At 42.3% G+C, this 144,179-nt stretch overlaps 1 non-coding gene across 1 annotated transcript; it reads right to left on the bottom strand.

Annotated features, from left to right (window-relative positions):
* Positions 1-73,429: 73,429 nt before the first annotated feature.
* trnat-agu (transfer RNA threonine (anticodon AGU)) lies at positions 73,430-73,503 on the bottom strand. The gene has a single exon. It is a non-coding gene; the product is annotated as a tRNA-Thr (tRNA).
* Positions 73,504-144,179: the final 70,676 nt, after the last annotated feature.

The following is a 144,179-nucleotide window of genomic DNA, read 5'->3' as shown; positions in this document are numbered from 1 at the left end:
TCCACTGACTTTCTCCACCAGTTTACGCTCTCCCCTTCACTATTGACGATGCTACGAATTTCATATGATTTGCAAACTTCTTGATCATGTCACGAGAAATTTATTTTAAATGCTGACATCTTTACTGAGAAAAAATGTTGGAGATTTCACTGGGACAGGCAGCATCACAGAAGAGAGACTAAGTGAACGTTTAAAGTCGCGATCACTTTTCATCAGCACTATAAAGCAGCATTTATATGATATTTTGGGGGAGGTTCGTGGGTGCAGTGTGAGCTGGTGGAGAAAATATGCTGATTGCTCAGATGAAGCGATCAGTATCTGAGAAAGACAGAGCAATGCTATGTCTTACTGTCAGACCTGAAAGGGCAGACACTGGGATAAGGGGTGGGGAGAGAGGGCATGATCACAAGCTAAATGAAAGTGAAGAAATGGTTTATAATTTGAACACCTTATTAAGTTCAAAAATCTGAAAAGTGCCTCGTCTGAATATGAGCTTTCTTCCTCCAGTTTATGCTGTGATTCGCAGGATCATTGCAGCATGCCAAGGACAGATACAGTCATACGAGCAGGATCCTGCATTTAAATGATCGTTTATGAGATTGTTGGAATAATGCTTGTGCATCGATCAGAAGTGTGCGACAAGGCCGTCACCCAGTCTGATTTTGTAATCTCCAAGGAGGAGTACGCCACATTGGGTGCAGTGAATACAACTCACAAGATTGGAGAAGGTACAGATGAAATGCTGCTTCATTGGAAAGAGTGTTTAGAAACTGGGATTGTGAGTAGGTTAGAGGTGAAGGGGCAGGTTTCACACCTTCTGCAGTTACATCGGAAGGTGCCATGGAGAGGGGAATGGATTTAGTGGTTGTGGAATGGTCTTGAAGGTTTGAGAGGGAGTGATGCCTGAGAAATGCAGATCGTGGAAGTGAGGGAAACATATGCTTGGTGCTGGCACTCTGCTGGAGTTTTCGGAAATGATCAGGAATGATCTTTTGAATGCAGAAGCCTGTGGGATGAAACGTGATGGCAAAGAGAACTTGATCACGCTGCTCTGTGTGACGGGAAGGGACAAGGGGTTAAGTACGGGTGATAGGTCGAATACAGGTTAGTCAATCACAGTGGGTTGGAAACCACGGTCATGGAATAAGCAAGCCATGCCAGCAGCAATGCTAATGGAAGGAGGCATCATTCAACAGATGCTTTCTGGTTGGAAGGACTGGGAGGATGTGATGGAGTTCTTGCAGGACATGGGGAATATGGGGCTGAAGGGAAATTAACCATGAGTGTCAGTGGCTTTCCAGTGCACGGCAGTGGACACTTTATTTCCCGTCTCTCTCTGTCTCCATTTCAGGTGGACACTAAGGATCTTACAGGCATTGTCCTTCTCACCGCCACCCAATGAAAGTCTTAATGTTTGTTGGTATTGACAGCATGCTCAAGGAACCACTTGTAAAGATCGGTCATTTCATTTACCAGCAGAGTCTCGACGACACTACATGCTGACCAATTCCTTATCCACTGTTAGTCAGAGACACACAGATACTGACCTCGGTCAGTCAACCTGCAAAATGAGTTCTGGCTAAGAGTCTGTCACTCAAAACCCATCTCCTCCAACATCCCAGTTCATCCACTCTGGTCCTAGCACCCACTATTGGAACACACCTCCCACAGGTATGAAACACAACCGCAATCACTTTTGTCGGATGAGACCGAGTGTGGGAGAATTCAGCAAACCAATGCTTTAGCTCAGGTCTGTTCCTGTCCCTGCCCCATTCACACTGGACCCAGAATTGGAATACACACGGACACAATGCTACAGTTTCATACCCAGAGAGACCACACACATGGTTACAATGCTATTCAACTGAAGGTTTTTCTGCATAAATGAACGCAAGTTTATTCCAAAAATGAACACTAGCTCTTTGTATAAATGAACATAAGTTTAGTACACAAATTTACACGAAGTTATTAAGTAACTGAGGACAAGAGTTTTCGACAAATTTAATGAATCCAAAAGAAACAAAAGGGGAGCAGCCCGATGTCGTGGTCCACATTGGCACCAATGACATAGGTAGGAGGTGGGCTGAGGATGTTAGGCAGGTTTTCAAATGAGCAAGGTTGGAAATTCAGAGTTAAAACGAATAGAGTTGTTTTCTCTGGTTTGTTACCCGTGCCACGTGATAGAGAGTCGACGAATAGGGAGAGAGAACAGTTAAATGTGTGGCTTCAGGGATGGTGCAGGAGGGAGGGATTCCGGTTTCTGGAAAACTGGGGTTATTTCTGGGGAAGGTGGGACCTCTATAAACACGATGGTCTACACCTGAACCTGAGGGGCACCAGTATCCTTGGCGGGAGGTTTGCTAGTGCTTTTGGGGTTGGGGGTGGAGTTTAAACTGACTCTGCAGGGGCATGGGAACCTAGACTCTAGCTTTAGGGTGCAGAACCTGGAGTGTAGGGAGGTTAGGAACATGGCATCAATCTGAATGGAGGGTGCCTGTAAAAAGGAAAGTGGCTTGAAGTGTGTATACTTCAATGCAAGAAATATAGAAAATAAGGTAGGTGAACTGCCAGCGTGGGTTGGTACCTGGGACTTCGATTTTGTGTCTATGACCGAGACATTGGTAGAGCAGGGACAGGATTGGCTGTTGCTGGTTCCAGGGTTTAAATATTTTAGTAGGGTCAGAAGTGGGGGTAAAAGAGGGGGAGGTGTGGCATTGCTTGTCAAACATAGTATTACAGCGGTGGAAAGGACTATCGATGAAGACTCGCCATCTGAGGTAGTTTGGGCTGACGTTAGGAATAGGAAAGGTGAGGTCACCCGGTTAGGAGTCTTTTACAGGCCTCCTAATAGTCCGAGAAAAGTAGAAGAAAGGATTGCGAGGATGATTCAGGAGAAGAGTGAAAGGAATAGTGTGGTTGTTATGGGGGACTTTAACTTTCCAGATATTGATTGGGAAAGCTCTAGCTCAAGTTCGTTCGATAGCTCGGTGTTTGTCCAATGTGTGCAGGAGGGTTTCCTGACACAATATGTAGATAGGCCAACAAGAGGTGAGGCCATACTGGATTTGGTTCTGGGTAACGAACCAGGCCAGGTGTTAGAATTAGAAGTAGGTGAGCACTTAGGGGACAGTGACCACAATTAGTTGGCTTTTACTTTAGTGATCGAGAGGGATAAGTGTGCACTGCAGGGTAAGAGTTATAGCTGGGGGCAGGGAAATTATGATGCGGTGAGGCATGACTTCGGATGCGTGGCTTGGAAAAGTAGGCTTCAAGGCAAGGGCGTAATTGATATGTGGAGCTTGTTCAAGGAGCAACGTTTGAGTGTCCTAGATAAGTATGTACCTGTCAGGCAGGGAGGAAAGGGTCGTGTGAGGGAGTTGTGGTTTAATAAGGAATAGGAATGCCTTGTTAAATGGAAGAGGGTGGCCAATGTGAAGATGAGGCGTGAAGGTTCAATTCGGGCAATTGAGACTTATAAGGTAGCCAGGAAGGACCTGAAGAGAGAGCTAAGAGCAACAAGGAGGGAACATGAAAGTTACTTAGTTGGTAGGATTAGGAAAAACCCTAAGAATTTCTATAGGTATGTCAGGAATAAAAGAATGACTAAGGTAGAAATAGGGAAAAACAATGACTGCAGATGCTGAAAATCAAATACTGGATTAGTGGTGCTGGAAGAGCACAGCAGTTCAGGCAGCATCCAACGAGCAGCGAAATCAACGTTTCGGGCAAAAGCCCTTCATCAGGAATAAAGGCAGTGAACCTACAGAATGGATAGATAAGCTAGAGGAGGGTGGGGGTGGGGAGAGAGAGCATAGAGTACAATGGGTGAGTGGGGGAGGAGATGAAGGTGATAGGTCAAAGAGAAGAGGGTGGAGTGGATAGGTGGAAAAGAAGATAGGCAGGTCGGACAAGTCAAGGAGAGAGTAAGGGAGCTGGAAGTTTGAAACTAGGATGAGGTGGGGGAAGGGGAAATGAAGAAGCTGTTGAAGTCCACATTGATGCCCTGGGGTTGAAGTGTTCCGAGGCGGAAGATGAGGCGTTCTTCCTCCAGGCGTCTGGTGGTGAGGGAGCGGCGGTGAAGGAGGCCCAGGACCTGCATGTCCTCGGCAGAGTGGGAGGGGGAGTTGAAATGTTGGGCCACGGGGCGGTTTGGTTGATTGGTGCGGGTGTCTCGGAGATGTTCCCTAAAGCGCTCTGCTAGGAGGCGCCCAGTCTCCCCAATGTAGAGGAGACCACATCGGGAGCAACGGATACAATAAATGATATTGGTGGATGTGCAGGTGAAACTTTGATGGATGTGGAAGGCTCCTTTAGGGCCTTGGATAGAGGTGAGGGAGGAGGTGTGGGCACAGGTTTTACAGTTCCTGCGGTGGCAGGGGAAAGTGCCAGAATGGGAGCGTGGGTCGTAGGGGGGTGTGGACCTGACCAGGTAGTCACGGAGGGAACGGTCTTTGCGGAAGGCAGAAAGGGGTGGGGAGGGAAATATATCCCTGGTGGTGGGGTCTTTTTGGAGGTGGCGGAAATGTCGGTGGATGATTTGGTTGATGCGAAGGTTTGTAGGGTGGAAGGTGAGCACCAGGGGCGTTCTGTCCTTGTTACGGTTGGAGGGGTCGGGTCTGAGGGCGGAGGTGCGGGATGTGGACGAGATGCGTTGGAGGGCATCTTTAACCACATGGGAAGGGAAATTGCGGTCTCTAAAGAAGGAGGCCATCTGGTGTGTCCTATGGTGGAACTGGTCCTCCTGGGAGCAGATACGGCGGAGGCGGAGAAATTGGGTATAGGGGATGGCATTTTTGCAAGAGATAGGGTGGGAAGAGGTGTAATCCAGGTAGCTATGGGAGTCAGTGGGTTTGTAAAAAATGTCAGTGTCAAGTCGGTCGTCACTAATGGAGATGGAGAGGTCCAGGAAGGGGAGCGAGGTGTCAGAGATAGTCCAGGTAAATTTAAGGTCAGGGTGGAATGTGTTGGTGAAGTTGATGAATTGCTCAACCTCCTCGCGGGAGCACGAGGTGCCGCCAATGCAGTCATCAATGTAGCGGAGGAAGAGGTGGGGAGTGGTGCCGGTGTAATTACGGAAGATCAACTGTTCTACATAGCCAACAAAGAGACAGGCATAGCTGGGGCCCATACGTGTGTCCATGGCTACGCCTTTGGTCTGGAGGAAGTGGGAGGATTCAAAGGAGAAATTGTTAAGGGTGAGGACCAGTTCGGCCAAACGAATAAGCGTGTCAGTGGAAGGGTACTGTTGGGGACGTTTGGAGAGGAAAAAACGGAGGGCTTGGAGGCCCTGGTCATGGCGAATGGAGGTGTAGAGGGATTGGATATCCATGGTGAAGATAAGGCGTTGGGGGCCGGGGAAACGGAAGTCTTGGTGGAGGTGGAGGGCGTGGGTGGTGTCTCGAACGTATGTGGGGAGTTCCTGGACTAAGGGGGATAGGACAGTGTCAAGGTAGGTAGAGATGAGTTCAGTGGCGCAGGAGCATGCTGAGACAATGGGTCGGCCAGGGTGGTCAGGCTTGTGGATCTTGGGAAGGAGGTAGAACCGGGCAGTGCGGGATTCCTGGACTATGAGGTTGGAAGCTGTGGGTGGGAGATCTCCTGAGGTGATGAGTTTCTGTATGGTCTGGGAGATGATGGTTTGGTGATGGGGGGTGGGGTCTTGGTCGAGGGAGCAGTAGGAAGAGGTGTCCTCGAGTTGGCGTTTGGCTTCAGCGGTGTAGAGGTCAGTGCGCCAGACTACCACTGCGCCCCCTTTATCCGCTGGCTTGATGGTGAGGTTGGGATTGGAGCAGAGGGATTGGAGGGCTGCGCGTTGTGAGGGTGAGAGGTTGGAGTGGGGGAGGGGGGACGACAGGTTGAGGCGGTTAATGTCCCGGTGGCAGTTGGAAATGAAGAGTTCGAGGGCAGGTAATAGGCCAGCGCGGGGTGTCCAGATGGATGCAATGTGTTGGAGGTGGGCGAAGGGGTCCTCGGAAGGTGGGCGGGTGTCCTGATTGTGAAAGTAAGCTCGGAGGCGGAGGCGACAGAAGAATTGTTCGATGTCACGTCGTGTATTAAATTCATTGATGCGTGGATGGAGGGGGATGAAGGTGAGTCCTTTGCTGAGGGCTGATCGTTCGTCCTCAGTGAGGGGGTGGTCTGGGGGGATGGTGAAAACTCGGCAGGGCCGGGAGCTGGGATCTGGTGTGGGTGTGGAGCTGGGAGTGGGGTCGGAGCCAGTACCTGGAGTGGGTGTGATGGTGGGGGGAATGGGGGTGGAGGCATGAGCTGGGGTGATGCTGCCCTCGGGTTTCTGGGGTGTGGGGATAGTGACAGTGGGGTCTGTGTGGGGCGTGTCAGCAGAATGAAGGTGAGTGGCGCTGGTGGAGGCGGAAGTGGTGGTGATCATGGCAGTCGGGCTGGCGGGAGTCACTGAGCGTGTGGCATCAGCGATGATGTGAGGGCCGGAAGTGGCTGTGGGAGTGGCCATGATGTGGGCGGAAGAGACATCATCACGCAGCATGGGGGTGGTAGCTGCGTCAGCCGCATGGCTAATGGCGTTTCCGAGGCCAGGGGAATCTGCTGGAATGTTTGAGGAGCGCTGGTTATGGAGGTGGGTGGATAAAAGTTTGTTGTATTTACAGTTTTTGATGTTTGAGATGGAATTGAAATACTGTTTGTTGAGAGTATGAATTCTCCTGAGGATGTAGTACAGAGTGGGTCCTTTGCAATTCTGAGAGAGTGTGGCCCTCAGCTGAGGCAGGGATGACTGGAGAGAGGTTAGGTTCTGGCGCATTGCTGCAAGCGTGGAACGGAGGATCTTGAAGGAGAACTGTTGCTGGTGTTTTTGAATCTGTAGTCTGTACTGTTTGTCCTGTTCGGGTCCGAACTCTGATGGTTTAAAGGTAGGAATAAGGTAGGAATAGGTCCAGTCAAGGATAGTAGTGGGAAGTTGCGTGTGGAGGCTGAAGAGATTGGGGAGACACTGAATGAATACTTTTCGTCAGTATTCACACAGGAACAGGACATTTTTGCCGATGTGAATACTGGGTGACAATTAAGTAGAATGGATGGTTTTGAGGTATGTAGGGAAGAGGTGTTGGAAATTCTGGAAAGGTGAAAATAGATAAGTCCCCTGGGACTGATGGCATTTATCCTAGGATTCTCTGGGAAGCAAGGGAGGAGATTGCAGAGCCATTGGCCTTGATTTTTATGTCCTCGTGACTGCAGGAATAGTGCCAGAAGACTGGAAGCTAGCAAATGTGGTACCCTTGTTCAAGAAGGGGAGTAGGGATAACCTTAGTTACTATATGCTGGTGAGTCTCACTTCGGTTGTGGGCAAAGTATGAGAGCGAGAATTGTAAGGGATAGGATTTATTAACATCTGGATAGGAATAATGTGATCAAGGATAGTCAGCATGGTTTTGGGAAGGGCAGGTCGTGCCTCACAAACCTTATTGATTTCTTTGAGAAGGTGACTAAGGAGGTGGACGAGGGGAAAGCGGTAGGTGTGGTGTATATGGATTTTAGTAAGGCGTTTGGTCAGGTTCCCCATTTTAGGCTCCTGCAGAAAATACGGAGGTATGGCATTGAGGGTGAGTTGGAAATTTGGATTAGGAATTGCCTGGCTGGAAAAAGACAGAGGGTAGTAGATGATTGTAAAGGTTCATCTTGGAGTGCACCTATGAGCGGTGTTCCACAAGGATCTGTTTTGGGACCATTGCTATTGTCATTTTTATAAATGACCTGGAGGAGGGGTTAGAAGGTTGGGTGAGCAAATTTGCGGATGATACAAATGTCGGAGGAGTTGTTGACAGTGAGGAAGGATGTGTCAGGTTACATCGGGATATAGACAACCTGCAGAACTGGGCAGAAAGGTGGCAAATGGAGTGCAATGTAGCTTAGTGTGAGGTGATTCACTTTGGTAAGAGTAACAAAAAGATGGGGTACTGAGCTTATTGTCGGTTACTTGGTAGTGTGGATGAGCAGAGGGATCTTGGTGTCCATGTCCATCTTTGAAAGTTGCCACCCAGGTAAATAGTTCGGTGAAGAAGGCATATGGCGTACTGGCTTCTATTGGTAGAGGAATTGAGTTCCCGAGTAATGAGGTAATGATGCAGTTGTATAGGACTCTGGTGCGGCCGCATCTGGAGAATGGTGTGCAGTTTCGGTCGCCATACTATAGGAAGGATGTGGAGGCACTGGAACGGGTGCAGAGGAGGTTTACCAGGATGTTGCCTGGTATGGTAGGAAGATCGTATGAGGAAAGGCTGAGACACTTGGGGTTGTTTTCATTGGAGAAAAGAAGGTTTAGGGGTGACTTGATAAAGGTGTACAAGATGATTAGGAGTTTAGATAGGGTTGACCGTGAGAACCTTTTTCCACGTATGGAGTCAGCTTTTACAAGGGGGCAGAGCTTTAAATTAAGGGGTGGTAGGAATAGGACAGATGTTAGGGGTAGGTTCTTTACTCAGCGAGTCGTGAGTTCATGGAATGCCCTGCCAGTGGCAGTGCTGGACTCGTCCTCTTTGTGGGCATTTAAGCGGACATTGGATAGGCATATGGAGGATAGTGGGATAGTGTAGATTAGATGGGCTTGGATCGGTGCAACATCGAGGGCAAAGAGCCTGTACTGCGCTGTATTCTTCTATGTTCTATGTTCTGTGTTCTATGACACTGGGAAGTGAAGTGAACGAAAGTGCGAACTATGCTTTTAAACTTTGTCTCTGTACAGCGCATCTATGGATTCCAACGCTCAGGATGAGCAATATCGAACGCCTGGTCAAAATACAGCACAGTTATTCATATCAACATTGGATGATTAGTTAATGGATCATATGTGGCTGAAATAAAGTGAGTGACGGGGGCAAGGGACGAGGTGGAGCAGTCAGACTTTGACAGCCCAATCATGAGAATGAGAACATTAATTAAAGGCAGAGCCAGATCACGTAATGGTTCATTGTATCACATTCTCAGTCCATCTTACAGAAGGAAACCAGACACCATAAACCCACAGGCGATATGTATTCACAAGGGACACTGTGTCAACCAACCTATTGTACTGTTCAAAGTAACCCAGCAATCTTCCGAGATTAAAACGTTGTGAAAACAACAACGGTGCATTTATTTGTAAACCCAGACAAGGTATCTGAACAGCATGGAGAGCTGTGTCCACGACGTCAATGCATAGCTCGTTAACACAGCATTGGGTCACTGACAAGCGTGGGAAAAATATTAACCCATTGCTGCGAGTGACGAAATGTACAGATCCCATCCATTTACAGCTCCATATCTCCATTAAGCCACAACAAGGGGATCTGAGATTGTAAACATCAATGCCAGAGAGAGTTGTCATGGGAATCATTTTGAATATCGACAAATCAGAGGGTACAGAATATAGTGCCAGAAAGGGAGACTGAGAGGCAATTTCATCGAAGGATGTATTCAAACGGTTTAATAATGCTGAAAGGAAGACATTTCGACAGCATATTGCAACATGAGACACTATTTCCAGGAATGATTGGTGAACGGGAGATAGGTGTGAGTTCATATGATCAAGTTTTGTAAATTGTAGTGGGATCAGCAGAGACTCGAATTATTGTGCTAAATCGATCAATAATTTGTCACAGTGCCACTTTCATTGAGCGTGGCGGGGGATCGCCTTCACAAGGCCTAACTACTCTCCTCTTTACATCTTCTCGAACTCAACTTATTCACTAACAGTCTTACCCTGTCGTGTCCCACTCATTCAACACCATCCCGATTCTCCCACCCATCATGGCCGGAGCTAATGAATGTCGCCGGGATGCCCCTGAATATTCGGTGATCCATGTCACTGGTGCCATCTTAAAATGGTCAAAGTGTGGACGGTTGAACTTTCTTAGTTTGGAGTTCCCCTTACATGGCAGATAAGGGGCAATTACATTACGATTTGTCTGCAGGGACAAGGAGGCGTTAATGGATAGGCTAGTACAGAGGAGGACTATTCTCTTCCCAAATGGGGCCACGCCACGGTGCACACCAAGCATGTTTTCAGCTCAACACCCAGCTCAGTGCAGAATTTGGTATCTGCAGATTTATCCAGCAATACAGGGAAATGATCAATTATCCTCCCCACACTGCAAGCATAATTGTCACCGTATTGTCTCTGCTCCCCAGCACTCGCTGTACTATTTTATTGTGGGAGAAAGGGAAATCATTTTGTGTTTGAAAGCTATTATTCCCAGCTGAGAAAGAACGTGCCAAACATAACAGAGATGACTCAAGATATGCAGAAGTATTGACTGTGATCAAGTCATTTTCGAATCGGAGGAGGCACGATAACCAGCAATCAGCGAATGGGATGCTCTAACTCAAAAGACACTTCACTTCCACATGCATTAGCAGCAATCCCGAGGGATATCCTGTCCTGGGGTAACCCTATGTAAACCAGTACCTTCGCAGACAAGATTTCTACAAACAACGTAATATTGAAAACCACAGACTATGAGACACTGTGCTCGGGCTGCGATGATTTCTCAACTAATCATGTGTATTATACCATTGGTATTATTCGCTTTTTTCGATATTATTAAACTATCGCTCATAGTTCGACCTGTATTGTCTTGTAGTCTTCTATCTGCGAGTTGTAACCCTTTACAAACTGCATACGGAAGTATCTGAGTGGAGACAGTATCACTCATCAGTGATGAGCAACTCTCTATCTGAGCAATGATTGACCTCTTCCCACAGATATCGAGAAATAAACAATTGTCTCGGGCGTGGGCTGAAGAGGCTCGGGACAACTCGTCCGATGTTTCTGAAACGTCCACGTCCGACTATCCAAGTAAAGTGTAATGGTCAGTGAAGGGCAATTCTCAATTTAAACCAACCAACAGTTTATTTTGCCTTCGCACAACTTAGAAGTTGTAGCCCCAATTCATTTTCTCTTTTGTGTTGAGGTGAACGAATCGAATCTCCTCCTGTGAACAGCTCAGATAATGAACCTAATTAGCGATATATAATGGTATCTCTCCACTTTTCCTGACATCTTCAACATTCTGTGTTCATACATACCAACTGCCCTATGCTTCTGCATTCCCTTTATAACTGTGTAGACAATTTACAATTGTCCTTCAAAGATCTTCCTACAAAATGCATGAGCTTACACGGCTCTGAATAAATCCTCATTTGCCATATATACACGAACACTGCACAAACTTGTTAGTGCCCTGTTGCAGTACCACACAGTCATCTGCAAACTTTACAATTCTTCCAGATTTGGTACCTGCAAACATTGAAACTCCACGCAGAAATACTAATACACGAGATGGTGTGATCAAGCGCAATACTGAAACACTGCCCAAGGGCACACGCACAGACACACTCACACATTCAATGACACAAGCACACAAATAGAAACACACACAGACACACACAATCACACACACGCACGCACACAAACACACACATACACACGCGCACGCCATCACGAGGATTTTCATTTTGCTGGGGGCATCAGAGTGGAACATGCTCATGTGGAGAAATGTCAATGCTCCCTCTGCAATGACGAAATTATTTGCCTTTGGGCAGACTTCCTAAATGCACAGATTAAAGAGTATTCCCATTGCAATTATATATCAGGAATGCAGAGAAAATCAAGTTGAATATAGATATGAATTTGATTGCATTTTCTGTTAATTCGCAATGTCTAGTGATAACTAATAGAAATAATGTTACATGTGGGAAAGCATTGAAAAGCCCAAACACATACCAGTAGAGTATGGTATTGCCTCACATGAAACAAAATGTGAAGAGAGAAAGATAGAGGGATAAAGGGAAAGCGCGTTTGAACCTCATTTCAGTGACCCACCTCAACACAAAAGACTTCGTATTGTACAGAGATGCAGAGACCGAGATACAAACGTTAATGTACACAGTAATTCTCGAATACACATAACACGTGCAGAGAGTGAGATGCATACAGAGGGGTTGACAGAGACATGTGTAGGCACACATCAACAAACAAAGACGAGACGAAATATACCGATAAGAATTTGGAGACACAAACACACATACAGTCACAGAGTTACAGATTTATCGGCCCATTTAAGTCAGTGCAAACCATAATCTCAAACTAATTCAGTCACGGTTCCCTGCGATTGACCTATATTTAAATTTTGCTTTTAAAATTACTCGTATGCTTGTATATAATCAGATGTATTTTGAATGTTTTAACTTTCCCCACATTCATTACTTCTGCCGGCACTTCATTCCACACATAAATCATGGGCTATATAAAAATAATGCACCTCGTGGGTCCTGATAAGTTGTACCTGAGAACTCTTTGGAAGCTGGGGAAAAGTTTGATTCACCTCCTGTTAAGATGTTTTTTTTTTAATCATTAATTGCTCCAGGTGAGGTGATGGAATGCATGAGGTCAGCTCAAGTGGTGCCATTATTTAACAAACTGGGAAGGAAATGCGAGTGAGGAATGGACCAGGGAGTCTGGGGTCAATGGTGTCCAAGTCGTAGGATCGAATGCTGAAGAGCAGGATTTACATTTATTTGGAAAGTCACGGGCTGATGAGGGGTAGGCAACTAGGCTAGTTATATGGGAAATCGCATCTCACTAAGTTGATTATATTTTTGACAAAGTAACAAGGAGGATTAGTGAGGACAGAGTGCTGGATGATATTTGTCAGGAGGTCAGTAATGCATTTGAACGCCTCCCTCATCGTCGAATGCGATGCAATGTTAGATTAAAGGGAATAGACGGAGTACCAACCATTTGGATGCAGAACTGCTTTGAAGGTAGAAGAGAGAAGGTGATGGTGGAGTGTTGCTTTTCAGATTAATGGCCTGCGACCACTGGTGTGACGCAAGGAGGTGCAGGACTCACGACGTTTCGTCACTTATATCAAGCAATTGGATGTGAGCGTAAGAGGTATAGTTTGTTCGTTTACAGTCGATATCAGAATTGGAGATGCAAAGGACAGCGAAGTAAGATACCTCAGAGTACAATGGAAACGTGTTTAGATGGGCCAATGGGCCTAGGAGTTTCAATCTGATATTAATTTAGAGTATTGTGAGATTGAACCTTTCGAAACACCAAAATCAGGGTCGGACAAATACAATTCACGTTATGCCCTGGGGAGTGTTGCTGAACAAATAGACCTTGGAGTTCCTTGTATGTGGATTTGCAAATTGATAGAATAATGAAGAAGGTGTTTGGTATGCTTCCATTTCTTGGACAGTGCATTCAACATAAATGTTGGGTGTTCGTATTGCATCATTACAATATATTGGTTACATTACTTTTGGAATACTATGTGCAATTCTTACCTCCATACTAAAGGAATGAAGCTAAGAAACTTGAAATTGCTCAGATAAGATTTACAAGGATGTGACCAGTTTGAAAACTTTGAGCTAGGGAGAGGCTGAATAGGCTGCGGATGTTTTCACTGGAGGATTAGAGGTTGAATAGGCACATGAGAAGTTTATGAAATCACGAGTGGCATAGTTGGAATGAATAGCCAAATTATTTTCCCTGGGGTAGCACAGTCCAAATTGAGAGGTCAAAGGTTGAAGTTGGGAGCAGAAAGAATTTAAGGGGATCTAAGAGAGAACTTTTTCACACAGAAAGTGGTGCATGTGTAACGAGCTGCCAGAGAAAGTGGTGAAGGCTGGTACAATTTAAACATTCAAACGATATTTGGATAGGTACATGATTAGGAAGGGTTTAGAGGGATATGGGTCAAGGATTGGTAATGGGGACTAAATTAATTTACGAAATCTGGTCGGCAGGGACGAGTTGGATAGAACTGTCTGTTTCCATGTAGTACATTCTATGACTCTATATGTTTTGGAAAACGTTTCTCCTCACAATATAAAACTGCCCCCCTCGTCTTGATATCTATTCCCGAGGGAAAAGGCGTCAGCAATTGAACAGTAACTATGCCCTGGATCATTTTATAGACCTCTATAAGGTCACCTCTCAACCTCGTACACTCCAGTTGACAAAGCCCCAGCCTATCCATCCTCTCCTTTTAACTCAAACAGTCCATTCCGGGGAATAACTTTGTAATTCTCTTTTAAAACTTCCCCAACTTAATAATATCCTCCAAATAACAGGGCGACCAGAAATGAACACGGTAATCCAGGGGAAGCCTCACAAATGCACTACACAAGCTGAAAATAACTGACCAACTGCTATACTCAATGATCTGATCAATGAAGTCAAGCATTCCAAACGCTTTCTTGAACAACCTGTCTGCATTTACACAAACTTCAAGCTTTTGTGCCTGACACCCAGGTCTCTCTGTTCTGCACATGACACAGCTGGTCCATTAACAAGGTTATGTTGTCCTTGGTCATTTTTTACAGTGAGGTCGTAAAAGAAACAGACTCTGAAAAATCTGAATTTATGGGTTTAAAGGCCATTTTGTTTGAAACTAATAGCCTGAAGCAAAAGGCTTTGACGTATTTGACAGTAAGACTTTTTCTACACCGACAGGGATGTGGTGACCATTTCTCCCAGCTCAGCATTTGTCAGGTGTGGATTTCTTTTTCGCAGATGTTTTGAAGTTGCTGGGCCCAAAGAAGCAGCTCCAGTCTGGTGCTCTCTCTCTCTAATTTCCCTTATGTAATGCCCCGCGTTTGTGTTTAAATTTTGTACCAAGGGGTGTTTATGTGAATTGTCGTAAGTAATAGGAACAGCATCATTAACGTGGGATAATTTGGTCTGTTTTCGGTTTAGTTAAGTTATTCTGTATTCTGTTCCCTTTTGTTTGTGCCTCATTCAGGGATGATGCAACAAATTATGTTTTGTTTCAAACCAGTTGCATGTCTTCTGCAATATCCACTCACACCTGCTTAAAAAAATAGCAAAGTTATAGTCTGTGCTACCTTCTATAAGCGTTATTGGGGACCTGGTCTGGCACAGTACAGTCTGGGGGCTCGTTCGGGACTTGTTCTGAAGTTCACTTTGGGATTTGTTTGTTGGAGTCGAAGGCAAGAAGTGTTTTTTGTTCGTGACTTTTGTTTCGTGTTTTGATCTTGGTGGTTTTAAACAGTGCTTGGGATAGCCATGGTTCTTTCAATCACCAGGAGTTATCGGAGAAGGGGTGGAGTGGAAGAAGTGACTTGGGTGTATTGCAAAACGTGACGAAAGCCAAGCTGCTGAAATTAGCCAACAAACTGTTTCAGGAGCTGTGTCCTTCCGTGAGCAAAGGAGAGATAAAAAAGATATGAAATTATGACGGAAAACAAATGAAAGAGAAAAAAAGACAGGAGAGTGCGAAGTAGAGAGAAAAAAGAGAAAAAAATGAGAGTGAAGACAGGGAAAAGGAGAGAGAAGAAAAGATAGAAACAGAGGGAGTTTGTGCTTTTGAAATTGGCACTTGGGAGTCCACAAATTCCTTTGCTGCCGCAATAAGAACCCACGTGTTAGAGAGGAGCCATATAATGGCAAGAATAGCAGCTGAAAGGTCTGATGATTATGACTTCGTCCATAAATCAATATTTGGCTCCCAATGTCACTTTCAACTGCCCGAACAACCATTCCCACGATTCTAATGTCCCAAAGAGACATAAGAAAATAAAAAACAAAAATCACATTTGGTACTTCACGAATCGGGAGGGCGATAGTTGGAGGACATGATGTAATTGGTGTTTCAGATAACACAACCAGCCAAATTCAGTACTTCACGTCAAAAGTTTCATGTCTGCTCCCGCCGACTCACGCTCCCAACTGAACCTGCATGTTAGCCGTATGAGCATCTCTGAACTCGGACTTACAATTCCCTTTGTGCTTTAAATTTCTGAAGCCTTTCCCGGTTAGAAAATGGTCTACGCCTTTCTTCATCAACCAAACTGCATTATTTACACTTACCCAAACAATATTCCGTCTGCATTTCTTCTCCATTATCTGAGCCTATCCAAATCCTCCTGCAATCCAACCCACTTAATTACCTGTATCTACATCTTTGTGTCATCCACAGACATCTCAGTAATGCCCAACATTACTTTGTTCATATTGTTATTGTAAACCGTTAATAGTTGTGGTCCGACCACTGACCCCCGCGAAACTCAGCAAGTTACCGCCTTTCCCATTCTGTAAAAGACACCTTTAACCCGATTCTCTGTCTCCTGCCTAATAACCAATCATCTCCATTGGCACCAACACCATCTCTTATCACATTTAACATCCTGCTGTGTGGCCTTCAGGAAATCAAAATGGATTACGTCCTTTGGCTATTCCTTGTAGAACTAGATTTTTACTTTCTCAAAGCAATCTAACAGGTAGGTCAGGCATAAATTCCCCTTGACAAAACTCTGCCCTATTTTAACATGCGCTTCCAACGACCATGCAAACTCATATTTAAAAGGGGACTCTAAAACCGGACCAACCTGAAGTCAGGTAAGCGGCCTATTGTTCCCTACCACAGTCTCCCTCCTTTCTTAAACAGCGGTGCTGCATTTGTTAATTTCCAGTCCTCTGAGAACCCTCCTAACTCCAGAGATTTCGAATGCATCATGTCCCTCAGCTGCCTCCTTGACCACTCTGGTCTGTAGTACATTCGGTCTGAGTGATTTATCCATCTTCGGACCTTTCAACTTACCTAGCATTCTTTTTTATGGTTGATGACCATTCGTCACACTTCTGCCCATGTCTCTCTTGAAATTCCGCTATGTTGCTGGTGTCCTTCACTCTGAAAACAGATGCAAATTGCCTATTCAGTTCCTCTGCTGATTCTTTATTCCCCATCATTGTGTCTCCACCCGCATTTTTAGCATTCCAATGTCCACTTTTTTAAACATTTAGATATCTAAAATATTCCATGAAAATTCATTAGCGAGCTTACTCTCATACTCTTTCTTATATCCCCATATTTCTCTTCTTGATTAAGTTTATGCTGCTTCTAATGCCTTTCCAATCCTCTGGCTTCAACAAAATTTTATTACATTGCATGCTTTTTCTTTTTCTTTTGCATTCATGCTGTCCCTGCCTTTCTTTGTTAGCCATGGTTGCCTTATCATTTCCTCCGTCTATTTCTTCTTCTGTGGAGTTAATTTCTGCAGTGTCTTCTGAGTCATCCAAGAAACTCCTGTCCTTGCTGCTGCACTGTCTGCCATGCTAGGCTCCCTTTATTTTCAATCTTGTTACATCTGATTGAGTACTTTCTCTCTCAAACTGCTGGGTAAACTCTATTCTTTCAAGTCACTGACTCCAATGGTTTCTTTCACTTTCAAATTCCGAATCACATTACACATCACTAAATCCAGAATTGCCCATTCCTGTTGGGCGTTCCCACAAGCTGCTTCAAATAAAAAACTTATAGATATTCTACAAATTTCTTTCTTCCTCTCTACTTCACTTCATCCCCCTTGCAGCCACATCTCTACAGCACCTACAACATTGTCCATGCCAATTTCAATTTTTGCTGCAAACGCATCCAAATTGTTTAAGATTTTGCAGGTACTTTCACCTGTGTTGAGCCCTTCATTCACTTTTGCTTTTCCAATAGTTTCCCGCTTAAGTGAAATCAACTGCACAATTTAATTTGAAGTCCTATCCACTAGCCGGCGGCATGGTGGCCCAGTGGTTAGCAATGCTGCCTCACAGCGCCAGAACCCTGGGTTCAATTCTCGCCTCAGGCGACTGACTATGTGGAGTTTGAACGTTCTCCCCGTGTCGGCGTGGGTTTCCTCTGGGTGCTCCAGTTTCCTCCCACAGTCCAAAGAAGTGCTGGGTCAGGTGAATTGGCCATGTTAAATTGCCCGTATTGTTCGGTTAGGGGTATGGGTGGGTGGCGGGTCGGTGTGGGCTTGTTGGGCCGAAGGGCCTGTTTCCACACTGTAATCTAATCTAAACTCTAATCCGAGCATCATTCAGTTCGATCACGTCCCTGAGGCAAAGTTCCGTCCTTGGCGAAAGTGAGTACTAACGCCATTGTCCAATGCATGCAAACCTGCAAACTCCCCACCACCACCAAAGCAAAATTTTCAGTCATTCATGTACCTTTTTAATCGTGCTTCCCTTGTCCTGATTCGCTACTGGATCAGATAGTAACACAGAGTTCATTAATTTTTTTGGTTCTCCTCTGTAATTTAGCCCTATTCTACTCATATTCTTTCATCAGAACCTCGTCCCTCTTTTATTCTAGAAGGAAAAGGGGTTAGTTCTTCTCACACTCCAATGTTCCTCTGCAGCCCAGAAGCGAGATCCTAAATCTGAACACAAGGTAACCAAAACAGCCTTCGGGCTCTCGATTCTGGCAGCAGAGAACGCCGTTCATTTCTGTAACTCGTCTCTTCCTGATAACGACTTCACTTTTCTTCTTCATCTTGAATGTCTCCCTCTACCGCAGTGCTCAGTTTGCTCATCCTCCCGACAGCCACCACACTCATTCACAGAGGGAAAAATAATCTCAAACCGGTTGGTCCTTAAGCAATACCCTCTGGTTTTCTCTGCATGCCTCACTCATAGTCAACAGAGGCAGTTAATCTAGGGAGTGGTACTGCCTGTTGAAACAGAGAGTCCACTAAAGTTATTCCCGGATTCCTGAAGTGATTCCGAGATCAGGCCCCAATTCGTCAATCTGAACCTGGATTCCTCAAACAACTAACAGTTGCTGTGGTTATGGTGACGTTGAACCACAATGGGGTCTATGAGGTGCCATTTAATCGAGAAATCACAAAACCCCCTGGAGTGGCATACGTATTTTAATTATTTACTACTTTATTTGCTTTATTGAAGTTTCGTACTGAAATACCAAATACCATTTTGGGGTGATTCAGCATGCTCAGCAGTCCAGAATTAGGTGGATGCAGATCGTCTGAAGAAGTGTTTTGCTTACAGAGAGTACAAAGACTTTAATGACCGCTATCATAGAGGGATTTGAAAATAACGACAACAAGGTCTTAAAATATTGTTATTTCTCACCTGGCGAGGTCACTGAGCTCAGTGTGGGGAGTACAATACTCAGTGTGAGTGAGCACACAGGCATTAGAGTGTTAGGTGAGATGAAAGTTACAGAGAAGGTTGAAAGTGGGAGGTGGACCAGGAGTGTGTTACGGCCATTCTGCCTCGAGGTTACAAAGGATTAGATGAGATTTAGAGCACATGGAGTCTGTGCTGGAGTCAGAAGGTGAAACTGAAATGAAAATGGAACGTCACAGTAAAGACTTGGCAATGCGAACAAAAGCTAATATATACATTCTACTAAAGTTGTGAAAAGCTTGAGTCAGACAGTTTTCAGAGCGAGTGAGGCAATTGGAATGAGGATGTTTGTAACGGACACTGAAGCCAGCAACGTTTAGAGAAAAAAATGATTAGGATTATGCCATTTCGTTTTGTGCTATTGAATGAAAACATGGGCTGGTGTGAAACATTCATCCATCTCAGATTTAAAGCTAAACAGCTGAATGATTGCGCACTAACTGCCATTTTGAACATAGTTCTAAAGCTCTACGGCACGTTTTATGCAAATTATTCCAACCATCCCTCAAGCAAAGACTGCGTCCCAATGTTCCAGATTGAATTCGAGTAAATTTCCATTCATACATCACTCGATGACAGGACTTTGTGACTTGGGGGGACAATCAAAAAGGTTATACGCACAAACGCCTGCTTTCCTGCTCTTTTTTAATGGTGCAAGTGACTGGTTTTGGGGAAGGCAAAAAAGTAATGGTTGTGCTGTTGGTTAATAAATCCTTTCATTCATCACCGGCTCCTTGTAGAAACCTCCGCCACCTCACCGCTCAGGCCCTCCTCTCACATGAAGGCTCTCAGAACAAACTGCGTGGTAGTTCTGGAAGACATCACAGTCAGTTGTTTTTTTTTAAATGACAATTACTAGTTATTTATCACATTTTCTGTGTGTCCGGGTGGTGAAAATGCTCGATTAATTCAACAGAATTTCACAATCTGTTCCGTGATTGTATAAAGCTAACAATCTATTACACAAATTGGAATAACAGAATATTTAGAAATGCATGAAACAATCAAGCAGAATCAGCATGGTTTGTGAAAATGACATCATAAGGCACAAATATGTTAAAATACTCAAAGAAGGTATCAACAGTTTAGGTAATGTGGAAACCAACAGATGAAATATATTCGGAATTGCAAAATTCATTCGGTGAGGTATTGTATGTGAGATGAATTCACGTGAGATTATTTCATGAAGTCTCTTTATTTAGAAGTGCTTTCCCTTTCTCTGTCCTCCACCCTTTGAGAAGCTCATGCAGCATCTTTGTCATTCAGATTGAGACAGTTCGAGCAATTGTCTTTTCCACGTCCTTTCTTTCCCAGCAACTGTCTCTGAATTTCCACTTTGTCTGAGCTCTGAACTCTCAACTTTCTCCAGTTCCTCTGCTACATCCAGAGCTTCACACCCTTAAGAAATAACAGCAATTACTTAAAATTTTTCCACTCAATCGCTGAGCATTCAGCCTCTATTAATTCACTGACATTCGTGACAGTTCTTCCTCTTGTCTGGTCTTGTCCCTCTCATTCGATATCCACCTTTACCATTCATTCAGTTAAAGCCAACTACAAAATTTTGGAACTTGGTGTCCCTCAAAGCCTCCCTCCCGCGAGGCTCCCCTTATTGTCACCGACACAATATAAGTAAATCACCTCTGCCAAAATCCCGGCATTAGTTTTCACACATCCACTGGCATGGCCCAATTGTATTTTGGAACACATCCTGGTGTTTCCATTAATCCACTATTGCTAATTTATCAGACTGCATATCCCACACCACTAGGTGTTTTATTTAGTCACAAGGCTTTGGGGTCACTGGCTCATTCAGCGTTTCCTGCCCATCAAAAGCAGTTAAATCAACCATATTGCTGTGGCTCTGCTGTGCAAACATGTTGACTACGCTGACTGTGGACCGGTTATCGTTCCCACCGTACTTCACTGAACAAGGTGGGGTATTTCGACACTTAACTCGGGTTCTACCTGTTATTGTGGAATTCAAAACCATATCCCCAGAACATAACTTTTGTCTCTGGATTAATTGTCTGGCGATAATTACTTTACGTTATTTGCTCCAGTTAAAAATCGTCAAAATCACTACTTATTCCGTGCCATAACTAGTGAGTTCAATCCCTCTACAGGGCAATCGAGACTACACCAGTCTCAATCAGTCCAAATTCTGTGTCACTGTTTTAAACACAATGAGCTCCTCATCATATTTCCACACCATCATGAAATCTGTTTGCAATTCTCTGGATCATTGCGTGCTTCCAAACCATTCTTGGAAGGATTTTTTTTCTAAGATTATTCTCCATGTCCCTGGTCAGGCTCTCATACTAACCTTATATATCATTCGCTCAACCATAAATATAAGATCACACAAAACTCAGGCGTGCATGCACATGCTCGCTACAGGTTCAACTTGTACGTCAATCCCAAGCTCACTTAGCACATTTTCTCACGCTCAAGAAAATAACAAACGTTAAAATTTGCATCTGGTTTGTAACTCGTTCATGTCCTCATCACGCTGGATCACTGTAATCTCCTGTCCATTACTCTCTGTGATATCTTCACGTTTGACTGCATTGTTCCCTGCGTCTGTTATTTATAATAACTCACCTGAGATACCTGTACAGCTATCATTCTGCAATCGTTAGAATCTCCGATTGTCCATTATAGCCTAGCTTCAGCAGGAATTTCTGCTATTTCGTCACTATATAAGTCTGCCGCTCCCCTTATTAGTTGTATTTGTTCAATTGTACTCATTTTTCAGACATTCAATGGAATATCATCGAATGTGTCTGTCAGATACTGATTTTGCAAACTCTCCTGAAGGCACTGGAGGAGTTTGGTTGCATGAAGCCAGTAGCATGTTGTTCCTGTATTATAACAACCAATTCTTTCAAAATAAGATTCTTCAAATATCGATCAGAGAAGTGAATGATTTTCTTCAATAACTGTCGGACAGGCATTGCTTGTTCATCTGAGGAGTCCCAAATTGTGCTGTATATTGTGAAATCATGGTCTCACAGAGTTCGGAACCGGGTCCATTTGCAAACACGGATAACTGTCTGTGTTGAGTTATGAATCTTTGCCAATGTCTACTTTGGTTTCCTTCAAGTGTTATTGTTTCTTCTGACATTCCAAAGTTGAGCAGTTTTGGTTTATTGGCCATGCAGAATTGGACAGTACCCAAGGATGTCTAGTTTGATGGATTATCCATGGGAAATGTAGGGTCTACAGATGTTGGGAGCGGGTGGCGACTATTGGTGGGATGCGCTCCAGATAGTCAGAATTGACTTGATGGGTCGGATGGCCTGTTTCCGCACTGGAGGGATTCCATCTTTATTGATCTCTTCGAAAAACGGTGACATTTTTCATGCCCGAAAGTCATTGCAGCAGCACAGGATGTATTGGCCTTGGACACTACCCTGATTAACACCTGCTTTGATGTGCTGGGCTTGGGATGATTGTTCACCAAGATTTACAAATGTTTGAGCTGTATTGTTCCAACCAGTGGAGAATTTCCTTTGATTTAAATTGACGGCCATTCTGCAATAGCTCTTTTATGCCTTACTCAGAGGTGCTGTCATAATATCAACGGCAGTCAGTCTCAGCTTGTCTCTGGAATTCAGTGTTTATTCCATGTTATACGAATGCTGTGATGAAGACAAAGGTGGGGTGGTCCTGATGTAGAACGCAGCATCAATGAGTTGCTTACTGCTGAGTGAGAACAACCTGGGAGCTAACAACCTTCCATCATTTACTTGATTGACTTGAGTCGGTTGGGTTTGTATTTGTTCTGCGTTTGTGGACTCGACATAACAGACATATTTATTAAATGTATTCGTCAATCTCAATGTTGTGGTTACACGAGAGCAGCTTCACTGAGAATGATGACGATTCATCATCATATTGAACGGCAGGGTAGATACAAAGGGTCAAAGAATCGCCTCCTGTTCCATTATTTATCCGCTGCTAATCTTAGAATCGTCGAACGCACTCAAACATTTGTTGTGACTCATGGATTCTGTGCTTCGACCAACCTTTAACACTTTTGACTGAAGACTATTGGCAGTGCTTTCGCATTGCTATCTGCACGGATTGTGCTGGAATCCCCCCATCTCCGAAATGACCGAGACAATCCTAGAGATGAATAGTTCATTCCCATTCTGCTTTGTTCTGGCTGAGGACAGAGATAACATTCACCCTCACAGCTGCATGCCGCTAGCCGAATCAAATCGTCCCTCATTTACTCTCATTCGCTGGATGCTCGCTCTGTTCTCCGCCTATTTGTATTGGGCAGGTGCTACTGTCAATCACTTGCATGCGCTGTGCAGCTGTGAAGCGGCTGGCCTAGAAAAACGGCGGCAGGGAAGACACGAACTGCCGGCTGGAGCCATACGGACTTGACCCACAGGCTCGATTACAACGGGGAGTTTACAGTTACATAGTGACGAAGTAGAAGTCCAAGTAAGAGGGTTTTGTGCTTGCTCTGAGCGCGAGAAAGCTTCAGGTTTTACGTTCCTAAACAAGCCCAATCATAACCATCTGGGTTGATTCTCAGTGATCAAAAAGAGAGAGCGATTGGGAGCTGGGTGGGTGTGGCAGAGGCAGGAACGAACCTTGGAGCAGGGATTGGAAACAGTGACTTATTTTTGCCCGGTCTTTACTGGAGTTAATTGGTCACGATGAGGATAATCAGAAACCAGGGTGCACACGACACTAACTCCAGAAGTGATAGAGTACAAGCGGAAAAGAAGAACAGACGGAACACTGGTAGATTTGGAGAAAACACCTCGACACGACAGACTCCGGCAGTGACACATTTCAGCCATGAGTTTAAAGTGGGGAAGGCTGACAGAAAATTATAAATCAGTTTCCGTTCAGAACAGATCACGAAAACTATTCCCAGTCGTAGAAGCTTTGAGCAGACGGAACGAAGGAATTATTCGGGTTGTTTGAACCTAAAAATAAACATTTTCCAATGCTTCATGTGTAGAAAAACAGTCAGTTACTTGTTTCGCTGTTGCATTTGTAAGATACTGTTGTGTATCTGTATGAGATATTCAAAGAACAGTCAATATTTGAAGATAGATTCTTGCAATCAATGCCCCCAATTTACAGCACGGAAATCTAGAATAATAAACCAGTAAATATTGTAGCTGCATCGGAACAGGAATAAGCCATTCACCCCATTAGTGCCTGTTCTAGCATTCAAAAATATCAAGGCTGTTCAGTGGCCGAACTACATTTAGCGCATGGCACTTAGCACCTTTATTATCTATCTAAGATTTAAATTTAAGGAATGATCCTTTACCCACTGCTGCTTACGGAAGAGAGTTCTAAATATTTGACAAGCACTGTCGATTAAAGTGCTTCCGAACGCCGCTCCTGGGTGGTCTGGGCCTAAATCTCAGATTATTCCCATTGTGAACGCACAATGATTTTAATCAACACCCAACGCCTAATTAACCACAGAGACTGAGGTGCAAAAAGCTTCTAAGATCACCGCATTGCGGGTGTTCGCGAGTTCAAGCTACAGATTTCAGTTACTAATAGGATGATTGTCTTTACCAGTTTTCATATTCCAAAATACAGACTGGAAATTTCATTGTCGAGAGATATCGACAGTCTGATCCCCACCAGTAGAAAAACATCGATTACACCAGGAAGCAGCCCTATGTGTGGATACACACAAAGCAATGCTGCAGCCTCTATGCCATTTACTTAATCACTTCCGTTTCTTTTTGGAAACACATTCAGGCCGAGCCGAAAATTGTCTGCCTGTGTTTTAATCATGGCTGTAGCTTTAGAGCACCAACATTGCATTAAATATTGGTCGAGTCGTTCAGGTTCTAGGCTTAAAAAGGCAATGGTTACAAATCTTGCTGACATTAATTCTCATCATGAACAAAGTTTCCACAGAAATAATTAACAAGCAGCTGGAAGAAATGCTTCCAAATATATTTGTGAGATGATGTGTCTTGAAAGAAAAACAAAGAAAGAAAGAATGGATGGAGGATTGCCGCTGGGCTTTTAATTTGGAGACGGCTTGACCAATCAGATGGTTCCCCGTATGCGGCTGCCTCACCCGAAGGGAAGTCTCCGAGGCTTCTTACCTCACTATGACGTCTGATAATAAGTGCGGGTGTGGGGTCCGAGGGAGATGGGCTGGACTCCATTCAGAACCCTGTCACAAACAGTACTGGGGAAACTAAACGTAGAATGTGTGACTGCTTCGCAGGACATCTGCACACTGTCCTCAGAAAAGGTTCTGAGCTTCTGCCAATATAAGACAACTCTGTGTTCCCTGGCTAACATCTCTTTTTCAGTCTTGCTGCAATGATCCAGTAAAGCTCAGCACAATTTGGAAGAGCAACAAATCATTCTCCACTTGGAAACCTTGCACCCCCCCGCCCTGATTTCAATATTTACTTCAATAACTTTCGAGCTAAAATCTCCCATGTCCTGGCTCCCAACCCATCCGCCAAACCTAGTTATCACACAGCACGCTGTTACACAAATCTCAGTGTTAACCTAGAACCGAACCCATTAACAGCTATTCACCCTTTTCTATTAGATCATTATCACTCCTTTGTTGATCCAACAGCTTTTCTGTCTCTATGGATTCCATCCACAGCTATTGTTTCCTCCTCCCTTTCGCGACCAACCCCCGAACTGCACACTATATTCTACACATAAACCGATACATATTCATCTACTATCAGTTCTGAGGAAGGGTTAACGGACCAGACATGTTAATTCTGATTTCACTTCAGAGATTCTTTCAGACCTGCTGAGATTTTTCAGCAACTTCAGTGAACATGACTTAGCCGTGAGTCCCGTGGGACTGAAACATTCAGTGGAATGTTATTTCATCTCCAGGGATTTACATTAATACTTTATAGTCACAGGCACTTCAGCGAATGGCCTCAAGTTAATCAATTGTTCTGGTATTACGCTTTTATTTCTGATATTCATGACGCTTTCCTTGGTGAAATTGGAGAAACATTGTGTTCTGATTGCTAAACGTACTGTACAATAACCAGAAAATGAGAATGGAACCCAATCATGTTTTTTTTTAAAAACACCTCACAGGTATTTTTTTCTCCTGTTGGCTGAATTCCCGGTTGCACCCTGTGACTTACAGTTTGGAGTCAGAGTTCCTTGAGGCAAACGTTTGGAGGAGGATGGGAAAGGGAGAAGTTGAGAATTTCGGAATGATTTGCAGACAGATAGAAGGGCAAGTTAGTCAGAGACGGACGAAGAGAAAGAGATACGGGCCAGGCATAAGCTTTTGACTTCTGTTGTCAGTCATAATTTGAAGTTATTGTAGTACGCTCACTACACTTAATTCTGCAGAGCAGTGAGAGATTAGGTGTGGGCTTGGAGCGCAAAGGTCCAATGTCTGACGCCGGAGTAGACTATTTCATCTTCAAATCGCTTTAATGTCATGGTGGTTAATAAACATTCAACTCCCTGCGTTTAACATCACTAAAGTGTAAGTTCTCTGTGCATGTTTAAAAATTAGAATCTTCTGTCTATTTACTTTGAATAAGTCCTGAGAGTTCCCTGTCAGTTTCATGAACAATGCTACAATGATATGCCCATTGTTTGGGTGAATGCTGAATTTACCACTCTCCCCACAGTGCCATAGTGTGAAAACTAAAATACAAATTGTTACATCTGAGGTTTAAACCCACAGCTGCCTCCCTTCGGGCAACCAATTCATTCAGTTGATTAGAATGCGGTCTTAATAATGTTATGGTTAAACTAAGGATTACTTGATCTATTAAAACACAACGTTATTATTCAACATAACAAAAAATACCAGGTCCTCCTGTTACACCAGAGTGACAGGGATTTCAGAAAGAAATGTTTCAAATGATAGAGTTGTCGAGATGCAGAGTATGGGATTGACAAAAGGTTCAACTCCTCCATCTGGTCTTATTTGACAGTACTTGGCCAATATCATTCGAAACCTTCCTATTCATATACCCATCCAGATGTCTTTCAATGTTGTAATTGTACCTGCCTCCACCACTTAATCTGGCAGCCCATTACATACACACATGCCGTTCCGTTCTGCATGACTGAGTTCCCCCTCAGATTCCTTTGAAATCTGTCCCCTCTCACCCGAAACCTATGGCTATTCTGTCTGTATTCCATGAAATCAACCTTCGCAACCAGTCTAACATAAGGAACCTTTTCGAACACCTTAATGATTTACATAGAGATCACATCCACCGCTCTTCCCTCAGCAATCTTCGTTTGTTAATTCTTCAAAAACTCAATCAAGTTAATGCTTTCCCAGGCATAAAAACATGCAAACAATCCCCAATCAGACCTTGACTTTCTGAAAACACCTGAATCCTATTCCTCAGGATTTCCTCCAACACCTTGCCCAGCAACGTCAGGCTCACAGTTCCACAGTTCCCTGGTTTTTCCTTACCGTTTTTCTGAAATAGCGGTGGCATGTTAGCCAACCTGCAGACTTCTGGCACCTCAACAGCGACTATCAAATATACAAATGTCTCAACAAGGAGTCCAGCAATCACTTCCCTGATTTCCCATAGAGTTCTACAGTATACTTGATTGGTTCCTTGAGATTTATCCACTTTAATTTGTTTCAAGGTATACAACAATGGGAAACGTCAGCTAACGGGATAATTGTGGTAATGCAGGAATAAATGGGGACATTGGTGCAGTGTGGTACTAAACGGGAGAGCCTGTGCCGTGTGGCACTCATTGAGAGAATTGATGCAGTGTACTATTAAATAGGAGCATTGTGGCAGTGTACCACTAAATGGGAAAGTTGTGCCTTGTAACATTAAATGGATGAATTGTTACAGTGTTCCAACAAGTGGGAGAATTGCGGTAGTGAAGCACTAAATAGGACAACTGGGGCACTGTAGCACTAAATGGAAGAAGTGTGGCAGTGTGGCATTAAGTGAGGGAACTGGTGCAGTGTTGCACTAAATGGGAGAACTGGTGCAGATTTGCACTAAATGTAGCACAAATGGAGAACTGGGACAGTTTTGCACAAAGTGCTAGAACTGCTGCAATATAGCTGTAAGTTAGAGAATTATGAAAGAACAACACTGAATGGAGGAATTGGGGCAGGAAAATACTAATTGGGGGAATTGGGTTGTGGCATCAGTAATTATGAGAATTGGTGTAGGGTAACACTGAATAAAGACATTTTTCAGGACACAAGTTAACGTGGTAATTGGTACTGGGCAACAATGAATTGGAAAATTATTGCTGAGAATCAGTAAATTAGAGAAATGGTGCAACTTCGATAAACTTCAAGAACTGGAGCAAATGGGAGAACACGGACAGCAAATCTGTAAAAATGGACAAATGTTGCAAAGAAATTGTGGTGGATATTCGATACAGGGCAACAAAAAACGAGAGAGTAAGTGCAATTCAACACTAATGCAAAAGTATGGTAAAAGCACAGCATGTTAGGCAGCATCGGAGGAGAAGGAAATTCGATGGTTAGCACAAAAGACCTTCATCAGGAATTGTCTTTTCCTTGAATGCTGCCTGACCTACTGCGCATTTCCAGCACCACATGCTTTACTCAAATCAATCATAAAATAGAGGGATGTGGACCATGCTTATTCAGATTACATTTATGTCAAATGACGTCATGTAAACCATATTGGGCGAAGGGTCTCTCCCTGCATTGTTCTATGTTCTGATCCATGTGCAAAGTAAGTGTACTGATATAAATCTATCAAAAATAGGTGCTGGATAACAACATTGGCGACACTGAATAACACCAAAATGCATGTTTCGTGCGATGATATCGATATTTGTATTTTGATGCTGAATTTCTGACTTTATAATTTAATGATTGTGAAAGAACATTTTGTTGTAAGCTTGGAAAGTCATTAAGTTCAAAACTTTCCTCCAAGTGCTCGAAAGTTAATTGGTATAGATATAGTGTTACTCATTCATTTGGATCAAGACTCCATCTGCGCTGTGTTCATCTATGACCACATATACATTTTGTTCGTACCAGGACTGTGGAAATTACAATTGTGTGTAATGGTAACATCTATTTCCAATATACATCGATCAACCATGACAATTTCCTCCAAGCCCTCCGTTTCTTCCTCTCACGCCAACCCAAACAGTACCTTTGGCCTGACAACACTCATGCGCCTGGTTGAACCTGTCCTCAACCTCAACAATTTCTCCTTTGAAGATTACCATTTCCTCCAGATCAAAATGTTAGCAATGCGTGTTCAGATGGCCCCCATCTATGCCTCCCCTTTCATAGGGTCCGTCGATGAGGCCATGTTCCACAGATACACCAGCATCTTTCACCACCTGACCAAACCTGCGACATCAATGACAGTATCAGTGGCACCACGTGCTCCCAAAGGAACCTGAAGCGTTCATCAACTTCATTAAGACGTTCATATACGAGCGTACATTCACGTGGAGTGTCTCCGACATCTCCCTCCTCTCATTGGACCACTCAATTTCGTTTTCCGGGTACTGACATAAGATGGGCACCTACGAACTGACTCCAACAACACTCCACATCCTTATCTGTTTTCTTTAAGGATCATTCCATCCGTGAGTCCCTTGTTAAGTCCAAGCCCCGTACCAACTCACCCTTCACTCTCTGCACATTCATCTGTCATGGCAAAATTGCAAAGCCTGCGTTCACATCTTCCCCTTACCTCTGCCGAAGGTCCTAAAGGATTCTTCCATTCCCGTTATGTATCTACCTGTGTTTCCACTGTCGTCATCGACTGTGTTTGCTGCTGCAGATTTCTTTTCCTCAATAGTGCGGCGATAGGACGCTAACTTGCAGAACATTTCAGGGTACATCTCAAGGACACACTTACGAACCAACCCCAGTGCCCTGTGGCCGAACACTTTAACTCCTCCCTCCAACTCCATGGAGGACATGCAAACCCTGGGCCTCCTCCAACACCAAATCCTTATCACCCGACGCCTGGAAGAATAACGCTTCATCTTCCACCGTCAGAACTTCAAACTACTCGGGTCAATGTGGATTTTACCAGGTTCTTCTTTTCCCCACACCCACTTTGTCCCTGGTCTAACCTTCTAACTGGACACTGGCCTCTTGACCACCTTCCTACTTGTCCATTTTCCTTTGTACCAGTCCGGTCAACTGCCTCTCCGAGCTATCAAATTCACCCACAACTTTATCTACCTATCGCATACTTAGCGACGTTTCCCACAGCCACACCTTTCCTCCCATTTTCCTCCCAGCCACTTTTGGACTCAAGCCTCATTCCTGATGAAAAGCTGATGCCCGTAATGCCGACTCTCGTGCTCCTCGAATGCTGCCTGACCGACGGCGCTTTTCTATCATTCTTTAACTTTGATCTCCAGCATTTGCAGTCCTCACTTTCTCCTCATTGCAAGGAACATTCAACTCTGAAAATCGTTTACTTGGAATATTTCAAAATGATATGCAATAGAATAGAATCTCATCACTTATTCATTTTCTAAGTCAGTGGGGACAGGTCGAAGAAAGTAGATCATATTCTACACTTTTGGAATGAAGGTCAGCAATTACTGTGACAGGGAGATCGCGACAATACATGGAAGGAGTCCGTGCATTTACATCTACTGCAGCATGACCACTTGAGGCACACGCAAAGTGTAGTCCCAAGGACATAAATTAGTTCGATTGCCATATAGCGTTCACGATTTGGGTTAACTGTATAATTAGGGAAGCATCATTCATCCAGAAATATGTTTCCAATTATGTGGCACGACTGGTCACGTAAATACTCAGATTCTCCACAGTAGACTTGATCCGATATTTGTTGGCAAAATGCATCAATTAAATGAATGGGATGCAGTTCTCTTTGGTCGACCAAATGACAGAGAGGCTAAGACCAGAATCTGAATTGTCCATTGAGAAGTACATGATGGAAAGTCTTTTGCGAGGCACGTTCAAGGCTAAAACAGCAATTGACAAGATTATCATTGCACATGTTGCAGGATGAGTTTCGATTACGTACTATGCAATTAATGCGAGGTGAAACAATTAAAGACGAGAGTGGGGATTGCTGGTAAGTCAACGAAACATGTATTAAATATGAACATTCATTGTAATTGTGTTCTTCACATTTAAGTTTGATGTGAACTCTTTCTGTTTTCAATCACATACGATACACGACGTTTTCTGGCCACATGTTAATGTAAATTGCTGGAACTCCAAATTGACAAGTTGTTATATTTGATGGATTTCGTCCCAAGGATCACGAAACGAATATCGACTGATGTTGCTGGACATCAGTTTTAGTTTTGCAAATCTCATTAGATTAGTGCATGATTCCTTTAAATTGTCTAACATATAACGTAAGTCATTTATTTGTTCTTACCGTAGAATGTGCATATACAAAGCAATCAACATCTACTATTTGTAAATTTTAGAAGCTTTAATACTAAAGACTTTGTAATTTCGCAGTCGGGTATGTTACAGGTTTACAGCCAGAACGAACATGGTTTTGTTGAAATTATATCACGTTCAACTAATTTATGGACTTACTCATAGATGTAAAGTTTTAAAGGGGAGCAAGATGATTTATATTACTTCGTTTTCCAAAACAAATCTTATTCACGGCAAAACAACATTCACATAAAATCATGATTCGGATTCCAATTATTTGCATTGGCAGCAAAGTATTATCATTGAAGGAAGAGTGACTTGGTTACACGAAAATGAAGAGCAGAATAAATTACTTTTTACATCATACTGGCGGATATCGGATGCATTGTGTCGATAATTATCAGTACTGGGACTTCAAAGTTTTCTAACTGGTAGAAAAAGATTTGACTGAATGAATGAAAGCTACTACCGTTCACTTTCATGATAATTCAATGATAGTTCGGAAGATGAAGTGTGGAAAGGAGACATGTTGAGTTGAATGCACAATAGGGAAGTTCCAGTTTAGTTTTGGATCTCATCTGGAGGACTCCATAAAATGGAGACTGCCGTAAATACCGAAGAATGCTAATTGTTTGGAGGGATAACAAAGAGATTTATCGTACTTGTAACAGCAATGAGGTGATTGTCTTTTGTGTTAAGAAAGTCTACTTGGGCCTGTATCCGTATGATATTTCGAAGAGTCCAAAATGACTCATTGCAAAATGTAATATCCTGAGGAGCACCAGGCTGCAGAATTTGTGAATTAATTTCCTCTTTGGGAGAATACAGAGCTTGAGACCTTCAATTTGTTTTTGAATGAATATACGAACATAAGACTGAGGAACAGGAGGAGGTCCCCTGGACCTTCAAGCATACTCTGCCAGTCAATAAAATCATGAATGAAACCTCCTCGCCTCACTCCACTTAATCCGTACTCTCATCGAAACCCTTGAATCAATTCTTTCTCAAAAACATCTAAGTATCTTAGTCTTAAAAACAATTACTGAATTAGTGACAACTATTCCACTTGGCAGGGAATTCCATAGATTCACAACCCTCTTGGTGAAGACGTTCCTTTTCAGTTCAGTTACAAACCTGCTTCATGCTGTAGTCCTAGTTTCACCTGCCATTGGCAACATCATCTCTACGTCAATCTTAGGTTTTTCCTTCATAAATTTATATATTCCTGTAAGGTTCTCCCTAATTCTTCTAAATTCCAGTGAATAGTTTCCACGTCGACTCAGTCACTCATCATAAGCCAAACCTCAAAACTCTGGAATCAGCCTAGTGAACCCCCCTGCATCCCCTCTGGTACCAATATATCCTCTCTCACGGAAGTAAGGCGAGGAGCAGTATTTCAGATGTCATCTCAACAGCAACGTTCCTGCTTTTAAACACAATCTCTTCAGAAATAAAGAATAAACTTCCATTTTCCTCCTTGCTTTCTCATTGTAACTGCAGGACAACCTTCTGTGATTCATGCACAAGGACACCCATGTTCCTCTGCACAGAAGCATGCTGTAACGTTTTCTTACCATTCAGGTATAGTCCTATTTACTGTTAATCTCACCAAAAAGAATGTCTTCACATTTACGATTATTGCTTTCCATCTGTAAGACGTTTGCACATGTATTTGTGTTCCTTTGCAAATTTTACAATCCTCACCACTCTTTGTCCTGCCACACATCCCAGTCTCATCTGCAAACTTTGACAAACTACACGTGGTCAAAACATCTTCAGAATGTATACATAATTGTGGTCCCGACACTGATCCTTGAATAAAAAGTAAGGATCATTTAAAACAAAAATGAGGAAAAGGAGAAATCTACCCAGCAAAAATTTATACCTTTGAATTCCTTCCATAAAAACGTAATGTCTGACAAACAGACAAATTGTAATGCCACTCTGTGGTGGAGAGATCCTTGAATGACAAATGCCTCGAAGCCTACTGGTGCTATGCAGTGAAGTAGAGTTAACGACAAAATCAGTTCAGCCAAATCATTATAGAATCGTGGAACAGATGCGAATGTGTATCTGGCCTGCTGTTGTTCGTTGTTCTTTGCAATGGTATTCATTTTTCGTCAACGTATGCAATTGCTGTTTACAACACCAAAAACGAGCAAGACTGGATATGTTTGGATCTATTAAATGTCAACAAGTGTCACCTTAAATAAAAACAATAACTGCCTCATTTCAGTTCAGGAGATAATTCGTTTCGATCTATCAAACAGTTTTACGCTTGTATACCGAGACGCCAATGTTTATTGGTAGAATTAAAACATTGAGTGGATATTGATCCGAATCATGTGCACGCCCTTGCTGTGCTTTTGCAAGAAGATGACGAGAGCTGGGAAAAATATATTGGGCGTTTTATTTTTTTCCCAGAAAGTAGAACATATATCAACAGAACTGTTCTCAGATTGAGAAGAAATCCTCGAGAGTTGCTTTAGGTTTGTAACTTTACATCATATCACTCATGTTATCCCTACTTCTCATAATTCCTTAAAATCTTTGGGAAACGTTAAGGACAACACTTCCAGATTGTTTAAATAGAGATTATTATTGCAGCCATTCAGTGTTAACATTACATACATTACAAGACAGGTGGTTATAATTACCGAGTCATTTTCGTGACTGTAACGAAGAAAGACAGAGGCAATCAGTGGTGTGAGTAAATGGACGTAAATGAAATGTAATAGTGAATGTTTTCATGCTTATTATCACAGTAATTTTAATCCATTGTAATGTCATAATAAATCCGGCAGCATCTGAGGAGCAGGAGAATCGGCTTTTTGAGCATAAGCACAATATCAGGATGTTTTCAGATGAAGGGCATATGCCTGAACCGTCGATGCTCCTGCTTCCCGATGTTGTCTGAACTGTGTGCTTTCCCAGCAACAGTCTCGACTCCATCATCTGCAGTTCTCACTTTCTCCTACATAAGGTTCAAAGTGTTTTTATTCTGAAATGAAACTATTTTTGCATATTTGTAGGTCATTGTTTAAAAGGGGATATGTGAAGATGTGGTTTGATAGCGTGCAATTTTTTTCTTTTTCTGTGATATTTCCTCTCATTGGAAATAGGCTGGAATGGGTGGAGTCAAGCAGAAACCGAGGCAAGAATCTTTTTTTTTGTTTATTTCAGGAATAATTGCTGGATCTTCAGCGGAGAACTGGAATCTCCAGTATGTCCTTTCGAGCTATACTTTCTCCGTCTCTTTATTTATCTCTCTCAGGTGTGTCTCTTCATCCTGTTTAAAATTATTGTCAAGAGAATTGTCTGTGAGGCAGTCTATGTTTAATTTATTATATTTTTGCCAATGGCATATTTTGGGATGATTTTGTTTCCGAAAAATTACTCTTTATTAGTTAAATAATCTAATGTTCTGTTAAGTTTTATGATCGAGTTGTTGCCTTTTTTTTCCTTTCCATTAATGCATTTTACTTATGAATAACGTGTGTGTTGCTTCGAGAAAGTGAGTTTGATCAATTGATTTGCATCCAGCATATAACGCCTGACACTTGTCTTTATAATAAGAAAAGCTCTGGTCGACTGCTATTTTCCTAATTTAATTTGAAGAGATTGAGGCTCGTCCAAAAAATAAAAATTCTTTCTGACACATCTCAGTTTGAGATCATACCATCTTTAGCGTTATGTTTTACTTTGCATTCACTGCAAGGAATTCGCAATACACGAGCCCGTGAAACAAAAATGAATTCATTATTGGTATCAGCAGCAAGGCTTCTTGTCCCTGTAATCACAGAACTCACAGTTTGATGGACAAATGTATGATACAGAGCAATCCAAGCTTTATGTCAGCCAAATTTATTGAAGCAAAAATCTATGCCGAGTGTGTTCCAACCAGAGTGCATGGAAACGAAAACTGTGCACGCTATACAACTTACCATTTGGTAAATACGTGCAGGGGGTAGAGCGTGGAAAATTACCGAAGAGAATTGAAGTTATGTGAACCTTTGTGAAAGCTAACCAATGGTTTGTGCCTCATCAGAAACAAAGTGATCTCATGGCTGCTGAAGTGGTTCGCTTCCAAGTGCAGAAAGAAATTGCCAGCAGTCAGGTTTGTGTTAATAATTAGCAAATGCGTTGGGCAGTTACCTTATTAAGTAAGTGGAATGAATCATGACATTGAACTGCATGATCATAGATGAGACTTACAATATACAACGGCTGCAGATTACCACTGACCAATGGCAACAAGTCCAGAGCAAATTAGTTGATTCTTACTCGAGATTACATTATGCATATTCGTACTGGGGACGAATTCATTGGGATCTGGTGTGGCGGGTTGGGTGGGGGGGGGGGGGAGGGGAGGTGTGGGGAGCTCAAGCAATCCCCACTTTAATCTATTCCTGTTGTTTTGGCTGAAGACAGTTCACCATTCTATCGACGATTCGTTAAATTCTTGTTTAATGTAATGAAGGGAAAACGATTGTCATTACCAAACAAAATCAACCACAAATGATTGCTAATCCTTTTCAAGAACGCTTTGTATACTCTTCCTGTTTTTAATCCTTTCAGTGAGCATGATCACCTTGTTTGCATTTGATCACTGACTGCGATCCAAATTATTCAGAAAATATTATCTGCTCTATTTGTTTTGGTACCTGCTATTTTCCCTGCCTATGTGGCATTTAAATGGAGTCATGAGGTCGCATCCACTTCTTTTTCTTCAGAGTCAGCTGGCGAACGTTCTTCACAAACGTTGTATTCCCTCTTGAAATGTTCTGGCACATCGTCCACAAATGTTTATAGCAAAATCTTGTTTTTGTGCCAATAATTTTCACTGTTCATGCCGAATTCATACATTCTAGCTGATTACTGGATGCATTTTGCTTCACAAATCGTAACATTGAAGAGCTTGTTATGACATAGGTCAGTCCCCCTAAAAATATTATGAGTCGGTAGAATCGATGTAAACTTTTTTCATAGTTTAGGGACAGATGTAGAGTATATGTACCATGTGCGATGCAGCTGGTCAAACCACTCGGCTTTAAGCAAAACGGAATTTATTTAAACACTACAGTTGAAATACTGACAAAAGAAAATGGAATTTAGAAAACATAACAATTGCAACAGTTAACTGGCCCAGTACAGCAACATCACTGTGGAATTTCTCCAATCCAAACCTCCCATAAACACACCCCTGTGGCAAAAGGTAAATTCAAACACAGTTTCTTTAGACAGCAGGGAAAAAAAAATTCCAAAAGATTTAAGAGAGACGAACCAGTCAAGACATCCTTGCTAAGGACGGCAGCAGTTTCTCTGCTCGAGCGAAACAAGCTGCCTCTCACTTTAAAAACAAAGCCCAACTGAAAAAAAAACGCACTGCGAGACTGGCCTCTACTCTACCAGAAGTAAAGTAGGCATTTCGATACATCTATCTTTATGAACTCACTACAAACATTCCCCAAGAACAAAGTAGACTTTTCAAAATGAGATCATCTTCTTAGATTTTGAGCTGTTGTGATCTACATATCAATATATATCTTCACATGCGCAATGGAATATTCACGAATAGTCCCTCCCATCCCAAATTCACAAATAAGCTCTGAATGCAACATTGCTAGTTAGGAACACTCCCTGTTCAACTACTCCATTTCTATTTTTCAGGATTTTATCAGAATATGTGGTTTTCCTTCAGTTATCACTTTTCTAGCATTTCACAGAGCAAAATCAGGCAGTTTTGTTATTTCCAAGACATCTGAGTGGTACAAATCCTTGTAATACACAGATAAAGCTGTATCTTAGACAACATAAAATTTCGGTGTTGACAGGAGACCTATTTGGGAATTCTTGGAAGAATATCCTTGCTCTTGGTGTCTCCTTGAAATGCTCCTTCCAATGGGGTGCTCATCATCAGCATTGCCTTGAAACAGCCTTGGTTTTGTCCTGTTGTGAACGAAGCCAGAACACTCAAAACAGTCATATGCAGGCAGCTCAGGCAATGACTTTGAAATTGTTTTCCGGAAGTGAACAGTGAAAAATACCCGGATTACGTTAGCTGGGCTAACTAATAAATATTAAAACAGACAAAGATGTATTCACAAAATTACACGAGACACAACAAACTGAATAAAGCACCCTCACAAAATTCAACCGATCCAACTAGACTTAATTATGTTGCTCCAAATATACACAACAGTGTCTTTACGCAAACTCCTCTAGAACCCAGTATAAATTGAATATATGCTTGCACGTTGAAGTTGAATGACATGAACAGGAAGAGAGATTTATCCAGCTCCCTGTTCGACCTCAAACCAATTCAGAATTGAGCTAAAACAGATCAGCTCAGCTGGAGCGCTGATTGCTCCCTTTCATTACACAGGTTGCTTCTAACAGATGACGATTTTGGTCTCAAGTCTAATCTATTTACATTTAAACAAATGCCTCCCAAAATACTGTTTATTTCTGTACCAAACCAGGCTGATGGGAACTCGGCCCGTTTATTACCCGTCAGAAAAAGAAAATCAAGAACAGGCTATCCTGAGCCAAGGAAGAGCTCTGAGATAAAAAAAAGAGACAAGCTTTGTGACACCTCCTCCATTACACACAAATGAACAATCAATACCACAAGATGGCTTCATTTTCAACTCCTCAATAGTGGGTTGATAGTATAAACACACATTTAAATTCTCATGATTATAAACATGAAAACAACACAAGTACATGTGACTTCAGGCCGCGATGCACCCACCACTGACTGCCTCCGTATCTCACTCCTGTCTCGATAATGCGTCAGCAATCACGCTTTCGCGACATGCCACATGCACAAATCTCAAATTGAATGGCTGCAACAACACGTTCCATCTAAACTATATGTGTTTTTTGTCCTTGAATTTTCCACAAATGTGAATGGGTTGTGATCATGTACACGGTTGTCTCAGATACATTGCTAGTAATATACAAACTGAAATGTTTTAATGACAACTTCAAGCTTAAAGTCTCTGTCTCCACCATTGAATGTTTCTGTTGATAAAAGTTCAACATCCTCGAAAAATAACCGATGTTTCTTTCTATTCACTCATCGTTATGGTATCGTCAGCAACATCAATGCCATTGGTGATCACCATGATATGCTTCGTGAAATCCGGTGTGGCTAATGCTGGGAAGTGGTTAATACAGTTTTCAGGCTGGCAAAAGCCTTTTGACAGGGCACCAGTGACTACTGCAAATTCTCACGATTAGAGTCAGGACCACCAAACTCTTGGCTCTAAATACATTTTGACAGATCACTGTCCACTGGAACTTCTTGTCCTTTGCTTACCAATTTGCTGAGTGGAGTAGCCAAACTGTTAAAGTTCGGCACAAACTTTCAGTATCATGTACTGAACGATGATATTGCTGTTTTGTCGACCACGTCGCAAATTTCTGAATTACTTTCGCTTTTGCATCTCGTTCGTGTAAAATAACATGGCCCAGGAACGAGACTTGGTCATTGGCAAATTCACTTTTAGAGAGTTTTATCACCAAACCTGCCTTCCGAAGTAGGTCATATAACTCCAATAAATGTCGTAAATTTTCATTCCAAAAGTGACTACAAATCACCAGGTCATCAATGTAGACCACACAGTTGGGAACTTCCGGCAATTCTTGGGTTTCCTTATTAGTCAGTGTCAGAAATATGACTGGACTGGTGCATTTTTCATATCAAATGGCATGAATTCAACAGATAGAGTGCTTTTGGCGTTGCGAAAGCCGAAATTATATTTGCTCTCTCTGCCAGAGGTACTTACCAGTAGCATCTGCACAAGTCGAACTTAGAAATATACGTTGCTTGTCCCACGTTTATGACACAATTCTCCAACCTTAGAATTTGATATGCATCAGTCTTTCAAACAGTCCTGATTTTGCCATAGTCCGCACATAATCTTTAGGTACAGTTTGGATTTCGCACCATGACTATTGGTGAGCTGCAATCACTGTAACTCAATTCGATTATTCCATCGTACAGCGTGTACTCGAATTCTTTCTTAACCTGTGCCAACGTTCGAGAGTTATCCCCATAAGGATGTTGCTTATTCGGAACAGCATATCCAAAGTCTCCATTATATACAGCCTGCTTAATACTTCGCAGTTTATTTCCGGATATCTACCAACGTGATAATAATAACACTTTTAGGTCCTTTGGCTTTTCTTGGGGAAGGTAACTCAACAATGTATCACAATTTTTGACAACATTGTCATTCTCCAATTTAATTTGAGGAATGCCCAATTCAGAATCCTCTGAACTTGGTTCTTCCTTCTGTGCTGCAATCATTAACAACTTTTCCTCTGGCTTTCCTTATCGATCAAAATGCGTTTTGAACATACTCACATGGCATATCATTCTGTGAGAATTTCTTCCGGTGTGGAGTCCTTATCCGGCAGTTAACCTCACTCAATTTCCTCTCAATTTGATACAGTCCTCCAGACCTTCCTTTTAAAGCTTCACCTCTGACGAGAAGTAACACTAATACCTCACCCTCAATTGCAAAATTGAGAATTTGTGATCTCATATCGGCTTCCTGTTTCATTTTATACTGTTTCACTTTGAAATGTTGCCTAGCTAACTTACCACGTCTTATTGATTGTTCTCTACAATTTGCAATATCGTCCAAATGTGTAGTATCCTTAATCAATATTAACAATGCTGTTGTTTCATGCCCAAGAATACAATTCAAATGGATTGAATTATGTTGATTCATTCGGTGTATCTCTGATCGCAAAATGTACAAACGGAACTCCCTCATCCCAAATATCTGGATTATCCTTCCCAGTCTAAAACATTATCTTTCGTGTTTGATGCCATCTCTCTCGGTCTCTCTGTGTTTCTGGATAGTACGCAGTAGATTTAAATTGCTTTACTGCCACAATGTTCATAACCTTGTTGAATAGGTTGGATGTGAATTGTGATCGTTGATCTGACTGGATCACAATTTGCAGTCTTTATTGAACAAAAAAAATATTAATTCTTCTGCATTACTTTTTGCTGTAATGTTGCATAATGGGATTGCCTCTGGAAGTCCAGTCGGCACATCTGTTATTATTAATAAATGCTTATTCCCACTTTTTGTTTCACGTAGGAGAGCTACACAATCAATTAAGGCTCGTGTGAAAATTTCCTCAAATGTTCGAAAAGGTACTAAAGGTACAGGTTTTCTTTCTGCCTGAAGTTTTCCGATTGTCCCCTACTGGCAAAACAACTTGATGAATCCCTGACAATTTCTCACCTGCTAGAATATGTGTTGGTATCCATTTCCTCATTAAGACATCTATTGTTAAGTAATAACAAGAATGTTTTCACTTGCTTTGTCTGTATTTGCCTTTTGATATAATTGTTTTAATTCCTCATCTTTCTGCTGTATTAAATCAGCATAGCAGATTCATGTTCACTGGCATGTTCACCTCTTTCTTCCTTTTCTATTCCATTTATCTGACCATTGGACGTTTCGGATATCTGTTTGCCAGCTTCCTTATCTGGGCCTTTTGAAGTCTCCTTCTCCAACTTGTGCCTCTGTGATCGTGTGATCACAGAATCAGGGATGATTCCTGATAAAGCTTCTCCAAGTCTTCAGTTGCAAGGCTATTCGACTGGCTTTCCAACTAGAGGAGGCAGCAGGCCTACTGGTGAATCAGCTCTATCATTTGCAAGAAAATATTGTATTTCTGGAGCTTATAGTTGTCCAGTACACCTGCCACAAATGTTCCACTCTTCTCTGTATTCTCCACACTCACTACACAAAATTGAGAAGTCTTTGTCCATCCATGATTTCCTGTCGCTAATGGCATTTCTAGCAATAGTCCCTCAGGAGTGCATATCACCTTATCGTTCAGCATTGCAGACTGAGAAAATTCTGTGTCTCTTAATGTTGTAAACGCGTTACATACTACTCCTTGCCTATGTGTATAAACTCTACCTTGGCGTGAGGATGTTCACGCAGATTTGGCACTTGTCCCTTATCCGAACTCTGATAATCCTCTACATTCTGAAGTCCTTCTATATCCTCCCTTATGCCTTTTGTTACTGACAGACAAAACTTCCAGGCTTGTATCGTTTTTCTACATCTGGATTTCTTCCAGCACCCCAAACCCCCAGCACTGTGATTTTGTGTGGTCCTATTAGCTACAGTGACAACATGGGAACCTATAAACCTCTCTGTTAAACTCGATGGTATCTTGTTTACCCTGTGGTAAGTTATCCTTATGTTCTTTACTGAGATGTCCCTTTCCCTTTCCACGCAAGGATGTCTCTTTGATGCAATGTATATTTCTCATGGACTCAAATTAATGCTGGAAGCCAAACCGAGTTGGTGAGTTTAAAGAAGATTTGTAACTCGGGTTGAGGTTCTGGATGTAGGTTTGCTCGCTGAGCTGCAAGGTTCATTTTGAAATGTTTCGTCACCGTACTAGGCAATAGCTTTACTGGGCCTCCAGGCGAAGAACTGCACATGATTCCCGTTTTCTCTTTATATGTTTGGATTTCTTTCGGTTGGTGATGTTATTTCCTGTGGGGATGTCATTTCATGCAGTGTTGTCATTTCCTCTTATTTTCCTCAGGGTTGGTAGATGAGGTAAATTCGGTGTGCTTGTTGATAAAGTTCCGGTTGAAATGTCTCGCTTCTGGGAATTCTCGTGTGTGTCTCTGTTTGTCTTGTCCAAGCATGGATGCGATGTTTCACTTCGACATCGACAACACATCCATCCTCGGACAAGCCAAACACATGTCATTCCAACCAGAACTATATCAACAAACACATTTAATTATATCCCATCTACCACCTCTTGAGGAAATGAACAAGAAATGAGGTCACCACAGGAAATGATATCACCAACACAAAGGAACACAAACATACAAATATAAAGAGTGAATCATTTACATTGATTAGTCTGCAGACCCACAGAAGTTGTCACCTCGTAGGGTGACTAAACGTCTGGAAATGAACCTTTCAGCTCAGCGAGCAAACGTATCACCAGAGCGAAACTGCATTTTTGGGGCCAGCTAATTATCATTAACCCAATTTTGCTCCTGACCTTACTGTTTTAACTCTCTTCTCTTCCACTGAGTTTGCACTATTTTTTCACTCAGCCTATCCTCACCTTTTATCTCCAGCCTTTTAAGCAGACTTTCCTTTCCAATTGTCAGTTTTTCATGCTAAAAATATCTATTTTTCCTTCTCTTCTCTCTCTTTTTCCCTCTCTTCTGCTTTTAATTGCAATTCATAACGCTTCATTTCTGCTCTCGCTTCCTTATCTTTTGCCTGTAACTCAAGGTGTGCCTATTGCAGTTGAATTCTTGCTATATCTAAAAATTCTGATGGTTTCTTTCTCATGTTTAAATGCCGAGCTTCTGCTGTAATTACCTCTCCTTTCCTGACAGAAGCGGACACATTCAATTCCAGCTTCTCTGCGAACGCTTGCATCTGTGTCTCATTCATTTCTAGCAATATTTCCAACGTCACTGCATCCACATCCAGAATGTTGTCAGCGACTGAGGGAGCCATTCTTATCCCAAGCTTTGTCTATCCAACCAAACCGACACCCAAAAGAAAGACGTATCACTCGCTGTTTGAAATCTTGGAAGAACTCCCAATCTGCTACGGATAAACCAGAACACTCAAACTAAATTTAAACTGGTAACGCCAGACAATAACTTTTCAATTTATTTGGCTAAGTGTTCAGTAAAAATTACTCGGATTGAGTTAGCTGGATTGACTGCGAAGTTTTAAAACAGACAAAACTTTAACCAAGAAATTAAACACAAAGAACAGACAAAGAACCCCGAAGAGGTTCCAAAGAGACGTAATTATTTTACTCCGAATATACATAACTGTCCCAATAAGTAAACTCCCTTTAAAGCCCTGTATAAATGATACACATGATTACGGGTCGAAGTTGAACGGCAGCAGAAAAGAGACATCTTCCACACAGCTCCCTATTGAACCTCCAATCATTTCAAGACTGAAGTAAAGCTGATCATCTCAGTTAGAGAGCTGACCGCTCCCCTTTCCTCATACATGGCACTTCTGACACATGATTACATTAGCCTGACTTCTCATACAAACAAAAGCCTATCAAAATTATTTTCATTTCTGTACCATATCAGACTGTTCTGAACAGGGACCGGTTTATTACCCCTCTGGAAAACAAAATCAAGGACCAAGCATACTTGACCCAAGGAGCAGCTTTTGTAAAAATAAGGATGAGCTTTGTTGTGGTCCTCGCTGTCGGCGTCACGGTGAAGCAGGCAGGGAAGTGTTCGCTGCCTGTTGGCCAAATCAGTGAGTTGAAAGGAAAATGAATTTCTCTGCTGCAAGACGAGAGGCTCAAAGGAAGAAATCTTAAAAATAAATAGAAGGCGAAGTAATGTGAATATTGTAATATTTGTCGATTCCCAGATACCAGGGATGTTCGTGTTACATGGTTTCTGCGAAATATGTACTGAATGAAGAAACAACAGGAAAGAGGAAACAATATACATTTATGTTAATTCAGTATCATGTGTTTTCAAAATATTTAATTTAAAGAATTATGTCATGGCAAAAGAGGTGAAAGATGTGTTGTTTTCTATAATTATTTTTTGGAAATCACAGCATCTTTCCATTGACGGATACAGTCCGTCCTTAGTTTTTTGCAGGTCTTAATTCAGTTATTGGAATCGCGGGTTTCTGAGCAGGCACGGTTGCTGAGATATTGCGGGTTATCCATGATGTTGAGAGAAAAGCAAGGAGTTTACAGCGCAGTCTATGGCTTCACAGGCAGAAAGGAAATGTGAAATATTAAGCAACTTTGGAAGACCAGGTCGGCAATGCACGAAAAACCTTGCATACAGAGTGACCACTAGGCATCCTGAAGGTGTAGGATACTCAGCCAGTTTTCAAGATGCATATTGATGCAAACAACAAACACCAAAAAGGTTCAAATTCCTAAAACATAATGTGAAAAGAATATCAATCAAGCTGAAAAGGAATACCAGGAATGTACTGATATCAGGATCTCTCCTCTTATCATGTGAGTGTCCCAATAGAAATAACAGGCATATGGGATGAGCACGTAACTTAAGAGACAGTGTGAGCTGGAACATGAATATTTCTGGAGCATTGGGACCCGGTTTGCCGAAGATAGAACAAGTACAACATGGATCGATTGCACTTGGTTAAGGGTGGTACTAATGCCCTTAGTCGCTTAATGCTCCAGGGGTTAGAAAGTACATGAACTAAATTGGCAGGATCGTGAAAAAACTAGGTAATGCATCAATGAAGGTGAATCAAGGAACAATTGAGAAAGTACAGGAGGGAAGTAAGGAAAATAGATACGCAAAGTGTCAAATATCAGAATCAAATAAAAACATAGTTTTAACAAGCAGCGATCGGATAATGAAGCATAAACATTAAGCCTTAATCCTCTGCCGAAATGCAAGTGTGAATTGCAAATACAGTGGAAACTTGGCAATACAAATGGTTGTAAAGGGTATGACATGGAATAAAGGGAACATGCCTGCAGGATGACCAGGAATGCGTGCTGTAAGTCCGGTATTTAGGAAGAACAGTCATAAGAGAAATGATATTGGAGATTCCTAACAGGTGAAAGAGCAAATAAACACAACATTGACACGGGCTGGCCAGTTAAAGTAAAATTTGTGTGAGCAGAACTGATATGTTCCAACCGTAAAAGAAAAAAAAAACATGATTGCAGGCGGCAAGAAAGCCACGTACCTGCAGTGGTGGTGTTGGCAATGCTATTTAAATAGATATGTATGATTCGTGCGATAACAGAACATCTATAAACATTTTTGGCAACTAACTAGTTTCAATATGACACAACAGTATTTTATGATGGGTGGAGGGAAAGTTTACCACACCATTATGTCGATGAAAGCAACAGAGAACAGATCATCCTGGACTGGACATGATGAAATGATAAATGAGTAATTGGTCCTGTGTGAGAACATTTGGTTATGAGCAGTAAAACATGATAGAAATTCAATCAAGGTAAGAAAAGAGGGATTTGTATCTCTGCCGATGTTCATGAATCGAAAATACAAAAGGAATGGTGTGAACTGATATGTGTTCTGAGGTTCGAACTTCTCCTCCTGGGAGCAGATGCAGAGGAATTGGGAATAACGAAGACCATTTTTACGGGAGATAGGCTGGGAAGAGTTGTAATCCAGTTAACTGTGGGAGCCAGTGGGTTTGCACCACTATCCACTTGCGCATACACTGTTCCCTCCGTGGCGAACTGGTCCACTCCACACCACTTAAGAACCAATCAACCCTTGTGGCAACTTCCGCAGCCACTGCAGAAATTGCAAAACCTGCGCCCACACCACCCCTGTGCATCCATCTAAGCCTCCAAAGAATCCTTCCAAATCCATCAAAGTTTCAGTTGCATTTCTACACATGCCATTTATTTTATCCATGGCTCCTGATGCAGTCTCCTCTATATTAGGGAGACTGGATGCCTTCACGCAGGGCGCTTTAGTGAACATCTCCAGAAGACTCGCACCAATCAACCACACCGCCCCATGGCTGAACGGTTCAAATACCGCTCGCACTCTGCCAAGGACATGCAGGTCCTTGGCCTTCTCCATCACTACTGACTCACCGTCCGACACTTGGAGGAAGAACGCATTAACTTCAGCCCTCGGAACCGTTCAACACGAGGGCATGAATATAGACTTCGCCAGTTTCCTCATTTCCCTTCCCCCACCTTACCCACTTCTAAACTTCCAGCTCTGCACCACCCCAATGACCGGCCGAACCTGTAGATCTTTCTTCCCACATATCCACTCCACCCTCCACTCAGACTTTTCAACTTTAACCAACCTGCATTCGCGTATTACACTCTCAGCTATCTTCTCCCAACTCTACTCCCCCGCCCATCAATCTCTCCACCAAGAGGGTCACAGCCTCATTCCTGAAGAAAAAGAGTTCCAGCCAGAAAAGTCGATGTGCCTGTTTCACGGATGCTGCCTGAGCAGCTGTGTTTTTCCAGCAACACACTCTCAACTGCTGCAAACTGAATTAACAGTAGTACATAGTGTGCATTAAATAAACGTTTGACAAATTAAATTTATGCAGGTCCTTTCTGCCATCACAAAGGAAAACAACAATAACATTTCTTTATTCGATTATGGTGCACGAACGTAGCGAGTTGACCAACATGTGTTACCCATCCCGCATTGCCTTTTAGAACGAGATGGTATGCTTTCATCTTAAACTGTTACAGATCGGGTGCTACAGGAACAGTCATGGTTCATAAAGGGATGGAATCTCAGGATTTTGATCAAGTAAATGAAGGGCAAAATGTGTCCAAGTCAGATTGATAATTGGTTTGGAGATCTTGCAGTCGATGGTCTCACTGTGTGCCTGCTCCTCCTTCTCCTTTGAAGAGAAAGTTGTCGTAGGTGTCCATGGCGCTGCCAATGATATGTTATGCATTCCTTCAATGAATCGTGCAACTCGCACACAATGTTGCTCATGACCGTCCGTGATGGACAATGGGCAAACGCAGCACGCTGCTTTTTTTTGCATAGTCTCACGAAACGTCTCTATTTTTTGAGTGATATGCGTTCCATGGCATTCCTGAGTTGACAACCTTAGATGGTGGACAGGCTTTGATGAGTCAGGAGGTGACGTACTGGCCACAGTACTCATAGTATCTGACCCTACTGTGGTCCCCATTGTACTTATATGGCGAGGCCAACTGAGTTACAAATCGATAACAACGCCCAGTACATCACAGTGGATCATTGAGTGATTATAAAATCAATGAATGCAAGGGTCAGCAGTTCCATTCGCTCTTGTCATTTTCTTTCTTTTATGAGGCGCAAGTTTTAATAGCCACTTATGAGACCAAGCCTGCATATTGTCGAGATCATTTTGCATTTCTTCAACTGCCAACAGAATCAGAGGAATCCTGACTGGTGATGGCCATTGTAGAATCGTCGTTTGGATAATCGTGTATTTGTTTAATCAACTAAATGCCTTTCTTCTGGAGCTCAGAGTTTGTTTAAAGTCTGCACTCCCTTCAGGAGACAAGGCAACAGCGCACGGCACGCAACCCCTCACTCCCTAAACCCCATCCAACATCGCCATCAATCCGCCCCCGACCCCGTTCAAAACTGTCCCCGTCTGCTCCCCTGCTGCCCTTGTCCACGCCCGCCCCCTCTCCAGGGCAGGCGAAGTCCACATCAACAAGAAGACTGCTGCAGCTTCTGGCTTTTTTCAGACGAGTTCGCAACTAGCGCGTCTTCATATACTTACACACACACACATACAAAGACACACACACACCCATTTACTGCAACTTTTTGACTGGTTCCATCTTTGCCCTCTACAGGATAATGTTGCACAGATTATCTGGGGAAGAGGGGTTGATGGTACATTCCTGAGCAGAAATCCAAGGGAAATAAGGGGAGAGAGAGAGGTCGGGCAGTCAGTCATTTGGAGATGATAGCTATTTAATCACTGTAAACAAAAGACACGATCAATGTTGGAAATATGTCTTTGATATAATGTTTATGTCAGGACCTCGAGAACTGTATGGTTGTATGATTCTCAATGGGACCTTTTGTACAAGCATACTTCACGGACTTAATGAGTCGGTATGGTTTATTTGGATTTTCAGAAAGATAACCAGTACATCCGCATAAGTAAAGTAATATACATGAATTTGGAAACACTGTGTTACCACGGGTGCAATTTTTGGGCAGGTCGGAAATAAGTCGTTACATAACGTGTCTATTTTTATTAATGACAGGCACTCGTTAGTGGGCTGCAGGAAGGATCAGTACTGTGACCCTAAATATATTGACGAGAGCAAATAGTATGGATTTAAGGGGAGTATTTTGTACTTTTTTGAAGAAAGGCTGAACTAGAGGTGAAAAGCAGTCCAGTTAATGCAAATAGACTAAACATCTTGGAGTTGAAAATTGCGTTGATGGAAATGCACAGCAGGTAAGGTAGCGTCCTATGAGCAGGTGATTCGAGCTTTTACACATGAGCTTTTCATCAGCTTTCATGTCTTGTGAAATATTATTTTTTAAAAGTTGGAACAATAGAGCAGCCTGAATGGATGTGGTCAAGCTCTGAAAGACCGAGGACAATTGGTTTTTCATTTCTGCTGATGCTTGTGCTTTCAATCTGGACGTGGAAGCTGTCAATCCTCTTTTTGAAACAGCGAAATGCTTTTACTCTCTTTCTGCTGCGAGAATGGCGTGAGAGGTAATGTGTTTTACTGATTTAGTTTATGCCAAAAGTGTTTATGAGATTTTATTAGAACAGTTATTTGGTATTAGTTCGTAAAATTAGTTCGTACTTGCTTATATCCGTCAAGTATCCTGAGGTGGTTTAGTTTGGGCAAGACCGAAATTGAGGGTCTGGTCGGAATCAAAATCTGCAATTGCAGAAAGGGTGTAGGATTATTTGACTCAAATGCATTCCGTGTGATTTTTGGTGTTTTTTAATTTAATTTGGGGATTTACATTGGTTGGCTTAAACAATAACTTTCCTCTGTCATAATGACACCATCAGTCGTGCACACTCCTGGGATTGTACCCAATGTGGGATAAGGCAAAGCTTTCTGACATGGAGGATAATTTGATGGTGGAGTTGCAAACCTCTGAGAGGAAAGAGAACATAACTTCAGCAATAGCTCATCTTTAAAAATTACAATCCCAACCATTGAAGATGACTAATATTCATTTCCAAATGAAGCAGATTGAAATGGAGAAAATTGCAAGGGAAAAAGCTCGAAGTATATATACGCCAGGCAGCACAAAAGACTAAAAGTAAAGAAAAATGCCGGCAAACAAGCAAAGGTGGCCATAGCAGAAGTAAGGCAAAAAAAAACGTTTCTTTGAAATTCGCCATTTGGAACTAAACACACTTGACACGTATGAATATGACGAAGGTAGTGGTGAAAGGCAACTATCCAGTCATCGCCAAACGTCGGTAGGGATGGTTTAGATATGCCCAATCGTTGCCGATTTTTTGCGAGATCGTTGTGATTCATTTCATTTGACAATGTCGCTCATGTTTTTGAAGTAGTTCAATGGTTCACTTGCTGAAATAATGAGATTTTGTGTGGAACAGCGAGAGCTTAGACGTCGCAGGGGAAATATCAGATGACTGTAAGTTCATTCAAAAAACAATGCTTGATTTCTGACATTAATTTCATTCTTCGAGATATAGAAAATGACGAAACGAGAATTCGACATGTGGCAAAGGAAAAGGCTATCCCATTGAAAATTGTCAAGAAAGCTTACCACATGGTTAATAAGGAAAACCATGAGGGAAAAAGAAACATAAAGTGTTTTCTCTGTATGTAAGTAAACCACATGAAAACTCGATGTTAGTGTTTCAGTAAACAAAAGGGCATGCTGGATATGGGAAAACACATTATGCCAGTGAATTTTATAAAATATAGAAAGGAAAGCATGATCACGGTGCAAAACTTCAAAGAATCACAACTTGGAGACTGGTTATTTCAGAAGAATGTGTGAGACCTCTTTCCATATATTACATGTGCAGGTAAGGCTTACTTACGTATGACAGGAGGGTAGGCAAAGAAATTAAGAATTTTACACATTTTGAGCAAGTTTCCCGTGACTGATGAGGAGACAAGTGAGTCAAAGGAGTATTGCCAGGATAGATTGTAGAATATGCAATTCATGTTGAGACAAGCATTATTCCATTATGTAAAGTGCGCATGAGAGTGCAAAGAAAAGTCTTGATGTGGTGGGAGGAATATCGGAGAAAGTGTGGTTCTGAATATGCAGTTGACCCTTGGCGAGATCGCAGTTGGGAGTCACAGCTAATGTCCACACTAAGCCATATTAAAATCAGGCAACTGTGGTACTACAGAAACAGAAGAACAAATTGCAAATGAGAAGTACAGCACAGGAACAGGACTTTCGACCATTCAGCCTGTGCCAATCATCATGCCTTAACGATACCAAAACTACCACAGCTTCTGTTCTTATTTTGTCCTTATTCTCTATACAACCTTTTTTTCACGGAAATATCCAAATGCCTCTTAATTATCACTGATCTGCCTGCTTGCATCACCTCATCTGGAAGTGAGTTCCAGGCTACTAACATTCTGCATGAAGCACTTCCCTCGCATATGTCCTTTAAACTTTCCCACTGTCATCTTGCACCTCTGCGACCTTGTAATTGAGAGTTCAACCCTGGGAAAATGCCATTTACTATCCACTGTCCGTATGTCTTTCATACATTTGTAGACGACTATCGGGTCTACTCTCAGCCGCTGTCTTTCCAGTTAAAATAATTCTCATCATTTCTCACATTTATTCATCGGCAATGTCCTCAATATCAGGCAACACCCTGCTGACACTGTTCTTCAATCTCTCTTAAGGTCTCATTCTGGAGGTGTGGCGGCACAAACTCACGCCATACACGAAATGCGTCTTAACAAGGGTGCAATGTAGCTGCAACCCGGTTCCACGTGTCCTCCCTGCCCCGATGAACAAGGGTGCCATACGCCTTCTTAATCACCCTGGCTACATGCGTTGACACTTTTAAGGAACTGTGGACCTGCACGACGAGATACGTCCATATGTTAATGTTCCTAAGGGTTCTGCCATTTGCAAAAAAAAAACACACTTAAATGGGAATCTCAACAATGCATCATCTCCCACTTGCCTACTATTTCTATGCCCAATTCGCCAATCTACCTATATTGTGTTTCTTCTTTCATAATCGTTGGCTCCCTCACCAAATCCTGCAAATATCATACCGTCTGCAAACCTAGTGATCAGACCAACCACATTTTCCTCCATATCAATTTTTCCACATTACAAACAACATGGGAACTAAATCTGACATCTGTGTAAAATCATAGGCCTATCCATAGGCCTTCCCTCATCAATTATCTTTGTCAGCACTTCCAACAATTCAATCACACTACTGAGGTGATGGAGATGGCACTTCCCCAAACTCCCTGTCAGTAACCATACCAGATTCTTCTGAATGTACATATTTCTTAGTACTCTGTATTTTTACCAAGAGCTTCCTCAACGCTGAAGTCAGGCACGCTGGCCGAGAATTATCTATGTTATTCCAAGTTCCTTTCTAAAACATGCGAACAACATGAGCTAATCTACAGTCCTCTGGAAAGTCAACTGTTGTCAAAGATGTTGTGAAGTTATCTGCTAATGCCCCGACTGTTTCTTTCCCTTTCACTCGCATTAATTTCGGCTATCTCGCATTTGGCCTTGGGCAGTTCTCTGTTTAGATGCAATTTTGGAGAGGAGAAAGTGAGGACTGCAGATGCTGGAGTGCTGAAAATGTGTTGCAGGAAAAGCGGAGCAGATCAGGCAGCCTCCAAGAAGGGCTTATGCCCGTAACGTCGATTCTCCTGTTCCTTGGATGCTGCCTGACCTGCTGCGCTTTTCCAGAAACACATTTTCAGCTGCAATTTTGGAGAGCAAAGACTTCTTTGAATTTCGTGCCATGTCTGCACTTCACACATACTTTTCGCTGGCATCAACATCAGTCATGTCCTTCGCCTTGGTGAATACTGACACAAATTATTATTAAGGATTTCTCCCACAACCCGTGTCTCCACACATGACTTGCCTCCTTTTGCTTTGAGTGGACATACACTTCCTACTTTTATCTTCCATCTTCTCTTTTCTGCATAAGAAGTCTTTGGACCCTGCTGGATTTTGTTTGCTTAAGTATATTTCACGGCCCATTTTAGTTGTCCTAATTTCGTGTTTATTTCCTTCATAATTTTTCAATATTGTTCAAGTGCTTCTCTCGGTTTGTCCCTGTCTGGGCCTGTCACATAGTTCCTTTTTTGCCGTTTGACTAAACTTACAATTTCCATTGTCATCCATGGCATTCGAAACCTTCTTTTCCCATCCAACTATTTTGCATGGGCATGCATGTCCTGCACTTTAATGAATTCGTCCTTAAAAACCTCCCAAGTCCCAGACATGAATGTTCCCTCTAATAACTGCTCCCAATACACATTGTCCAATTCCTGTTTAATTTGGATGAATTGGCATTTGCTGAATTAAGCAGCTCACCTTAGGGTCACTCTTGCCCTTGTCCATGTCTAAATGAAGTCTTGAGAAGTTATTATCACTGTATATGTCCTGAGACTTTTCTACACTGTGTGATGACAAGGTCTAAAAGCAAAATCAAGAAATCAGAGTAGAAATCAGAGAGAAAAGGTAAAGAAGTTCATATTCAGATATCACAGATCATGTTTAATCAAATCATTCAGACAAAGAAAAGAAACCGACATTTCCAGAACAACATTTTTTATTTTCGTTCCGGAAATCAGGTTTTTTTTAACGATAAGTTGAAACTCAAAGGCTGTTCAATCCAAACGCAGAAAACAGATGAAGACTGTGCATGTATACCAAAATGGCACTGTCATAAAAACGAAGTCTTTGTGAGAAAGTGAAGATCACACAGTGAGAGCACCAGGATGATGAGAAATACTTAAAAGTTAATCATGTTGCATGACACGTGGGTTACAGACAGAAGGCTTTGCGTGTAATGCATGAATTACCATCGGGAGGTCAATTGCCTTTTAAGGAAAAAAAACGCTCCAAAACAAAGACAATGCTATTATCTTGGTCTGAATAAGGATGGGTTTGAATATTGCTGGGCATGCCATATGTGTGACGTAATTGGAAATCTTCAGGTTTTGGTACAAACGGTATCTTTAATAACTTCCTGCATTTGCCAAACTTTTTTTTGAAAATAGCTTACTTAATACATATGACTCCGATTGGATGCAAACAAATTGACATCAATGTTTATTAAGTATGTTGGATGTGTCTACTAGATTTCCAGGGACCATATCCTTACATAGGGACCATTCATTATACAGTATCATGGTGAAAACTAATGCAGAGGTGTTACACTTGTTTTTGTTTAACTCGATACGGACTATCCAAAGAAATACAAGCGAATCAAGGGTTACATTTTACATGAACGTTATTCAACGAGCTTGTGATATGTCAGGTATACATCAAATCCTCTGCGCACCATGCAGCAAAGCAGGGAACATTACAACAGTTGCATCAGTTTTTAAGAAAACTTTGAGACCTTAAAATGTGTTTGATTAATGCAAGTAGTATCAGGAATAAAAGTGGTGAGGTTATGCATGGATCAGTACTAGGTGCTTTGATGTGGCCAACACAAAGACGTGGGTTTCTCAGGGGCAGGAATGGATGCTGGATGGTCCAGGGTTTAGAACAATTCAAAATAATAGGGAGAGGAAAAAGCAGTGGGGGTGTTGCTCTGCTAATCAGAGAGGGTTCCACAGCTACAGAAGTTAGGAGTGTCGAGGACAGTGTGCCTACTGAGTAAGTATGGGTGAAAATTAGGAAGAGTAAGGGAGCAGTCACCTCATTAGGGGTTTACTGCAGGCCGCCCCAAGAGCAGCAGAGAGACGGAGGAAAGCATAGGTTGGCAGATTTTGGAAAAGTGTGAATGTAGTAGGGCTGTTGTAATGGGTGACTTTAACTTCCCCAATATTGATTGGAACCTCTTTCGGGCAGATGGTTTGGAAGGAGCTGTTTTTGGTAAGGTGTGTTCAGAGGGTTTCCTACCTCAGTACGTTGACAGGTCGAAAAGGGGAAAGGCCACTTTGGATTTGGTGCTCAGCAATGAGCCGGGCCAGGTGTCAGATCTTGCGATGGAAGAGCATTTTGGTGATAGTGACCACAATGGCCTCGCATTAGACATAGCTATGGAGAAAGAGAGAAGCAGGCACATTGGGAGGATATTTAATTGGGGAAAGAAAACTATGATGTTATAAGACGTGAGTTGGGAAGCATGGTTTGGGAGCAATTGTTCCATGGAAAGGGGACTACAGACATGTGGAGACTGTTTAAGGAAAACTTGTTGCGAGTTATGCATAAATATGTTCTTCTGAGGCAGGCAAGAAGGGGTAAGATAAAGGAATCTTGGATTAACAGAGCGGAGGTGCTTCTCGACAAAAGAAAGAAGACAGCTTAGGCAAGGTGGAGGAAGCAAGGGTCTTTCTCAACTCCAGACGATTACAGGGAGGCAAGGAATGACCTCAAAAATTGTCTGAGGAGAGCCAGGAGGGGGCAAAAAAAAGGCTTGGCAGGAAGGATTAGGGCGAATCCAAAGGCATTTTATATGAATGTGAGGAATAAGAGAATGATCAAACAAAGAGTAGGGCCGATCAGGGATATTCTCGGGAACTTGTGTGTAGAGTCTGAGGAGGTAGTGGATGCCCTAAATGAGTTTTTGCTTCTGTATTTACGAATGAAAAGGACCATGAATGAAATCTTTGAGGAGCAGGTAAACATGCTGGAACGGATAGAGATTGAAGAAGCTGATGTGCTAAAAGGTTTGACAGACATTTAGATTGGCAAGTCGCCAGGGCCAGACGAGATTTGTCCTCGGCTGCTTTGGGAAGCGAAAAATGTGATTACTTCGCCGCTTGCGAAGATCTTTGCATCCTCGCTCTCCATCGGAGTTGTGCCTGAGCACTGGAGGGATGCAATTGTAATTACTCTCTTCCAGAAAGGAAATAGGGAAATCCCCAGCAATTACAGACCAGTCAGTCCCACGTCTGTCGTCTGCAAGGTGTTCGAAAGGATTTTGAGGGATAGGATTTATGACCATCTGGAAGAGCATGGCTTGATTAAGTGCAGTCGGCACGGCTTTGTGAGGGGGTCCTGCCTCAGAAAACTTATTGAGTTTTTTTTGTGGATATTACAAGATGATGAAGGTCGAGCGGTGGATGTGGTGTATCTGGACTTCAGCAAGGCATTTGATAAGGTTCCCCATGGTAGGCTCGTTCAGAAGGTCAGGAGGAATGGTATACAGGGAAATTTAGCTTTGTGGATACAGAATTGGCTGGTCGACAGAAGACAGTGATTTGTAGTGGAAGGAAAGTATTCTGCCTGAAAGTCAGTAATGAGTAGTGTTCCACAGGGCTCTGTTCTTGGGCCTGTAGTCTTTGTAATTTTTATTAATGACCTGGATGAGGAGATTTAATGATAGGTTAGCAAGTTTGCAGACGACACTGTCGTTGACAGTATAGAGGACTGTTGTAGCCTGCAGCGTGACATTGAAAGGATGAAGAGATGCACTGAGAGGTGGCAGATGGAGTTCAACCTGGATAAATGCGAAGTGATGCATTTTGGAAGGTCGAACTTGAACGTTGAGTACAGGATTAAAGATAGGATTCTTGGCAGTGTGGAGGGGCAGTTGGAACTTGGTGTGCAGGTGCATAGATCCGTATAAAATGCCACACAAGTGGACAGGGTTGTTAAGAAAGCATATGGTGTGTTGGCTTTCATTAACAGGGGGATTGAGTTTAACAGCCGTGAGATCTTGTTGCAGCTCGATAAATCTTCGGTTAGACCGCACTTATAATACTGCGTCCAGTTCTGGTCACCCTATTATTGGAAAGATGTGGATGCTTTGGAGAGGCTTCAGAGGAGTTTTACCAGGATAATGCCTGAAATGGAATTCTTATCTGACGAAGAGAGTTTGACTGAGCTCGGACATTTTTCATTCGAAAAAAGAATGAAGAGGGGGACCTAATTGAGGTGTACAAGATAATGAGAGGCACAGATAGAGTTGATAGCCAGAGACTTGTTCCATGTGCAGAAATTGTTAACACGAGGGGTCATACTTTTAAGCTGTTTGGCGGAAAGTATAGAGGGGATGTCAGAGGCGGGTTCTTTATGCAGAGAGTTGTGAGAGCATGGAATGCGTTGCCAGCAACTGTTGTGGAAGCGAGGTAATTGGGGATATTTAAGAAACTGCTGGACATGCATATGGTCACAGAAATATGCAGATTCATACATCAGGTTTTACTTACTTGAGGATCAATGGTCGGCACAACATCGTGTGCTGAAGGGCATGTTCAGTGCTGTACTTTTCTTTGTTCTATATTCTATGTTCTATGTTCTATTTGCATTTATACTTAGATTTTATCGCTACCTGCCTGAAATACATATGTATAGGCATGCAGTGAAGAAGGGTCAAATGTCAAAAGACAAAGCACCGCGTTAGGTTAAAAAAGTTTAGAGTGAAAAATGTGGTTTTGGAAAAACACAGCAGGCCAGGCTCATCGGATGCTGCCTGGCCTGCTGTGTTTTTCCAACACCACATTTTTCAACTCTGGTCCCCAGCATCTGCAGTCCTCACGTTCTATTAAAGGTTTAGATGCAAGGCAGTCAGTGCAATAGAGTTAAAATGTGAAGCATTAATTCATGCAACAGGTAGAAAAATGAAGGAACAAGGTAACCTTTAACGTTAAAGTATTTCTTACTTTGAACTGGTAAACTGAAAGAAGAATTTAAACCTTAGACATATTTTAATGAGTCTTTTTCATTGAAGAAATTATGACTCCTATGTTTCTGTTATATAAGCCGCTGTTTTCTTCCTCCAAAAATAGTTCATGCAACTGCTCAACAAGTCTCCATCCACATCCACATTCCAATCAAATGAAAACTCCATCTCTATCAATCTCTGAAGTGTATAAGAAAACTATCATTAATCAGGTGAGTTGAATAAGATATAAGAAATAGAAGATTGTATGTTTAAATGTGAATTTATTCCCGAGGAATGATAATGAATGCACAAAATGCCGTAGGATTCGTGTGTTATTATGCAAGAATAATAAACCTTTTTTTCAGATTTAGCAACGAATAAGGAATTAGTTTTTAAATCTGAGTTTGTATAAGCAGAACTGAACAATGATTTGGAGGGTAGTGCGTTACTATCCAGGACTCCAGAGTTTTAGTGAGCTCAGTTGGCTGAATGTCCGAATTGAAGTACAGAATGATGTCAATTGTGTTGTTTGAATTTCCGCAGCAGTGCAGGAAATTTCTGTGTTGACTTCAGTGAAGCACTTTGGCAACAAGTATTTCTTACTAATGGACATAAAGTTTTCATCAAGGTAGAATGTCTACAGTGGCGCGCTTTCACTGGCGAAGTGTCAGATGGATCGATATGAGGGATGATATTACTTATAATAGAGACATGTGAGTGACGGAAGCTGTTGTACTCACTCCATGTTTAAAAATAAAACAAAAATGAATGACGAAAACAAGTCCTCGGGAATTTACACGAAGTCAGTGATGCGATGCAACACGATACATTATTGGCCTTTGTATTATTGGGTAATGTAAATTATGTGGGAATAAGAGCAGAATAGCTCAGTGCTGTTCAATTGAGAAAATAAACCAGAAACATCTGTACCAAGTAATTTGGAATCCTCGAAATGTCTTGCTTCTAAGGCCTGTCGGTATTTGGGAATTCAAATGCACTGTTGGTCATTAAATAAAAGCAGATGGTGCACAAGTGTCCTTTCATAATCATACCAGTCTCGATCTGACCACAACTGCAACACGATGAACAGTTAAATTATTTTTATTGTAATAAACAAGTCCTCAGGATTAAAGATGCACTGGAGACATGCCAGAGTAGGTTTGGAAAGTTTATGCAAGGAATTGATGTGTTTCCTCAGAGATCAAACTAGATTAGTTTGCGCATGTATTCATTGGAATTTGTAAAATTGAGAGAAGACCTTGATGAGGAAAATAAATATAAGCTTATCTGTGGTCATGACAGTATAGTTATCAAAAGATTATATCCCCTTGCGGTAGATTCTGTGACTGGAGAAAGTATCTTCAGTTTAAAAGATCCCAATTTATGACAGAGATAGCGAAGACTTCTTCTCGCAGAGAACCATGAGTAAAAGAGTTTTCCTAGCTGTGTCTATAATTAGAGTGAAGTGTGATGGGGGGCAGATTTCCAAGTACTAAAGGAATGAAGGATTACAAGAATAAGTGGTACAGTTAAAAATCACACAGCACCAGGTTATAGTCCAACAGGTTTAATTGGAAGCACACTAGCTTTCGGAGGGACGTTCCTTCATCAGGTGATCGTGGAGGGCTCGATCGTCACACAGAATTTATAGCAAAAATTTGCTGTGTGATGTCACTGAAATTATACATTGAAAAATTGATTGTCTGTTTAGCCTTTCATCTGTTGGAATAGAGTGATAGTTTCAGATCTTTCATGTGTAAATCGCAAAACCCTTTTTTTAAAATAGTTGCATTCTCGTGTTAGCTGTTAACAATGGTGATAGCTCGACAATATGTTGAAGGTGTTCGTCCCCTGTGTTCTCTGTCTATGAACTGGTGTTTAGAGTTTTACATAAATTCATACAGTTTTTGAGGTCAGAGTTCTCCATGAATGTATGTAGTTTTTGAGCAAAGTGCAATGTAACTGTGAAAGTGCAAAAACATTCACCACACAAAATATATGTGTGCATGTGGGTCTTTGTCTGTCTGTGTGTCTGTGTCTCTCTGGGGTGGGGTTGTGAGTGTGAGAAAGTATGTGTGTGTATGTGTAGTGAGTGCATAGTGTCTTAAGTCTGTGAGGGGATTCATGTGTGGGAGTGTGTGTGTCTATAAGGTGTGTATGGGTGTCTGTGTACGCGTCTGTATGTACCTGTGTCCGTGTGTATGTGTGAGAGTGTGTGTGTGTGTGTAGGAATATCTGTGTGTGCGCAGTGCAATGGTGATCACCTGTAATGTGACAGGAACCCAAGGTCCCGGTTGAGGCCCTCCCTATGGGTACCAAACTTAGCTATCAGCCTCTGCTTGGCCACTTTCCTCTGCTGCCTGTCCCGAAGTCCACCTTGGAGGATGGTCACTCGAAGGTCCGAGGCTGAATGTCCTGGACCAGTATCACTCTATTCTGACAGATGAAAGGCTTAACAGACAATCAATTCTTCCATGTATAACTTCAGTTACATCACACTGCAAATTTTTGCTATAAATTCTGTGTTACGATCGAGCCCTCCACAATCACCTGATGAAGAAGCGTCCCTCCGAAAGCTTCCAATTAAACCTGTTGGACTATAACCTTGGGTTGTGTGATTTTTAACTTTGTACACCCCAGTCGAACACCAGCATCTCTGAAACGTGATTAATATTCGCGTTACTGAAGCAGGAATTGTTGTTCAGTTCCCCAACACGGAGTCCAAACTTTGCTTCCACAGATGGCTATCGAGATAAGCTTTTAGAGTGGGATTAGACGGGCAGCATTTGCGGGAGCTGAAACAGACAGCATGGAACGAATGGCTTTCTTATTTACTGTAAAATGTCATGATCATATCAGCCTCGATGTTAGTGAATGGTGGAGAACAGACTTGGTGGTCTGAATGGATTATCTCGGCAGCTTTATGTTTTGTCTTACTCTGATGCTGTGGGTTCCAAACTGGGTAAAACGTAAGAGAATGCTTCAATTTATGTTTGAATCCAGGACACGAATTCACTGTTTAAAAATCAGGAGTCGCCATTGAAAAAAGCGCTTACTTTCTTCTTTTTAAATGCAGTCATGTCATGGAACTTGGTGTTTGACAAGATGTTGGAGGAAATATTCGATCATATTTTAACAGCACAAGTTGATCAGTTTTTGTTTGACAAGGACTTGAAAGCTTATGAAAAACAGGCAGGAATTCAAATTGAACTTTACAGTCAGGTCAGCTATGGTATTGTTAAATCGGGTGCAGCCTCCAGAAACTGAATGACTAACTGGTCCTTATGGTGCTTTTGTTTGTCTGTACTGAAAAAGAAGATTGAAACTCTCATAAACCTGTAAGAAAATAAAGAAAAATGATACTTTTCGGCCCTGAACTATAAAAAGGGACCAATCATTCAAGAAAATTTAGTTTGAATCATCAGAAGATGAAATCCCATTTTCATAGAGGCAATTTTAGGACAGTGGGGACATTTACAAACTGCAATCAATACACCTCTCTCTCTTCTAAACTCCCATGGAAACGAGGTGCACTTTCCTCCTAACATAGCTCATGCATGCCTGGCATGAACTAACTACATTTTCTCTGGAATGTTTTCATACCATGAACATAAAAAATAGGATTAATTAGCAAAACTGCACAGGAGAATCATGATGTGATCTCACTGATATCATACATTTCTATACCTTTACACTCATGTACATAACACAGTCCATACAGTCATTGGGGGATATAGACTGTTTATTTTCTCCTGCTCTCCGGTTACTTTGACAATCATTGTAGTGGAAATCGCCACATTATTACTATTGTTCAAAACTTATTCCAACCATCAAATACATGGTTTAACTAACGAGAATATGTGTCATTATAAAATCATTTCTCTTTCTGCCTCCGAGTGGGATCCAGGCTCCATTGGAGCTTTGCAATCTTGTCAGTGGTGAGTATGCTTTTGATCCATCTCCAGTCAATGACTGAGTCTGGACCAATGAGTCTGCAGCACTTCGTCTTCCACTTTTCACAGATTTGCGTTTCTGGTCAAATTTGACGTCTAATAACACAACCACGTAATTCGACCACCATTCCATTCCCAACCTCTGTCCATGTCTCAGTTCCTCGACGACTGGAACATGTATGTATGTCGTATGGATAACTGTAGTCTCAGTTATTCCAATACTTGACTCAACGACATTTCACCCAACCTCGAAAAAACTTCAGCTCATCCCTGGGCCCCCAATTACTCAGAGTCCTGTTCAGCCACTACTTCTGCCCTCATTGACCTACACTGGCTTTCGATGTGCTAAGACTTCCATATTAATATTCCCTGTATTTTTAGGCTCAATCTAATGTGTCACTCCCCAAATGAGTCACATTCCGACATCATTTTCACACTTACTCTGAATCTTTTCCTTTCCAGAATTATCTATAATTTTCCAGTGAATGGCCTTTTTCTTTATTTATCTTCTTGACATGAATTTGGACTTTGTAGAGTGGTGCTCGCGTTATGACGTTCAGAACCAAGGAAATGGTATAAGTTGTGCTGCACTCACTTCTGTTGTATCCAAATTAGCTCTCTGTTGAATATAGCATTTGAGTAATTTTGACGCACGTATTTGCAAGTTGTTCTGATTCTGTTATTTGGTTGTCTGCTTGTCAATTTGAGCGAAATAAGGAGGCCCCTTCCTGGGTGTGAACCCGTCCCCCTCAGCTTGGATGATTGGCGAGAAACAGTCGTAAAGCAGAAGCAGAGGTTTGTTTGAATTACAAATTGATTAAATTGAGCTGTGATAGTGGACGAAATTGAAAGTCAGTTGATGAACTGCAGCGTATACGTGAAGAAGCATGACATAACGTTCCGCAAAAAGAAGTCAAAATAACTCACTGAGATGACAGATCATCCATGATTTCCGAGTTTATTAGTATCTAATTTTCCAAAAACAAAATTAACACCGTCTGATACCGAAATCAGGGTGATCTGAATGGAAGTTAAGCTAAGCTTGGGAATTTACAGATGCTGCGTACATAACGAATCTTGTTATACAGTATGACCAATAAATTAAGCAGAAGTTGCAGACGGAGGAAGCTTTGTAAAGACAGTGGGTAACGGATCTGTTTATGAACTTAGCCATGCTGCTCTGTCTATCCATGTTATTGATCATTGGTTCGTCGGTCAAAAAATGTCAGGGAACCTCCATATAATTCAGCATCAAACAATGCGTTAATTTGCCTGCCCCAGAATTCTTCATTCCAATAATCATTGCAAGATATTCTTCACACCCGTCCGACTAAATTTTGGGACGATTAATATTTCCTTTTCTGTATCCATCATCCGGTCGCAATAAAAACATTTCAATGTAAAATGCCTTGTGATGTGGTCTCATACATGCACTGAAACGTATGGAAAATCTCACGCCTCGCAGTATCTGTCAGTGAAAACAGAGTGACCCTTTCACGTTCAGAGACCCATCTTCACAACAGAATAGTGTTTCGGCCAGTTATATGACGGTATGAGGTTCAGTGTGAAGAACAATTCATCCAAGTTTCTTTTGTCAGCAGTATATAACTGGTTTATTATAAAGATCATCTTCCTCAACAAAGATGCAAAGACATCTGATGAACATTTGTGAATATGCAGGTATGCTAATGTATGCACAATTCTGTAAAATACTGATGCATATGCACACACTAACACGACACAGCCATTTTGATATAGACATACACACTCACATACACATATTAAAACACATACTGACATGAACAAACATGCACATCGACATATTGACACAGATACCCCTACATGTGATACAGACATTAACAAACGCATTAACACACTTCGGCATAGATTTTACACTGTATGTACAGCGATAATATTTCGCAGAGGAATACATTGAAAGAATTGAAGACGAGTGAGTCAACTCAAATATTGTATAAAGATCCAAAAGACTCACTAAATTCAGCAGGACCTGAAGGCTACAATTTTATCTGTTATTTCTGTGGGAAAAGATTTCAAACGACAATGTGAGTGGTAAGGCGCCAACACACACACACACAGAATCTCTAAAGTGTGAGTGTTCCAGTGCACTGACCCCAGAAGTTATTTCACATTATCCAATTAACATTCTTTAAAAGGTCTGTAGAGACGCCATACGTTTTCTGTGGGTAAGGGGAAGGATTCAACAGGTCATCCAACTTGGAGACATGTAAGGAGATATACAACATGGAAATGTACGGATTGTGGGAAGGATTACAACTGCTCAGAGCAGCTGGTGATGATAAGCTGCCTTCCGGAAACTTTGTTGCCCGTGTGCTATCAGGAGACCCACATTGTAAAGGAGGGGAAATCCAGAATTTCGAGACTGACAGGAGAGGAATGGCAAAATATTTCCAGGTCAGGATGATAACTGGTTTGTTCAGTTTTCCTACCTACCCTTTTCCTTTGAGATGGAATTCGTTGTCAATGTGAAAGATACGGTTTAAAGAGGCTTGGTGAATTTCTGCAGTGTATCTTGTGGATGGTATGACATGCATGTCTTAGTCTTTGTTGGTGGACGAAATTGATCTGGGTCGATGTTGTGTCAGTCATGCGGTGCTGATCAATTTGGCTGTTCTGTTCTGGGTGCTGTTGAGCTTTGCAATTTTGTTGGAACTGCAGTCAGGAGTCCTCAAGAAGGTCCTGACTGAAATATTTCTTGCGACTTGGATGCTGCCTTACCCGCTGTGCGTCTCCTGCACCGTGCGTTCTCAATACTGTACTCGGTCAGGCAAATAAGGAGTATTACTAACTTTTGTCTTGTAAAGAAATAAACGCTAGGTGGGGAAAGAACCCAAAGAAGGAGAAGAAAAGTTGGCCAAAGATCTGGCTAGGAGAGTGAAAATCGGTTAATGGAGACAGTTAGTGAGTATTCGTAGGTGGTGTGTAATGGCAGGCAGTCTGATAGATAGGCTTCAGGGAACAAAGAATTTTATTACTTGCTGGATAAATTCCGGACTCTGATTTATCTTGTGGCCGCATGACGCTGATGCAATTAATTTCTCAGAGATACTAGAACTTTTACCGCAAGGAGAGAGCTCTTTTGTCATTGTTGCCAATGTCAGGCATCAAGCGCCTATCAACTTTCATCCCATTTTCCAGATCTTATTCTGCAGCTTTATGCGCTGTGGTGCTTCAAGTGGTAATCGTTTTCTTTTTAAAAAATCCACTTCCAGCAAAATGCTATTACCACACACATATTTCTCTCAACTACCTTCACTGCCTTCCGCATGGAATCTTCCCTCCAGGTGCATTCTGCCTTTACGCCCAACACTGCCCCAAATAGCACCGTGGAAATTTCCCCTGCAATTGCTGAAGGTGTGAAACATGCATGCGTAAAAATATCAGAAATAGGAGCAGGGGTTATCCCTCCAGCCCTGCGAGCCTGCTCCGCCATTCAATACGTTCATGGCTGATCATTTCGAGCGCTCAGATCCATTTACCCGTCCTCTAGGGGTATCCTTGCCTTCCTTTACTGTTCAAAAATAAGATCTTATCCTTAAAAACGTTTAATGAAGTGGCGTCAACTACTCTGCTGAGCAAAGAATTCCAATTTTGAATGTGAGGAATGCAGATGTTGGAGATGAGAGCTAAGAATGTAGTGCTACAAAATGCTCAGCGGGTCAGACAACATGCATTGAGCAACAAAATTGATATTTCGGGCAAAAGCTCTTCATCGGGAATCAAGGATTCCAAAGAGTAGCAGTCCTTTGGTTTAAAAAGTTCCTACTCAATTCAGTGCTGAATCTGTTCCCTCTAATCTTGAGGCTATGGCATCGCCCGATGGTGGAAACATCCTTTCTACTTCTACCTGACCTATTCCTTTCAAAGTTGTACATATTTCTATAACATCTTTCCTCATTCTTCTGAATTCCAATGAATATAATTTCAATGTCATCAGTGTGTCCTCATACCCCAATTCCCCCAACTCTGACATTATCCCAGTGAACTTCTTCTGCACCCCTTCCAGTACGAGTTCATTCTTTCTCAAGTAAGGAGACCAAACTCCCTCTCATTACTCTAAGCATGTCCTCACCAGCACCCTGTACAGGTGCAACATAACCTCCCTTCTATTAAACTTAAGCTCTTTAGAAATGAAATACAACGTTACATTTGCCTACCTAATTACTTGTTGTACCTGTAGACCAAATCTTTGTGATTCCTGCAAAAAGACACCCAGGCCCCTATGCACAGCAGCATGCTTCAACATCTTAGTAGACAATTAATAACCCTTTTTACTCTAAGTCTTACCAAAATGGATGACTTCACATTCCATCTGCCAGACTTTTGCACACTCAGCCAATGTTTCTATATTCCTCTACAATGTTACACAGTCCTCTGCACACTGTGCTCTGCCATTCATCTTCGTTTCATCTGTCATGTTCGATGTACTAAACGTTGTCCCAAAATCCAAATCATCAATATAAATTGTGTTCGATAAGGTTCCCGACAGTGGTCTATTGTACAAAATGCGAAAAGAACGGGATTGTGGGGGATATCGCAGTTTGGAACAGGAATTGGCTTGCTGAAAGAAGACAGAGGGTGGTGGTTGATGGGAAATGTTCATCCTGGAGTCCAGTTACCAGTGATGTACCGCAAGTGTCGGTGTTGGGACAACTGCTGTTCGTCATTATTGATAAACGACCCGGAAGAGGGTGAAGAAGGATGGGTTAGTAAATTTGCTTACAGCACTAAGGTCGGTAGAGTTGTGGACAGTGACAAAGGATGTTGTAGGTTACAGAGAGACATAAGTAAGCTGAAGAGCTGGGTTGAAAGGTGGCAAATGGAGTTTAATGCGGACAAGTGTGACTTGATTCACTTTGGTCCGTTTAATCTGAATGCAAAATACTGGGCTCATGGTAAGATTATTGGTAGTGTAGATGAGCAGAGAGATATCGGTGTTCAGGTACACAGATCCTTGAACGTTGTCTCCCAGGTGCGGCCGCACTTGGATTATTGTGTACAATGCTGGTCACCGCATGATAAGAAGGATGTGGACGCTTTGGAAAGGGTGCAGAGGACATTTACTGGGATATTGCCTGGTATGGAAGGAAGGACTTACTAGGAAAGGCTGAGAGACTTGAGGCTGTTTTCGTTAGGGAGAAGAAGGTTGAGAGGTGACAAAATAGAGACATATAAGATAATCAGAGCGTTAGATAGGGTGGATGGGGAGAGCCTTTTTCCAAGTATGGTGAGGGCGAGCACGAGCTTTAAATTGAGGGGTGATAGATATAGGACAGTTGTCAGATGTAGTTTTTTTATTCAGAGAGTAGTAAGGATATGGAATGCTTAAACAGCAACGGTAGTATATTCACCAACTTTAATTACATTTAATTTGTCATTGGTCAAGCATATGGACGAACATGAAATAGTGTTGGTTAGATGGGCTTCAGATTGGTATGACAGGTCGATGCAACATCGACGCCCGATGGGCTGTAATTTTCTATATGTAATGCGCTGTAATGCTCTATATGTGCTGTATGTTGTATGTAAGTAATTGCAGTCCCAAAACCCATCACTGAGGCACACCAATACTCACTGATTGCCAGCCAGAAAGTACTCATTTATCGTCAATTTTGCTTCCTGTTATTTAACCAATCCTCTATCCATACTTTTACCCGACCACTAGCATCATGCATCATTACCTTATGCATCAGCGTCTTGTTGGCACCTTGTCGAAGGCCTTTTGGAAATCTAGTTGTATCATACCCACTGAGTCCCCGTTGTCCACCATACGTGTGTTGTCTTCATAGAATACCAAATGATTTGTCAAGCATGACCTGCCCTTCATGAATCCATGCTGTGTCTGTTCAATCTCTATCGCAGTGACCTCTTATCCTTCGTTGATAATCGATTCAAGCACCTTCTCTTCGACAGAGATTAAGCTAACTGGTCTATAATTCCCCCTCTTGTCTACCTCACTTTTTAAAAGCAGTGGCGCCAGATTTTAAAGCAGTGGCGCCAGATTTACTGTCTTCCAATCTGCTCAAATTGCCCTAGAGACCAGCGAATTTGAAAATTTACCACCAGTGCACCTGTTTTTTCCCCCGCCGATTCTTTAGCACCCTGGAATGCCTTCCATTAGGGCCAGCAAACTGTCTATCCTGAGCTGCATTAGTTTGCCCAACGCTCGTTTTTCCATAATAAAGATTGTTTCCAAGTCCTCACCGACCTCTGTCTCTTTGTCAATTACTGGCATGTGTTAGTGACTTCCGCTGTGAAGAACGGTACAAAATACCTGTTCAATGACTCAGTCATTTCATCACTAACTAACTCATAACTAAATGCCTAAGGGCCAACATTCACCTTAACCACTCTTTTTATTTTTTTTGGTTGAAACTTCTGCTAAATATATTATATTCCCTACTAGTTGGTTTTTTAAAAATCTTGTTCTTTCTTATGATTATTTACATCACTTTTTGTGGCTTTCTTTTGACCTTGAAGGCTTTCAAAATCTTTCAGTTTCATGTTGATTTCGACCACTTTGTATGCCTTCTCCATGAATTTGATAGTCTCCCTTTTATCTTGAGCCACCCATGGCGGATTGCACCTTTTCTTACAGTCCTTCCTTTTCATTGGAATATAATTTCGCTGAGCGGTTTGAAAAATTGTATTTGAAAGTTCAGCTCATCAGCTGGTTCACCATAAGTTTTTTTTTGTTTTCAGTCTACTTTAGCTCGGCCCCCACTATTCTATTATAGAGCCCCTTGGACATGCACAGGAATCTGGCATTGGCTTTTAAATTCACCCTCTCTGTCTGCATTATAAATTCAACCACACTCTGATCCTTAATGATGAGGGAATTAATTATGCCTGTCTCACGACGGAGGACCAGATCGACGATAGCTTGCGAAATCGTCGCTTCTTTGGCATACTGTTCAGGTAAACCATCACGATTAAATCGAAGAAAGTCCTCCCCAACGCAATACTGACTGAACAAGTTCGATACATCTGAATGGAAGAGAAAGTGAGGACTGCAGATGCTGGAGATCAGAGTTGAAAATGTGTTGCTGGAAAAGCGCAGCAGGTCAGGCAGCATCCAAGGAACAGGAGAATCAACGTTTCGGGCCCGAATGTTGATTAAAATCCCCAAATAAAGTAGCTGGCCCATTTTGACCGACATTACTTCGTTCTTTGTTCATTGACCTCCCCAATGTAATCATTTATTTTGTGGTTTACAGACTACGCCTATTAGTGAAGTTTTCTTAGAATTTCTAATTTCCACCGAAATGAATTCAAACTCATTCTGCATCGAACCCATACCATCTCGCCTTGAAGTCTTCCTTGAATATCAGACTCTTATGTCTGTCCTTCAGAATAGCCTGAAAACCTTGGATAGTTAACTCCCAGTCATGACCATCCTGTAACTATGTCTCAGTAATGGCAACTAAAACAAATTCATTAGTGATGAGTTGTGCCATTAACTCTTCATCTTTGTTCCAATTGCTACGATCATTTGGTAAACTGTCTTCATAATAGCTTTCTTACCTCATGATTTCCAACATCTGTCATAATGTCTCCTGAATAATCCTTGCTTTGTGCATTTTTTTTTCCTGATCTGTTCACTTACGTCCTCCCTTCTCAGTATCCAAATGCCCAAATACACATTCAAGATGAAGCAACACTTTGCCTGCACTTCGCACAGCCCAGTATTGTGCATTCCCTGCTCGCTATGTGGTTTCCACTATCTTGGGAAATGGAGTTTGGACTGACTGGCTGCTTTGCAGAAAATCCAAGCTCCGTCTTCAAGAAAGACCCTGAACTATCACTTCCGGGCCCTATGAACAGAAAAGCCCGTTGCCTGGTCAACATCTTTGTCTCAGGCTTACTGCAGTGTTCCAGCGAAGCTCAGTACAAGCGTGAAGAACAACATCTTATTTTCCATTTGTGGATACTGCAACCTTCCGGACTCCATCAATTTCAATATTTTTAGGGCGTGAACTCCTTCATGTCATCGCCCCCGACCCCACACGCCACTCCTTGTTATCACATAGTCAGACATTACACCACTATGTATGTTTAGTCACTAACCGTCTCCAATAAAAACTACTCACACTCCAAGCCAGATGGTTATTCATTAGTCTGTCCAATTATTCTACTCTCTCTTTGAGGTCTATACACACCTACGGTTTACTGATTACCCCCACCCCACCACCCTGTCTTCTGCATAGAGGCCAAATTTTTCTCGGTGACAACATTTCTGACGAAGGGACACTGGACCCGAAATGCTAACTCTTCTTTCTCTGCTCAGTTGCGGCCAGACCTGCAAAGCTATTCCAGCACCTTCTGTTTTTGCCCTGTTTGGAATCTGATACTGTGAATGACCGAGGAAGAACGGTAGTGTGTGTGCCCCATTGTAAGCCTGAGATTGTCTATGCTCAGTGTTCCACTGCACCGAAGACAGTACGCTGTTCCAGTTGAAAACTTCTGTTGTGGATTGATTCCCGTACAATGTGTGCCATAGGCATCAACTACTTAGGGTAGTTAATATAGCAATCATGTGAATGGGATTTATACCACAGTTCTGTCTTCAATGCGATGAACAACAGAGAGAGAAAAAAATTCCTCATATCAAATCTGAACATACTGGAGTCTCCGCAGGAGGTGGAATTAAGTGACTGCATTTTGTTTTTGCAGATAGAGAACACTTGAACCCTTTCTCACTGTGACAATGTGCCATTGGGTATCAAAGATATAGGATTTGTAGGTGCAAAGCCTGAAACAGCATTTTCCACGTATAATACATGATTTGTCTCCCTCCAGTGTGATAGTGCAGTTGTGTCAGTAAATGGGATAACTGAGTGAATCACGTTAGGACAGTGGACAGTCCTTGTGTGGTAATATATAGTTACAGAAAGCAGGATGAGGGACTGAGGTTTTCTGGAGCCGTTTCACATCGCAACTGAGACGGTATTGGAGATTTTGACAGGCTAAAATGAGACAAATCCCCAGCTCGGGATGGAGTTGTGTCTCACGTTGCTTTGTGAGAAAAGAGAGAAAATTACACATGTTGTGACCAATGTTTTACATTGCTTTGTGGAAAACTGGGAGTAGTTCGAGGACCGCAGAACAACTAATATATTTCCAGTTTTCGATAAGGTTGGTAGAGATAATGCAGCGAATTACAGAGCCGTGAGTCGAGCATCACTCGTAGGGAAACTTGTGGAGAAACCTCTTAAGGAGAAAATTAACTTCAACTTTTCCAGACAAAGTTTGACCAGCGAGAGTCAGCATGGTTTTGTCAGAGGAGGTCATGCATGACAGATCAGATTAAATATATTTTAGGGAGTGATCAAAGATGGAAACGAGGTTGGTAAGTTGATTTTGTTTATGAGGATGTTTGAAAGACTTTGACAAGATCCCACACCGGAGACTGGTGACAGCGTTAAAATAAAAGGGATTTAGTGTCACGTGGTAAGTTCGATTCAAACTTATTTGGGTTTCTGGAGACAAAGTATGGTGCTGTTTCTGTGACGTGGAGCTGGTATTCAGTGGTCTACCACAAGGATCAATGTTTTGTCCCTTAATGTTGTGATTGCACATAAAGAATGTGGAAATAATGTCGGGGAGATAATAAGAAAATTTGAGGAGGGTATGAAGATTGGCAAAGTGGTTAACAGTGAGGAAGACCGTCTTAGGTTCCTGGTTTTTGGACGTGGATTTGTCAAATGGGCAGATATTGGGAGCTGAAAATAACAATAAAAACATCAAGCGATGCATTTTGTAAGTAACACGTCATGGGAGTACTCAAAGAAAGTGAGAGCAGTGGGACACCCAATGGAACAGAGTGACCTTGCATGTGGCTCCACAGAGTCGTGAAGGCAGCCGAATATAGTAAAGAAGACAAGCACGACATTATAAGTCACAACAAATACTATGACAGCAGGAAAATTGGTGTCACATGTCGAAAAGTTCGTGAAGAAAGCATTTGGCAAACTTGTCTTCATTAGTATGAACATCGATTATTGGAGTTCACATGTCATATTGTGGCAGTACAGAATATTAATGAGGCCACACTTAGAAGACTGCTGACAATTCCAATCACCTTCAACAGGAAAGGTGTTGTAAAACTTGAAAGTGTGCAGAGAATATGTACAAGGATGTTGCAGTGTCGATACAGCTTGAGTTTTAAAGAGAGTGTTTGAGCAGGGGCTTTTCCCAGTAGTGTTCCAGGCTGGTGTGTAACCTTCTAGACGTTTATAAAATCATGATGAGGGGTGGATAGGTGACTGGCCCAGGTCTTCCTTTAACCCAGGATGGTGGAGTTCAAACCGAGAGGGCTCACGTTTAACGTGTTTCACACGCAAACACTAAACAAAGGACAAAGAGTGATAAAGCAATATTTGTATTTTCCAACAGGCTTCATTTCAGCTTAATCTTCGATTTAAAACAATGCGCATCTTCTTGGTGAAAGTAGTTTGGAAGTTAAACCGTGAATCGAACGTTAAAGGTATTAAAATTGTATGATGTCGTGATGAGGAACCTTATGCGTAAAGTATTGACCCATGAAGAATGAAGTACAGAATGAGATGTCTGTCAGTAACATTCAATAATGAACCTTTAATTTAAATGAGATGTTGCAAGACTCTGAAATGCAGAGGGGTCTCGCTGTCCTGCTTTATGAATCAAATTGACATGGTCTGCAAGGGTAGAAACTGATGAGCAACACAAAAAGCTTTTTTTCATTTGTTCAGCAATGGCTGGTTCAACATTTATTTCCCCATTCCTATCACCACTTGAGACAGTGAACGCCTGATCAAAAAACTGCACTTCATAATTTTTTTTGGAGAAACTACATGTAGCAGTTTTTAAACTGCTGCTTTCTCATTTCCTGCTCCCAATTTAATGTACAACTATTCAGAGAATGCAAAGTTTCTCCAGCAATTATTGCCTGTGTTTCAGATTTCCAGCATCCACAGTTTATTTTTATACAGTAATCTGGATGATCTGATTCATATGAGCAATAGAATGTTTAAAGCTGTCAATCAGGAGACAGAAGAATCAAACTGAGTGGCGGTAAGTTCATCATTAATTTTCCGAAGCAGATGAGCTGAGGTGGGATAGAGTCAAAAAGTGTGGTGCACGTCAAGCAGCATCCGGGGAGCAGGAAACTCGTTCTTTCACGTATCCACTATTCATCACGAATGCTCGAAACGTTGACTCCCCTGCTCCTCAGATGTTGAATGACAGGCTGTGCTTTCCCAGTGATACACTTATTGACTTTGGTCTCCAGCATCTTAAGATATCAATTTCTGCTGAGGTGCGGTACAGTCAGGTACTGTTCCTGAGATGTAATAAGCTGGTTGTAATGATAGAGTGGATATCTGGTTGGAAACTTATCTGGAGTTGGAAACTTATTATTCTCCCGCTCCCATTCTGCCAAATAGATGGAGCCTGTTATTACAGCCAGTCAATTTGACAATTGTGCATTTGGCAGGTCACGGAAACGTGATTTCCCATATATTGTCGAGACTCGAAAAGGATATGGATACGTTCGGTCTTGAGTCTTCTAGGTCCTGAATTTAAAAGTGGTTTTGCAAGTTTGCAGCTGTATAGTCAGTGTAGTGTATGTTTGACCTTTAGAATGTTAAAGAGTTTTTTTTGAGGGGTTTTAAAAATGAAGCCATCAACAGACGACTGAGATTCATTTTTCTTTGATGATGTAGATCTGAACGAAAAAAAAACGTGAATTGTTGGAGAAACCCATCTGGCCTGGTAACATCTGTCGAGAGAAACCGAGTTAAAGTTTCAGATCGACAGAACACGTCAGTTATACACTTCCTTACTGTAATGCTCGGAAAATAATCAGTCTTATCTGTCGACTCAGGATATTTATCAAAAAAACTCAATGGCTGACAGATGTCACCTTTAAAAATATTAAAGGACTTTATTGGCTGTAATGCTGCCTCCGTTGCTCTCAGCTGGTAAAAGGCTGAGCTTAAATGATTGCCTTTTCTCGTTTCCTTCCTGTCAGTTTGCAGCAATGTCTAATGGAGAATTGTGTCTTTCAGTATCTAACTCAGCACGTGTCTCCATTTGTCTCTCTTTGTCTCTGTGTATCCACCTCACCCTCTTTCTTTTTCACATTCTCCAACACTCGTTCTGTCCATACAGCTTATTACCTACTTATGCTCGATAAAAAGTCTGACATTTCGATACAGTTTGAGTGTGCAGCTGATGAGAAGATTTTTGCTCATTGACTGGAGTGTGTAGATCTGTCCTCACATTCTCTGGTTAATGTGTCTGTCAATTCGATCTCAGGTCAGGCGACTTTTCTTCCTCAATCATTTGTGACTGTTTCGAATTCAAAGTAGAATTCTGAATCCACCATAAAAAAAACGCAAGTATACTACAACTAAAGAATCACAACGATGTATATACTGTTGGTTTAAATGAAGATCGTTGACATCAGAGAATGAGAGTGATCAGCTGGTGGTGTCTCAGTCATTACCAGAAAGTTCTCTGGCAAATCCGCAACAACTCCTGTGTAATCTCGTTATTCCTACCAAACTGGGAATGAAGGACGGGGAAAAAGAGGAAAAAAAGCTTGTTGAATAACGGAAAGAAACCACAGACTTAATTGATTGTTCGGAAATAAAAAAATCAATCACTGTTGAAACTTAACCTGGATCTCCAAATGCCCAAGTCGACGCTGACTTGGTTAACACGGCGTTTGTAAAGAGTTGAAACACCAAGCTCAAAGACGTATGCAACAAGCAGGCACCGCTAGGAATTGAACCCAGGATCGCCTGTTTACTAGACAGGCGCTTTAACCAACTAAGCCACGGCGCCACACGTCTGGTCCATTCGCACACCCATACGTGAAGTTGGTTAACCACTTCTTCACAGGACTTGGAAATGTGTTTTCGGAATAATGTTGTTCACAGAGAATTGCAATCAGTCCTCGAATTTAAAAATTCAGACAGTTTACATTTGAACATTCTACACTGAAAAGGCATAGAAAACGATAATCTCCCCTTGCGTTAATTTCAAACTGATACCTTCACCTGTTTAAACTGACAGGAGAAAGAGGATGTGTTCATCCTCTCCGTGCCCATGAACCACGTTAACACACACAGAGGAGACCTCAACAAGAGGAACAAGGTCATTGTGGAGATTTGACGAGGTGTAATGTGTTATTAATTGTAAACATTGGGCAGTAAAAGTTGACCGATTGGCACTGATATTGAGTCTTGCACCACCAGTTCCACTCTCACTTCCTGCCTCATGCCTCCCAGACATCTTTGCCAATCACTTGATTTCACTGTCCTGCTCCACTTCTCAACTTATTTGATAACTAAGCCCATCTGTCTGTATCATGGCAATGTTTGATCGCAGAAGTGTAGACGTAGGTTTTAAACTGTATCTGACCAGTTATTATGCATTTACCTCTGCGGTTCTTTAGACACCGTGGATTTTGAATTTTCTAAATATGCAACCCCATGTGAAAATGGCTGGACATTTGGTAAATTCTGTGTTAAACGACTTATCGTCCTGGATATGTTTCTGAGGGACTATTGGGCAGTGGTTCAATGAATATCAGACATCATACTGAGAATGGACTTTCTATTTGGCTTGTGCATCTGTAGGAGGATCTTTCAGTGTGTAACTTTCTCCGTGCTGGTCTTGGAAAGTTTGATGGGGTCTGTCCAGTGCAGTCTTGTAGCATCGGTGAAGAGAAAGCAGAATTAAGGTTCTGGAGGAGGGTCAGTGGACTCAAAATATTAACTCTAAGTTTTGCCCACACATCCTGCCAGATATGCTAAAGTTTTCCAGCAATCTCTACTTTTGTTTCGGAGTTCCTGCATCTGCAGTTCTTTCCCTTTTTTTTATCAATATTTAAATTTACTTCCAGTTCGAAATAGTAGAGGAGGCAGGATATTATATCTAATTCCTTGATGTCTCTAACATGGGGGCAACATGAAGGTTTTGTTTCCTTCCCTTTAAAGGAATACAGTGAGAGCTCCCCTCTGTATGCCCTGTGCTATACCTGTACTGGGAATGTGTGCTGGAGACAGTTTATGGTGTGATATAATGAGTATCTAACTTCATGTTGGACATGACCTGGGAAGTTGAAAGGGGTATTGCAGAGGGAGCTTTATGCTGTGTCTGAACACATGGAATACATGTTCTGGGGTGTTTGATAGTCTCAATAATACGGAAAATTATTTTATCTTTAGTTTTGGATTCGATTCCCTAAAGAATGAAAACAGTGCTTTCGGCCCAACAAGTCCGCACCGACCCTCTGAAGAGCAACTCAACCAGACCCATTTCCCTCTGACTAATGCACCTAACACTGTGGGAAATTTAGCATGACCAATTCACCTGATCTGTACACCTTTGGATGATGGGAGCACCCAGTGGAAACGCGCACAGATTCGGGGAGAATGTGCAAAATCCACACCGACAGTCGGCCGAAGCAGGAATCGAACCCGAGTCCCTGATGCGGTGAGGCAATAGCGCTCCCCACCTGAGCCACAGAAAAAGTAATTTGCAAAAGAAATGGAGTCACTCTAGATATAATCGTGTGCTATCCCTGACCTGTCAGTGCTTGATAGACAAAAGTGTAGTTTAAATTTCAATTTGTGTCTTACCCTTTCGCTACCTGTCTGGAGACTGTTTCATATCGGCAATGCAAAGTGAGATTTATTCCATATTCAACCCATGGTATAACTGCCGTTCAGTGTTTGGTGAGTACATTGCAATAGCGAGTTTTAATCTGTCTGATGTTGGAATTAACATGGACTGGGAATCCATGATGTAGGACAGTTTTGATAGTGCTTTAATTAGTATCTTATCCCGTGGTGCACCTGTCCTGGTAGTGTTTGATGCAGACAGTGTCTGTCTGAAATACTCAGCAACTAACCCCATGCGGAATGTGGCCTGGAAAATCAAAATTACTGGTGTAGTGACATCTTCCCTCTCTATCTAACCCCATGCTGTCCCTGTCCTTCTCTGTTTGATGGGAACAGTGCGGAGAATTATGTAATTCATATCTAACCCCATGCTCAATTTGATCTGGAAATTTTGGACATGGATCACAGAAAATTATAGCACAGAAGAAGCCCTTCGGCCTACGATGTTGTCCCGAGGAATATTGCGAATCATAAATAAAATAATCTACCTAACGCACCCCTCAATTCACTGCTGTCCATGTACATGTCCAGTAGTCCGTTAAATATCCCTAATGACTATGCTTCCACTACGACCGCTGGCAATGCATTCCATGCATTCAGAACCCACTGTAAAATAAACCTACCTGTGATGTCTCCTCTATACATTCCCCCTAATATTCTTCATCACTCTAATACACTGAACTTCAGTAGCAGCAATGTTCACTGTCTACAAGGCGCTCTACAGAAGTTTTTTTTCAAGTCTCCTTCCCTGGTACCTTGTAAAATCATGGCAATCTAGAAGGACCAGGGAAGCAGATGCATGGGAATACCAGTATTTGCACGTTCTTTTGCAGACCATTCATCGTCGTTATTTGGAAATATGTCTCCGTTTGTTCGGTATCATTGTTTCAAGATCCTCTCGTTGTAAAAGGTCCTATAGAAAATGAAAAACAACACTTCATGAAGACAACTCGCCAACACGTTCACAATGGAAACGCCGAAATGGGCAAGGAATACTTGTCCATTTGGCGATTCCGAAACGACATGAATGAATTAAGTTTAAAAATATATTCAAACATGACCACTGCTGGATGCTGAGTTTGGTTTTTTTGAGTGTAGTCTGGTGACGTTCAGGTAAGACTGTATTTGTGATGCTCAGCTGGAGGGATATTACATTTGAAACTATTTATCCATCTTTCAGAAGCATGGCCTCATAATATTATCTCCGTGGACACTGATATTCACGTGCCTCACGATTCACTTTCGAGATAGACGCAATAAAAATGCTTTAGTATCTAGACTGTCCAGCATTTAGACACTGTTACTTCATTGTCATGAAAAGGAATGCATATTAATATTAGCATGCAATACGAAGAGAATTAATTGCCCATTTTTAGTGCCAGTGCACTTAATAATTTGATCTTGGTTGCTTTATCAGGAACATTGTTTCAAATAATTATCTTGTGATTTGTGCACTGTATTCATCATATTCCAGTGATGAAATTGAACAAAATTAATGGGTGGATTTTCCTATTTGAGCAATAAAATAGTGGCTATTATCAAATGATTTATGACGTCCAGGAATGGAACTTTGTTTCTAATAGTCAGAGCAATGGTGAGACTATTTCCAATGAAGTTTCTGTCTCGAGACACACACAAGGAGGATGGGCTGGGATTATAGAACATAGAACATTACAGCGCAGTACCGGCCCTTCCGCCCTCGATGTTCCACCGACCTGTCATACCAATCTGAATCCCATCTAACCTACAGTATTTCATGTTCGGCCATCTGCTTGTTCATTGACGACTAAAACGCACTTCAAGTTATCAAATCTCCTACCGCTGCAGGCGAAGTTTGTCATCAAAGTAGATTCCCTTTACTCTTGGCAATGACCTTATGGAGCAGACCAACACTGAAAATGTTTCATGTGGGATTAATTGTTCGACGCCAAGTGCTGTCGGAGTCAATCACCTTTGTAAAGCCTTCATTCAGGAATGATTTCAACTGTAGAATTTCAAAACCTGCATTACACACCAGAAGTCATCATCAGAGACAATCTTGCGCGGCTTTTTTGTCGGCAGGTCATTTGTATGAATTTTAAATTGTGTTTGGACTCGCACTGCGCCCTCTGCTGATCCATTGACCAGTCTACATATACATTGCATTGTTCCTCAGGGACATTTCGAACTGGTATTGTTGCAAACAATTGGGTGAATAATTGTCCAGGTTAGGCTTAGAAGCTCCCTGGACAGATTATAGACGTGGTCAGTATTTTGGAGGTAGTGGAGAAACTCAAAGGCATTGTGTTTATATTTAAGATTTTCTGAAGCCATTTTGTCAGGTTTGATGACTGCAAGATGTTGCGTTCACTGATCTGAATATAAAATCAGATGTTTACGACAGTCACTAAATTGTGCAAAAAGTAGATGGTACTCTGGTAATTTAAATATTGTTCATTTCAATTATCCTCGAACGACAACAATGACGATGGTTTATTTTTACGTGCCGAAGAAGAACAGTGATGTTGACTCTTCATTGTAGAACATATAAAATTGGGCTGAAATAGATTTCTCACAGAGTAGTCAAGCAAAAGTTGGACATTTACTGTAACGTAGTATTCTGTCAGCATGATTGTGTCCCAACAGCATCATTATCATCACAGAGTGTTACAGGTCTACAGCATGGAAATAAACCCAACAGATAACATGTCCATTTATCACAATTAAACTAGATCTCCATGCTTGCGTTTATTTTCCATACTATTCCTTAAGTGGTCGACTCACGGACGTGACTGAATGATTTATAAATGACAACATTGTCCACGTTTCCACCAGTCCCTCTGGCAACCTCTTACATAATCTCCACACTGTCTGTGAGAAAAATAATGCCGCTTTGAACTCGTTTGTCTACTTCCCTGTCACTTGAAACGTACGCTGTCTAGGTTATGATTCCCCTACCACAGAGAAAAACCATTTTCCATCTAAATTATATTTGCTTGTCATGATTTTATAGATATCTAAAACGTCGCCACTTAGTCTTATGTGCTCCAGGGGAAAAAAATCCAGCCTATGCAAACTCTTCTGAAAACAGAAAACTTTCAATCCAGGTGGAAGCTTCTTGCACATTTAATGAATTAGTTCCAGTGTAATCATATCATTTCTATACTGGATTGCACACAGAATTCGAAATTTGTAGTCCTTTATATCTGCCAAAAACAACTCTTAAACTCAATGCTATGCCCCATGAAATATAGCATACCGGAAGACTTTTCACGAGTCTGTCTACATGTGGTTCCACTTTCAAAGAAATATGTCGCTGCAACCCGAGGTCCTTTTCTTCCGTAACACTGCCCAATGCCTTACCATTTACAGTATTCATACCACTCTGATTTAACCTTCCAGACTGCAGCACCTTGCATATACCTAAACTAATCTTCATCTGCAATTCTTCAACACGCGAGTCAAGGTGAGCAAGATTTCCCTGCAATCCCATATAAACTTTTTTTTACTGTTCGTTATGACACCTCTCTTGGTATTATACGCAAACTAACTAATTATAGCTCCTGAAATCTCATTCAAATCATTTATATAAATGACGAACAGCATTGGACGCAGCAATAATCCCATGGCACGCCACTTGTCATGGGTCTCCTGTCTGAAAAACACCCCTCGACGAACAAGCTCTGTCTTCTCACGTCAAGCCAATTTTGAATTCACTGGGCGATTTGTCCCTGGATCCAACGAGATGTAATCTACGCAGCAATCCACCAATTTGTACCATGTCAAAATCCTTGCTAGAGTCCGCATACACAGTTCCCTCATCGACGTTGTTGGTCACCCCTTCAAAAACCTCAACCAAATTCGTGTGACATAATTTCTCACCGACGAGTCAATGCGTACAATTTCCATATGAGTCCTTGTCTCTTCAAATGCACGCAGCTCCTGTTTCTCAGAATGCACTCGAACAAGTTACCCAACATAAATGTTACACTCACCAGTTCTGTAGCTCCTAGTCAATTTCCTGCAGCCTTTCTTAAATAATGGCACAACATTAGCCAATGACCAGTCTTCAGGCACTTCAGCAGTTGCTGTCGATGATGCAGCTGTATCTCTGATAGACCTTGTTCCACTGAAAAGACGGAACCAGGCAGAGGTGGCAGCTCCTTGGTATATAGTTATGTCGTGATCAGTATTGGTGCCAGATCCCAAGCTGTCTAAGTCATTCGGTTAAAATGGGCAGGATACCTGCCACTAAATCCTCTGTACCATAGCACCAAATTCAATATTTCATTTTAATGAAGTATGGGGTGTGGAAAGGCCCGAGAATGTACTCTTGTTGGTTGGCTTCATCACCAAGACAGGCTCCACAACATCAATGAGATCGATCAATTGACGTCGAAGTTTCCATGAGGCTCAGTCAAACATTAGCAGCAGCAGAATCATACTTTGCAAAATCTGCAATCTCACTCTCCCGTGTATCTCCCAACATAGTTGTTAGTAACTCAGAGACTTATCCTGTTCAATGGACAGTACAGAAGGACATGCCCAGGAGTAGCACAAGCCAGAGTTAGATTATGTGTTGACAGGAACATTTCATAGCCATATGGGATACGTTGTAAGTGATGGATAAATCCATCCCTCAATCAATTGGTCAGATCAATCCCTACGATCCTGCCTCATTTAGTTGGACATTTTGCTGGACAATGAAACAGTGCCATTTGAGGAGGAGGCTGCTCCCCAACAAATGAATCCTCAGTTATGTGAGATCCATGCACATCATGGTTTATCAAATAAAGATGGAACATTTGTAACAATCCTCATCTAGAAGTGCCAATGTATTTCAACCGCTTCAAGTTGTACACAGCTTCACAATGGCTAATGTTCAGTCAATTTAATTAACTCTGCACGATATAAGTGAAAAACCGGAGGTGTTAGAAGGAGCGTATGCTGTCGACTCTGACAACGTTGATCTGCAGAAATAGTCCAAAGTCGCATGACACCTGTTTATAGTAACTAGGTGGCCAAACAAATAAGCAGTGCTCCGAATGCGTGTAATTTAATCTAAATCGAGTGCACGATAATCTGGTTTCGATGACTTCTGATCTTTCCACTCTTGTCCAACATCTCCGCATTCAGGAATTGTGGAACTCCTCGCCAAGCTATTCAAGTACACCAAGAATAATGACATCTACCAACAATGTGGTTAATTGTCTATGTATTTCCTGAAGTCAGAAAGCAGGATAATTTCATTGCAGACAGTCATTGTCTGGTGTGTGTCGTCTCTACTATGTGAAAGCTAAGGAAGCTGTCAACGATATTATGATCAATCAGCAACAACCTGTTCAGCAACGTTTAGCCAGTCTTCCGTCAGGATTAATGAGCTCCACACCTCAGTACAAGATTTGGTCAAAAGTGTGGAACTCGACGAGAGTAATTCCTGCATTGAGAATGATTACTCTTACTATTACGGCACCATTTGACAGAGTGTGACAATCGGACCCGAGCAAGATTATAGTTTATCAAACTCTGAGGGAAACTCTCTGCTGGTTGGACTAATCAAATGTGAAAAAAAGGTAATTGCTAGTGCCAGTAATTCAAAGTCCACAACATCTCTCCAGGCATTCCTCAAAAGCGAGAGAGAGAGAGAGAGAGAGTGAGAGAGAGAGAGAGAGTCCGCAGCTGAACGAACTTCAGATTCTTCAATGATCTTCCCTCCATTCTAAGTTCGGATTTGTTCACTAATTTTATCCTTCCGCAGATCCTGAAATACTCAATTTTCCTTTGCAGCAGGATATGGAAAATATTCAGTCGGACAAGTGTCAAGTATAATTCGCACACTACAAATACAGACAAGTGCAATAATAGAGAATTAGACCATCCATCGTAGATGTTCATAAAATAACCATCATGGAGTTCCTAAAGAAAATGTTTAAGAGCATCCCGGTGCTAACATTGCCCATACATTGGTCCCTTGTCCGCCCACCATTAAGAGTCAGTAGTAGCAGATCATAACTTGTACAAGTTGAACGAGATGAGAGGAACGTGTTTGACTGTTGTTGGTTTGGGGAGATTTAACAGGATGTTGCCTGGGCTGAAGAGTAACAGTTATGAAAACAGACTTGAGAGATTGGGTACGCTTTCCTCAAGGCAGAGGAAACGGAGACGGGAACATGAAAGAGATGTATAAAATTCTGAGTTTTTAGACGTATAGATTGGAAGAAATCTTTCCTCTTGATCGAGTAATCAGTGACATGAAGCATAAATCTCACATCGGGGCACAAGCCATCGAGAATCTTGGAGGAAAAACCTTGTAATGATGTTGGTTGTGGGAATATGTAACTTACTGACTGTAAAGCTGACTGGACAATTTTTGTCTTATTGTCTGAGACGGACTTGACATGGTGAAGTTCATTTTCTTTCTAAGTTATACATTGCTGTCACTCAATGTCTGCCAGTTAGCTGCGTCCTCTGTGCGTCCAGCATATGAGAAGCTGTCGTCTTCTGTGCCTCTAGCATCGGAAAAGCTGGTGTTGAATGTTCTATTGGCAGGTTGGTTGATTTGTTACATAGAGTGAAGCCAAATAGCGCATGCATTCATTTCTCGTAATAGCTGTTTTTGTTATGACGTCATTGCAACACTGTCCTCAGTGAGCTTTCAGCTCTCACTGCCTGTTCACTTGAAAATGTAGAGTTACGGGGGCAGGCACAGGAGAGGAAACACGTCCCAACCAGTGACATTAGCATCCAGACCAGTAAATTTATTCAATTTGACAATGCAAAAGTTCGAGAAGTGCGGCAAAGCATATTTTCATGTGGATGCACACGAAAGGAGATAGAAATTATGATTGTATCGAACCGTCCCGAGTAACACTGATACAGAGAAAGTCACAGCCATGCACAAAAACACAGAATGAGAAAGAGAGAGAGAGAGAGAAAGTGACAGGGTGGAGAGAGGAGGTAGACGTCGAGAAATGATGGAATTCCCAACGGAAAGACACAGGAAGTCGGAAGGACAGATCGAGAAGGACCAGGCTCCATTGAGTTAAAAAGGAGATTGCAGTAAATGGGAGACAGAGAATTGGAAGGCGACAATTTAGAAGCAAATTATTTAAGGCAAAGTGAAACAAGGAGCAAAATTCGTTCAGCCAAATTCTCTTGAGGTTGTCATACGGTAAAAGGAAGCCATTGCGTCCACCATTCGCCCATCGTGCTGGTTGCAGTGGGGCCGGCGGTTTTTGAGACCCTTGCTCTCTCAAAGAAAGTTTTTTTATTTATATAAACAATTTGAACGAAAAAAAGCGGAAATAGCAGGTTGGCGGGCAACTCAGAAATAGCTGGCCTTTTGGACACGAAGAAGTTTACTTAGGTTATGAAGGGATCATGATCAATTCGTTTATTGCTCCGAGGAGTAGCGGATAGAGTTTAATTTAAACAATTGCGAGGTATTGCGTTTTGTAAAACAAACAGGGTAGGACATATATATTAATAGTAGGGCCCTGAGTGCTGTTGAGAAACAATGAGACGTCTGGTTCAAGTACATAAATCTTTAACATTTGTGTCAAGTATACCAGCATGATTAAGAAATTATTGAGGCAGCACTGGGCCTTGTGATGTGCCTTATTGACCATGTCTGCAATTCTGGTTGCACGACATTCGCAAGGATATTATTACATTGGATAGAATTGTGAACTGATTCACTGAGACTTTATAGAGATTTATAAAATTATGACAAAAATGAACCATATGAATAGCCGATTTCTGGAAATTCAAGATTAGATTCCAAATTTTTACGGTGTAAGGAGAGTTTTTTGGGGGCAATGTTTTTTACACAGAGAATGGTTTGCATGTCGAACGAATTACCAGAATAACTGTTGGATGTAACTAATGTTGCAGCATTTAACAGCATTTGGATAATGGCACGAACAAGCAATGTTTGGAAGGAACTAAAACAGATATTGCTGTAAAAGCATCTCTGTAAATAAATCAGAGTTCATGTTTCGCACAGAGTGATCCTTCGTCCGAGAGTGAGACAGACAGAAGGAGACGGATGAAGCGAAGAAATAAAGCGAGGGGGCATAGCTTTAAATTAAGGGGTGGAAGGTATTGGACAGATGTTAGGGGTAGGTTCTTTACTCAGTGAGTGCTGAGTTCATGGAATGCCCTGCCAGTAGCAGTGGTGGACTCTCACTCTTTATGGGCATTTAAAAGAGCATTGGATAGGCATATGGAGGATAGTGGGCTAGTGTAGGTTAGGTGGGCTTGGATCGTCGCAACATCGAGGGCCAAAGGGCCTGTACTGCGCTGTATTCTTCTCTGTTCTCCCTGCGACTCCACTTTCTTCTATGTTCTAAAGAACAATAAGACTGTTTCAATATGATACAGTAAAGATCGAACGAGATCAATCTATGCAAGGTGTGGTAAGGAAGAGAGGAACAAAAGCAAAGATATAAAAGGTTGCTTGTGAAATGACGAGAAAAAGACAGCATACAGTCAGGAAAAACAGGCAGATAGACAGAGAGAGACGCACACATAGAGATAGAGAGACAGGCAGTCAGCGAGTGTGAGATCAACGGGCACAGAGGGAGACGGGGACAGGTAGAGAGAGAAAGGCAGTGAAAGATAAACGGAGAGGGTGACATACAGAGAGAGAGACAGAAACACATAGAGAGGGACAGATAGAGATATAAACATACAAAAAGGGTGAGGGACATTCAGAGATAGATGAATTCAGAAAAAGAGACACACAGATTGATAAAACGGGACACAGACAATCAAAGACATACAGAAAGAGACAGAGATGACAGCAGATAAGAATAGCAACAAAAGTGGGACAGCGTTGGTCTGAGCTTAAGACACTGAATTTCCCTCGTGCAAGTCAGGTATCTTTGATTTCTTGTCCACGCTCAGAAATATTGTGTGTGGCAAAATATCTTCCAGAATGGGGCAAAATAGAGACTGAGGTAAATACTGTCGGGTATACAGAGCAGATGGGGCAGAATAGAGTGCAAATTCCTATCCATCATCCATTGATTCACTGAGTTGTCACCATCTCACGAAGAGGAGAACTGAAGGGGCAGTGAGAGGTTATAGAGTGAGCATTTCGTGTCGTCCAGATGTTTTAGGAAATGGTACAATTCTATGTTTATCAACGATGTCGTCCTCCATGCAACGTGGAGGCAGGAGCTAATTTCTTAATTGATCAACTTTCTCTTTGGAACAGAGACCTGGCACTTGTAACCGTTCAATGTGCTTGTGGTGTTGTGCTGGTGTGGATCGTGGAATCCGACTTCTGAAGTTCCATAGGTCAGAACAAAGCTACAGGCTTCATACAGTGGACACAATTGACTAGTAATATCGACAGAATCCCCTCCGTCACGGCAATCCACTACTCCTCAGTCTCTCCATCCTAATCCCCTTCAATCACCTCACCCCACTTCCCTCTGTCACTACATGCTACTACATTCCAGTCATTGCAGCCCGATTCCTTCAGTCACTGCATTCCACTTCCTCAGTATCTACATCCTACACCACATTGGGAATTACACCCCACTATCCCCATACTCGATATCCCACTTACATTAGTCACTGCATTCCAATCCCCATCCGTAATTGCACCCTACTGCACTGAGTCTGTACCTCAGACACTCTAAAATCCGGACATTCAATTTCAATTCATCACTACATACCACTCTCCCTCAGTCATAAATTCCCACTCCCCTGAGTCATTGCAAGCTAGTCGTTATCATGGACTAATTCACACCATCATCAGTATTGATATCAGAGGCTCCTTACTGAACCCATTCCACTCCCCTAAATTGATAAATCTCACTCCCTTTCAGTTACTGTATCCTACTGGCACTTTAATATTAGATCTCATTCCCCTCAGTTACAATATCCAACACTGCCTAAGTTAGTACAGCGCATTTCCCTCAGTCATATATCTCAGTCCCCCGCTATTAATGAATCTCACTTCCCTCAGTTCAACAACTCCCTCTTCAATGTCAGGATAGTATCGAGTGAGCCGGTTCAAGTCCAGGGACAATGCGTCGAGAGCGAACCATACCATCGAATGTCAATGCTGCTAACTTGATTCAGGAAGCAACAATTCTGCAACATTCATGTAAATTAAGTCTTTGGAAAGAAAAATGAATCATGAAAAAAAAGTTCCTTGTCCTTTGGTATGCAGATCGGGTTTAGTTGTCATGAATTCTAACTGAGATGACAATTAGGCTGGGGGAGTTTGGAAAAGGAAAAAGATTTTCCCTGACTGAACACGGTTTTCTGAAACGACTGATTGAGACGAAAAAGTTAGCAATTCACGGGTTGTTGAATCGCAAAATAGTCATAGGTGGAATTAACCTGGGAGACAAAAGATAAAGCTGAGCTCCCCTTCATTCAGAAGGACACGGGTTTATCTTTTTAAAAATGGGGAAAAGGAAGGGTTATTTTTTATTTTACCAGACAACGTGGATAGAAAACAATGTTCTGTTCATGTGGTATCAAACACAAGGTATTTCAAACAACACATTCCACAATATGTGCAAATAAGAGAGAAGTGGAAACGAGATTGGTCGCGTGATTGTGTGCTCACAAATCTCAGAAATGCAAAACTTCTGAATGGATGGCAATGTCCATTTCACTTCTCTGATTGGCATGCACTGGGTTACACGGTAAATCGGATGGGGCTGGGGTGGTGATTCTGAAACAAAGTTACCAGTAATCGATCAGTAAAAATATGTTATAGAAGTATTAAACTATCAGTTACCACTGGGTCAGTCAGGATAGAATGGATGCATCGAGATTCATTGGCTGATCAAATTGACGTTTTAATATAAATTCCATGTTTTTCTGTATTAATATGTGAGATGTGGGCGTCGCTGGCTGGCCAGAATTGATGGATCATCCCTATTGGCCCTTGACAAAGTGGTGTTGAACTACCTCCTTGAATCGCTGCAGTCCACTTGCTGTGGTCTGACCGACAACGCTGGTACAGAGGGACTTAAAATATTTCGACCCAACGCCTGTGAAGGAACGGCTGAATATTTCCAAGTCAATGCGGTGAGTGCCTTGGAGGGGAACATTAAGGTTATGGTGCTCCCAAGTACTTGCTGCCTTTGTCCTTCTAAGTGGAAGCGGTCGTGTGTTTAAAATCTGCTCTCGAAGAATCTTTGATGAATTTCTGGAGAGCATGTAGTAGATATAATACACTGCTGCTATTGAGCGTCGGTCATGAAGTGATTGAATGTTTCTAGATGTCCTGCCAATCAAGCGGTTTGCTTTTACCTGGATGGTGTCAAGTCTCTTGAGTGTTCTTGCAGCTGCACCCATTCAGGCAAGTCTAGAGTATTCACCACCCTCCTGACTTGTGCTTAGAAGGTGGTGACGAGATTTTGGAGTGTCAGGACGTGAGATAATGGTTGCAGTGTCCTTCGTCTCTGACCTGTTCCTGTTGTCATTGTGTTTATGTGGTGAGTTCAGTTGAGTGTCTGTTAAGTACTTTGACAGTGGGGATTGAGTCTTGGTAACACCGTTGAATGTCAAGGGGCAGCGGTAAGAGAATCTCTTATTGGTGATAGTCATTGTCTGGCATTTGTATGGCACAAATGTTAATTTCCACTTCGCTACCCGAGTCTAAACATTGTCCTGACCTTGTTGCAGTTAAGCGCAGACCGGTTTAATGCCTGATGAGTAGCCAATGATGTTGAAAACTGCAATTATTGGCGAACATCCCCTCTTCTGAAATTATGACAGAGGGAAGGTCATTTATGAAGCAGCTGAGGATTGTTGAGCGTCAGACGCCACCCTGAGGGACTCCTGCACAGATCTCCTGACAATGGGATGATTGCCCCTCTACAGCCACTACCATCTTCATTTGTGCCAGGTATAACTCAAACCCCCGATCCCCATTGACACCGGTTTTGCCAGGGCCACTTAATGCACAGTCAGTCAAAAGCGGCCTTGATGTCATAGGCTGTAAATCTCACCTCACATCTGGAATTCAGCTCTTTTGTCCATGTTTGAATTAACGCTGTACTGAAATCAGGAGCTGAGTGAATTTGCGAAACACAAACTAGGCATCACTGAGCAGGTTATTGCTGAACAGATGCTGCTTGATAACACTGTTGATGAACCCTTCCATTTCTGTACTGATGATCCTGACATCCATGTTTCCTATGACCCCGCCTACTGGTTGCCCACTAATCGCATTTGAAAGCATGTCCTTTCAAATGAACCTGTTTCACTCTAACCTGGCATTTTTTTTTAACTTTGACACTGAAAGAGACGCCTACTATAAGACTCTTACAGACTCAGGCACGAATCCACATACTGTCATTAGAGAACTGGCACTAACTGAAAAAGGCACACGTATACAGCCACTGACAAGAATTGTTTTTCTGACACTGATGTGAAAACAGGCATTGTCATCAAAAGACTGCTTGGCACTGACAGAGACGCTGATACTGATGCGGACACTTACATAAACGTGAAACCTGACACAGAGATAGTGACTCTGACGCTAATAATAACATTGATACGAAGAGACCGAAGAACACTAACAATGACACTAACAATAATTGAGACAATATAACTAATGCAGACGCTGCTTCTAATTCATATACTGCTTCTAATAGCAGTAATGTCTTCACTACAGAGGCTAACATTAATACAGACGTTATCACTAACAGAGACATTGACAGTAACGCTAACAATGAAACGCACAGTAATAGAGATAGTTTTAGTAGGAGAAACTCTGACACTTAAAGAAACACTGACACAAGTAGAAACACTCAATCGTAGAGACACTGATGAAAACAGTGAAACTATTAGAGATTCGGAGAGAAATATATTTCTGACCCTGTGTCGATACTTCGAATTACAGAGAATTTGTTGTCAGCAGAAACATTGACATGAATAAAGTTTCCGACACGGATGGAGACTCTGAATCTAATTGAGAAATGGACATTAACAGATTCTAGCAATAATAGAGGGACCGAAGGTAATGGAGATTCTGACAGCTCTATCATGAGAAGTCTGACACGGATAGACACCCACTTAATCAGGCACTAGCACATAATAAATAATTCATTATTAATACAGGTCCTGACTCTATGGATAGACTGACGTTAATAGAGACGCTGTCCTAATAGAGACTCCGATTCCAATGGAGACGATGATACTAATTGAGACATTGACATGAACAGAATTCTGAAATCAATAGGCTCTCTGAAAGTAATACTGATTCTGACAGCAATGGAGACTCTATCCCTGATAGACACACTGACAATCAATAAAACAATGACACAAAAATACTCCCTTTCTTACAGACCCTGACACCAACAGATGTATTAATGTAAGTAGATGCATTGGCAATTGTTGAGTTTCTCAGACTAATTGACACTGACACTGATAGAGAACTAGACATCAATTCGCTGACAGTGAGAGAGAATTCTGACACAAATAGAGTTTCTGACTCGATTAGGGATGCTGGCACATAATGTACAATTGACAATTAATTAATGAAAACCTAATGCTACTCGAGTTACTGGATACTTAAACAGACATTTTAGAATTCATGGAGATGACATTAAATTTTAAGTGAGAGAACTGGGGCAGGATAATAAAAACTGGGAGAGTTGATACAGTTCCAGAATTTGTACAGCATTGGTAATTGAGAGAATTGATGCAGGGCATCAAAGCCATAAAAACAGTGATAGTGATAACCAGCACTGGAACACACGCTGCTGTCTAACTTGTCCATGCTTAATTTTAAGAATTCTGGCAGCACACAACTAAACTGGAGATTTATTCCAATGAGCTAATTAATGGAGGAATTAGGCAAGGGCTTATACTAATAGGAGAATTTGGAGCGGAGCACTAAGTAAAGGGAGAATTGTTACAGAGCAACAGTAATTGGGAGATTTGGGGCAAGACAACAATGAGTGGGAGATTAAGAGCAGGACACTTGCAAATGGGAGAAATGGGCGAGGGCACCCGTCAATTCTCAGACAATCCGGTTGCACTGACTGTCTAACACGTCACTGATTCATCTCATTGGATTCAAAAAGCTAATCTTAACCAGAGCCGAGAATTGGCAGGGTGCGAATATCAGCACCTACCAGCTCGCCAATACAGGCTCAGTACTGGTCGGAGGAGGCAGAGGATCATCTCCGGTGCTGTTTGGAATCGGCTGATTGGGCCGTGTTCAAACAGTCCACAGGTACTTTGGGCGAGTACGCTGCCACCGGGACAGGCTTTATCAGCAAGTGTGTGGACGATTGCATACTGAGGACGGCAATCCGGGTGTTCCCTGACAGGAAAGCCTGGATGTATCAGGACATCCAGGAACCTGCTAAAAAAAAACGGCATGAGGCTTCAGATCAGGATACCCAGTCAAATATAAGAAATCCAACTATGACCTTCGCAGAGCCATTAAGACATCCAAGGACCAATACCGATACAAACTAGAGACACAGACAGACAGCCGACGACTGTGGCAAGGGGTGAATGACATCACAGGTCTAAAAAGAGACAGTGAAATGTCGCAGTCGATGATACGTCCCTCCCCGATCGTCCAATCGCCTTCTAAGCTCGCTTGTCGGCAGAGTTAACAACTATTCAGACAAGTCCTGATGAAACTATCCCAACAGTCACCGAATCAGAGATCAGGTAATTTTCCCTTCGTGTGAATCCAAGGAAAGCGATGTGAAGTCCCAGGCCGTCCACTCGGACCATACACAGATCAACTTTAGGGGGTCTTCTGGAACATCTTAAAAGTCTCTCTTCAGCAGACCACTATCCCTGCCTGTTTCAACAGGGCCAACATCATCACTGTCCCGAAGAAAGCTCATGCTACATGTCTCAATGACTACTGTCCAGTGGCCGTAATGTCGCTGGTCATGAAGTGCTTAGAAAAGCTGTTCATGTCATCAATTAACTCCAATCTGCCAAATACTCTTGATCCATTCCAATTTGCCTATCTGACCAACAGATTCACGTTAGGTGCCATAACACTTACCCTTCATTCCTCCCCAGAACATCTGGACACCAAGAACAGCGATGTGAGAATCCTATTCATTGACGACAGTTCAGCCTTCAACACGACTATACCCTCGAGACTGATTTCTAAATACTGATTTCGGACTAAGCCCAACTCTCTCCAACTGGATCTTCGGTATCCTGACGCACAGGCCACAATCAATGAAGATTGGAGACAATATTTCATCCTCCATAAAACTCAACAATGGAGCCTCCCTGGGGGTGAGTTCTCAGTCCCCTACTCTGCTCACTGTATTCAATGTATACCCAAGACAGCGTCCCCAAATACCAGACTAATGCCATTCACAAGTTAACTGATAACAGCACCATGGTCCGTATAATGTCAGACAGCGACAACCCGGACAACAAACGGGAGGCGGAAGAACCTGAAAAAGGACCACTGAGAACAACCTTGCCCTCAACGCCTGCAAAAGGAACTCATAATTGACTTTCGGCGGGACGTTACTCATGCACCTCCGACCCCACCCCCCAAACACACATATCACATATCAGCAGCACAGATGTGGAACGAGTGGAGAGTGTCAACTTGTCAACTTCCTGGTAGTGGTCATCCACAACAAGGTTTCTTGGACTGTTCACGTGGATGCACTGTTTCCAAAGGCTCAACAACGTCTCTTCTTCCTCAGACAGCTGAGGAAATTTGGCATGACGGCGTATATACTTTTGCAAACTTTTATAGGTGCACCATCGAGAGCATTCTGTCTGGATCTATCATTATGTGATATGGCGACTGTACTATTCAAGATTGGAAACAGTTGTAGAGAGTGGTGAACTTGTCCTGGATAATCACAAAGGCCACATTCTTTTCTAATGAATCCATCTGCCAGGGTCGCTGTCTCGGAAAGCCTGCTGGTATTCTTGAAGATCCATCCCACCCTGGCAATTTTTTTCGACAAACTCTACCAAAAAGGAGGTTGCGGGAGAAGTTGTAGAAGCCTGACCACACGCACAGGCCGGTTTTGCAGCAGTTTCTACCCACTGCTCTTAGAATGCTGAATGGACTCGCAAACTCGTCAAATTTGCCTGTACATGTGTTTTTGTGTTTGCCGCTGTTCACCTGTTATTTAATATCTATGTTCCTTAACATAGATAGTGGGTTAGTGTAGGTTAGGTGGGCTTTGATCGGCGCAACATCGAGAGCCGAAAGGCCTGTACTGCGCTGTATTCTTCTACGTTCTATGTTCTATGTTAACTACTTGATATGCCTGTATTGCTCGCAAGACAAAGATTTTCACTGTGCGTCAGTACACATGACAATAAATTCAATTCAATTCAGGAACATCTCTGAATGTTCTGATATACAGTAAGGGTGTGCCAGACATTTGGATGGTCAGTCCTGACACTTTGCACCACTGTCATTTCCGAATGTTGCCTGTCTCCGAGGCATGTCCTGAGACGTTGCGTCTTTGTCAGACGATTAGACCTCAGGGACTGCATCAATGCCAGATTGTCAACATAGAGACAATACTCATCTTAATACGGTTACACTTGAACGAGTGCCACATTCTCAATAGGCCGTCGAAAGGTAGCCCATCCTTGTCAGTTTTGAGCGTATAAGCAAAATAGGGTCATATTGAGCTGGTGCCGCATTGAAGTGGGTCAGAACTGAGACGGTGCAACACCATTATTGGTCAGTAATGACTGTTTTCGATTCAGTTGCCAGGTGAGCGCGTCGCTGTCTAAGCAGCATTTATTGCCCATCCATAAATTTCACAGAGGCTGGTTAAGAGTCAACAAAACTACTGTGATCTGAATGCACAGTTAGGCTCGACCAGGTAAGGATGACAGGTTCCTTCCATGAAGGACATGAGTGATCTAGACAGGATTTTACCCACGATCGATAATGGATTAATGCTCACCATTAGACTCTTACTTACAGATGTTTTATTGAATTCAAACTGTACTGCTTGCTATGATGTGATAAGAACCCAGATCTCCAGGACATTATATGGGCCTTTGGATAGACAGTCTAGCGATAATACCACTAGGCCATATCTGCTCTTTCAGAAGCTACGTACTGAGGTAGAACCTTGTTATTGGAAATGCAGTCCAATGTGTGTTTCTATTTGTCAGTGGGTCTATTCTGAGGCGAACATTCTAATTCTACTCGGTAAGGGGGAATGCCCCTGGATAAGAGGGTATGTGCTACATTCATGGAACTGGCAGAGTGTCAGAACTGAGTGAGTATCTGATTTCTGGACAGTCAGCCTTGAGGAATTCGTTGATTGTCAGAGAACGTGTACTGAAGCCGGGCCTGATCATCGCAGGATCCTTTCTGACGCAGGTACTCAATGTAAGTGAGTCAGAATTAATATAGTGGAGGTCGGTGTTGAGCATTGACAGAGGATCAGAATGAGTGAATGCTTCATTGTCATGATTTGGAGATGCTGGTGTTGGACTGGGGTGTACAAAATTAAAAATCACAGGTTATACTCAAACAGGTTTAATTGGAAGCATGCTAGCTTTCGGAGTGCTGCTCCTTCATCAGTTGGGTTGTGAAGCAGCGGTGCTCCGAAAGCTAGAGTACATAAACTGGTGTTGGGTGGTTTTTCATCTTGCTTCATTGTCGAATGTCAGTTCTGAGGCAGTAGTTAGAGTTGGATTGTCAGTCCTGAGAATGTGACTCATTGTTCGGAGGAAGTGTGTCAGGATTGAGGAATGGCCTCACCAACACCGGGTCTGTATACGGGGAGGGCCTCATTATTTCAGGGACACTACTTAGCAAGGGCCAAACATTTGGACAGTTAGTTCTGAAAATTTAACCAATTTCAGTGGATCAGTTCAGAGGGCGTGCCTCACTGCCATAGGTCACGCTCTCAATGCTGAACTAACTGACTCCTGATTAAAAGAGAATTTGAAGCAGGAATTGGAAATGAAAGAATTGGTACAAGAAGTGGAGCCCGAATGGGAGAATAGTTGCAGGAACGGCAAAATGAAAAAGCTATACAATGAACTATATCAGAAAATTGGAATATGATACCACAAGGTCAGAGAATGTCAACAATATCTGGCGGAATTGAGGTCGGGTTTCAGTAAATGTTGAACATGCTAAATTGCCCATACTGTTCATGGACGTGTAGGTTAGTTGCATACATCAGTGGTAAATGCAGACTAATGAGTTAGGGGAATAGGTCTGTGTGGACTACTCGGTAGATGGTTGGTGAGGATGTGAAGGGCTAATGGGCCTGTTTACACACTGCAGGTTCACCATATTATATGTTTTATGTTCAAAATATTTTTAAAAAATTGGTGAAGGGCAAAATAATTGGTAGATTTGATCCAGGACATCAGAAAACAGGAGAGTTGGTGTCAGGTTAACAATAATTGTGAGAGTGGCTGGGCATCGCTAAATGGGAGATTTCGCTGCACAATGCCAGTACATTAGAAACTTGGTGAAAATTGCCAAATATATGAAGAGTTAAGCAGACCAGATAGGAGCGTTGGTGCGTTTCATCAAGAAAGGTATGGTTTGTGCAAGTATATTACTGTGGAAATTCGATGCATTGCATGCCGAAATTCAGGCATTCTTGCAGTGGACAGCTTAATGGGATAATTGTTGTCCAGAAAGACTAAATGGAAGAATTGGTGCACATGTAACTGAATTAGAGAACTCAGGCATGGCACCAGTAATTGTGAGAATTGACGAGGGCATCCCTATGAGAATTGGGTTAGGACATCAGTAAATGCATAAATAAGCATAGTGGTATGCGTCAGTGTGATACTTGATGGGCATAAGCAAATGAGAGATTTTGAGCACACAGCCAGCATAGTACAGTAGAACATGCAGAAGCGCTAATATATTAATGAACTGAAGCAGAGCATGTCTAAATGGGAGAATATGAACTAGGAATAAATAAAAAGGAAATATGTTGCTAACATCTGTAAACTGAAGATTCGCTTCAGCACACCAGTAAACGAAAAATAAATGTTGAGCTGGGTACCAATCCGTGGAAGATGTGTATCTGAGAACCTATTGAAATGAATACAACACCAAAAGAATGAGATGCAGCGCATCTATAATTGGAGAGGTCCTGTAGGTGCCATTAAACTCTAAGTGGGATAATTGCGGCACAATAATTCTCAAAGGAAGAGTTGGTGCAATTCCAAGATTTGTGCAGGTTTTGTAAAAGGGAGGATTGGTGTGGAGCAGTGGAGCATTAAATCGAATCGCAGTGGTGTACAGCATGGAAACAGACCATTCGGTCCAACTCAGACATGCCTAAGTTTAAGAATTTTGGCAACACACCACAAAATTGGAGAATTATTTCAAGGAACTACTGAATGGAATAATTGCGCTACTGCTTATTTAAATAAGAAAATTTGGACCAGAGTATTAGATAATTGGAGAATTCCGGCGTTGTAGAAATAAATGGGCAAATTGGAGAAGAACAACACTGAATGGGAGAATTAGAGTAGGGTGTGAATGGGGAAATTGGGCTAGGGCACTCTCTCAGTCCTCAGACAATCCCGCATCATGAACGTCTGACAAGTAACTCCTACATGACTGAATCTCAGACAATAAGACAATACTTCACTTCTGAGCCTCTGACAAGGACGCACTGTCTCAGCATTAATCCTCTGTCAGTTGTTCAGAACCTCAGAACTGACCCTCGACTTGTGTAGCACCCCTTCATTTCTGACCCGATTACAAACTGGAACTGGCTGAGCATTAATCCGCATTTACTAATGTACTCAGTGCCTCAGTGTAACCAGGTCAGAATTGAGGACTCCTGCAGCTTTCGGGAATGAGAACAGAGGCAGGACTGAAGCACTGTGATAGACCTAGCACTAAATGAGTACTTCCTTTTCAGAGAGTCAAACCTAAGGAAGTGTCTAATTTGCAGAGTTTCTGTCTGGAACCAGCACTGTAAGTATTTCCGCTCGAACATAGGGTCTGTCCCGGGGAGTACTGGAATGCCACTCCTGAGGCATTCACTCTTTGTTAGAGGGTCGCAAGTAACTGAGTGCATCATTACCAGAGGGTACATTTGAGGCAGTATCTCTGTCAGAGGGTCAATATCTCAGAGTCATAAGGTCAGAATGGAGGGATTACATGAATAACAAAGTGTAAATACTCAGCCAGTACCTCTTTATAGAATTCATGCACTGTGAAACAGGCCATGAAGCCCAACCAAATCCACGCGGATCCTTTGAAGAATAAACCATCTCGTCCTTTAGGCGAGCACATATCGCTATGTTAACCCCTCACTGTTACTGTTGAAAAATATGGTGCTGGAAAAACACAGCAGGCCAGGCAGCATCCGAGGTGCAGGAGAATCGACGTTTCCGGCATAAACCCTTCTTCAGGAATGAGGCTGCTGCCAAGCAGGCTGAGATAAAGTATTGGGGAAGGGATTTAAAGTGAGGGCGCTGGGAATACGATAGGTGGAAGGAGGTGAGGGTGAGGGTGATAGGCCAGAGGGGGCTGGGGGGGAGAGGTTGGCAAGAAGATTGCAGGTCAAGAGGACGGTGCTGGATCCGTGGGTTGGGATTGAGATTAGGTGGAGGAGGGGAAATAGGGAAGCTGGAGAAATCTACATTCATCCTGTGGGGTTGGAGGGTTCCTAGGCGGAAGATGAGGTACTCTTCCTCCTGGCCTCGTGTGGTCAGGGTCTGGCGATGGACGAGGCCAAGGACCTGCATGTCCTTGGCGGAGTGAAAGGGGGAGTAAAAGTGTTCAGCCACGGGGCGGTTGGGTCGGTTGGTGCGGGTGTCCGAGAGGTTGTCCCTGAAATGTTCCAAAAGTAGGCAGCCTGTCTCTCCAATGTAGAGGAGACCACATCGGGTGCAACGGATACAGTAAATGATGTGTATGGAGATGCAGGTGAATTTGCGATGGATATGGAAAGATCAATTGGGGCCTTGGACGGAGGTGAGGGGGAGGTATGGGCTCTTCTTGCGCCTGCAGAGGAAGGGTCTGGGAGTGGAGGTGGGGTTGGTGGGGGGTGTAGACCTGACGAGGGAGTTGTGGAGGGAGTGGCCTCTCCAGAACGCTGATGGGGTGGGGAGGGAAATATATCATTGGTGGTGGGGTCTGTTTGGAGGTGGCAGAAATGACGGTGTTTGATGCGATGTATCCGGAGCTTGGTGGTGTGGAATGTGAGGACCAGTGACTTCTGTCCTGGTGGCGATTAGAGGTGCGGGGTTCAAGGTCGGAGATGCGAGAAGTGGAGGAGATGCGGTCGAGAGCATTGTCGACCACGTCAGAGGGGGAATTGCGGTCTTTAAAGAAGGAGGCCATTTGGGTTGTTCGGTAGTGGAATTCTCTTACTATTACACCTAATCACCACATCCTACAAATAATGTTTAATTTAGCATGGGCAATTCATTTTACTTGTATATTTTTCGATTGTAGGAGGAAAGCGGAGCTCACAGAGGAAACCTGCGCAGATACGGGAGAATGTGAAGAACTCCACAGCCATTCGCCTGAGCCTGGAATCCGGCGCTGTGAGGCAGAAATGCAAACTACTAAAGGTCAGTGTCGAATAATTGCAGCACTGTCAGAGGATCTTGTCTGAGGGAAGGCCTTATTGTCAACATGGCGATGATGTGGGACAAGAGACCTTTTGTCAGATGATCAACACTGATGAAATGCCTTGTGGTAATTTGATCAAATTAAGTATTTGACTCATGATTAGAGGTCAGCATGAAGGTATTTCAGTTCTGTCAGAGGTCAGAACTGAGGGAGGGCCTTTTCATCAAATGATCAAGTTGATCTATTACCTCGTTTCAAATGTGGCAGAATTGAGAGAGTGCTAGATATTTCTAGTGTCAGTACTGAGGTCATGCAGCACTTTCAGAATGGCAGTCGTGAGTGAATGTCTTTTGGTCAAACCTCGACTTGTGGCAGCGTTCTTTGGCAGAAACTGAACGCCCATGGTGTTGACCCACAGACAGGGCGACAATCCCTTAAAATTGGTATTTCAACAGTGCAGAGCTCCCTCAGTGATGACACTGTGAAAATGCAACACTATGACCCTTCAGAACGATCTCACGATTGTCCCTCTAACAGTGCGGAACTCTCTTAATCTACCAACAGTGCAGCTCTCCCTCAGTACCGATGATCGAATAGGTTGGCAGTTCCTCAATCTTGCCCCTCCGACAGTAGAGCGTTCCAATCATCTCCGTAAATGCACCACCCCCTCAACCTTGACACTATCAGAGAACAGACGTGTCAGTGCTGAGTAGCAGCATTGCATTTCTATTAGCGGGTCCATACTGGATTCAGGGCCTCATTGTCAGACGGTGAATATCGAGATATTGAAGCAATGTCAGAGCAGCAGTACTCAGGCACTGCAGCACTTTATATAGAGTTAAAGCACATAACTCTGCATAACTGGCAGAGCTTCAAAACTGAGGCACTTCCTAATTTTATGGCTGACAGCATTGACTGAGTGCCAAACCAGTACAGGGTCAGTACTGGAATGTGACATCACAGTCAGCAGGTCAATTGTCGGGCAGTGCCATCGTTTCAGATGATCAAAAATGAGGCAGTGCCTCTTTGTCAGCGATTTAACAGTGAGGCAGAGTCCCATTGTAAGGGGAACAGAACTAAAGGGGGTGTAATATGTTTACATCATGCCTCCTGAGGTAGAGTAGGACTGACAGTCCAGAATAAGAGACTCATTATCAGACCATCAAGACTGTGGAACGCCTTTCTGTTGGAGATGCATTTCTAAGAGCGTGCCACTCAGCATTTATTAAGAATTTATGGCTCCATCAGATGCTTCTTACTGAGGAGGAAAATTTAAAGACTAGAGTCGAATAATAATTTGTTCCTGTATCGGGTAGAACAATGGCAGATTATCACACAATGACTGACTCCCTCAAGACTGAACATCGTAATGTGTGTTCCTTCCTCGTTTCTGATGCACGGACTACAGGAGAGCCTCATTTTCAGAAAATCAGATTTGTGGAAGTCCCTCATTGTCAGACAATCAGAATGTGGTGAAGACCACGAATTTAGACAGTCAGTCCTGGGATTTTGCACCACCGTCACATGGTCAATTCAGAGGAAATGCCACAATGTTACAGATCAGTCCTAAGGTGACGCCTTTTTGTCAGAGTCAGTGCTGAGGGATTGCATTACTGGTAGATGGTGAATAGAGGATGCTCGTCTTAATACGGTCAGATGTGACCGAGTGCCAAATTGTTAAATCGCAGTCCTGAGGCAGCCTATCTTTGTCTGTTCTGAATATAATAGTAAAACTGGGTTTGACTGAACCGGTGTCTCATCATGTTGGATTAACAACTGAGAGGGTGCATCACAATTATAGAGACGGTAAGTATTATTGTGGTTCTCTCAGACAGTATGTCCTGATAGAATGCCGAAATGTCAGAGATTTAGTACTGAGACAGATCTCATTATCAGAGGTCTGTTCTGAGGGAGTATCTCATTGTCATGGGGCCAGAATTAAGGTCGTGCTACTCAATTACAGGGTCAGTACTGAGGTATCGCAGCACAGTCAAAGGATCAGATTTGAGTCATCGTGTCATTGTCAGACGCTCAGTTTGCACACGTGCTTCTGTATGGGGGTCAGAAATAATGTAGCGATTCATAGTCAGAGGGTCAGTTCTGAGGCAGCAGTCGTTGCTGGAATGTCAGTCCTGAGAATGAGTGATCCTGTTCTGAGGGAGAGTATCATTATGAGAGGATAAAACTAAGCTGATGCTTCACTTTAATTGTGTCAGAATTGAGTGAGCGACACACTTTAAAAGGTTAAATACTGAGACAGTGGTACTCTCTTAAGCAGGCAGTAAAGAACAAAGTGACATTGGCAGAGTGACAATACTGAGAGAAGGCTGTCAGAGGGTCAGTCCTAATGGAGTAGCATTTTGTCAGTACGTCATACATGAAGCTGTACCACATTTTTGGAGTTTCAGTTCTGAAGGAGGGATAGTAAGATATGCTCTGGACTGAGCCATTGCCTTTTGCGGGGTGGAGTGTTTGTGCGGCTAGAATGGTGGGTGGGGACAGAAATAGGCCGGTACTCCAGTATTGCAGCTCGTTCAGTGGGTCAGTACTGATGTGGTGCAGCATTGTCGCATGCTCAGAAATGTAGGAGTGCATTACTTTTCGTGGGTCAATACTCAGGTATTATGGTGGTATTCAAGCTCTGTCAGAGGGTTAGTCCTGAGTTGTTGCAGCACATTCAGAAGGTTAGAACTCTGGAAGTGCACTATTATCAGAGGGTTATTGCTCAGACAGCACTGAGGTTTTCCAGCTCTATCAGAGTGTTAGTATTGAGGTGTTGCAGAACAGCCAGATGGTAGAACTGTGGGAGTGAATTATTGTCAGTCAGTATTCCGGCAATTCCTCATTAGAATGTGATCAGAATTGAGGGAGTGACACATGATCACAAGGTCAACAAACAGGTATAGCAGCATGAGCGTCAGTCTGAGGGCGTCCTTCATTGACAGACAGGCAACACTGAGCCAGTGCGTCATTGTCCTGAGGTGGTGCAGCCCTCTTAGGGGACCCGTAGTGAGCAAGCGAACTTTCAGAAGTTCAGTTCTTAGGGAGAGATTGATTTCAGAGCTTCCGTTTTGAAGCAGTAACTGTAGCTAAGTGCCGCAAGGACAATACTGAGGCAGTGCGTCATTCCAAGTGGCCAAAATCGAGGTTGTGGCACACATTCAGGGTCAGTTCTGAAAAAGAACAAAGAACAAAGGACAAAGGAAATTTGCAGTTCAGGTTCAGGCACGTTCGCTTTCCAAGCATGAGCCAAAATAAAAGTACTGTCAAAACCTGTCGGTCAATTCCTCAGAATCAGGATCCCTCTGCTCCCTATCTACTCATGCATATGTCCAGACGAATCTTAAATCAATCTACCGTGCCTGCCTCTGCCACGTCTGCTGGAAAAGCATTCCAAACTCCGACGATTCTATGTGTGAAGTGCTCGCCGCGTGTATCCTCCTAAAATTTTCTACCTCTCACCTTGAAAGCGTGACCTCCCGTTACTGAATCGTTCACGCTGGGAAAAAGCTTATCTGTATCCACTCTGTCTCTCCCGTTTATGATTTTGTAAACCTCAATCAGGATCCAACCCCCGACATTCTCCTTTTTTGTAATGAAAATAAATGTAACCTACTCACCCTTTCTTCATACATAACACCTTCCGTTCCAGGCAACATCCGCGTAAACCTTCTCTGCATATTCTCCAAGGCGTCCACATCCTTCAGGAAATGTGTGCACCAGAACTGTGCACAATATTCTAAATGCGGCCGAATCAATGTCTTGGACAATTGACTTACCAGCTTTTATACTCAATACCTCGTCCAATAAAGGCAAACCTAATATATGACTACTTGTCCAATCTATCTACGTTGTATCTTTCGGGTACAATGGATCTGCACTCTCGGATCTCTCTGTCGATCAACTTTTCCCAACTTTTCATTGTATAATCCGCTCTGGAATTAGTCTTGCCTAAATGCATCGCCTCATATTTGTCTGGATGAAATCCATCTGCCCCTTTTCTGTCCAAGTCTCAAGTCTACCTATATTCCTGCGTTCTCTGACAGTCCATTATGCTTTCTGCTACTCCACCGATCTTCATGTCATCTGCAAATTTGCTGATCATTTATCCGTGATATGGACAATAGTGTCCCCAACACTGAACCTGTGGGTCACCACTCTTCACCTTTCTTCATTACGAGAAACTCCCTTCAACTCTTACTCTGTTTCCTTTCCCTCAATCAGTTCTTCATCCACCTTACTAGAACACGCTGCACACCACGTGACTTCACTTTCACCATTAGTCCACCAGAGGGAACCTTATCAAACGCCTTACACAAGTCCATGTATATAACATCAACAGCCCTTCCTTCATCTATCAACAAAGTCACTTCCTCAAAGAAATGTATTAAGTTTGTCAGGTTCGATCTCCCCAGCACAAAACCATGTTGCCTTGCACTGATAAACCCCTTCTTTTTTAATGTAAATACCTCCTATCCCTCAGTACCCTCGCCAGCAACATTCCCACCACCGATGTCAGGCTCTCTGGTCTGGCGTTACACAGAATATCCCTACCTCACTTCTTGTACAGGGGAACAACGTGAGCTAACTACCGCTCCTCCAGCTCTTTACCTGTATTTAAGAATGCCACAAAGATATCTGCCACGGCCCAAGCTATTTCATCTCTGGACTCCCTCAGCAACCTGGCACACATCCCATCCGATCCTGCGGATTGGTCCACCTTAATAACCTCAAGCCTCCCCATCCCGTCTTCGCTACTATGTCAACGTGATTCAGTTTAACCAAACTTCCATCTCTAATCTTAAGATTCATCATGTTCCTCTCCTCAGTGAACACTGATGCAAAGTAATCATTCAGAATCTCACCCAAATGCTCAGGTTCGACACACAGTCTTCCTTCATTAACCTATCGTGGACCAATTCTTTCTCTACTTGCTTTGGTATTCTCCTTCATTCTGCTTCCAAAACTATTTCATGACCGCTTTTAGCCCACTTGATTCCTCGTTTAAGACTTGTGCTACTCTTCCGATAATCATCCAGGGCCAGTTCTGCTCTTGGCTGTCGAGACCTGATGTATACTTCCCTTTTCCTCTTGGACCGTCGTAAAATTCATCCTGTAATCCACTGTTCATGAATCTTGTCCTTGCTATTCTTTGCTTTCAACGGGTCATACCTATCCTGTGCAATCTTTTATCTATATTTAAAAACCTCCGGCATCTCAAATGTGGACTTCCCTTAAAATAGCTGCATCCAATACACACTTCCGAGGGCCTGCCTAATTTTGACATAATTGGCCTTGGTCAAGTTTAGTACTGTTCCCTTAGGACTACTCTCTCCTTTATCTACGTGTATTCTAAAATGCACAGAATTGTGGTCACTGTCCCCAAGGAAATCCCACGCCACAAATTCTACAACCTGTTCTGGGTCATTGCCCAGTCCCAGGTCCAGTATGGCTTCTTCCCTCGTCGGATTATTGACATACTGGCACAGAAAACTCTCCTGGACGCTTCTTACAATTTCTTCACCATCCAGATTCTGGCACGAAGGGTTTCTCAGTCAATGTTGGGAGAACAAAATCTCCCATCACCTCTACACTATTACCTCAACATCTTTACATAACCTGTTTACGTATTTGTCTGACACTCTGACAGTGCTTCTCAGTCCTGACCCTGTGATCGTGTTGCAGTTACACAATTAAGGCTCTTTCACAATGGAGCACTGCCTCAGTATTGGTCATCTGACAATGATGAATTCCCTCAGTACTGATCGTCTGACAATGATGCTATGCCACATTTCTGACCATTTGGCATTCCTGACACTCTATACATTTGCCCGACCCCATTTATTTGGGATAATTTAAGTAGTGTATCAGTAAATTGGAGTCATAGTGCACAATGCCACGAAATTATTGCATTGGAGAAGACCACCTCTAGATGGTCGATTAAGGTCAAGGCATCAGCAAACACGAAAACAGCTGTAGGTTGTCAGTAAATGGGAAATTTCGTCAGTGGTCCAACAATTAAAGAATTGTTGCAGAGAAGCATTAAATTGAAGAATTACTGCATCAGTTAATGGACGATTTCGTGTAGTGCACAACACAATCTTGGAAATTCGTGCCTGGATGAATAATTCCATGTAATTAGTGAATAGAAGAACGGTGTTAGGACATATTTAAATTGGAGAATTTGGAGGCGGGCATCAGATACTGTTCGAATTGGAGTAGGACATCTGTAAATTGTGGAACTTTTTTTTTACAGAACCGAGCCATGCTACTACTAAGTGCAGTGAAAAATTGAACTGCAAAATCAGTGAACAATAAAGGGGAGAATTGTTGCAGAGAGATACTCAAAGCCAGATTTGGAGCAGGACGTCTGGAAATACCGTAGGAAAAATGATGCATGATATCAGTCAGTTATAGAACTTTGTTCCATGTGGTGCAAGGGGCTAATAATTTAGAGTAACACAACAGATCGAAGTGAGACAAGTGCAGTAAATTATTGCAGGGCATCTGTAAATGGAAGACAGTCACTGTGCCGTCCCACAATTCTGATTGTTTGACAGTGCTGAAAAACCACATTACTGACTTTCTCAATACAAACACGCCCACAATTCTAACACCTGAGGCACTGCAACAGCACTGAACCTCTACCAATTGAGATACTCCTTCACAACTGAACCTACTGCAATTAGTCGCTGCCTCAGAACCTACCCATTGACAGTAACGCACTCTCACATATCTGACCATCTGACTCCGAAGCACTAACCTCCGTGTTGAAGATCTGATGGTGCAGCAGGACCTCCTCTAATTCTGTAGCATTCTCTCAGTTCTGACCTCTTTCCAATGGGCCAGTGCCTCAGCATTGACACTCTCATAAAGGGTATTGCCTCAGAACTGAATCTCTGACACTGTGACAATCCCTCACTTTGACCCTATTTAAATGAGACTCATGGGTCAGTATTAACCGTCTACCACTGATTCTAAAATCGTGCTGCACTCGCCCAATTCTAACCATGTTATATTGAGACGGCAGTTCATATTGACCACGGTTATTAACGGTATCCCTCATTTCTGACCGTCTGACAATGAGACACCTTTTCTAAACGTGTGGCAAAAACTCAACTTTGACCGCTTACAATAAGAAACTGCCTCAGAACGGAACTTCTGACAATGAGGCTCTGCCTCATTCCTACCCATCTGACAATGAGGACTTTACACAGAACTGATCCTCTGACAGTGCAGCATAACACAGGACAAACTTTTTTTTGGTGGAATTCCTTCAATTCTTGACACCCTTATAATAAGGCACTGTGTCAGTATTGACCCTCCGATAATAAAGCATTCCCAAATATCCCAGTCTGTGATAGAGCTTCAATACCTCAGCCCTCTCCTTCTAATCATATTACTCTCCCACAGTTCTGATCGCAATGCATTGAGGTACTGCTATAATCTGCTAACAATGTGGAATACTTCGGAATGAATGTATGACAAGAATTCACATCATCGGTTTGAACCTCTGCTAACGAGGCCTTGCAAAACCCAATACTGACCATGCAATTTTGATGCATATTCTCAACTGTCCCTCACAGTGAGGCAATGCATGAGGACTGACCTTCTCAAAATAAGGCGGTCCCTTAGAAAACATTCCTTGGCAATGGGCTACTGCCACATTGCGAACAGTCTGACAATAACTCACACAATCCGGACTGACCCTCTGAGAGAACTGCAGGTTTGAAATACAACGTCGTCCTGCCTCTTTATTTATCAATTTCATTTTACACTGCACCATTTTTCCCATTCGCTGAGATATTGAAGGAATGACGTTCAGAACTGTGGGAATGCATCATTGTCAAATGTGCAATACTAAGGTATTGCCTTGTTATGAGAGTTTAAGAACTGAGGGAGTCTCTCATTATTTCGGGGTATGTAATGTCGAACTGCAACAATAAATGAGAGAACTGGTAACTGTAAATAGAAGCATTTGGACAGGATAATACTGAATGGGAGAATTAGAGCAGAGCAGACCCAAATGGGAGATCAATAAATGGAAGAATTGTGCATGGCAGCAGTTAGTGCGGATCTTTTTCACGTTATCGAAAAAAGTGGAAAATGTGTGTGGGATGCCAGTAATGGAGAGGATTGGAGCAGAGCATATGGTTTGGGAGAACACGAGCAGGTAATCAGTAAATAAAAGAAATGTTGCAAAACAAGTAATCAAGTGGAGATTTTAATCCACGATTTAAAAAAAAATGTGAGAAGTGCACCATTACCTGGAAGATGTGCATAAGGGAGCAAATAATGGGGTAATTTTGCAGTTCACCAGAGGGAGGAATTGTGAAGGATTGATGATTGTGAGGATTAGTGGAATGCAGGGGAGCCTTAATTAGACTCATGGAGATGTACAGCACGAAACCACTCTTCATTTCAACTCGTCCATATTTAAACTTAAACATTCTGGCAGCGTACCACTGAAAGGGAGAATCGTTGCAGGGGATTGTTAAATGAAATAATTGTGCTCCAGCTTTCTGAATTTGAGAATTGGAGTAGGACATCAGCTAATGGGAGGATTTTTACAATTCAACAGTAAATGAGATAATTGGGATAAGGCAATAATGAATGGGAAATTTGGAGTAGAACAACTCTGAATGGAAGAATTGGGCTGTGGTAAGCTCAGGTAATTCTTTAATAATTCCATAACACTCACTCTGTGACAAGTCAATGCCACAGGACTGAAACACTCACAGTAAGATGCTTCTTTATTTCTGAGTATCTGGCAAAGAAACATTCCCTCGGAACTAACCTTCTGACAGTTTCCGTATCTTATTCAACACATTGTTTCGGCCACTTTTGGAATATTGTGTGCAATTATGTTCTCTTTACTATTGGAAAGATATTGTGAAACTTGAATGTTTTCGGAAAAGATTTACAAGAATGTTGCCAGAGTTGAGGGTTTGATCTCCAGGGAGGTGCTAATTAGGCTGGGCCTCTTTTCTCTAGTGAGTCAGATGCTGTGGGTTGACCTTACATAAATTTATAAAATCATGACGGGCATGGAGAGGATAAATAGGACAAGGTACTTCCAAATTCATGTACATCCTGTCCCTCAGGATTCCCTCCAGCAACTTGCCCACCACCAAATTCAGGGTCACTGGTCTATAGGTCCCTGGCTTGTACTTACAACCCTTCTTATACTGTGGCACCAGGATAGTCAACCCCAAGTCTTCCAACACCTCACCTGTTTTAACCGATGATCCAAATATCTCAACAAGAGGACCAGCAATCACTTCTCTTGCTTCCTACATAGATCTCGGCTACACCTGATCAGGTCCTGGGGATATATCCAACTTCACTCGTTTCAAGACATCCAGCACTTCCTCCTCTGCAATATAGACATTTTGCAAGATGTCACCGTCTATTTCCCTAACGCTTCTAACTTCCATATGCTTTTCCACGGTATATACTGATGCAAAATACTCATTTAGTACATCCCCCATTTTCTGTGGCTCCGCACAAAGGCCGCCTTGTCGATCTTTGAGGGGGCCTATTCTCTCCCTAGTTAATTCTATTTGCAAAAGCTATCTCCTGTCCCCTTTTTGCCCCCTGGTTTCCCTCTTAATTATACTCCGACTTCCTCTATAGACTTCGAACAATTCACTCGATATATCCTGTCTATACCTTGTATATGCTTCCTTCCTTTTGTTAATCAAACCCTCAATTAATGTTGCCATCCAGCATCTCCTATACCTGCCATCCGTTTCTGTCACCCTAACAGGAATATACTTTCTCTGCATTCTCGTTATCTCATTTCTGAAGCCTTCCCATTTTCCAGACGTCTCTTTACCTGCGAACTTCTCCCCCAATCAGTTTTCGAAAGTTCTTGCCTAATACCGTCAAAATTTATCTTTCTCCAATTTAGACCTTCAACGTTTAGATCTGGTCTATCCTTTTCCATCATTATTTTAAATCTAATTGATTTATGGTCTCTGGCCCCAAAGTGCTCCCCCACTAACAGCTCAGTCGCCTTCCCTGCCTTATTCCCAAGAGCAAATCAAGTTTTGCACCTTCTGTCGTAGGTGCATCCACATTCTGAGTCAGAAAATTGTCTCGTACACACTTAACAAATTCCTCTCCATCAAAACCCTTAACATTATGGTAATCCCAGTCTATGTTTCCTTATCGATAAAGGTCCCCTTGAGAGACCGCTATTTTCAGGCAGTGTTCCTACATTCTGGATGCTTGGCAGTTTAAATCGCAACGTTTCAATTTTCCCGTGTCTTATAACCACAAAGCATCGGATTGTGAAATTGGCTATTAAGATTGTCAATAAACTGACTTCAAATTGGATTGATGTTTGGTGTTTTCGAAGAATAACTTAAATATATTGTCTTAATTCTCATCGTTTTTTGTCGTTTCCAGGGAATCAGTTGCCATAGCTACCTCGGTAGCTGGAGCACGTGATACATTGTATCTTTTTGAAGAACATTTGATGCTGTCAGTTAGTTCGTGCAAGCTTTAAACTTTATTAAGGGTTGTGTACATCCATATCTTGATGACAGCAGTACGAGTTGATAGCCTTGATATTGTGGATATGGAATCATAGATCCAGTTCCTGCAACAGACAATATGAGTAGTCACAAGTAGATGCTACCCTTATCAAGCAAATCTCAACGGTTAACATAGGAATCATCTCAAAAGGCACCAAAAGTTAAAAGTCGTTTTTAAGAAAGAAAATGCACACGGAAAATCCTATCTGCTTATTAATCACAGAGCTAGAATATCCAAGAAGCATTACACCCATGCAGGTACGACTTTCGTTAGTTGGTTATTCAGTGCAGCAAAGCTGCCAACGTAGAAACTTACTGGTTACCACCGCTGTCCCACAATGTCAGAGACCTTTGTTAAAGTCCAAACCAAGGAACCATCTGCAAATGTTTGTTTTTATGTTCTCTCTATATGCGTTTGGACTTCCCCTGCCAATCCAAAAGTGTGTGGATTTTCCATGCTAAATTGTATAATCGAACAGTTAATTATGCGCATAAGTTGTGGAAAATGTTGGACTATAAAGGGGCGGGTCTGTGTCGAATCCTTCTCAGTGGGTCGTGTGGAATTGATAAGGCAAATACTCCACTTTCATACTGTAAGATTCTATTCACCACTAATTGGTGCTTGAGGTGCCTGACTAGATGACCAATTCTGCTATCATCCTTCTGAAGTTTAACATGACCTAAGATGCTTCGACGTAACTATGAGGGTGAAAAAGCAACATATTTAAGAGGAGCCACTTTGCTGATTTTCCGACATGCCCATGTGAATGGTTATTATCGGAGCACGTTTCACGATATTGATGGATGCTATGAGGATGTCGCGAATTTATCCAAAGACTTAAGCAATCTTTATAAATGACACTGCCAGTTTAATTGATTTAATCAAATGTCTCCAATGGGTAGCGTCTTTGGGCAGGACCGGAAGAAATATCTTCACAAAGACTTATGATCCGTCATTTTGTTATGTAAGAAAATTATTCACTCCCCTTTCTTTTGTTAATAATCATTCTTTTCGTCACTTTGCCCTTATTGAACAGACTGCACCATGAAAGTTAAGCTGGGGCATAAACAATGTCCCTGGATAATCATAAGATAATCGTCAGCATTATGATTTCGGACGTTATTGTCAATGGCTGATCATATCACTCAACTGTCATCAACCCAGTGATAAATGAATTTTCAAGTTTATGTTTCAATGCCCAAGTACTGATTAAGAAACGTTTCTGCTGAATTTCATTACCAATTCAACAATTTATTGCAGATTGGACATAATTGTTCAGAAGGTGATTTGATAATCCACCATTAAAATTGCACACTATAATATTTAAGACAACAAAACTGATTATGTCTTTCTCCAGAACAAGTATTGTGTGCAAAAGTGTTGAAATTGTGACTGAGTGTCAAAATAAATAAAAATGAATTCAGATTATATGTCGCGTTAGGATTGTTTCAAATACTTAAGTGGAGCTTCGATACTCAATGGTGTGGTTCAGGGACAGTTGAAGAAATGGATAAACACGAAAGTAATACTTGGAGCTCAAATATTACTTGCACACTGGAAAATAGAAAACCCTAAGTCAGGTTTGGTTTATTTCCACATGGCTAAGTGCCAACAGCGGTGATTGGCAACGGGTATGGATAAGAAGAGAAAGTAAAATGGGAAAGTAAAAGGAAAGGAAAGGATTATTGTAAAACATGGCTGGCAGTAGAAAATACGCTTGCAGGAACAATAGACTATATGGATAACAACAAAATTGATATTTCTAAAAAAATAGTAAATGTGGATTCGATAATTAAACTATTGAGGAATAAAACGGGAATAATTACGAGTGACACAGGGCATCAGCATTTCACAAAACGGTCAGTGTGTACAGAAATCCAGAAAGTGTAGGACAGATGGTGAAAACAGTTAACATAGAAGGAAAACAGGCTCTGGTGGAAACGTGAAAACAGCAATCTGGAATTGACAAGAAAGTAAATGATATGGTGCTTAATTAATGGCAGGGTTGCAATTAATCTGTATGACACAAACATGTTAAAATGCATTATTTTTAGCTGTAAATTTCAGAATTTCTCCGAGTTGGACTTTTGTGGTACAAGCTTGAATAAATTTACCTTGTTGCAATCTCCACAGTCCTGAAGACACGATCTTTGCAAAATCCCCTGTCAGTGGGTCATGACATTTCAGATTGTGCTCGAGCATTATTCTGCTTCTGTTGATGGAATGCAAGAGCTGAGCACTTACTCTGTTGACTCGACATGTAAAGCGCTAAATGCGGTAAAATGAGCACAGAGAAGCATGACAGAACACAGCAGAAAAAAATAAACAATTGTGTAGGATTATGTTGTTCAAAAGGAACGTTTCAGACACACCTTGGCATATCATGAGGGAAGGAAGCAGTAGAGCAGCTGATTAGGTTATCTCATACTTCTGGCAATGAATCTGCATGATCTCCTCGATCTTGTTGGCGTTTATGGTGGATGACGTTGGGGAAATGGAGAGTTCTGTAAAAATAGAATCGGCCTAAATGTAATCACAATGACTTGATTCACCAAGTGTAAAACACAAATTTGATTTAATTTTAATTTTACCAAATAGGTAATTGTACTAATGGTGTTGATGCGTCAGAAGAAACAGGTCTCAGCTGGTCTGCTTTGGAGATCGATGTTAACAGCATCCAAAACCGAACCTTCACAATCACTCAGTGGATTCCGTTGTTGTTTAATCCATCCACATGAATCACAACTTCCCTTTTCAAACAACTTGCTGGCAAATGTTCACTCTGCATTATTGAGTGCCTGCGTTTACAATGACGTGGGATCATTTCTAAAATTTAGTCAGATAGATGCAAATTTGAATTAAAAATTTAATCCGCAATGTCAACGATTTTACTGCAGCAGCGTAAAATAACTTAGGTCTAAATGACGCAAAGGTTCTGATTGATTCCTTGGTGCAACCGGCAAATCCTTCAACTGTGTATCTTCATGAATAGATGACCGAGTAAATATCTTTCTACACTCTGACCAGATGAACAGCTTCTCTCCAGTGTGAAGTTGCTGGCTTCTGTACGGATTGGATGGGCAAGTGAATACAAACCAAGAGCAGGAGGAAGCTGGCTTGTTGAGAATGTTTGAATGTTTGTGTTGTGCCATGAGGTTGCACATCATGGTGAAGTATGATCCCGCTGCTCCTCAGGGAAAGAATGAAGTGAAATTAGATTAGATTAGATTACTTACCGTGTGGAAACAGGCCCTTCAGCCCAACAAGTCCACATCGTCCCGCCGAAGCGCAACCCACCCATACCCCTACATCTACCCCTTACCTAACACTCCGGGCAATTTAGTATGGCCAATTCACCTGACCTGCACATCTTTGGAGTGTGGGAGGAGACCGGAGCACACGGAGGAAACCCACGCAGAACGGGGAGAATGTGCAAACTCCACACAGATTCGGCTGAGGCGGGAATTGAACCCGGGTCTCTGGCGCTGTGAGGCAGCAGTGCTAACCACTGTGCCACCGTGCCGCAAATTGTGTCTTGTAGACACTATGAAAACAGTTCAATGGCATATAGTGAGCACTGAAAGGGCATGACCGGAAATAAAAGCAAATCTAAGCAATGGTGCAGGACCACAACTACGGTAAAAGGATCGCTGGCCAGATTGTTTCATTTTTCATCGCAAAGTCACTCTATGCGACCCTCATACTTGTTGGAGGTAAGGACGGACGATATAGGTACATACAGAGGCGTTTTAAAATCTGCATTGCAGAGATTTGATGCAGACTAAATACATCATCTATTTTCGATAAAATTGATTTTTTAAAGCTGGAAAAGATAACCAGACTAAAGACATTTATGGACAATACCAGAAACAGGTCTCAGTAAGTTTATTGCGGAAACAAATGTCAACTGCCTCAAAATTCTGTGCTTATAAACAGAAAGTGACCGAACTGTTGTTCATTAAATGTTGAACAAAGAGATAATCCTTGTTAATACACTGTGCAGGGAGACAGTTTCTATCAGGTGCGAACTTGAACATGTGCAACGATTTTCCAAAACCGAGTCCTCCACAGACACAATTAATTTTAATTTCTAGAATAAGAACACTTTCAATATAGTATGATTTAAGAACATCTTTGCAAGCATCCAAAGATCAATGTGCATTGATTGGGGTGAGCAAGAGAAAGCATAACCATGTAGCTGTGGTTACTTTTAAACTTTCTGGTGTCTCAGTGGCCGGAGTGACTGAATAAACCTCTCTCCTCACATTGAGTAAGCGAATAGTGTTTTTCTGATGTGAGTTGGCTGTTGTGTTTGACGTTTGAATGTCTGAGAGAGCTCCCTGCCCACAATCAGAAGAAGTGAAGGGCCTGTCCCCAGTTTGACTGCGATGGTGAGTTTCTTGCTTGGATGGGTAAAGAAGTAACTTCCCCGAATTCCCACATTTCAATGGTTTCACAAAAGTGTGAGTTTGGACATTTCAGATGAATTATTCCAAAATCTGCCAGATGCAGATCAAGGGGTTCCCTGCCTTGTAAGTCATGCTTTCGCCTTCAGTGTACGGAATCCTGAGTCAGCATGATTGTGATAAAGAGTGACTGTAAGATGCGGATGTGGTTCCATTTTGAATTGTCTAACTATAATTCGTCCTTTCAAAACATAAAATGAGCATAGCGGTGAGGTAAAAAAAAAGACATGAACGTTCACACTTTATAAAATACAAGAGAAAAGTAGTTGATTATTTGTAAGCTGATAATTGGGAGAAAAAAGGCAACGTAATGCCATCATACATTTCATTAAATCTCTGCAATGCAAACAGAGGCCAATCGTGCCATCGAATATCACTGACCCTTTGAAGATTTTCCCAAACAAACCCAGCACGCCCATCACACTCTGCCCATAACTCAACATTTCGCACGGCCGATCTGCCTACTCTGACCATCTTTGGACTGTGTGATGACACCAGGGAAACCCACACAGATATGGAGAGAAAGAAACTGCACACAGTCAAGCATGAAACCAACACTAGAATTAAATACAGTTTCGTGGTACTGCATGCAGCTGTGAAGACCACTGTGCGACATTCCTCACCATTTTTACTCAAAATGGATTAAAATTCTCAGAAGAAATAAATGTTATGAAAACATTAAAATTGTAGATGTAAAAGACTCCTTAAATCTCTCTGACTTCCTCCTGTTTTCATGATCAATTAACTGGCATCTTTTACAATACTGTTTCGCATTGGTTTTATGTTCCTCAACGATAAATTATCATATGCCTGAAAATACAAGTTGGGTTTCAACTATATCCAGAATGCAATATAAATGCCCACTAGTGTTTGCAAACATACGTATATAAAAGTTCGTTTATAATTACAGCCTAACAGTTGTCAGAAAGTCAACTTCATGTGAGCGACTTCAGCACTTGCATGGCAGTGGTTCACGTGGCTCATTCTCGAAGGCTCAACAGACATCGCAGAAGCGAGGTCTTCTTCTCCAACTTTACCTATATATGAGATTAAGGCATTATTCAGAATGAAACCTTCAGTTCAATAGGATGAAACAATTAGATAGAAATAAATGTTATAAAAGCAGCTTAATCAACACTGACTCGGCAGTGACCATTAGAAATCCCTAGGTACATCATAATTTCATTCACTCGAGAATCACGTATAAAAAAGTCACTGGATCCATCTGCACTCAAAGTTCTTCAAGTTTAAACACAGCAACTTCTCCGTCATTTTCACTCCAGAGAAAACTGCTGCACAAAGAATCCACCTTACAAGCAGGTGTCACCACCACCAGAATCTAAGAAGCACTCAGCCATGTACTGGAACTGACAGATGCAGGAAGGATATGGAGAAGTGATAATATCAGACAATTACATACAGACACAGATTACTCGGGGGCACAGTTCTGTCAAGCAGCCAGCAACACGGAAACAGGAAAACAACCACAAACAGGAGGAGGAGCACGGACAGAGCCGGACTTGATTTTCCTCCCACAACTGTCATCCAGAGTTTCTGAGTTTACCGTGATCACTGAGGTATGACAAACTGGCAGCTTGGTCAACCTTGATCCATACGAACCAAGTTGCGACATCGTCAAATAAGTGTCTATGTGGAACCAGCTGATGGCAGGTGAGTCATTTTCTGCCTTGTGCCATGTCTCAATTAGTTACTCCATTCCCTCACCCATTTTCCTATAAATACAGAATGTCGGTGGCTGTTGGGTTTTCATTTGCATCACTAATCTGGGCAGGTAGAGTGCAGATAGCGAATTTTCTAGCTGTAGACAGTCTCTGTCTTTACCCAGGTGGTCCCTTCTCGGTAATTCTGACATTCTCTGGTTGTCCCTGGATGTCTATTTATCGCAGTTCTTTTAATCTTTCCTACTCATCGCAGTAACATTCATAAGCCATTCAACACGTTCTACAATTCCACCGGATCATGGACGATAATCAAACTCAATTCAATCTTCCTCTTCTCTCTGCATAACCTTTAATCAGTTCAGCTGTCCAAACTACATATCTAAATCTTCCTGAGAACCGATCTTTTTTTTTAGTCAACTGTTTGCTGTGATAGAGAAGTTCAAAACTCCCAGTGTCATGCTCAAAACAAAATATTCTTTTTCACCTTTCTTCTATCACGGCCTTTGAGCATAGCTTAAAATATTCTTGACCATGAAGATATAGTGTTCGTGTGAATAGTTCGAGATGGGGAAACTGTATTTAATTCGTTGGACACCCGAACGTCATTGAAAGCCACTGAGGTGAAATCCACTGAGAGGAGCCAAGAGAGATAGAGGGGGAGAGAGAGAGAGGACACAGGGGAGTCAAATTCCCAGAAGGTGTTGCTGGAACCAAGCAACTGACGTGTATGTTGACAAAGGCATCGTACTGATTGGAGACAAAATAACAGATATCAGAAAATGTTGAAAGATGATGGGAACTTTCTTATATGTTTTTGAGTAGTAACTCATCAGAAACTGATTCAAAGAAACATACAATTATCAAGATCGGCAGGATGCACAGCTATCCACGGAAAACTCCAAGGATTGGCTTAACAACTCGGCTATGACATTGGCAACGAGATAATTTCATCTCACTTGGAAATATATTTCATCTGTTGGTATTTTCTAAGTTTCCCGCTGATTGTATATGCTTTGCCTTGAGGATTGCTGACATCCCATCCACATCTCAGCCAAACACGTTTGTTAACTCTTTACTTCTCCAGAAGCATTTTCTTTGATTTGGTAAAGTGAGCCCTTTCTTTGTAAACTTCTTTAGGTCTTTCACCGATAATTCTCTTTGTTTACTTGCAACCCTCGCCTTGATACAACCTGAATCATTCAGCTTGTTTTTCTCAGAACGGAAATGGATGAATTCAGAGTTCACAGGAGAAAGAAGTTAGCGCTTCGGCCAATCGAGTGGGAACCATTAAAAAAAAACAATTAAACTGCTTTAAGAACGTTTCCAGCATTTGGCACATTGCCTTGAATACCTCGGTCTCGCATGTAAGTACCGAAACGCTTCTCAAATGTTGTGATGATTTCTGCATCTACAACAAATACAAAAAGTGCGTTCCAGATTCCCATCACTCTCCAGAATAAAAACACCAATTTACTCCAAATCTTCTCCCCATGACTTCAGCCAGGCCCCTGGACATTCATGCATTCACCATGAGGAAAAAAAAATCATTCTGAGTCTCCTGTCTATATCTGTCACCATTTATGTCTCAATTATGTCCCCACAGTCTGATATATGCCAAAGAAACTAAGCCCAATTTATGAGGGCGGTGTACTTCCTTGATGACGGAGAGAAACCAGCCTCTCCTCCGCTGGAAATTCTGGGGAGAATGATCGATCATTATCACTAAAATCTTAACCGTTTTCTGTGCATTCAAACCAGCGCGGTTTCTGGCAGAGAACCCACAGCCTGCGGTCTCGAATTGGGATTGGGAGAAAGAGGAATGTGAGGTGGAGCGATATATTGTAAGTCCCACAGCTTCAAGTAATCCATTTCCATTTTCTAGATCAGTGCAGGGAATTCAGAAACACAAACCTATCCAAATCCAGTGAAACATGCATTGGAAAACATTCATTGTAAATAGCTCTTCCAGCTTTGATATTTTCCTGGACCTGTCACTCACAACTCATTTTCCTCCAAGTTCACACAGCAACTTTCCAGCTTGTAGCTTCCTGACCCGTAATTCACTCGTACCCAGTTGGGCGACAGTCCAAAACGAGGTACTCAGAGAACCTTATCTGTTGTATCGATGATCTAATCCAAACATGTTTCTTTAAACCATTATCTTTTCCCAGAGTTTCTCACCTTAAGCCGTTATCTCTGCCTTCCAGTTTAATAAGACAGTTTTCGTGTGTGTGTGTGTGTGTGTATGTGTGTGTGTGTATGTGCGTGTGTGTGTATGTACTACATTTCTAACACTGGAAACATACGCATTGCTTTTCATTCTGCAGGACAAATGCACGATCTAAACATTATCAAATACTGCAGTTCACATTTCGGTGTATGTTTTAATGTTTCCACTGAAACTGTTAATTTTTTCGAGACCTTTCTCATTTTGGCGTTGAGAAACAATATTGTACCCAAACAGAAGAGGTAAGAGGATAATTCTAGAACTTACTCGCAGATGGAGAGTAGCCACTTTAAAGTGATTATCAACCGCTTCTAACGAACTTATGCAGAGAAAATTAAACGGTAACAACGAATTAAGCAAATACTCCGATGCAGTTGATATGCCGCACTTATGTTTCCTGTTAACATAGAGGAGAAAGTGAGGACTGCAGGTGCTGGAGGTCAGAGCTGAAAATATAATGCTGGAAAAGCGCAGCAGGTCTGGCAGCATCCAGGGAACAGGAGAATCGACGTTTCGGGCATCAGCCACTTCTAGAATTTTGTGCATGTGTTTGATTATGCAATGTCGCATATAATGTTCTAATCAATTCCCAGGTTCTGTAAATTGTCAGTTCCGGTATGAAAAGCCTGGGGAAGGAACAGAATCGATTTCTTTTCAAGTCACAAATGATTTTAATCCATCATGAGGCTGGTCAGCCCGTCAAAGAGGCCGTCATCCAACAAGATAAGGACACATCTGATGATAGTGAAAATGTGTTGCTGGAAAAGCGCAGCAGGTCAGGCAGCATCCAAGGAACAGGAGAATCGACGTTTCGGACATAAGCCCTTCTTCAGGCTTATACCAGAAACGTCGATTCTACTGTTCCTGGATGCTGCCTGACCGGCTGCGCTTTTCCAGCAATACATTTTCAGTTCCTGTTAACATAGCCAACAATTATAGGTCTGGATGTAATGCTACTTCTAATATATGAGATAATCGTAGGAGCAGTTTCTCAACATTTTTACAAAGACCAATTTTAGCATTGATCAGGAGCAAACGTCCTGTTGAGGTAAAGAATATAAAAAGCATTGAGAAGATGTGTGGTAGTTTATTTTCACTGCATACTTCACTGTGATATGACAGAATTGGATCACAATGCTGTGCACAACAAAATTATCATGTTAAGCAGGCTATTCAAAACGATGAAAATGACTAGGAAAGAAAAGACAACGTAAGGAGCAAAAACAGAAATTCTTCGATATGTTGAGCAGGTCTGGCAGTGTCTGTGCACAGAATCAAAGTTAACATTTTGGATCGAGTTACCCTCTAAAGAACTGGATCATTTGTGATTTGTCTTCACGGATGCTGCCAGAATTTCTGTGTTTTTTCAGCAATTGTTGTTTTGTTCTTGATTTACAGTATTTGCAGTTCTTTCTGGATTGAAAATAAAATAAACATGGCATAAGCAAAACAATGGATAGACGTAATACGTGGTTATTCGAGGGGTTATTTTGTCCTTTAATTTCATTCCATGTTAATCTTAAACTTGCTAGAGATGTGTAAAAGTATTGTAATTGTATTTCTCAGCGGAATGGCCTGCAGAGGATGAAGTCTTGCCCTTATTCCCTCTTCGACTCGTCACCATCATGCATTTATTTTCTTTCAAAAGCTAATTAAAGTTAATTATAAACATGATTTACACTTAAATCTCATCCACTGTATTGACAAAGTGAGTTTCAATGTGATAACAGAGAGCATAGTAGATATTATTAATAGAATATCTATTTTGTTTTAATTGGGAAGGCACACTTTTACACTTTTTTGCAGTACAATTTTAACTATTTTCAGCATTGTCCAAATGAAATGTTTTAAAAAGTTACATCACTGATGATTATGATTTTTCATTTGCAATTTCAATACCTTATTCAGTTGAATCTCTGTGAAAGATAAACTGAAGAGTAATCTGTTAAACATTTAACAATATCCAGTATTCCATCGATAATTGTATTAATATCAAGGACAATGTTTTTATTGTCTCTGGGTCATGAAAGTTTCAGAAAACTGTGAATTTCTGACTGAACTGCACAGAGCACACAGGACGTAAAACTGTGATACCATGGGCTACTCAGGAAAAAGGAACAGGGCAATGGTAAATTCACGTTAAAGGCCTCTGATTTGACTGCCTCAGCATCAAATCAATTCCACAGAGAGGCTGCATTTACAATCTAGTCCATCACCAAGTTGACTTTCAAGTCACATCACTTACATTTTACCAGTCAGTTTTCCATTCGGACTGTTGTGCAAATATATTTTCATTCTGAATGAATTGGAGAAGCTGGTCTCACCTTTACTTTGATTCATTCAGAGAAAGTGCGCTGCGGTGGCTCAGCTAGTATGTATTTACATTTTGTCATTGTGCAGATAATGGTGCTGCTAAGCTTCCTTCTTGAACTGCTGAGTAAATATTCTGTGGATGGACTTGCAATTTCATGAGAGAGGATGATTTCAGATGTTCAGCCTGAAATAATGAAGGAATGGCGATATAATTACAAGTTTGTACATGCTGAAGCGGACATTGGAGGTAGTGATGCTCCGATATTTCTTCTGTCCTTTTCCTTCAAGTTTCTATGGTTATCGATTGAGTACAAGTGGTAGAAAACATATGGCGAAGTTTTACACTGCATTTGTTGTTGGTACACACATCTGCGAAATGTGTAATGATTGTGAATTGGATGCTAAACAGGCATTTTACATTGTTGGGCATGGTATTGACATTCTTGTGTTTTGTGTGATGTAGTTCAGTTTAATTTCGGTCAACAGCAACGTCCAGTCCTGTGCTTAACATTTCATCATTGAATGTCACTCGCTAACTGAAACCACATATCGATTAAGGCAAACATTCTGAAGGAAATCTCGCGGTGCAGAATTAAAAGTGTACACGTGCATCTGCAAACAGTCACCGAACCTGCATTTGTCGTTTGCATTCAGTTTCGACAAGAACGATGTGCATGACAACATATGAACTAGCTATTTCATTTATGTATCGACATTCAGTACGCAGTGTCAAATATACATAATTTAGTTACGCATTTTTATGACAGGTCATGCACACCAAGATTCGCCAAGTTAAATCGGATCTTGTCAACTCCTGTTATAAGTCAGCAAAGGCGCAGTTCAAGAATCAATTCAATGTTGTCATTCTGAAGTGACAGTCCTGCAATGAGTGAATCAAACCGAATCCTATCAAAGGTGAGAATAATTGTGAAGAACTGAACTGGCTCACACTGAATGTGAACATGACAAACAGAGCTGGAATCATAAACGGTAAATATAAATTCAATGAAATAGATATGCACTCTAACTTGGAACGACTCTACAACCGTTATTTTTGAACACTCTGCTCAGATTTATAACAAAGCAATTTGAAAACCTTTTGAGTTTGGACCCAGGTTGAGTTATTTATTTCGACAGTGTCATGAGGAATTCAGTTCTTCAACAGCTACACAATCAACAACTCTCCAATTTTCAGGCCTTAACAGCTCCTTGGTGACATTCGGTCCACGTTAAAATCAGCACTGACTGAACTGTAACTTCTGTGCCTCATCCTAAGTTTCTGACCGCAAAGTCAATTCTGACGAAGGAAAGTCTTGGCAAGCATATTTCGGAAACAGAAACTGTGCAGATGAAACTTAATAATACAAAACTGAAAATTCACCTGTCGCAGGCTGGCGGAAGACAATCGAATCCTGGTGGTATTAAACTGGTCAACCTGAAAGGGGCAAAGCCGATTTGAAACTGTACGCTCAAAATGTCGACATGCTGAACAAAACTAGGTTTTCTGACTTGACACAAACTGGGAGTCACATGCTTACCCTCTGTTCAGCTAAGCTGATCTGGACATAAAAGAGAAAGTGAGTACTGCTTGATGCGCGAGATCAGAGTGTGATGATGGAAAAACACAGCAGGTCAGGCAGCGTCCGAGGAGGAACAGAATCAATGTTGCAGTCAAGAGCATATTCAAAGCGAAACGAATACTTCCGAAACGTGGTTGTTTGAAAGTAAGGCATTAACCTGGGGAAATCGCAAAGAAAAGCAGTGTTGTCGAACTGATCCTCCGATACCAAGTCTAATTGTCTGACTCTATCTTATGCACATAGACGTCCAGATGTTGTTATTAAAAAACACGTTTGTTTCACAGATTTGACATGCAATCAATTGTAACAGATGAATTTCTGGAGCTATATCAATCCTGTTTTCACAACTGGATTGTTCACAGTGAACAGAATCGTGAACTGAGAACAATTAATGCTGAAATAAAAATGTTAAAAACCAAAACGCCTGGTGGTTTAAACGCATTTTCACCATTACTATATTACATTTACTTTTTAAAAAATACATGTTACGAAGGTACGTATTTGACATCATTGAGCCTTCCTAACATATTCCGTTTCCAAAAGCAATTTAACAACAAAATTCATTATTTTAAAAAAAATTGAAGTGATAAAGGTTTCGTTAATGAATGCAAGTCAATAATTGATTTCTAGTAATCTCATGGAGACTGATATTTTGTGTAATGATGTCAATCTTTGCATGCCATGTTGCTAAAGGGTAAGAATAAAATACTGTATCAGTAAGTCAGCGGCCTGTGTTTTGTTGTTGTCTATGCGTTTCGCTGTTCAGAAAAATCTGTGTTGTATTTTATAAGTAAGCATTTCTACACAATTAATGGCATTTCCTAGTTCTGTACAACAAAATTGTTAATTTATTCTGCAACATGATGGACCGGATATGAATGTACATGTCACATCTTAACCACCTGCCTCCCATCAGAATTGTATTCCTGCCTCATGCTCTGTCAGAAACATTGTTGTATCCATTCAAATATCCATTCAGAAGTCTAATAACCTAGTCCAATGAGGAGAATCAGAGAAGCAGAAAAAATCCAAAGTTTTAAACTTTGCCATTTCGACAAATTTATTTCTATCACATATTTAATATTTCTTGAGTACTTCCTGTCTGTTCGAATTACGAATATTAGTTATTTCTCAGGATTAGATATGAAGCAATCAAATGTTGTCTTAGATGAAGCCAGATTCATGCTTCTGCTTTTGAGTTCTCGGATCAACTCTTTTGTTTATGCAGGGATCCAAATTAAATTCAGGTTGGAAATTCGAAATGAACTTAAATACCAATTTGCCTAATCGTGAAAAGACGTAAATTATTAGCATGTTATATACAAAACAGACCTTACTCTATACATCATTTAATTCTCATCATCTACTTGTTATGTACCCTCATCTCTCAATTGGCAATAGCAGACGCGGAAAAAAAAATAGTTTTCCAAACCGATTGATTACGGAGAAGCACAATAGACCCTGCGATCTTGTGTAACGAACTTTCTGAGAAGATTGGCTCGAACAGAAAGCACCAACCCATCATTATTCTGATAAAGCCTTCAGCATAGCAATGAGAGAAGATGCTCCGATGCAATGGAAAGGTCATTTCCTTCATGTTTCTTTTTTACGTTTACATAGTCATATTTTCCAGGGCACTTTTCACTCCCATTATCCTCCTTACCATTTCCTCAGTCATTCCAACATGAATCGGTTTACCCTTACTTCAAACTGGAGTTTCTTGCAGCTACATGGATGGATTTTGACTGCCGTCCAAATGTGAAGCCATATAGAAATCATGACAAATGTGAAACAAGTAAATATTTAAAAGATATCAGATGTCAAACTGTCATTAATAACCAATATGAATACACAATACTGAGAAGGGAGGGAAGGAATGACAAGAAGAGAAGGGTGAGCCAAAGAGCATCCAAAATGCAGGGAAATTTACTCCCTGCTTTGTTGAACTATGTTCAATATTAATACGACGTTAAATTGATAATTAAGGCCAATTAGGAAAGACTCAAAAGTGACATTACGTTGCAACTCGGAGCTGCGACAAAAAACTGTTTCATCAATCAGGTGCACCTGTCTTTCTGTAGAAGTTAGATGCTGCTGAGGCCCTGGAGATGGAGGAGCATATTTAGGCAACCGGTTCATTTAAAATTTTAAGATGAAGCGTTGCATAAGCGTTCAGTACTAAGAGTCAATAAGGCAACGGAAGCAGAAATTGAAGATGTCTTGGCATTAACCATCTCATCTTCCATCACATTCCGTACATTGTGAATAGATTGGAGAATTGCAAAAGTTATCTGTTTGTGCCTGAATGCTTGGCAAAATAAATCTGCCGATTAATGTTTCAGCAGTTTAATATCGGTGCTAGGAAGATTTTTTGAGCCACCTTGCAAAGACAGGAACAATTTTTATAAGCAATGTATTTGAGAATTTAGAAGCACCATCATGATTGAGTTCAGGAAAAACGTTGCCGAAAGGGCAAATGTTTCTTAAAGTGGCAGTGTAGACTGTGGATGAATGGGTGGCCGTTCATCTCTGTTTGGGTTGCAAAGGAGGGAAAAAAGCCCGAAAGATACATAGCCATACGTTTTCGCGTCATTTTGTATTCAACACAGAAAATCTCTTCCATCCCAACTTATCTGAAGTTACCAAACATTAATCGACTCAAGGACCAAAGTGGATATCTATGTATCGGACCGCAGCAGGTGGCACATTCTCAGGGAATATTTCTCCTCTGTGTTTACTGTTCAGAAAGACATGAAGACTTGATAATTTGGTAAAGTTATTGGTGAGGTCTGAGGAACAGCCCATATCACAATTGAGGAGGTAATCGATGTATTATAATGTATAACGGTAAATACATTTCCAAGTATTGACCATATATGTCCAACAACACTGTAAGCGGTAAGAGAAGAACTTGTGGTGTCTCTCGCTAACATTTATGCATTATTGGTAGCCATAGGCCAGGTCCGAGAAGACTGGAAGTTAGTGAATGTTGTGCTTTCATTCGAGAAGGCACGGGAACAAAAACTTGAGTGCTATATACCAGTAAGCTGAACATTTGTGGTCGGTAATTTACATGAGAAGATCCAGAGAGACAAGATATAAATGCATTTGGAAAGACGAGTATTAGATCAGGAGTTGTCATCGTGGCTTTGTGCGTGGGAGATGACGCCTCGCAGTTTTGTTCGAGTTCATTGATGAAATGACCAGGACTGTAAACGAGGGCAGGGCTTTGAAGTAGTCTCGATGGATTTCAGTAGGACCGTTGATAAAGATCCACACGATAAGCTGCTCTGCAAGGTTAGACCGCATGAATCCATGGCGAGTTGACAAATTGAATATACATTTAGCTTCATCATCGGAAGCAGACTGTAATAGTGGAAGGATGCTTCGTGGACTGGACAACTGTGAATGATAGAGTTTCTCAGGTGTAGGTGCCATGGCCATTTCTGTTTGTTGTCTCGATCAGTGACTTAGATGACAAAGAACAAGACACAGTTTGCAAATTTGCAGATGAGATTAAAATTCAGGTATAGAAGACAGCGAAAAAACGTTCATGAACTGCAAATGGATCTTGGTCAGCTTGCGAAATGGGCCAAGAGAAGACACCTTAAATCCATTGATGTGAGGTCTTGGGGTTTAGACAGTCAAATCAAGAAGGAATTTCTTCATGAATGGTCGGGCCCTAATGAATGTTGTGGAAAAGAGTGATCTTGGAGTTCAGGTGCACAGTTCTCTGGAAGTAAAATCAGACATCGACAGGACAGTGAAGAGTTTGGGAGAAGATTTGTAGGTCGGGTGCTCGTTGTTGTGGTTCTGTTCGCCGAGCTGGGAATTTGTCTTGGAAACGTTTCGTCCCCTGTCCACTCATAACAGCACACAAACCAACAGCCACTCTCAGACAACAACTCACCAGAACAAAGGACCCGATACCCAACATGAGCAAAACTAATGTAGTGTACAAAATCCCATGCAAGGACTGCCCAAAACACTACATAGGACAAACAGGAAGACAGCGAACGATCCGTATCCATGAACACTAACTAGCCACGAAACGACACGACCAGCTATCCTTAGTAGCCACACACACAGATGACCAGCAACATGAATTCGACTGGGACAACACTACCATTATAGGGCAAGCCAAACAGAGAACAGCCAGGGAATTCCTGGAGGCATGGCACTCATCCACAGACTCGATCAACAAACACATCGACCTGGACCCAATAGACCGGCCACTACAGTGGACTGCTGGAACTGACAATTGGAAGCGGCAGAGACAGGCCACTATAAATGCCGGAGGAAACAGCACAGAAGCGCTTCACAGGAGGCTTCCAAGCACTGAGGATGTCACCTAGACAGCGGATGAAACGTTTGCAAGCCAAATTCCCAGCTCGGCGAACAGAACCACAACAGTGAAGAAGACACTGGCAGCACTGTTCTTGATCAGTCACGTCATTGTGTGTCAACGTTGGGAAATCATATTGTAGTTGTACACTTCCTTGGTGAGGATGCACTTGGAGTTTTGTATTTGAAATAAGTCGCCTTGGTAGAGAGAGGATGTTATTAAACTGGAAAGAATACTGTAAATACTTACAAGGATGACGCCGCGGTTCAAAAGGCTTGAGTTAGAGCGAGAGGTTGGACAATCTGCGAATTTTACTTAGAACGGAGGTGACTGACTTATAGAATTGCGTAAACTCATGACTGGTATGGATAGGTGAATGCACTCAGTCTTTTTCCAGGGTTTGAATCCGTTTAAGGTTAAAGGGAAAGAATTAAATGGCAATTTGTGCAGAAACGTTTTTACTCGGAGAGTGTTCTGCATTTGGAATGAGCTGACAGCCTAATTGTTTGAGGTGAGTACATCAACAACGTTTAAAGCATATTTGGAGAAATACATTCATACGAAAGGTTTAGAAGGATATGGGCAAAGCTCAGGGAAATGGGGTTAGCATGGAAGAGCACATTGGTCTGCATAGACCAGTTTGTGCTGAAAGGCCTTTCTACATGCTGCAGAACTCGATGACTCTTGATGACTCTATCACTTTACTGGATACTATTATTCCATGACACCGTTCTTAACATTGTCCATTTTGGAATTTTAACGCATTACCTCATTGCTGCTTTCATTTTGCACAGTATTTTGCCCCTACCGGCTTGGGCAAGGGAAAGGTTTCAGATACACAATACATGCTGGATGAAAAAAGAATCCTGAATCGCCTAAATGTTCCTGCCTTTTGGCTAAGTTGTATGCCACAGTTATTCATGACTGTAATGAAGAAATTGTGAAATCCTATCTAAACTATCTCCTCCCCTCCTATTTTTGTGCAGACTTTCCAAATACTCCTAAGTTCTTCGGGCTCTGAGGGAAGCGACTCCAGCCTAAACAATTCATTTTGCAATGGTAATGGCCATTTTTGCAGTCTGAGTGCATTGTCCTGGCTTTTAAGGATTTCCTTCTTGTTTTCCACAACGATTTTAGTGCCATTACCAAACCTCCTGCATTAGTGTCTAAGTCAATGATGTATGCATCATATAACAAGAGATACAACATCGACCTTTGCAGTACACATCAGGACAAAATCTTCCAGTTATTGAAAAAAAAGTTCCCATTGTTCTCTGTTTCCTGCTCCTAAAGCAATTTTGCACTCAGGTTAAAATGCTATCCTTGATCTGATGGATCTTTATATTTGCTTTACCCGAAGTGTCCTCCAAGAAAGGTTGCAAAAGTCATCATAACAATCTGATCTATTCTTTCAACTGAATCGATGTCACGAACACATTTGATTAGATTCTTTGAAAACATGTTCAAATTTATCAGATATCAGTGCCTTTTAAAAAGTACATTAAATCTGTCTCTCTGTCCCTTTTGCCCGAAGCTTCACTGCATCTAATATTCGAATCGATGGTCGACAATTTCTAGTTCTCTGATTCATCCCTCTCGCCCTGCTTGAATAAATAGACCACAATTGTTCTTTTCCAGTCAAGTCGAATTTCACGACTGCTGAGAGAGCATTTGGAAAACAATCAAAGAATCACACCAAGTATCCTGACCAATTTTAGACCCATACCCGATAGTGCACTGCTTCCCGTGTCTAGGTATCATGGATGTCTCGAGTCGCATGTACACGATTCTGAAGGTGCAAGAGTGAACAGCTACAGAAGGTGGTGCATACCGTTCTCAATGGGATAACAAAGAAAAGTGATGAGGGCGTATAAAATGGATATAGTGAGTAAGGTTGAAAGCTAAAAGGGAGAGCAAGCAGAATAGTGATCTCAGGACTGCAACCGGGGCCACGGGCTAGTGAAGTGAGGAACAGAGAGTGAGTGCAGGTAAGCATACGTCTGCAGAGCTGTTGGAGCAGGTACAGCTTCAGGTATGTGAACCATTAGGATTCATATTGGAGAGTTTGGAACTTGGAATATGAAGAAAAATTGCACCTCAACTGAAGCGTTAACAGTTTCCTCTGAGGTGGATTTGCTAGAGTTCTTTGGGAGGAGTTAAGTTAATTTGGAAGAGGATGGGAACCGAAACTACTTTTCCCAGGTTGGGTGGGTGGCAAACAGGCAGATACAAAATTCAGAAAACTGTGAGGAATGATGTACAGTGGAATGAGAAATGTTGAGCCAGTGTAATTGGTTTAGCGTTGCATATTTTAATGCAAGAAGTGTCAGGAATAAGGTCGATGAATTAGAGCATCATTGTATATTTGTGTCATGATGTTGAGACCATCACTAAAACTTGGTAATCAGAGTGGCAGGAATCTTTGTTGGGTATTTCAGGGTTTATGTGTTATAAAATGATTAGAGGTGGAGCCAAAAGAGGTGGGGGTGGGGCGGGGAGAGGCGCATTGCTAATCAGGGAGAGTACCACAAATACAAAAGGGGAGATGACGAGGATGGTTTTTCTGCAGGGTCAGTAAGGTTAAAATTCAGAAGCAGGAAAGGAGCAGTCACCTTAAGGGGGATTTTCTATAGATCCTCCAGTGAAAAAAAGACACGGAGGAGCGGATCGGCAGACTGATTTTCGAAATGTACAGAAGTGACAGGTTTGTTGTCATGGGTGACCTCAACTTCTTCAATTTTGGAAAGTCCTTAGTTCAAATAATTTGGAAGAAGAAGATTTTATCAAGTGTATGCAGGAATGATTCGCGACTCAATATGTATGCCGGTGGACTCCGGGGAGGCCATATTCGATTTTGTGCTTGGCAACAATCCAGGTTATCCCTTAAATCTCGCAGTGTCAAGCATTTCGGTGATAGTGATCACAACATCCTGACCTTGACGACAGCCATGGCCAAGAGTACGAGATATGTTCAATACTTTAATTGGGGAAGGGAGAAAATCAATACCAATACGTGAAACATATATTGCGAACAAATATCCACAAACAAACACACTAATGGACTGTGCAGTTTTTATTTTTTCCGCAACAATTGTCCGAGTCTTGGTTACATTTTTTCCCACTGAGGCAAGAAAGCGATACCACAGTGAATGAACCTCGGAAGACAGGACATCTGGAAATTGTAGTCAAAAGGAAAAAGGATGATTACTTAATTTTGATGCAGCAAGGATCAGACAGGGTTCTAGAGGTCCACAAGGTAGCCAGAAAGGAACTGTAGAATGGACACAGGAGACGTAGAAGTCGGCATGGAAAAGCATTGGGTGGTAGGGTTAAGGAAAACCACAAAACGTTATTTAATATTGTGGGGAAAACGATGATAACAAGAATGAGGGTACCGCCGATCAAATATGGTGTGGGCAGATTGTGACTTGAGTACGTGGAGTTGGGGTCGGTCCCGATGCAACAAATTGCTTCAGTACTCACTAGTGAGAGGGACGTTTTCGTTTGCGAGGACAACATGAAAATATTTGTTTCAGATGATGTGGAGTATGTGCGGGTGTAGTTGAGGAACAACAACGGCAAAAAATACATAATGGAAATTAAGTACAGACCTCAGAATTGTGATCAGGATCAGGTGTGCAACAGGGACTGGGAGATATATAGTGCATGTTAGAAAGGAAAGTTCAAAGTTCGTGAGAAGATTTGTAGCTCGGGTGCTCGTTGTTGTGGTTCTGTTCGCCGAGCTGGGATTTTGTATTGCAGACGTTTCGTCCCCTATCGAGGTGACTTCCTCAATGCTCGGGAGCCTCCTGTGAAGCGCTTCTGTAATCTTTCCTCCGGCATTTGTAGTGGTTTGAATTTCCCGCTTCCGATTGTCAGTTCCAGCTTTCCGTTGCAGTAGTCGGTACATTGGGTCCAGATCGACGTGCTTATTGATTGAATCTGTGGATGAGTGCCATGCCTCTCGGAATTCCCTGGTTATTCTCTGTTTGGCTTGTCCTATAATAGTAGTGTTGTCCCAGTCGAACTCATGTTGCTTGTCATCTGCGTGTGAGGCCACTAAGTCGCCATACTGAGCAATACTAGAAATGATTGTAAAAGAGTCTTTCAATACATAATAAACAAACAAGAGGCAAAACTAGACATTGGGTCACTCTAAGTTGCTGCTGGAAGTCTAGTTATGTGAGACAACGAAATAGCTGAAGACATTAATAAGTACTTTGCGTCAGTGGAAGAAATCAATAATATCCCAACAAGTGTGGAGAGTCAGGGGACCGAGTTGGTTATTGTAGGCATTACAAATGAAGAAGTCCTAGAAAAGCGATGGCATTAATTTCTGAGTCCTGAGGGATGCGGCTGAGGAAAGGTCGGAGGCATAAGTTGTGATCTTTCAAAGGTCACTGGAGTCGGGGAAAGTCCAGTTGAATGGAAAATCGCTGTTGTAACGACCTTGTTCCAGCAATGATCAAGACAAAAGATGGAAAATTGCAGGCAGAATAATCTAACTTCGGTAGTTGGGTTAATAGTAGAATCTATCGTTGAGGGTGAGATTTCTACATTCATGGAAATGCAGGGTCGGATACGGGCAAGCAAGTCATCATGAATTTCCGAAAGTAAATCTGTGCCTGATAAATCTGTCTGAATTCATGAAGAGGTAATAAGTCAGTCAGACCATGGAAACCCAGTAGATGTTATCTGTCTGACTTCCAAACGGCCTTTATTTGAGGTGCCTCACGAGCTGCTATTAAGTAAGGTGAGGGCCTGAGATGTCAAATTGAGCTATTGGCATAGATGGAGGATTGGCTGTCTGGCAGAGGGTAGACAGTTGGAATAATTTTTTTTTGGAATGGCAGTCGGTGAAAGTGGGGTCCCACAGGTTTCTGTGTTGGGGAAGTAGCGTTTCACATATTGTAGTGGATGAAGGTACTCGGGGCATTCTGGCGAAGTGTGCCGATGATTCGAAGTTACATTGACAGGCAAGTAGTACCGAGGAGGTCGGAATGTTGCAGAAAGATTTCGACAGATCAGGAGAGTGGTCCAAAAAATGTCTGATGATATTCAACGTGAGTAAATGCGAGGTCTGACACTTTCTGAAAATAAAATGATTAAAGGCATTGTCTATTTTCTAACTGGTGAGAAAATTATTAAAGCCCAAGTGTAAAGGGATCTTGGAGTGGTGGTCAGGAGTCTCGAAAGATGACCTTGCAGGTTGTGCCCGTGATTAAGAAAACCAATGTAATGTTGTCATTTACCTCAAGAAGGTTGGAGTATAAAAGCAGTGATATGCTTCTGAGAATTTATAAAGCTCTAGTTAGGCATGATTAAGAATACTGTGAGCAGTCGTGTACCCCATGTCTGCGTAAGGACACACTGGCATTGCAAAGTGTCCAGTGGGGATTCAAATGAATGATCCATGGAGGGGTAGGCCCAACATACGATGAAAAGCTGAGGATCCTGGAATTGTATTCATGAGTTTGGAAGGGTGAGGGGAGATGAAATAGAAACGTACACGATAATGCATGGCTCAGAAAGGGTGGACTCTGGGAAGTTGTTTCAGTTCGGCGGGAGTCTTGGACCCGTGCCACTGCCTTAAAAGTAGAGAGGGTCAAATTAGAAAGGAAATGAGAAGGCAGTTCTTCAGCCACAGTATGGTTTGCTGTGCAGAAATCATTGCTACTGAACAGTGGAGGCGTGGACATAAAATGCCTTCAAGTCAGAGATTGATAATTTCTTGGTCTCACAAGGAATTAGGGGCTAAGGGGAGAGTGCCGATGAGAGGAATTGGAATGTCCACCAGTCATGATTAAATGGTGGAGTGGACCAATGGGCCGAATGGCCTGACTTCCACTCTGATGTCTTATGGTGTTTTGTAACAGGCTGATACGCTCGAACAAATTTATTTTAATAAGGACGATTTGATTAAAATTTTGAAGCACATGAAAATAGATGAGCCTGCTGAGCAAGAGGGGATACAGATAAGGTTACTACTGTAAGAGAGGTAAGAGAGCGCTGCCCCTGTACTGATGATCTAGGCGTCTTCATTGTTCACATTTTAGTACCAAATGAATGGCCAGTCAGGCTTACTTTGTTGGTGGGAAAATTATTCGAGAGGATTCTGAGAGACAGGATTTCTACTTATTTGAAAGAAAAATCAGTTTGATTCGAGATTATCAGCATGGCTTTGTAATGGTAAGAACATGCGTGACAACCCTTACTGAATTCTTGCCAAAACTCCTTGATAAAGGTAGAGCAGTGGCTGTGATGCGTATGGGTAATAGTAAGGCATTTGGTCAGGTTTCCATGGTATGCTTATTTATAAATTAAGGACGCAGTGAATACAGGAAAACTGGATGCCTGCATACACAACTGGTTCGCCCATAAAAGATAGATTGTGACAGTAGATGGACAGTATTTTCCCTGTTCCTTCGTGACCAGAGGTGTTTTGCAAGGATCGTCGCTTTATTATGATTTTTGTAAATGACTTGGACATTGAAGTGAAAGGTTGGGTTCATAAGGTTGCTGATGACGTGAAGGCTGTTGGAGCTGAATACAGTGTGGAGGGTTGTCGCAGCTTGCAAAGGAACATTGGCAGAATGCAGAACTTCACTTAGCATTGACTGTTTCAGTTCAAACTGGAATAGTGAGAACAGTTTCATTTTGGCAAGTCGAATATGAATGCAGATTACAGAGTTAAAGGCAAGATTTTTGGCAGTGTGGAGGAGCAGCGGGTTCTTGAGGTATACGTCCATAGTTCCCTCAAATTTGCCAGCTAAGTGGATTGTGTTGGAGAGAAGGCCTTGGCTCTTTTAGTTTTCATTCGTAGCCGGATTGCGTTTCACACTCACAAAGTAACGCTGCAGCCCTATAAAGCCCTGGTTACATTACATTTGGAATGTTGTGTTCAGCTCTAGTCATCTCATTATCGATAGAACGTGGATGCTTTGTAGACGGTACAGAGGAGATTTATCAGGATGCTAATGAACTGGAGGACATGTCTAACGAAGAATAGTTGGGGAAGATGGGGCTTTTATGAGTGGAGTGAAAATGATGAGAAGTGACTTGACACAGATATCAAGATAATGAAATATATATCTTGGTACGTTTTCCCAGGGCAGAAATGGCTATCACGGCGGGTCATAATTTCCAAGTCATTCAGTAAGGTTAAGGGGTGATGACAGAGACAGTTTCTTTACACACATTGTGCTGGATGCGTGCGACCCACTGCTAGTATCGTCAGCAATCTCAGATACCTTTGGGACATTGAAGCATGTTTGGATACATATGCACGATCGAAAATTGAAGGATATGTAGGTTAGTTTAATTGTAGAGTAGGACAAAATGTCGGCACAACAACAAAGGCAGAAGAGCCTACTCTGTGTTCCACAGGTCGACAGGAAGTTTACGAGATTGATCCCCAGGAATGAAAGGCTTAACATATGAGAAAAGCTTGATCTCTCTGGACCTGTGTTCGGTGGGTATTCAAAAGGTGATGCTGCAAATGACTAAAACTTAAAGAATACTAAACGGCCAAAGCAAAGTAGAAATTGGGAAGATGTTGCCATTAGCTGAAGAGACAAAGACCCGACGGCCCAGCCTCAGAGGTAAGGGAAGACATTTTAGAACATAGATGGGAACAAACTACTGATCAAGAGATTATTGAATGTGTATAATTCCTTACTGCAGAATGCTATGGATAATTCAGTATTAATATGTAATTTTGTATTTCTAAACAGAAATAAATTCTTGATTGCTCAAGTTGACAAAAGTTAAAGGAATAGAATGGGAAAGTGAGATTGAAAACCATATCAGCCATGATTGCAAGGCGGAGCAAGCTCGTTTGGTCGATTGGGCTAATTTATGTTCCTATGTCTTATGGCCTTACAACAATATTTTGCGTTGATTCTCAATGGAATAAACGTCATCAGGCTGTAGGTACCCTTCAATTTTTAATAACGTTATAAACTCTAGTAATATATATTTTTAAATTGAAATTTCTTCAAGTAAATTTTACTTTCATTAACTCTTCAACATCGGAGTCACAGAGATGTCATCAAAGCTGATATAAAACTTAATGAGACTAAACAAACTCGTCATAAATTGACTTTTTTTTGTAATTGAATATCTTTCCACTTTTGTTCTCCAGGGAGCGTTGGAGATTTTCGCTATTTTCTTCTCGTATTCTTATTGAATGAAATAGATTTTATTGCGTCGAGAATAATTAAACTTTTTTGCAGATGATTTTAAACTTTCAAAGCACTATAAGCTCTAAGAAGGGCTAATCACTATTCAGAGTTACAAAATCATAGAGTCATATTGCAAGGAAAGTGATCCTTTCGCCTTTTTCCTCTATTCCAGATAGTTTTCCAAAACTGAACAAACCCCATTTACCTCCGTTTGGTGCAATGTGCGAGCCAGCCGCTCCTGACAACTGAAAACTTCCACTATTGATAACATGGTGGGAAATACTTTTTCTATCTTTTCCAGTTCAATGCATGCCTCTTATGGCAGGGTAAACAAAATTGTATACTATAATCCGAATGTGGCCTATGAATGTCTTGCAAGCTGCAAGATGACATTTCAACGTCTGTACTCAATGCTACAACCAATGAAAACAGACGTGCCAAATATCTTCTTCAAAGCCCAGTCTACCTGTAATGCTTCTTTAAAGGAAATATACACATGTATCCGGACTGTCTGTTGTGCAATGCTCCCCAGGACATTACCATTGTTTTGGTACGTCCTGCCTTTGTTTCTCTTCCCAAACTGAAACACCTCCCATTTATCCTAATTAAACACTATATGCCAATTGTTTGTCCATTGCGCAGTTGATCAAGTTGTAGTATTCTATTACGTTCTTCACTGTTATTGCATCAGCAGTTTTGCTGTCACCCGCAAACGTACAAAATTAGTCTCCTATCCGTTCATCTTAACAGTTTATATAAATGAATAACAGTGTCGTCAAATTTGCTGGACTGGCCAGATCAATGATAGGTGAATATCATCTGGAGAACAGCGATGTGATATATTTTGATGAAGCGACCGGTAAGTGATAGCATAAAACAAAGGGCAACATTTTAATCGTTGTGCAGAAGCACGTGAGTGGTTACGGGTGAATCTCATTAGACACAGTAGAGCATTAATATCAGTTAAGAATATATATGCTATTCTAAACACCAATAATCAATGAAAGGAAAGAAAAATAAGGAGGATGTGTTCAACATTAACAGGATATAAATTGGATAACAGCCAGTGTATTTTGCACATAAGTTCACCAGGGCATCGTAAAGCACCTTTCAAACCTAGGACCACTGACATCGGGGGCAATAGCAGCATACAAATGGGTGCACAACCACCTGCTGGAACTATCTCCCAAATCGGATTATTGCTCTTGTGAAGAAACTACATTTCAGTCCTTAAAACAACTCACCATCACCTTTTCAAGGGCAGAAACGTTTGGGCGACAAAGCATGAACCTGTCAGCAATGCTCAAGTCTCATGGTCTGTTGTTACATCTTAGATAGGATTTTAAATTTGTTGTGTGTGTGGAGAAGAGGTTTGCAAATATGTTCAGAACAAGCAAGAGTTCAGTTGAATTGAAAAACTGCAGATTTTCTGACTTTTGTTTCTCGTATTGGAGAGGCTGAGATGACATCTATCAGAACTTAATGACATTGCCATGGCACGGGACATGGGAGTTAAGAAAACATTTTTCCCAATAGTAACAGGATGGACAACATAAGACCTAGTTTTATGGTATTTTGGAAAGGAAGCATAATCAACGCAATAAGGAAACATCTTTTTCTCCTGTCCAGAGTGTATTTAAATATGGAATGAATCGATTGGCCTGGTGGTTAAGGTTAGCGAAATTGTAGTATACAGCAGGCATACAAACGATCATTTAATTTTAGGAAAAATGCAGGGTGAGTGACAAATGTGACGAGATAAAGATTCAACCAAAGTTGGCAGGAAGGTGTTGTAGTAACAATGGATTCAAAGTTGTTAAGAGGGCAAACTGAGTTTTAGGTTTCACTTGTAGAGCGTTTGAGTTCTGTAGCCGCAATATCATGCTGCAAATAATAAAAACGCTAGTGCCGCCACACATGAAATATTGTGTACAGTTCTCGTCGCCATATTTCGGGAAGGATGTGGGAGCATTGGAAACTGTGCGGAGATTTGCCAGGAAATTTCGTGGTCTGGCGGGACGGTCTTATGAGGAAAGGCTGTGAGTCTGGGTCTGCTCTCATTAGAAAGAAGAAGGCGAAGAGGAAATTTGACAGAGGCATGCAAGATGATCAGAGGATTATATCGGGTAGACAGTGAACGTCTTCTTTCCTAGAATGATGACGTCAGCTTTTAGGAGGGGTAACAACTGCAAATTGAGAGGTGATATATTTAAGACTGATTTCAGAGGCAGGCTCTTTACGCAGAGAGTGGAATGGGCGTTGAATGCCCTTCCTACAAATGTAGTCAAGTCAGTCATATTAGGGAGATTCAAACCATCCTTGGATAAGCACATGGATGATGATGAGATTATTTCGGGGGACGAGCTGAGAATAGGTCACAGGTCAGCGCAACATCGAAGGCCGAAGGGCCTGTTCTGCCCTGTATTGTTCTATGTTCCATTTTCTATGTTCCAAGTGATTTGCTTTTCAGCATGAGAACAATATAGTGAGCTTGTGTTAAATTTTCGAACCATGTGCTAACACCTTACAATTGGACAACATCTACACTTTGTCTGAACAGCAGTAATTAATTTAAGATGAACATTGAGAAATGTAACTTGTAAGATATGGAGTGGGAGAAAATGTCACAGTATTGAGGAAGCAATCTCAAATTAATGTAATGATGCAGATTTATTGATCACACAAATGAATCAGCGTGCCATGATATAATATTATCAATTATTATCGGATAAAGGTTTTGAATACTTTTCGGACATAAATTTGTACTACATGAAAAGTTCTCAAGGCAGTTCAATTTCAAGAACCCAGCACGCACTCGAGTGATCATCACTCAACACATTAAATAAGTTTTGTAAGATTTCCTCTTCGAGAATGTCAGGCCGTGCTTGTACGACTTGACAGTGCTCGATAATGGACAAAATATTTTGCTTTGGACCTCCCGTGATTTCGAACAAAACAACACTCAATCCCTTTTCAGCTTGGATTATCCAATTCATTACCGAAAGAGTCATTTCTATTTATTAATAAATTCTGGACCGACTTTGTTCACCTTCTTTGCATCACATTGGTTGGTACCTTCCATCACACAACTGATAATTTTCACTGGAGGACTTTTAAATCGAGGAGTCCTTACTTCGAAGATGCCAGTAGTGTGAAATAAGAGCGATGGTGGTGATCCTGCTGAAAACGCCAAATTTTTGGCTTATTTGCAAGAACAGCAAATAGGAGTGAGACAGACACCAGACAGGAGTCTTAAAGGTTGTCTTCGCGGAAAGCTCTTCTAAGTACATCTTCAAGGTAATGTTAAATCTTCTGTGAGTAGAAGTGGCGTTTAATAAGCATTGCAAACGATGCTTCCGGGCGATGTTTGCTAATTCACCATTCCTCCAGTTCTCTGTCCTTCCTGCGGTGTACGGAAGTTATCACAGTGAGCATGACACATACAGGAAGACGTTTCTACCACGAGTCCCTTGAGTTATCCATGTTAACTTATTCATATTGGCTGTCAGGCCACACCATAGTTATCCCAGCTGACTACAGATGCCGCCCTCCATACACCTCGCTCCTGTTGTTATAAAGTAGAAGGTGTGTACTGTATCTTTAATAGACAGCGAATGCAAGACCCTCGAATAGGGTGCGGCATGAAATATGTCACACCTACAAGAACTGGGGGAAGGGGTAAGTGGTGGGCTCTAGGTTTCATTCTGATTCTACGTGCAAGTTAAAATAGAGAAATGTATTATTTACTGGTGGGATTAATGGGAGAGGCCTGGTTTCAAATTTAAGACTGTGGGATCATGCTGTGCAAGAACAGAGGCTTTCTTTTCCTTTATATTAGCAGAGGTCATTTGTTCCAAATTTAGACAAGGTAGAGTCCGGGGGGGGGGTGGGGGCGGTGGGGAGGGAGGAGGTTTCTAACCATAACTGGTGAAGAAACCAAAACCTTCATGCTCCACCAACATTGTTTGAGCTGGTGGCATCCTACTGTGCAGAATTCCCCTTGGCTCCAATAGCAGCCCTCGCTTTTGGGACCATTAGAGAGCTGTGGCTTTATAGGCTCCGACAGGAAACATAAGGAATCCCGTGATAGTTCTCCATCAGGGAGACCATGCTGAGCAACTCCTCGCCCTGTGGGTCGCCCTCACACAGCAAACATGTCTGAAGTTTGATGATGATCTGGTTGTCGATCATTTGTATAGTCCCTCTATAACCTCCATCCTAGATTTACCCCGCCCTCTTAATACTCCCTCATCCTACAAATCGTAATATTGACATTACAAAAATTTTTGAGATGAAACGCTAAGATAGGAACACTGGCAAATGCGAGGCTGGAGAGAACATTTCAATCGAAACGTGGATTAATTAGAGAAGAGAGAGGAAGCGCAATCGATTTCCGAGGACATGAAAACACTGAGAACAAATGCAGAGGTGAATAAGGACAGATAGAATGACAGAGAGGGAGAGAGATGGAGATTCGATTGTGTGTGTGCGTGTGTGTGTGTGTGCGAGAGAGAAAGAGAGAGAGAGAGAGAGAGAGAGGAATAAACAGGAACAGAGATATTGAGACATTGATTACATCTTGAGAGCACAAGAAAGCTGAACAGTGAGAGGCATTGCATATTCACACAGAGAGGGAGAGTGCGAGAAAGAGCGAAACAGGCAGGCAGTGACACAGATAGAGAGAGACACGTTGATCAAATCTCTAGAGCAGAAAATGGCTGCCCAGACATGAGGAGAATGATCAGGACAGAGAAAGTGGGGAGGGGGTGTGGGGGCGGTCGTGGGGGTGGGGTGGAGAGAGAGAGAGAGAGAGGAAGAGAGGAGTAAAAGAGAAAGGGGTGAGAGAGAGGCACAGCTACAGACAAATCGGTGCCTGTAGCAGTGATACGATGCTCCTGAAGACGAAATCACGTGCTAGCCAAAGCAGAAATGAAAGAAGAGTCAGGATGAATGAGTGTCTTGAGAGAGAGTGCAGGAGGGATGTCTTCAGATGTTTGATATAAGGAGTCCCTTTCTGAAGAAGGGAGTGCTATTACAAATCAGTTGGGCATGACAAGAACCAATATAGTCGGTGATGTTTTGCTAACGCTGTTGTGGGGGGTTAGTGTTAATGTGGCAATGGACTGTGAACCAAATAAAGATGTTAGTGTTCAGTAATGCGGGTGGACCTAAACTGTGTAAGGAGTTCGATAAAGAAGTCAATATGACAAATTGGACAAGTTGGCAGGGTGCCGATGATGAACATAAAGGAACAGGTGATCTGAGGTATATTTGTTTTAGTGCAAGAAATGTACGAGATAAGGCAGTGGACCGAAGACTTTGTATTAGCAAATGGGAGTACGATATTATTGGTATTACTGATACTTCATACAGTGCAGGGTAAAATTAGCAAATAACTATATCAGGAAATGGCTGCTTCAGAGGGGATAGAGAGTGAGGTAAAAGGCTGGAGGAATTGCATGACTGGTCAGCGAATTTATCACAGCTATGCTGAAGGAGGTCACGATGGAGTAATGGACAAGTGAGGCAATATGGGCAGAATCCAGAAATAGGAAGGCTGCAGTGACAATGTTGGTGCTGTACAACAGGCCTCCCAACAGCGAGCGTTAAACAGAGGTGCGAGTGTGTCGACAGATTATGGGAACATATTGGAGCAACAGGATGTTGGTGGCGCGAGATTTACATGTTACTAAATAGGACTGACATTTACTCACTGTTCGTGTTCACATGAAGCAGAATTTGTAAGTCTACTCCGTAAGCATTTTAGGACCAGTTTGAAAATTACCCGTTTCGAGATGAGGTCGCACTGGACCTGGTGTTGGTGAATGAGCATGACCAACTCGTTGATGTTCAGTAGGGGATAACAATTCCATCTTTTTTAGAATACTCATGGACAAAGGAGAGAGTAAACGAAAGAAAGACTGCTAAATTTGGGGGCAAACCAGCGATAAAATTAATCAACAGGAGCTGGAGAATGTAGTTTGGCAGTCGGTGTTTGTGGTTCAATCCACATTTACTATAGGGAAGACTTTTAAGGACAGGTTGAAGTGAGTGCAGGACAAAGATGTCCCTGCGAAACTGAGGGATGGAAATGGCAAGAGCAGAGAAACTTGGATGACACATGAAACTATTAATCTAGCAAAGAGGAAAAAGCAAGAAACATACGTATGGTCTAGGCAACAGTCGAAGGTCTGAAAGAATATCATGAAGTAGGATCAATATGAAACAAAGGATGAAGAGAGCTAAACGTGGTCATGAGATATCTTTTGAAAACAGGGTAAGGGAAATGCTGAAGCGCTTCATTCGTTAATAAAGAGCAAGAGGTTATTTAGTTAAGTGTGACCCACTCATGGACAAAGGAGGAAAGTTATGCCGCGATTCAGAGAAATCAGTGATATTCTGAATAAGGACTTTGCTTCGGCATTCACTGATGTGAGCGACATGATGGACGTTGAGGGTCGACACCGATGTTTGATTATTTCAGGTCAAGTCGGCATTTGGAGGGAAGAAGTGTTGCGTATTCTAAAATGCATTAAGGACACAAGTCTCTATGTCCGATGGGATCTATCACAGATTCCTGAGGGAAGTGGCAGAGGAAATTGTTGTTGCCTTCACAAATAGCTTTGGAGCGTCCTTGAAAACCTGTTGAGTTTTAAGAGTCATAGAGTTATAGTGTCAAAAAGAAGCACGGTGCAACTCGTCTCTATCGAGCAAATATCACATTTGCCAGCACTAGGCTCATATTCCTCTAGACCTGTTGAACGATAACTTGGTGTTGTGTGATTTTTAACTTTATCCACCTCAGTCCAGCACCAGCATCTAGAGATCATGACCTATCCATATTTCCATTCTGCTGTATTGGATCAGCGTCCAACACTTCCTCTGCCGTAGTCTGGACGACTGGAGAACTATGAGGTTTGTCCTCTTGTTAAGATGAATAGGAAGGATAATCCACAAAATAATAGATCGGTGAGACTCACGTCAGTGTTAGAGTCAAGATTACAGTGGCACCGACAAAGCACGGCAGGTCAGGCAGCATACGAGGAACCTGAAAACCGACATTGCAGGCAATTGCCCTTCATCAGGATTGATGTCACCTCAGTTTTTGGCAAGGTGCTGTGGAGGATACTTATTGAGAGGATAAATTTATAAATGGAAGGAAATGTGCTTATCAGTGATAGGCAATATGGTTTTGTGCAGGGAGGGTCTAACTAATAGAATTATTTGAGGAAATTATAAAGTTAATTATTGAGGAAAGGGCTGTAGATGTCATATACATGACTTCGGTCAGTCGTTTGATCAGGTTCTTGATGCGACGCAGATGGAGGAATTGAAGCCGTATGGCGTACAGAGTGTACAAACTAGGTGGATAGAAAATTGGCTGATCACCAGGACACGGAGAGGAATTCGGGAATGGAGTTTGGTAAAATGAAGACCTGTGATCCTGGTGTTCCATAAGTATCCATGCCGGGCCCATTGTCGCTTGTGATATACATAAATGATCTGGAGGAAGATGCAGTTGGTCTGATTTGCAAGTGTGCAGATTACACCAACATTGGGACTGTCAGAGAATGTATACGACCACAGATAGAAATGGCAGATGGAGTTCAACCTGCACAATGCGGGAGGTTTCTTTTAGATTAGATTGCCTACAGTGCGGAAGCAGGCCATTCAGCACAAGACGTCCACACCGACTCACCCAGACCTATTTACCTTTCTCCCTGCTAATGCACCGATCATTATGTGCAATTTAGCATGACGAATTCACCTGACCCACACACCTTTGGACTCTGGGTGGGAACAGAGCACCCGGAGGAAATGCACGCAGACGCAGGGAGAATGTGTAAACTTCAGGAATCGAACCCGTGGACCTGGCGCTGTAAGAAAGCAGTGATAACCACTGAACCACTGTGCCGCACTAATTGTCAGAAATAATTCTATAGGAACTTTATGTTAAATAGAAAAGCCCTGCACAATGTTGATATAAAAAAGTCTACTTGAATCTCTGGATTTTACTGCAGGCGACATTTTCCTGCACAAGAAGGAATTCACTGAGGGCTAATCTAAGGTCCACCATGAGGGCGCAGTCTACCGTGTCTTCTGGACAGTTGAAGGCATGCAATGTCACATGTGCTCCGTGGTGGGGCACAGACGAAAGAATGTTCCCCAGTGCACACCGGCAATCATAGGCGGCGCTGCCACACCAACTCTCCCTCTCCCTAAGACAAGACTGAAGACCAGATCAACGGGACCAATGTCAGGATCTTCTCGTGCATTCGAATTTAGCAGGGAAGGACTGAGCGCCTGGCTGGACAGAACGTGTGGAAGAAGACAGTATATGTTAAATCACCCCAGCATGAACTTGCCTCTGTGACCGCGTCGGAGTCACCCCAAAGTGGGAACCGTGATCACCAAACCTCAATTCTATGTGAAGCCCTGCGCTTTGGTGATGACATCGAGCATCCATGCTCCCTGTCCCCATGCCCGACACCCGCTCCATTATGGCCATCCTGTGGTACCCTTGCCTGTTTCACTTGGCTGAAGGGTCCCTGATTCAGGCCCTGCAATACTCCTCCAGGCCCCAGCACCAACCTCGGGGAACCCGCTGCTGTTGTACCCCATCATGCAGCAGCTTTAGCTTTGGGTACTGAACAGGCAAATGGGCCCATGGCTGGCCTACCATCACCTGATTGTCCCGGGAAAGGACAGTAAGTTATACAAATTGGCTCTCCCCGCACTTGCGATGCTTCCTGCCTTCACCCATCCAATGATATACCGAGAAAAGCTGGGACGATAAGCCTCAGGCTGCATGAGCAGGAGAGCGGGCAGGGAGGGAAGAATGTTTCCCATGCTTCCCGGAACCACAAGGAAGAGGCAACACCCCAGGATGAGGAGGAGTTTCCTGCCACATGCCGACAGTGCGAAACCTACCCAACGGGAGTTTGCACTTGGTGCCTCCTTCCTTTCTTGTAATGTGGCCTGGCCGACTTGTAATCCTGTTGGTCGCAGTAGATTCCCCTGCCTCCATCATTCGACCAGCCACCTAGGATGATCCTGTGCCCCATGTCGGCCTCAGTACAGCCGGTTATAATAACTTTACTATTGCCGGATCATCCAGTAATGGATTGGAGGAAGATGTTATCCTCACTCCCAAACTGTTTTTCTGAGCTTCTTTGCTCTGGGGAAGGACCTTTTCCCCGAGGAGCCTTCGTCCTGGTTTTCAGAGATGAGCGGAGCCTCATTGGGTGACGAACTGAACTCAGTGAATTCTGGAAAGTGTTGCACTGAGGAAGTTACGATCGGTAAATCCGGAGGTGGTGTGGTTGCAAGTTTTACTCCAGCGGGCTGACGCGGATCATATCCCTGTCTCACTGTCGGGGAGCAGCTGGTGACGAGTGCAACTGCCGGATGAGGGTTCTGGAACGGTGCTGTGCACCGCGGAAGACGTGGATCCATCTCTAGCGAGGTTTTTGCTCCCAGGCGGTACCCACTGAGCCCACCCTCAATCCCTCTCGAGGCACTCCGCGACATTGTAGAGGAAATCGACGAATGGATTCCCGCTGGCGCTCGACCAGTCGTGTTCCTTTTTGCAATTTTATTGGTCGACCCAGGCTGCTCACCCAGCAAATGGACGAAACGCTCGTAAGTGAAGGCATGTCAAGAACTTCCGCTTTGCTCTCCTGGTGAGGCTGAGGGATTTCTGCAGCTCTCACTAGTCGTCTCAGTAACACTGTACCAGTTTAATTGTATTGGTGGTGGTTGTACAAAACTGCTGAAATTAAGACAAAGACAGCCAGCCCCAATATGACCTGCAACACGGAGTCACAGTGCAGATTCCAGAACTTCTCAGTTCTTCGAGATGGAAGTATGAGCGTGCTTCCTGCAGAAAAGCACAGTACCCTGCGAAATGAAGCCACTCACTTCCTTGAGGGTCAAGGGGGTGTCTCCATGATTCACCTAACCTGCAGATTGAGCTGGGTGGCATTCTTGTTGGTACCGCAATTTCAGTCGGACGAAAGGGAGCTTGTGCCAGGCAGTTTGATTCACCTAACGGTTCGGCAGCGCGGTGCGAACTTCAATTTGAGAACGTTTCCACTTCCTTGGATGAACCGAGGCAAACATTCTTCGACATACAAATGTCTATGCGTTTCACCTCCATTAACCAGAGCCAGTACTTTGTCCTTGGGCGAGATTTTAACTGTATACTTCGAGGACAGGGACCATGGCGGTGCCCAACATGGTTGCGCATTGCGTTGGTGTGAAGGATTTTGTCAAGTCGCTCAAACTGGTGGACAATCGGAGGATTGTCCATCCTGACTCCATCGGCTTCATCTTCGTAAGGACTGGTGTTGAAGCATCCAGAATCGACAGCCTGCATGTTTTGTGGGCGGACATCTCCTGCTTTCCAGCGTTCTCCATGCGGCAGGTATCGTGGGCAGAACTCCCTCTGTTCCGCGCTCATCTCGGTCTGCGTCCTGATACATTAAAAATCTGCTGCGAGAGTACGAACGGTTCCAAAAATTGCTTGCCAGTACCGGCCCGCCGGGAGAAGTTAAGAGGGGAAGGTTCCCATTTCTTTGGTTATGGTGGGACGTGGGCAAGGCTCAGGTCCGCTCTTTCTGTCAAGGAGAACTCGAGGGGGTCGAAGAAGAGGTTGAAATTGGAGGTGGAGATTGAGGTGATTGACCTGGAGTCACGTCTTGGTGAACCCGATGAGTCCACAGCCCTGCGAGGCATGTACGAAGAGAAGAAGGCCGGGCTCTCAGACGTGCAGATCTTCTTTTTCCGAAGCATATACATGGGTTCGTGGATCCAGCTCCTCCCAGACTAGGACTATGGCGGCCCCTTCTTCTTCTAGCAGGAAACAAAATGCCGCATCCATCAGCAGCTCCTTGTGCTTCTGCCAGATGATGGATCTCCCGTCTTGGATCTGGAACGTATCAGGCCCAGATGCGCTCCTGTTACATGGCTCTCTTCACGCAATATCCGTCCAGGGAGGATGGTCACTGGGTCTGTAGGACATTTTTGCCACAGCTCAGCTCACAGGTAGTGGTGTGGGTCGATGCTCCTGCCACCTTATGGGAATTGACAGGGGCCCTCGCCTGCTCCCGATCTCCAAGTCCCAGTGGCTGGATGGTCTGGCTTGGAGTTATTTATGGCGTTCTGGGACATCCTGAGTAGCGACTACACATTAGTCATGATGAAGTGTCGTACAGCCGTAGAGTGGTCCCTTTAATGACGTGTGCGGTCATTGTCCTGCTGCTGAAGAAAAGGGACCTTTGTTCTTTCAAGAACTGGCGTGCGGTCTTCTTCCTCAGCAAGGATTACAAAATTTTCACCAGGGTTTGGACTTCTTCCTTGACTTCTGTGCTGGCCGTCATGAATCAATCAGATCACTCCAACATGGTACAGTGCTGGTGAATCCACGACAACGTTCATCTGGTCCTCGGCCGGATGCATTTCTGTTGACAGGCTGGTCTGCTGAGTCCCTTCCTGCCTCTCGATCAGGGTCTTTCATTGAGTGTTTGTGTTTGCTTTGCTTGTTCTAAGTTTACTTCTTTTTGTTTCCTTTAATTTTAGTTGTGCTCAGCTGCTCCACCAGCGAACACCACCACTGCTGCTGCTGCAGCCTGGCCCTGCTACCACAGCTGCAGTTTAGGCCTCATTTACACCTCAATACTGCTGCTACTGCCTGGGGCTTTTTTATCCACTACTGCCTGGGGCTAAACTTTACTGCTACAGCCCATGATCTACCTCTACCACTGGTGCCTGGATCCCCACCTGGCCATGAGACAATTGTTGCTGCCTGTTGCCTTCCTCTGCCACTGATGCCCTTGGCCCCACAATCATTCAAGTACTACCACGGTTATCTGACTTGGCCTCACTCTGCGTCTACTAAGTGAGCCCTACTAATATTTGAGTGGGGTTCTGCTGCGGTCCGGTCCTGCCACTACTGCGACTGCCTTCTCTGCTGCCCCACCAA

This window comes from Chiloscyllium punctatum, chromosome 35 (genome assembly GCF_047496795.1).
Source record: "Chiloscyllium punctatum isolate Juve2018m chromosome 35, sChiPun1.3, whole genome shotgun sequence".
Lineage (NCBI taxonomy): Eukaryota > Metazoa > Chordata > Chondrichthyes > Orectolobiformes > Hemiscylliidae > Chiloscyllium > Chiloscyllium punctatum.
The sequence above is the reverse complement of the archived record's forward strand: the minus strand, read 5'-3'. Positions and strand labels throughout refer to the sequence as shown.